Source organism: Xenopus laevis, chromosome 5L (genome assembly GCF_017654675.1).
Source record: "Xenopus laevis strain J_2021 chromosome 5L, Xenopus_laevis_v10.1, whole genome shotgun sequence".
Lineage (NCBI taxonomy): Eukaryota > Metazoa > Chordata > Amphibia > Anura > Pipidae > Xenopus > Xenopus laevis.
Genome location: NC_054379.1, coordinates 19,487,178 through 19,609,073, shown reverse-complemented (window position 1 = coordinate 19,609,073; position 121,896 = coordinate 19,487,178). Strand labels below are relative to the sequence as shown.

Genomic DNA, 121,896 nt, shown 5'->3' with positions numbered 1-121,896 from the left:
TTCATAGCAGTATTGTATAATGTAGAAAATGCCATCCTCAATGCACACTATTGGAATGAGTTTAAGGGAAATCTTTATGATGAGCTGAAATAATTGTATAAATCTAAATATTTCAAGTGAGTAAATGTTAACAAAATACAACTAAAATGTCAAAGTGCTGTCAGTTGTAATTTACTTGTGATAGTATCTTCCTACTCCTCCCATCCACTTGTAGCTAATTGGTATTCTGTATCATTGTATGTAAATATTATAACCTGAACAAAAGTAGAATTTAACATGGAACCATTATATGGAAATAAGTGGATCAGTAAAATCTGTTCTAATTTGTTTTAATGGTTCTCTCTCCTTATCTAGAACACATGTTCTTCATTTAGCATATTCATCATTATTCTTTTGGATCTATTCTGGTATATAAAGAAAATAGCTGTAGTGGAAAAGCAAGACTCCGCAGCTAGAAGCGAGGCCCAAATCAATGAGGAACAAAGACCAGTTCTAGGGCAAGTTAAGAGTCAGAAGTATGGAAATAAGAAGAAGGTATGAGGACAAAGAAAAGTTAATTTTTCAAATAAACCAATGACAAAGTCTAGTTTAGAGGCTCCAGCTCCTGCCGAGGTCAGTCACAACCAAACAGCTCCACCAGCAATGGCACCAAAGAACGAAGGTAAGGGGAATGTAAAGTATCATCTTTTTGTTAAATGTCTCAAATGGCTGAACAGCTGCTGCCCCACAAGATTCTAAATAATAACAGGAAGAGCAAAAAGAAAATAAATTCCATTAAAATATTCGGAATAAATATCCAATCCTTAACTCTTTTGTAATAATTTATTTTATGGGCACCACTTGGGGTAAAACTGCAGTGGGTTCATTCTGTAAACCAGATGATTGGACACAGATGATGGAGCGTAACCTTCTTTAAATGGCCTTGTTATTTTAATGATATGGTCCCCAATGGATTAAGTGACAGTTTACTCAAGGCAGGAGGGTTTTTGGGGCTCTTCGGAAAAAAGAACACATTAAAGGGGGTTTTCACCTTTGACTTAACTATTAGCATGATATAAAAGGGGTTATGTAATAAAAGACACTAAATTTGCCCAGAAGCAGTAACCCATAGCGGCCAATCTGCAGGTAGAATTTACTGGTCACCTGATTACAAGGAAACATCTTATTGGTTGCTATGGGTTACTGCTCCTGAGCAAACTTAGTGCATTTTATTACATATGGGGGAAAGAGTGATATTCCAAGACATTATGCAACTGGTTTTCATTTTTTATTATTTGTGCTTTTTCTATTTTATCGAAATAATCCAAAATGTTTTTTTAAAATATGATTTCCTTTTTCTCTGTAATAATAAAACAGTTACTTTCTACTTGATCGAAACTAAGATATAATTAATCCTTATTTGAAGCAAAACCAGCCTATTGGGTTTATTTAATGTTTAAATGATTTTCTAGTAGACTTAAAGTATGAAGATCCAAATTGCAGAAGGATCCATTATCTGGAAAACCCCAGGTCCCGAGCATTCTGGATAAAGGTTGAATACCTGTATTTAGCTTTTTATTCAGCAGCTCTCCACTTTGCAGTTTCAGCAACCTGGTTGCTGGGGTCTAAATTATCCTAGCAACCATGCATTGATTTGAATCGGAGACAGGAATATGAATAGGAGAGGCCTGAATAGAAAGATGAGTAATAAAAAGCAGCAATAACAAAAATTTGTAGCCTTACAGAGCATTTGTTTTTTTTAGATGGGGTCAGTGACCCCCGTTTGAAAGCTGGAAAGAGTCAGAAGAAGAAGGCAAATCATTTAAAAACTATAATAAATAAACAATGAAGACCAATGGAAAAGTTGCTTAGAATTGGTCATTCTATAACAAGTTCCCTTAAAGGCGAATCACCCCTTTAATGAACAGAACCTACAGAGCTTATTGCTCTGCTACTCCCACTGTCTCAAAGAAACTGATATTGCAGGATAAACCCTGTGAAACAAGTAACTAAACCTCTAGGGAGACTCCACCGTCATAACCACTTCCAGGCCTGCCAGGGGGCAGATTAAAAAAATAAAAAACTTTGGAGGGAAAATGTTACTCTGTCTGTATAGGGACTAATAGATGACTACTAGTATGTAGTATGTTTTACAGTACCCCAAACCTGAGAGGTCCCACTCTATTCCTTATAGCAGTGATTCCCAACCAGTAACTCACAAGTCACATGTTGCTTTCCAACCCCTTGAATGTTGCTCCCAGTGGCCTCAATTCAGGTGTTTAATTTTGAATTCCAGGCTTGGCGGCACCAGGTGCACTGCCAAACAGAGTCTCCTGTAGGCTGCCAGTCCATATAGGGGCTACCAAATAGCCAATCACAGCCCTTATTTAGCACTCCAGGAAGTTTTTGCATGACTGTGTTGCTCCCCAACTCTTTTTATTATTGAATGTGGTTCATGGTTAAAAAAGGTTAGGGAACCCTGCCTTATCGTATACCTTCCTGTGGTCCCTATATTGGTTCTACAAGGTTTGTATATAACCCTCTGAGGACTAAAAGTAACCTGCAGCCTTCACACACTCTCCTTTAATCTAATGTCATACCATGAGCGTATGTGTATTTTTCCTTAGTCTCTGCACAATCACTTTGCTAAAATGAATGCGAACCCCCTTTAGGCTCTATGCTTAGTACTGATATTTATTCAGAAAACATTGGGCAATAAATAATGGGTCCCTTTTCCCTTGTCTAACTGCAATCGTTTTCCTTAACAGAGCAGAAAATAAATATGCCACAGTAATTGTGGTGTCCTCTCTATTAAAAACTGGCAATACAGAGGGACATTTTATATAAATGCCAATATAATCAATGGGCATCCGCTGTGTTCATTTTACAAGGAGCAAGTGCATAAATAGTCTGATCTGTCATTCCCCGAGCATCGTCTCCAGCGCCCCTGACAAGGAGATATTGCTGCAGGCTTGAAGGCCGTCCAAGCTGGAGTTGTCCAAAGTGGTTTTTGTCGCTTTGATGTGTCGTGCGGTTGTGTCTTTGAATGATGAAGTGGAGCGGGTTCAGGCGGATAAACCTCCCTGCAATAAAGAAGGACAGAATTAGACACTGCGCTTTATTTGAGATGGATCCGAAGCATAACTCACAGCATTTTCTCCTCAACAAGGCTTCTGCTCTGCCTATAAATTATCCAATTGGATTTCTTAAATGAAAGGTACAGCATTAGTGTGTATTTGGCCTTTCCTAAAGGGGAGCTAAATATAAATAAACACAAGAGTGATGTACAGCAGCCCCTATGTCAGGGGAAATGTTCCCAAGGAGATTCGTGGAAGAAGCCCCCTCTTTTGTAGCTCAGGCCCATTCATATTCATTTGGAAGCAATGTGGGTTGTGAGCAGGTGCACTAGATACAACCCACATTAATGCACAATAGCGGCAGATGCAACTTGGAGCACCGCCACAATTATGCTGGCATCATGTGAAAAATTGCTGCATCATGGGCGATGCATTTGTGATGGGTGAATACATTTGTTAGGCCTGAATTCATGGCAAAAAATCCACTAAAAAAGTTTTGGCGAGCATCAGAATTTATTCGGACAGCCATTGACTTGAATGCATTTGGCCAAAATAGGCGCGCGTATAAAAATTGTTGCGGGGGTCGACTTTGACGTGTGGCAAAATTATTTTGACGCCTATGGACTTCTCAAATTTTTCACTGTTTCATGAATTTCGTGGTAATTTTGCGGATACTTCTGTGAATCGAAACGGGACAAATTCGCCCATCACTAGAAGAGATGCCTCATGTGTCTGGTTCACTAGGTTTTTAATAGTGATGGGCGAATTTGCGCCGTTTCGCTTCGCTGAAAAATTCGTGAATTTCCCACAAAATTCGTGAAACGGTGAAAAATTCGCGAATCTGCGCCGGAGTCTAATTTTTGACGCCGGCGTACGTATTTTTTCGACGGCAGGCAACCATTTTTTTTTTACTCCAGCAAACTTTCGCCAGCGAATTTTCGCGGGCGTTTCGCGAATTTATTCGCTGGCGGCGAATCGCGCAAATTCGCCACAAATTTGCACCTGGCGAACAAATTCACCCATCACTAGTTTTTAGCAGCGACCTCTTGTACCAGATTCACAAGTGACTGCATGTGGGGTTATAATAAAAAGTTTGCCCGGGTATTGTTATTGCATTTACTTGTCTTTCTATTCAGGGCCTCAACTAATCATTTTACAGTTTCTTATACAAATCAATGCAGGGTTTGCTAGGGTAATTTGGACCCTAGCAACCAGATTGCTGAAATTGCAAACTGGAGAGATGTTGAATAAAAAGCGAAAAATGACGTAAGAACCACAAATAATAAAAAATGAAAACCAATTGCAAATTGTCTCAGAATATCACTCTCTACTAGGGATGTAGCGAACGTCGGAAAAAAAGTTCGCGAACATATTCGCGAACTTGCGTCAAAAATGCGAACGGTTCGCGAACGTCGCGAACCCCATAGACTTCAATGGGAAGGCGAATTTTAAAAGCTAGAAAAGACATTTCTGGCCAGAAAAATGATTTTAAAGTTGTTTAAAGGGTGCAACGACCTGGACAGTGGCATGCCAGAGGGGGATCAAGGGCAAAAATGTATCTGAAAAATACATTGTTGACACAGCGCTGCGTTTTGTACTGTAAAGGGCAGAAATCACACTACGTCACTCAGGTGGTGTTTCTGGACACGGAATGTGAAAAAGCTCACACAGCTAGGTGGTACTTGGTTAAAGACTGGGCAAACAATGCCTGCAAGGTCAACGTATACAGTCGTGGATACGGAATATATTATTGCTGCTTGAAAAACGTCACTCAGGTGGTGTTTACGGACACGGAATTATTATTGTTATTATTTAGACAGAATGTGAACAAGCTCACACAGCTAGGTGGCATTACTAGCCAGCAAAGCTACCTAACCTAAAATGTCCCTCAAATCCCTGCAGAGTTCTGTCCCTACAATACAGAGCAGTATCAAGTAGATTACTAGCCAGCAAAGTTACTATCAACTGTCCCTCAAATCACTAACAGCTCTCTCCCTACACTAGCTCTTCCAAGCACACACAGGCAGAATGAAAAAACGCTGCAGGGCTTCAGTTTATATATGGAAGGGGAGTGGTCCAGGGGGTGTGGGGGTGGTCCAGGAGGGAGAGCTTCCTGATTGGCTGCCATGTATCTGCTGGTCTGGGGTGAGAGGTCAAAAAAAAGCGCCAGGTAAGGCGAACCCAAAATGGCGAACGTCGCGCGACGTTCGCGAACATTCGGCGAGCGCGAACAGTCGATGTTCGCGCGAACAAGTTCGCCGGCGAACAGTCCGCGACATCCCTACTCTCTACATCATACTAAAAGGTGAAGGTTTCATTGAAACCAGGGGCCCAAACCATGGAAACAGACCAAGAACATTATCCCTCCACCATCAAACTTCACTGTAAGCATTTTGCTTTCAGGCTGGTAGTGTCCTGCTGGCATCTGCCCAACCCAGACTTTTCCATCAGACTGCCCAATGGTGAGATGCCATTTATCAGCTAACACTCCCCTGTAAAAAAATCCCATGCTCCCTACACACAGTTATTGTGCTGACACTAAAGATATTTCATTTTGGAGTCTCCTAATACATTTGGCCATAAGGTTTATGCTTCCTCTTAACAACTGGCCTCCAAACCAGACAAACATGTCCAGAAGTAAGAATCCCTGAGGAAACATTACAGGCCAGACGTCGTTTTCTGCTCTATTATTTGCACATAGGCTGAAAATGCCTTTAATTCCCAACACGGATAAACATCATTTTAGTGTTTTGGAAAGGCAAAATCCGCCAGCTTCTTTATCTCCAGCATTATAGGCACTGGTGGGCTCAGGTTGTCCTGTCCAGGTTAAATAAAACGCCATCCGCTAATTCCCCCACGCAGAACAAAATCAACAATTTGGCTTTAAGAAAATAAAACAACGTTATGGCTGATGAAGTTCGGAGCGCTCTCTGGCTGAGTATAAATATTTAAATGTTTATTTATTGCTGCGCCGGTGTCATGTGCAAGAGGACAGCCACTCTCACACAAGGTTTCCTGGATTATATTGCAGCCTATTCGGTGTTTAAGTGCCGAGCTGAATAGATGTTATTGTCTCCGTGCGAAATGAGCTCATTGTGTGCGGGTAAGTAGCACTCAGCATGGAAATCGCCGGCTGCATTTTAAATGCGCCCGCTTTACATATTTTGACATCTGAAATATTTTCCATGAAGACGCTAAATGGAGTTTTCAGGTGGCTCGACGCTTTCCCACTAAATACATTTGAGTGCTCCATGCATTGTTCTCTTAAAAAAAAGCAAAAAACACACACACACAAAAAAAAAAAATCAACACTTTCGGGAACGGAGTTAAAAAAAGGAAAAGAATTTAAAGCTGCGTCTTTCCATATTTAAGGACCATAATGGGGCAATAAGATGATAATCTGCTCCACAGAGTTTACAGCCTAGAGAAATCTATCCTCGGAGTCATATAATCCATCTGCGCAGTGCGTTGTGCTAGGGAAGCGGATGGGGAAAATAAGGGCAATTAATTTAAGTTCTTTTTTTTTTTTTTTTACTCTAATACTGAATATAAGTTTGAAAGCTGTTATCCCATTCACAACAGCGCCAACGATGGGCTTAATGTATATTTCATACGGACTTTTTTTTTTTTTTCGTTTTTAAAGTTCTCTATGCAGAAGGTACAGAGCGGCGATTAATTAAGTGATCAATGTTCCAACCTGCGAGCTGCTCATTTACTCTCCATATGATAAATAGCACTAGTAGGAGGGAGGGATGGCGCTAAACAAACAAACAGATGCTGATGAACAAATGCTTCCCAAGCAAGAATGAATTGTCTTTTATTTAAACATCAACCCAACACTTCAAGGGGCGTATCTGCCATTTATTTTTGTTTAAATAGACAATGCAGCATGAGCTTATTGTGTGCCTCAAATGTTCCTTCTTTGTATATCTGTATTTATACATATATGTAGGAGGTGCCATATTGTTTCCCTTAGACAGTACAGTATGAGGGTATAGCTTATTGTGTGCCCAGAACATTCCTTCTCTGTATATTTGTATTTATACATATATGTAGGAGGTGCCATATTGTTTTCCTTAGACAGTACAGTATGAGGGTATAGCTTATTGTGTGCCCAGAACATTCCTTCCCTGTATATTTGCATTTACACATATGGATAGAAGGTGCCATATTGTTTCTATATTGTACAGTATGATAGTATAGCTTATTGTGGGGGGTCCACAACCTTTTTTTTACAAATTCCATTGGTGACATTGTATCAGCCTTTGCAGTCCCTGCCTGGCACTGAGCACTCTTACAAAGTTCATTATTTTCTATTGTTAGTGTAATGCAATTACTAATATCGGGGCTCTGAAATTCATCTCAGACTGGTTATGGATACAAAATGGACCCCTTGCACTTATAGGGGAGGTTGGTGCAATATATCCTGTGGTATTTTACTTATTAGAGTATTGGGCACCAATGGTTCTTATATAAGTAGACTAAATCAGTATCAGTAAAAGACTTCACAAACTCATTCAGTGCCTTTTCTCTCCATGGAGACTCCTGGATTATCTCTGGGGGGGATCAACTCTAGCTCTAATCCTGTAACACATGGTTTCCCTACATTGGTGGCCCTGGAGATGTGATACTAACAACACTAAAACTTTTGATGGACTTTCAGTCTGTCCAACCGTATGGCACCTGGTCTTTTGCTCTGTGGGAAATCCATATACATTTAGGATCTAGCATATACTTGCCAATCATCACATACAGGCAGGACTGCCATCAGAAATCGCAGGGCCCCGTATGACAAAATTTCCTGGGCCCTCTGGGCTGCGTCCACCGCAAGCCCCACCTACAGGTCCACCTTCCCCACCACACAGTAAAAAAACCAAAAGAAATATTGGTGGCTAGGGTTCCCACATGTTAATAAAAAATAAAAAGATATTGGTGGTCAGGGCCCCCCATAAAAAAATCATTTGTGGCCAGGGCCCCCCATTAAAGAATATTGGTGGCTAGGACCCCACATGAGAAAAAAAAAATTGGTGGCCAAAATTCGTGGCCAGGGTCCCCAACCCCACATTATTAGCAAATTGGTGGCCAGGGCCCCTTAAACGTCCATGCCTTCCCGAAGTCAGATGGGGGGCCCGACTAATCAAGTAAGTGTGGCATGGCCTGGGCCCCCCTTACCCTCGGGCCCCCTACAACTCTCCCCCCTGTCCCCCCCTGATGGCTGCCCTGCTTACAGGGTATGTCTTTGGCATTCTTTTACCAGGCTGGGGACAACCAGAGTACAAGAGAAAGATCTAGAACTCTACCTTGCCTTTTAAACACCATGTTGCACTTGGTCCTATCTGGACAATATCTACATCATTATTGCCTTCTACCTTAAAGTGGCTGTGGATGTGATTTACAAACACTTTTCTGAGGCATTTATCCCCACACAGGTGGCTACTCAATATGTAAATGAAGGAATATATTATGTTAACTAAACTAGAGAAGTGGTTGACGATGGTATGAACAGAACATTCTCCAGTAGGAACAATGTCGTTAGTGGAGTATCTGTCCATTGTCTCTTTTAATTTATTCGTTATTCTCTTATTAACTGGAGGCAGGCGCTGCACAGGTACAGGTGAGGGATCTTTTATCAAGAACTCTAGTTATGTACCTAATGGAATTGTGTCTCCCTTCTAATTTGTGAAAGATATGGATGTCATTGTAGATAAGAAACTGTGCACTCAAGGCAGTCGGCTAGACCTCTCTTCGGACAGGCCACATAATATTATGTAACTTGGTAGAAGTAAAGACTGATAGATAAACATGTATATGATAATATATCTGAGTGTTGTACGCATAACCAGTTCCAAGAAAGTCAGCATAGGTTCTTGTATAATGCAACCCCAAAAAACCCAATCAAACTGAATTATATGAAACTTATGAGATGTTGTAATAGGAGATGTGGCCACAAACCGGCCTCCTACTTTCTTATTTGGCTGATGGACATGTCTGAATTAAGTCAGGTTTCAGCCAGGCCTCTTGCACGTATATCAGTAGAGTTAGTAAAGGAGTCATAGTATCCCTGTATCTACTGACATGAAAATGCATGGCAATCCCTGTATAACTGCGTAATTGTCAACATACTCTGGAAAGTTTCATCAAACCTCAGCTGCAGATATTTATATTAAACTCTTGTGTCTTACACGGAAAAACGTACCCCCTGCTGTAATAAATAATGATATTAAAGTTCCCCAAAGAGTTTGATGACCTGTATTAGTCAGGAGTCATGTTCCGTGCTATATATAGGAGCTTCAAGCTGCTACTGGATGTGTAAATGTGCGACATTGGGATAGGTCCAAAATAGAATCCAGGGTGGTGCGTCATAATTACATTCTCATTGTGCGTATGTGTTGCCCCCGAGGATTTCCTTTAATTTAGCAACTGGGCCAAGGGAACTCATATCGGAATGTATCAGACAAGCGTTATGTTCTGCTAAACTGCCTCCTGAATGGTCAGAGCATCTTGTCTGTATAAAGGCAGTCAGTGCTGGAGGCAATTCTGGCCTGACGCTGGATATTGTTATATATTGCATCAATATTTCTAAATCTGCAGGAAATCATCGATGTCAACTTTTAAAGGGCAACTGACACTATTATCAAGCAAATCTGTTTCATTAACGGCCTTTTTAGGATTTTTTTTAGAGCTTTAGCTGTTGGAGATCTGACTACTGAAACATAACTTAAATGGTAGTTTCTTTCATTATGCAAAATGTTAGTTCGGGATTTCAAACTCCTTAAAAGCGACCCTACTCTTTGACATTTCTTAGAGCACTTGAACACCCTATGGGTCACTCATAGCACAAGTGCACAGTGGAAAGTGTATTTTCGGGCCTAAATCATATGCCACCATAATTTATCTTTATAGGCAACAAAGTGGATGTGCAGGAGCACATAATCATGCACCTACTGAAATGAATTGCACTATGATGAAGTGTGGCACGGAAGGTGTAATACAAAATATTTTTGCTAATAAAATGATTTTTAAGAAGCATTTTTTCGACTGAGGTCCGGTTTGTGCCGGCCTTCTTTCTCCCCTTAGCTGAAGGTCTGGGGCATGGACACCCAGACTCACAGTCTCCTGTGGTGAGTGTACTTCTAAAATTGGGGGTTTATTGTCCTTCATGTCCACAATTAAATAGACATATCAGAAAACATGTACTGCTCATAACCCCCGCCCCCAAAAAAAATTATAACAATAAAACAGCCTGCATTATGGGCACATTTTGTTCCCCATAGTGAATTACATTGGTTTAAGGAAAAGGAATAGCAGTTGTAAGCCTGTTATATTAACATATGAGGGTGCCAGCTTCCCATTTATTCTGATAAAAGAGCTATTTAGGGTGCTTAAGATAACCCAATTATAGGCTTAAGTATAAAAGCCCTAGACAAGGAGATTGATGGGCTAAGAGCTGTTTGAACCTTGAGATTCACTTGGAAGAGACTTGTTGAGATCTTCAACTCCAATAAACCTGCTGAGCAGTAGGAAAGGCAGCCCAGCTGTTCCTCCATGCAAGCTGGAATTAATTACCAGAGAATAATTCTCCTCGCCGCCTGCTTGAAGGAGCTCCAGGCTGTATAGTTACATATGGCGCGAGGGGGGACTCAACTGTAAAGGGTACATTGGCAGTTGAGTATTTTTCAGAAACTCCGCATAACACGAAATGTAGCAATCTGGCAAAACCAATGGGAGAAATCTTCATTCTGCTTCGATGATGGAAAAGACTGTTGTGCATTACTCATTACTGAAATAATTGAATCAAAAGTTTTAAAGTCCTAGTGGAGCTTTAGATAACTTTCAATGGTCTGAAATCCATCTGCTGCCTTGAAGAGGGAATACAACATGTCACAGTAGGCATGACAGTTTGATAAGGAAGGCAGGGCTCAGGAGATACAGAAACCTTTGGTTCATACTCACTTTAATTGGTACAGGTGTAGGATCCATTATCCGGAAACCTGTTATCCAGAAAGCTCTGAATTATGGGAAGGATGTCTCAGATAGACTCCATTGTAATTAAACAGTTAAAATATTTAAAAATTATTAACTTTTACTCTGTAATAATAAAACAGAACCAAGTACTTGATCCCAACTAAGATGTGATTAATCCTAACTGGATACAGAACAATCCTAATGGGTTTATTTTTTTAGTAGACTTAGGGGGGTTTTACTAAACCTCAAATCTATCTGATTGGGCTTTTTTGGACAAAAACTCAAATTTTTCATGGAAAAAACCCCTGATTTTTCAAGATTTATTGTACCCCAATGCTGCATAAAGCCCAAATCAGAAAATCCACCATCTAAGTCCTGTCGAGGCCCTGTATAAGTCAATAGGAGAGGCACAAATCTCAATTGGAAGTTATCATGGTGTGCACTGAGTTTAGCCCCAAAATCAAAAAACTTGGGGTTTTTGGGCAAAAATCTGAAAAAAATCGAGCTATTTGGGAAAAAACGTTTTCACATGATTTTATCGGGTTTGTTTCCTGATTCGATTAATTTGAGTTTTTTAATTAATAAATAAGGTCAAATAGGGCATGTGAGTTTGGTTGTGGTGTTTTAATAAAATAACGAGATAAATTTGGAGTAAATAACCCCCTTAATGTATGGCTATCCAAATTACAAAAAGACCCCTTATCTAGAAAACCCCAGGTCCAGAGCATTCTGGATAGCAGGTCCCATATCTGTACAGTTAGACTACTGCTAACACAGATAGACTTAGGTTCCAGGGATTCTTTACAAAGCATGGTAGTCTATATAATAAAGTTGGAGAAGGGAATATATTGTAGGTAGAATGGGGCTCCAGCTAAGGCAAAACAGATGTGTAGTTACAAGGGCTACAGGCAGAGCTGTATTTAGGTCCGATGCCTAGGGCGGGCCTAAACACGCCCCTTACATCATGCGTGTGACATCACATGTCGGAAGTGACGTCACCGCGTCGTGCACTTGACATCACTTCTGCGCAATTCCTCGGGCCCCCCTACTCCTCACCCCCCCCCCCCCAGCTCCATCACTGGATTTCCTATGGAAATTTCCTATGGGTGGGGGGATTTAAATAAAAAACAAAAAACTTAAAAAATAGCCACCAGATGGCCAGCCCCAAAACCGTGCCAGCCTAGGCACAGGCATTTAGGGGTCTTAATATAAATACCCCCCTGTAACAGGGGTTCTGACCACATACTGTATGAGACACATACAATTTGACTGCTTAAAAAAAACAAAGTGTAATTGTTTAAGGGGCCAGGTGGCAAAGTTGCTGGATCAACCACAGGTAATTTAGAACCTACATAAGATATTTGGTTGAAGGAGGAAACCCCACACTCTGTTTTGTACTGGATTATACAGGTATGGGATCCATTATCTGGAAAGCTCCAAATTATGGAAAGGCTGTCTCCCATAGACTCCATTTTTCCCAAATAATTAAAATTTTAAAAATGATTTCCGTTTTCTCTGTAATAATAAAACAGTAGCTTGTACTTGATCCCAACTAAAATATAATTAATCCTTATTGGAAGCGAAACCCACCTATTGGGTTTATTTAATGTTTATATGATTTTCTAGTAGACTTAAGATATTAAGGTATGATCCAAATTACAGAAAAATCCATTATCCGGGAAGCCCTTGGTTCTGAGCATCCTGGATAGCAGGTCCCATACAGTGGCGTAACTAGATATCACTGGGCCCCACAGAAAATTATTTTTCAAGGCCCCTGAAATGTTTAGCAGTTGACTTGTTTTACCAATATTTATTGAAACTGTATATGAATTAGGGCCTCATGGGGACCCTATACCTCCTGGGCCCCATGAGGCAGCAGGGTCTGCTTTCTCTATAGTTACACCCCTGTTCCCATACCTGTACCTTGACTGTATCAACCCATTTAAGTGGCCATAACTACACACTTAGTCTGTGCCTCTCATAGGCTTACTCAGAAATTGAACAGTCTCACTACCCTGTAGGTTCTCAACTCAGACACTACACTGAGAGTGGGGTTTTCAATCAAGGACATGGGTGGTATAGTTGATAAGCAGGACCATCTATGCGCTTGGCACATCTGCCATAGTCTAAAATAATATTATTTAATTTAAATGCAGACCAACAAACTTGGATTTATTAGAAGTGTACCTCATTTCTGGTGAGCCTACTGTAGGTCATATCCTTGACATCTACCATTGGAGGTGCCGCAATCATAAAAACCCTTGAACTTTCTTTCATTTCCAATAGACAAATACTAAGACGAGATCTACAAAATAAGGTATATTGTCCCTTTAATCTGGTAATGGCTAATCTTATTCTCTGACTGTTGTTGGTTGCACACAGTCGATCAGTGTATGGCTTCTGGAAAGGAATATTTGCTTTGTGTCTGTATATAAAATGAGCCCTCAGCAAGAATAAAAGCAGGGCAGTAAATCTGAACCAAGAGAAAGGAATACGACTGCCACACATTCTCGCCCCATTTAAAGACACGCATGTCATCAAAAAGCAACGGGTGACTAATAGCATTTTGGCACAAAGAAGATTCTCAGTATGAAAGACTGACAGGCTGTAATGAATTAAAGAGGATATTTATTGCAAGTGGAAGTGATCTGTTGTTCAATAAGAGCCCTGCAGAAAACAGCAATGAATGTCTACAGTTAAGTTTCTGGGCAACGCCTTTAGTCTTGCAGGAAAAGATTGCACCTGAAACATGGGAACTTGCTAACAACGCAAAGGAATGGTGTTAAGTACATATGGACAGACTCTTGTTAATTGGATGTATGTATACATATATCTGAAAAAATCATAACAGATCAGAACTATGACCTGGTGGGCTGGACTTAAAGGGGAAGTAAAGTCTACAGTAGAATAAGGCTAGAAATGCTGTATTTTGTATACTAAACATAAACATGAACTTACTGCACCACAAGCAGGACCGCCATCAGAAATCGCAGTGCCCCATACGACAAAATTTCCTGGGCCCCCTGGGCTCAGCCCACCGCAAGCCCCACCTACAGGTCCGCCCTCCCCACCACACAGTAAAAAAACAAAAAAAATATTGGTGGCTAGGGTTCCCACATGTTAATAAAAAATAAAAAGATATTGGTGGTCAGGGCCCCCCATAAAAAAACATTTGTTGCCAGGGCCCCCCCCATTAAAAAATATTAGTGGCTAGGACCCCACATGAGAAAAAAAAAATTGATGGCCAAAATTGGTGGCCAGGGGCCCCCCCCACATTATAAGAAAATTGGTGGCCAGGGCCCCTTAAACATCCATGCCTTCCCGAAGTCAGCAGCTCTCAGAAAGATGGGGGGCCCAGATAATCAAGTAAGTGTGGCGTGGCCGGGCCCCCCTTACCCTCGGGGCCCCCTACAACTCTCCCCCCTGTCCCCCCCTGATGGCCATAGGGGGTCAACATCTTGCAACATCTTGTAACTTTGTTAAACATCTCTGCAAGACCAAGACACATGCTCAGTGTGGTCTGGGCTGCTTAGGGATCGTCAAAAACAGCGCAAGTCAAATAATATCTAAACAGAAGCCGATACAGCAAGACTGATTAATAATCAGAATATACAGACTGCACTAGGTCCTGTGTTGTCATGTAATCTAATGTGGATTTTATAGTTTTTGTATTGTTTAATACAAACTTTCTCCAACTCTGCAGAACCAGTGGCTGCAGCAAAATAGTCCTCCAAATAGAATCCAAGTTTATCTGTTTAAATCTGGCTCCATGATCTCTGTCCCAGCAGCTGGAGTTGGAAACAGTAAAGGGGATGTAAAGGCAAAAATAAAATCCAATACAAATCTCTACACAGTCACTGACTGCTCTACAGGGAAACAAACAAAGCTGCTTGAATTCTGCATGGCTGGGAAGTAAAATGGAGGCTCCCCCTGCTGTTCATAAGTATGATTGTTTCCCTGCAGAGCAGTTTGGGACTGTCTGACAATTCCTTTCCACGGCAGTAAATGAAGGGAGAATTTCACTGCATACAGTCAAGTTTCTTATAAAAACGGTACACGTTTTTTAATTAAAGTATATTGGAGATAGGTTTCCTTTTTATTAAAATATTTTTTGCCTTTAAATGCCTTTTAAGAACAGTAAGTCAAGTTTTGGGGTGTTCATACTTATGTCAAGCCTAACAAAAACATCCATTTAAGATTTAGGTGAACACATTTTATTTGTTCTAGGTATTCAGGGAATTTAGGCTGAAATATAAAAGTTTTTCCACAGTTTATTGGGTAGGTGGGTGGACATGCATGGGAGAGTTCGCCAAGGGGGTAGGAGAAGTGAGCACTTAAGGTTGGGGGGCCAGTTGGCATCTGACTCTGGGGGCCACCAATATCTTCTTAAGGAGATCTGAGCTTCATATGCAAGGATCAATACAGAAATATTTTATGTAATCTCTTCAATTGGCAGTTAAATCCCTGGTCAAGACTATAGCTGGCATGATTGACAAGCCAGATCAAGTACAAATGAGCCAGTCCTGGAGGCGCGAATGAAACAGTCAAGACTCAGACAAATGTTGGTCTAGACACTTGGTCAAAAAGAGGTAAAAAACTGGGCTTAGCTTGGTCTATACCAAGGAAAATGGATGTACTGTATTAAAATGGGTTTTGGAGTTGCTCAAGAGTCAGAGACATTATGTATCCACATGATACAAAAAGAATATGTTTATTTTTATATTAGTTCCATTCAATTGTTTTCATGATGTTGTCTCTATACTGCCAGGACTCTCAACTCATATTCTTCTGGTTCTTCTTCTGGTTCCGCTGGATGAGTAAAGTTAGACCCCTTAACGCTTTGTTTGCTGGATCAAGATAATGATATATGTAGTTCAAAAGGCCCACATTAGTCAGGACTTCCCTTGGTCTTTAGCATCATCTCCCTCTTTATGGCCTTTAGATAAAAACCAACCCCAAACTCTACCCTTTATATCCTAATGTTTTCTCTCCCTTATACATAGTAGTTCAAATTGAAAAAACAAAATACGAGTCCGTGTTTACCATCTGGCTCACATATATTACCCTCTAAATTACTCCCATCCAGAGGAGGGAGCAAAAAACACCTCTGCCGCTGTCTTAGTTTGTATCAAGACTCAGTGGGCAGCCATCTTTGCTGTGATGACATAACCTTCTCTTCTCTGTAATGAAACAGCACCTTCCAGAGGCCAAATCAACAAATCACAAACAATCACTCATTCTGCTTTCCATTCTATTGATTTGTGTTTGTTAAAGGAACAGTAACACCAAAAAAATTAAACAGTTTTATAAGTAATGAAAATATCATGTAGTGTTGCCCTGCACTGGTAAAACTGAGCTGTTTGCTTCAGAAACACTACTGTAGTTCATATAAACAAGCTGCTGTGTAGCAATGGTGGAAATTGAAAAAAGGCTATATGACACAGGTTAAAGGACCTGGTCCTTTAGATAGTGGATAACAGATAACACCATTATGTTCTACAGAGCTTATCTGCTATCTGCTGTGTAACCCGAGCCTTTGAATGGCTGCCCCCATGGCTACACAGCAGCTTGTTTATATAAACTATAGTAGTGTTTCTGAATCAAACACACCAGTTTTACCCATGCAGGGAAACACATTATATTTTTATTACTTTAAAGCAATTTAATTTTTTGATGTGACTGTTCCTTTAAATTGCTTCCAGCCACAACTGTTTTGTCTGTTTTCTTATTTGTATCCCAAAAATGAGGCACAAAAACAGCTTCTGCTTTATTTTCATTGGCACTGTTTCATACTGACATTCATTCATTTCCATTTGTACGTTTGTTTTGGTATCAGGGTTATGGACAGATAATTATCTTTCATTATATCAGCAGCACAAAAACAAAGCTGGGAACTCAGAATAGAAACAAAATGATAAGTAATACCCCCTCATGTCCCATAATGATCCTAAATCTCTTTGATTCTTCCCCAATTGAGAATGAGAGGTTGAAGGCAGCCTCGTGTTCTTTGAAGCTCGGGATTCTAATAAAAGCAAATTATAATATATGAAAGCAATAATTGGAGAATTGAAGGAAGAGGTAGAAACCCGCACACATCTGTTCAGGCTGCTTGGATTGGAATCAAACCGGCACAAATCAATTATCTTTTATCTGATGCTGAACGCGGAATTTAAATGGGAACTTCTGAGGTGGACCCGTGGGTCTTACACTGTATGGACGACACTTAATCCTGCGATCAATACCGAGTGAGAACTGACCTTCATAATTGCCCCCTGAGTTTCTTTACAGTTTGGGCCAAGAGTATATTTTATCTCCATTTCAAGAAAATCAATGAAAACAAAAAGCCTTTTGTCAAAGTTTGTTGATGTAAAAGTCTGATAGTGTGTTTATTCGCAGCCCGTGCACGCACTTCAGGACGCTGCTCGAGCCCTTTGATATAGGTCAAACTCATGATCTGAGTGTATTTATATTAGGACTATATATTTTTGGGAGTATTGACTTAACTGTGAAGATTGTCAGTGGCTGAAATGTACAGTAACGTTGCACTTTCTTTTAAGGGGGAATTGCTAGTGTTCTGCAAAAGGCCTTTAACACAAGGGGTGTTTTGATGCACCTAACTGTCTGTCACTGCTTCCCATAGAGATCAATGATAACCAAACCCCTGAATTTAGTACAAGGGAATACCTATGATGCAATATTTTTATAGTATATCTCTGTACAGACTATGAGCAAACTTAGGGGCTGTTCCTGCTGAATTGTGCTTAGTACATGGGAATACCTATGCTGCCATAGTTTTATGTTATCTCTCTGTACAGACTATGAGCAAACTTAGGGGCTGTTCCTGCTGAATTGTGCTTAGTACAGGGGAATACCTATGCTGCCGTAGTTTTATGGGATCTCTCTGTACAGACTATGAGCAAACTTAGGGGCTGTTCATGCTGAATTGTGCTTAGTACATGGGAATACCTATGCTGCCATAGTTTTATGGTATCTCTGTACAGACTATGAGCAAACTTAGGGGACTGTTCCTGCTGAATTGTGCTTAGTACAGGGAATACCTATGCTGCCATAGTTTTATGGGATCTCTCTGTACAGACTATGAGCAAACTTAGGGGCTGTTCATGCTGAATTGTGCTTAGTACATGGGAATACCTATGCTGCCATAGTTTTATGTTATCTCTGTACAGACTATGAGCAAACTTAGGGGCTGTTCATGCTGAATTGTGCTTAGTACAGAGGAATACCTATGCTGCCATAGTTTTATGGTATCTCTCTGTACAGACTATTAGCAAACTTAGGGGCTGTTCCTGCTGAATTGTGCTTAGTACAGTGAAATAACTATGCTGGCATAGCATTATCATAGTTTGTCATTAGAGTGATCTAGTAAAGCTATACACCCTTTTCTCTCTGGGTTGTCAGAATAACCACAAGATTATTCAGCCTGTAGCTCAGCGCACAACACATAGGACGTATGTGGCTCATTGCCTAGCAGTGATTGAGTACACTACTCTACGCACATCAATCTATATCAGATTCAACCCATAATGGATGTTCATCATTACAACAACAAAAAAACACAATTTTCTAGAATAAAATGCAAGTACTTAGTAAGGAACAAGCCTTGTTTAAAGGCAGAGTGGCAGGAACTGTAACAATTTGGCCCTTATTTTCCCCTGCCACAAGTGGGATTAATAATTAAAACATGGGAAATAACTGAAACAGCAGCTTTTTCTGATTCCTCCTTCCCTCTATTATTTGCAAAGTTGCAATAATTACATTTCAGTGGGGAATAAGCCTACAGTGGTAAATGAATTAATAGATTCCCTCCTGTCTCGGATTGTGATGCTTCTTTCAGACAAGAGGTCCTTAATTGCTCTTTGGTCCTAAAAGCCCAACCCTATTTGTTGTTGTTATTTTTAGTCATTCTATTATTGTTTTTTCCCACCTCCCTATATGCCTCTTATATTTTGTTGCATTGTTTAGAATGCGAGAGATTCTGTTTAAGGGTTATTTCCATCCCACTAATCTATATTGGTCTAGTGAAAAGAGGGAACCCCTTGACCTTAAAGTAGGGGAAAATGAAGGATACGGGAGCCCTGAATGAAGACTAATAATATGTAAGTCTATCCCCTGTTATTGATAACCCTAGGAGTGTTGGTCAGGTATTGGCTAGCTAGGAAGAGCAGTTTGGTGCCCCACCAATGAGAAGCAGTGTGCAGTTTGTCATACCAGATGACAACTTCCAAACTAGAGACTTCAGAGATTAAAGGAGGACTAAACCCTAAAAATGAATATGGTTAAAAATGCCGTATTTTATACACAGAACTTATTGCACCAATCAAAAGTTTCAGCTCCTCAATAGCAGCAATGATCCAGGACTTCAAACTTGTCACAGGGGGTTACCATCTTGGAAAGTGTCTGTGACACTCACAGTATTACATTCTGATGCTAGTTGCACTGGTTTCTGTGCTGCCATGTAGTAATTATCTGTATTAATTACTAATCAGCCTTATATTGTGACATTTCTATTCTATGTGTACTGTATATTGTGAGTGGGTCCCTAAGCTCAGTAAGTGACAGCAGCACAGAGCATGTGCAGTGAATCAGCAGAAAAGAAGATGGGGAGCTACTGGGGCATTTTTGGAGACACAGATCTTTACTGCTAAAGGGCTGTGGTTGCCTTGGGTTGGTACTTGGGTTGCCCAGTGTGCAATATGAATTGGTGGTCACCACCTGCAGGAATTAAATGGTAGTGGGGCAAATGGACTGGTGGTATGCATACTTGAAGTCCAGGACCCACCAGGGTTGATGCATTAGGGGTCCCCACACGCCCACCAACCCCTCACCCCAGGAGCAACCCCACTTCCTAGAACCCCAGTTGAAGCTTCTAAATGAGATATGATCAGGGCCATAAGGGGAGGTCAAGGAGCAGTGTGGTGAGCAATACCGGGTCAGCAGGCCCACTGTATTTTAACACAGGGTCCCACCAGCCTAGTCCGACCCTGCATGTGCTGTATCAGGGGCTTAGTTAGGCAGAAGGTAGTTGGTCACAAAAAGTTATACTGTGTCATTGTAATGACCAGACAAACCCAAGGCCTACAGGGATTCATTTTCCCCAGAATCCTGATGGGCCAGTCTCTGCCACTGAAGACTCATATGCTATGGCTGGACACCTGTGGGAAAGACTGGGCTATGTAGGTCAACCATAGATTCCAAAAAACTGACTGTCCCAGAAACCCTGTTTTTTGCTCATTTGTGACCAGATACCGTTGAATTCCTTAATAAGACATTAGCATTTCTTGATGAAGAAAGAATAACGAAGCCTCGTGCAAGATAAAATAGTCAGAGGATCATCATTCCCCGGCAGAGTTCTGCTGCAGTTGGCATATTTTGAACACATTAAAGAAGCATGCAGGATGCTGAGGACTGTCATTTTGTAATTTAATTCTACCATTTCACGTAATGGCATTCTGGCAACCCGGTCATTTTTCTCATTGTGTGACAGATACATTTCATTACACAGTCGCAATTTTTTTTTTTATGCATTAGAAAAAAAAAAGAGAAGACGTTCCTTTCATGGAAAGACATTTTTATACTTCGGGAGAGCTGCAGACTGAATGAATTAGGAGGGGGGAATGAATTGCCCGGCACTTCGGAAGATCAGAGAGACTGGAGAGAGTCCCTGTTGTTATAATCATGACCATTCACAAACACATTTTTCTATAAAATGAGACAGAATTGGAAGTTTGTTTCTTTGAAAATGTGTAGTCCTTAAGTTGGCGTGAAGGCCTATCCATACATTCCTTTAGATATCTGGACACTGCCTTTAGCCCATCCAAGGGTGGACAAAACATGTAACAATGTTCTTGAAGAGAAACAATATTATGTACCGTATATATATATATATATATATATATATATATATATATATATATATATATATATATATATATATAAGGATATTAGAAGTCACCTCGGAGTTCCATGACTTGTATATAGTCATGGAACTTACAAGGTCTTATAAGGTCATGAAACTCCTTGGTGACTTAAAATATCCTTATATAGTACAAAAGGGGGTACTTTATTCATTATATAAAGAAGGGAAAGTCGTGCTCACCACCAGTGATGGGCGAATTTATCTATATATATTTCGTTTCGCCATGAAATCCGCTAAACACAGATTTTGACGCTGGCGACAATTTGAAAGCGTCACAATGGATGCCCATTAAAGTCAATGGGCATCTGTTAATCGTCGCCAGCATCTACACTGATTCTGTCACCGGCGTTGAAAAAACTTTGACACCGGCGAATTTTGACCACAAAATTCACATTGACAAATTGAATCTTGTCCATGACTTTTCACTTGATAAACCATGAGATAACTTTTTCTCACTGAATTAAATCTGGCCCTTTGTACCTTAAGCTACTAAAAATGCCTTACCCTTTAAACAATACAGGGTTTTTTTTTGCACATATATTGCAATATATTTAAGCTGGCCGACTACGTCAAAGTCATCCCATATCTGGCCAGTCCTACACTCAACTTTCATCTGATTCATAAAGAGCTGGCCAAAAATCAGCGGTGATCACGACTTTCCCTTGTTTGTTATAGTTATACAGGAGCAGTGACCAGCTCCATGTTGTAGCTCCCACCCTCTCCAACTATAGTCAGGTGATCCCACTGGTGTCTAATAAAAGGGCAGCCATGTTTAGTTTGAAAGCAACAAGTAAGTTGCAGGTAAAACGTAGTCCCTTTGTAAAATGTATAATGAAGCAATAGAATTCTTAATGAATCAGATGAAAATTGAGCATAATACTGGCCAGATATGGGATGACTTTGACGTAGTTGGTCAGCTTAAATATATTGCAATATAAGGACAAACAATCCCTGTTGTACTACAGTTAGGTCAAACCTTATAAACAGCACTTTGTTATTCTGTGTGTTAAAGCAAACAATGTCCCAAATACCACCCCCAGTATTCAGTATCATATTTACATAAAACACACAGATCATATTCCCTATTGAGTCCCTTAGGATACAATGTCTGTAGGGTATGTGTCCAAAATTCCAAACTCTTTTGGAGTTGAAAGAGTCTGTAAGACAAATGTGCCATTTGACATTCCAAAGAAAAAAAGCTTTGTATACAAATACAAGATATTACTTTATCAGCTGCTGCCAGAGACCCCCATGGAACCAAGAATAATTGGCAATGCATGATGGGCAAAAAGCACTTGTTCTAATTTTTACCATTAATGGGACTTTAACGACTTTTTTTGTTACTTTGAAACATGTTCAACTTTTGCATAGTCTTTCTACCAACAAAGTCCAATAAGACCATATAAAGGGTCATTTAAAAATGTAGATGCTTTGTCTTTGCTGTCTCATTTTCAGAACTGAGAACAAATGGTTTCTCCTTTATACAATTAGTGCAGTACTTACCCTTCTTGCAGTGTGTCTACTTGACTTTGATACAATTGGACCAGTACTTACCCTTCTTGCAGTGTGTCTACTTGACTTCTCTTTGATACAATTGGATCAGTACTTACCCTTCCTGCACCATGTCTACTTGACTTCTCTTTGATACAATTGGATCAGTACTTACCCTTCTTGCAGTATGTCTACTTAACTCTCTTTCATACAATTGGATCAGTACTTACCCTTCTTGCAGTGTGTCTACTTAACTCTCTTTCATACAATTGGATCAGTACTTACCCTTCCTGCACCATGTCTACTTGACTTCTCTTTCATACAATTGGATCAGTACTTACCCTTCTTGCAGTGTGTCTACTTAACTCTCTTTCATACAATTGGATCAGTACTTACCCTTCCTGCACCATGTCTACTTGACTTCTCTTTCATACAATTGGATCAGTACTTACCCTTCCTGCACTATCTCTACTTGACTTCTCTTTCATACAATTGGATCAATACTTAACCATCTTGTAGTATGTCTACTTAACTCTCTCTACTAGACTTCTCTTTCATATAACTGGATCATCACTTACCCTTCTTGTGGTAAGTGATGTGACAGTTGCTTAAGTGGTCTGAAAGGTCTAAATTCTATATATTGTCACTTTTAGTTTTGGACACTGTGGGTGCTAATGTAGAAGCAAAGCCATTTGTATCTCCACATTCAACAATTGGAATGCTGAAAAATGTCAAAAAGTACAGAATTTCTGTTACTCCTCAAACTTGTGACAGTGAATTTCCTGTAGTTTATTTTATCGTCCCTTGTTAACTGCCCACTCGTCAACTGTATGTACACGTTAAAATGTGTGTTCAGCTTTGTATACTATGTTTTACAGATGGTTGCTGAAAGCTAACAGAGAACAGACCCAATTCAGAGCATTTATGGAGCCAACCTGAAGCTGGACAGGCTGCTTTTGCTCATCGTTTTTACAGACTGATCAGTTAAATGTTTGGTAATTTGGCCAAACACGTGTGCGGCTTCATTATATAGACAACCTGTTTCCAGTCAGATTTAATTTGGCAAATTTTAAATCTTATTAATGGAATGCATCTACATGTTTCTCTGAACTTGTTTGTGCCACAGTGTAACACACTTTCTCATTATAAAACCTCTGCAAATAATAATTCCACTGGCGTCTTAATTTCCAAAGCATTAAGGGAATAAGACGTTCGCCGTTGATTAATTGTCCTGACTTTCAGATTTATCTTGATGCTTTTTAGCCCTTTTATCAAAAAATGACAGGAAACCATGAAACAACGAGGTCAGTAACATCACGGAAACAAAAGTGTTGGTGCATTGCAATGCCGAACTTTCCTGGAGCTTAATGGATTAGCGAGTGTTTGATGGCGGAAGTCATGCCGTTATTTATTATTCACAGAATCCCTAAAAAAAAGGTTTGTGATATAAGGGTGTGAATGATTTGAATAAGGGAAGATAACCTTTGGGGAAATGTGAAAGAAGTTTCATTTAATCACATCTGATTTGTTCTCAAAGCTTTACTTTCCCAGGGACTTTGTACGTTTTCAAAGAAAAAAAGTCTTGAATAAATGCGACCGAAAAAAGAATACAGAACCGGCACATCTTCCTTTCATTCCTAAAGCAAAGCTCATTACACTTCCAAACTGAGCCTTTATTGAAGATACAAGGGCACCTTGGCAGGGAACTTGGAAGAGATGTACATAGGTATATGCACTCACTTACGTGTATCCCCCCCAATGTCTAAATGCAGCTTGGGGTGAAAGCAAATTGTTGGCATTATGATTGCCAGACAGTGGCGGATTAAGGACATGTGAGGCCCCTAGGCTACACTTTCCACAGGGCCCCCTTTTAGGGCAGGGCTTTATATTGTTGCGGTACGCGCCATTTTGTGAAAGAAAATCGCCACCCGCCGTGTAAATTAACTCTCTGCAGAAATTATTTCACTGTCTGCAGGCTACAAAAATTATTTTACTGTCTGTAGAAATTATTTCACTGTGTGCAGAAATTATTTCACTGTCTGCAGGCTACAAAAATTATTTTGCTGTCTGCAGAAATTATTTCACTGTCTGTAGGCTACAAAAATTATTTTACTGTCTGCAGAAATTATTTAACTGTCTGCGGGAATTATTTCACTGTCTGCAGAAATTATTTTACTGTCTGCAGGCTACAAAAATTATTTAACTGTCTGCAGAAATTATTTCACTGTTTGCAGGATACAAAAATAATTTTACTGTCTGCAGGCTACAAAAATAATTTTACTGTCTGCAGGCTACAAAAAATATTTTACTGTCTGCAGAAATTATTTCACGGTCTGCAGTCTACAAAAATTATTGTCTGCAGGCTGCAAATTTTCTCTAGCTGCAGTGCAGCTCTACAGCTGTTGCTGGGCCCGGTTGGGTTCCCCCTGCTGCTGGCCGACCAACTCCTCATGGTAGTTTCTAATTTAAAAAAAATTCTCTGCCTGGTGCTCACTGGCACTGTCTGCTGCAATCTGCAAGACCAGGGTACTGCTACCACCACACTGGCTGGCCCCGTTGGGACCCCCCCTCCCACCCATGCCTTGCATTCTAGCTAGGCTAGCTGCATGCCTGGGCTGGGACTGAGACAAGTTGCAGCACGGTGCAGCCAATAATAGGCAACTTGAACTTGGGCAGTAGCTTGGTAAAGTATTTTGGCAATGGCAAGACTCGGAGGAGTGGAGATGTTGAGTGGCGTGGAGATACGTAGAAGACAGACAGACTGCTTGTCTGCTGCCTCTGCCTGTGTCTGACCGCATGTGAGCGAGAGCGTGCCGCGCTCAATGCTCTTAAGTAGCCACGGGTTTTCATCGGCGCACAGCAGTGACGTCACTGGTGAGCGACTGCCCTTCTACATGAAGATAGTGAGCCTGGCGGAGTCTAGAGATTGGTTGCACTAAACTGTGATGCAGAGAGACGCTGTGAGCCTGTGACACTGTCGGACACCTGCTTCATGCCTTCAGTGTCTTGTCTCCCACTCCCAGTCAGCAAGCTTGGGGGGGGGAGGGGCGGACCCTGGTAAAAAATTTACAATTTTTTTTTAAAAAACCCATGGGCCTCTACCACTGATGGGCCCCTAGGCTATAGCCTAGGCATTAATCCGCCCCTGTTGCCAGATGACTATATAGAAAAAAAGGATGGCACAGAATGGAGCTCAGTTGAAAAAATGCTGCTCAAAAAGGTTTTTCATTAACAAAATTTACATCTTATTTGTGGTACAATAACACATTACGTGCCACACTTGGGCACTCAATCATAGGCTATGAGTCTATGATTAAGTGCCCAGGTGTGACCCAAAACACCGTAGGCTTATTGAGCTATGAGCCTACAATTAAGTGTAGGGAATGTCCCTCCAGCAGCCAATTACATGCTCAGTTTATATAAAAACTATTAGAATCCATGCACTTTATTTATTCTCGGGAAGAGCATTGAAGAGGACATTGTAGCGTCTTGCACAAGACTTTGCCTTTTACCGTCTAATACTGTAATAAAGTTATTTAATTTTGGACATTGGGGACCACAATTCTTATAACTCACTTCAAGCCCAACTCCAATGGCTATTTTGTGGTTAGTGTCAAACGTAGAGAAAGGGTGGGGAAAGACTATTACCCTAGGGCCCATGCTCCCAAATAGTTGTCCCATTCCCACTTACCCCCATTTTTTACAACAAGTTGCTCTTGGCAAGGCATGGGAAGATAGGAACTATATGTAGTGATATTAGTCCCATCTGCTTCACACCCTGGTGTCTAGGATCTTGAAATTCACCATGAGCCAACTGGGAGGTCAAGGACTTCTTGATTGCAAACACAAGCAAACAGTTGACTGCTTGCTCATTGAATACATAAGTAATACATACTGATTCTCAACGCTATCATTTGTTACTTCCATTACATGCCTACGGGAGAAGCCTTGGAACCCTGAATATGTGGGGTATTGCCCCATTTATTCATTTATTCTATCTAATATCTTGGGTGCCCCATAAACCCTTTGTGTTAATAAAATGTAAAGAATCTGACAGATTGTTCTTGTTGTTGTTTGTTTAATCCGAGCTTTGCCGAGCTGCCGAGGTGCCTGCCTTTATTTAATACCCAGCAGTTAGTCCTGGAATACGTTGAAAGAAGAACTTGCGTTTGAAGCCGCCTGCTTTGAATTGCTATCTGCCCAGAAGCCAAGGAGAGACAAGGCGCCTTTTTGATAGGGAAACGGAGCAGGCGAAATTGGAACATAATGTCTAAATCAGAAGTTTAGAACAATTTGTGTTCCTGCATCAAAGAACCAGGAGATGTGGGACAGGAGTTGAAGGTGGGGGAATAAAAATATTACAAATATCAAAGATAGAAATGAGGGAATTTGTTCTAATGTCAGAACTAGTGGGGGTCACTGTATGATTTGGAGCATAAAGACATTATCAGGGCAAAAATAGAGGGAAAAGCAACTTATAACATGAAAGAGGAATAATAAATCTTTCCTAATGCGACGCAATCTTATTTCCATGACATGTACATACAGTAAGTGCCTCTCTGTATAAGGACTAGGGATGCACCAAATCCAGGATTCGGTTCAGGATTCTGCCTTTTTCAGCAGGATTCGGATTTGGCTGAATCCTTCTGCCAGGCCGAACCGAATCCAAATCCTAATTTGCATATGCAAATTTGGGGTGGGGAGCGAAATCACGTGACTTTTTGTCAGAAAACAAGGAAGTAAAAAATGTTTTCCCCTTCCCATCCCTAATTTGCATATGGTTCGGTATTCGGCCGAATCTTTCCCAAAGGATTCGGGGTTCGGCCGAATCCAAAATAGTGGATTCGGTACATCCTTGATAAGGATTTCCATCAGCACAAACATAAAAGGGCATATTTATTATGTTGTGTAAAAAAAACACATTGCCATGCTCTGCTGTGTAAAAAAAAAACCTGCATTTTTTTTCTAAGAGTTCTCCGAAAGCAATGTAAAATAACAACGGCAAATCTGGCGTTCGCATGGCGTAAAATTACACACACCTTGATACATTCGCCTGTTTTATGTTTTTTCATAAATTTCGTTTTACACAATATAATAAAGATAGTGACCTCCACTGAGAAGGATGCTGCATTTCCTTATTCATTTTCCCTTTATATTGGTCTAATAGAAATATTAAGCCCTGGATGTATTCGTTTGTTAATGTGAATTCATTTTCTCTGGCTTTACTTTCTCCTAGCTTCTCTAAAGGGGTTACTGACCCTCCTACTGTATCAAAAACCGTGGAAAAGAAGCTGTAACACGGGACCTTGTTGTTCTTTGTACTTTGGTCTAACTCTAACACCACTGGCATTATAGGTATAGTCATAGGCATTCCCCTGTACTAATTCAGCAGGAACCTGTACAGAGAGATACCATAAAACTATGGCAGCATAGGTATTCCCCTGTACTAAGCACAATTCAGCAGGAACAGTCCCTTAAGTTTGCTCATAGTCTGTACAGAGAGATACCAATAAACTATGGCAGCATAGGTATTCCTCTGTACTAAGCACAATTCAGCAGGAACAGCCCCGTAAGTTTGCTCATAGTCTGTACAGAGAGATCCCATAAAACTATGGCAACATAGGTATTCCCCTGTACTAAGCACAATTCAGCAGGAACAGCCCCTAAATTTGCTCATAGTCTGTACAGAGAGATACCATAAAACTATGGCAACATAGGTATTCCCCTGTACTAAGCACAATTCAGCAGGAACAGTCCCTTAAGTTTGCTCATAGTCTGTACAGAGAGATACCAATAAACTATGGCAGCATAGGTATTCCTCTGTACTAAGCACAATTCAGCAGGAACAGTCCCTTAAGTTTGCTCATAGTCTGTACAGAGAGATACCATAAAACTATGGCAACATAGGTATTCCCCTGTACTAAGCACAATTCAGCAGGAACAGTCCCTTAAGTTTGCTCATAGTCTGTACAGAGAGATACCAATAAACTATGGCAGCATAGGTATTCCTCTGTACTAAGCACAATTCAGCAGGAACAGTCCCCTGAGTTTGCTCATAGTCTGTACAGAGAGCAGAAACGGAACTAGAGGGGGGGGCGGGCCCTGGCGCAGGATGCGCAGCCGGGCCCACGCCCCCCCTCCGTACACCCGGAACTGGCCCAGGAATATGCGCCGCGGATCGGCCCGCAGACTGCCAGGGGGCCCTGAGGGGGTGCGGGCCCTGGCCCGCTCGCACCCCCTGCTCCCCCAGTAGTTCCGCCCCTGACAGAGAGATACCATAAAACTTTGGCAGCATAGGTATTCCCCTGTACTAAGCACAATTCAGCAGGAGCAGTCCCCTAAGTTTGCTCATAGTCTGTACAGAGAGATACCATAAAACTATGGCAGCATAGGTATTCCCCTGTACTAAACACAATTCAACATTAAGGAGGTAATTTGTCATTATTTAAATTCTTCCAATGATTCTTTGCACTAAAATTTGAATTTGTGTATGGTCATTTTAAGATGTTTTTTTAATTCGAGTTTTTTTAAATGTATCAACCCATCACAAACTATAAATAGAGTAAATATTCGAGCTATTTGAATTTTTTTCCAATTATTTTTATTGAATTTCTGTCTATATTTGGATTTTAATAAATAAGCAAGCATTCGATTTTATTCAAATTAGAGTTTATTCAAAGTAGGAAAAACCACAAACATTACAAAACTTACATTTTGAGAAATGAGCATATATAACTTTAGGATAAAACTTAGAATACAGCAATATATTAAAAGAGACAAAAATAATGAAAACAGAGTGGAAACACACAAATTTTTATGAAAGTTTATAAATAAAATGTTAAAGGGCAGACAGGAACTGAATCCCATAAAATTAAAAAAATAATGAGAAACTTGACAAAATAGAATGATAAAACTAGCAATCGGTAAATCCAGTAAAGGCTGATGATTTCATGTTCTGTCCTTGTGGATTTTATTCAAACGAAACGTTCCATTTCCGCGTGGGCAGTTTATTTAATTCCCAGCATGATAATGTACCAATGGGATGATATTTATCTCTCAATCTTTTCCCCTGATACCCCTCACAGTGTTTACTGATTATATGTCTCTGTGACATGGATGATTTTAATGTAATAATGGAAACCTGATTTTCACCCTCATTAAAGTTTCGCTCTTTGCAGTAAAACAAAAAGCAAATCCTAATGAGATTACAGAGGATTCTGGCAAAGCAAAATTATGCCGAAATGATCCCAAACTCAATTGTGAGTCACATGATTCATAATCTCTTGTCATTAGAGAAACTTTAAATGAGGAGCCTTAAATAGCTCAATACAGTAACAGAGTTTGTTTTATTCATCTACACAACATGTACAGAGCGTGGGTGTCACTGGTCTCTGTTTGTCGTAACAAGGGGTCCCACAGGGTTCTGTGTTGGATACAATTTTATTCAATTTGGTCATTACTGTCTTGGGGGGAGGTTATTGTAGGAAATGTATCTGTGTTTATAAAGGAAATGGAAGGGATCATATATATATATATATATATATATATATATATAAATATATATATATGTATATATATATATATATATATATATATATATATATATATATATATATATATATATATATATATATATATATATATATATATATGGGGCAGTATTTAAATAGAAAAAGTACAGAGAAGAGCAACTAAGCTGATAAAGGGAATGGAAGGGGTCAGTTATGGGGAAAGACTGGCCAAGTTATGATTGGTTACACTGGAGAAGAGGCAGTTACACTATATATAAATATATAAGGGACAGTAATGAAATAGAGAAAGTACAGAGAAGAGAGACTTAGCTGATAAAGGGAATGGAAGGGATCAGTTATGGGGAAAGACTGGCCAAGTTAGGATTGACTACACTGGAGAAGAGACAGTTAAGGGGGATATAATCACTTTATATAAATATCACTATATAAATATTTAAGGGCAGTATTTAAATAGAGAAAATACAGAGAAGAGTCGACTAAACTGATAAAGGAAATGGAAAGGCTCAGTTATGGGGAAAGACTGGCCAAGTTGGGATTGGTTACACTGGAGAAGAGGCTGTAACACAACTTTAGCAATACACAACTTTTAGCAAAGTGCTGGGACCACAGGGATAAAGCAGAATTACTCAGGGAGGCACAGCACTGTCTTTTTACAGGGGGATTACAAAAATATAATTAATTCCTCTAAGCCCAAGCCGTAAATCTAAAATACAAACTGGACAGCAAGCAAAACTAATGGATTTTTCGAGTGATCAAATATAACAAGTTAATTCCATCCCCAACTAAGTCCAAGCATTTAACTCCCATTAATAACCAAGGGGAATAAACTGAATTATTGCAATTTTATAAATATATGTATATAATGTATAGAGTATTTAAAACACATAGTAATACTTAATATACAGACACAGGCACCTATACACACAGACACACTTGTGTTAAAACTCATTACTACGCAACGCAATGACATATCAGTACTCCTGGATTTTGAGATGATACCCTCGTTTATACCCCTGACCTCCCTCCCTGGCCCCATTAGTGGATGTGAGAAAAAAAAGGTACGTGTGGGGGGTTGTGGCTGGTGCTCGAGTCCAACTCTGTATAGGCACTCAAGAACACATATATAATTTTATTAGATACACTGCGAACGTTCACAAAAGCAGTTTGGACGCAAACTTTGTGGGAAAGTTATTGAGGTTTTAATCAGTCAAAAACTGCGCAAGCATGGTGGCCAACAATCGCAAGTGTCTTTGCAAATGTTTTTTTGAGAGAACGAAGAATATTACATTCCCCCCATAAGATCATAACCTGAAGTCTGTCAATATCAGCCAAAGCAGTGGAGCAGGATGAATGACAGGGGGCGGGGCTGGAACAGGGGGAAGAGGGTGGGGCCAGAGAAGGACAGGTGTGGCCAACATGCACCTGGATCACTTTGGATGTGGATTAGCATCTCTACTTGGGATCCTGGCATCATGTGGGCATTAAGGAAAACAGAAGAGTTTTATCAGAGTCCACTGAAAAAAAATCAATGGCACATAGAAGAATAAGGACTAATTTATGATTCTGCCTCATTATTTTCAAGCAGTAGCAAGCGGGAGGCTGATTTATTAATGACTTTCTTTATTACTAATGATTCAAAGTGACTTGGAAAAGGTCTTTACAATTTTGCACCCCAGGGGTATTAAAGTGCCAGTGTCCTTTAACGCAGTGCTCATTTTTCTTCTGTTTCTTAATGACTGGAGGGTTACAGCCCAAATAGCTCATGCTTTGAGACGAGCACAGGCTCACAATAATCAATGTATCCCTCCTTAATCGTTCTAGGGGAATAATGGGAAGAGCAACCTATAAATTAGGTAAAATGCCTCCTTATTTATAAAGACTAACGGATGTTTCTTCTATTGTAGTGTCATTCCGGCTGTTGATATTTATGGCCAAATAATGGTTAGACAAAGCTCACTTTTACATGATCTACACTGAGAAATAATTTGGGGATTTTTGTTCAGGGAAAGGTTGTTATGTTTGTGTAGATGAGCTATATTCATGTTAGTCAAAAGCTCAATAAAATGCTTTAACATCCCAAACCTGACATCGTACTTCCCCTTTATTAAAGCAGTTGGCTGTGGTCTGTATAATTCTATCATTATCCCCCTGCCTGGGCAAGAAAATGATAGTAATAATACAGAAATACATTCAGTTTCATTGTAATCAACATAAACATTGATTTGGCAGAGAGGGATTGGCGCTGTTTTTATCCTGAATCATGTGATTCCCCTTCCCTGTGATAACGTCACCAGCCGATTCACTGTGCTATAAACCCAAATCCCAGCAGATTGAGTCATACATCTCTGAGCTGTAATGAAGCAGTTATTTTATAGCTTGCATTATACTGAGTCATATCTAGTGAGCCTCATGGAGCCATAAGTGTAAAATAAATATTCTGCGCAGGCACCGACGTGTAACATAACAGTTATTTACCTTTGGGAAAAAAATAATTACAACACATACAAGTATCGGTGTGTAGAGTGGAGATTGGGGGGTCCACCATGGTGCAGTTTGGCTCTGAATGCACGAGAAGCTACAGATGAGCCCCACAGAATGAATAACTGTAGATGGACCCTGCCCAGACAGAGGGGAAGGTGAGGGGTACACAATGAATAAATAACCACAAATGGACCCTGCCTGGACAGAGTGGAAGGTGAGTTGTACATATTGAACAAGGAACCACAGATGGGTCTAGAAGGGAAGGTAAGTCGTACATACCAAATGAGAGAGACCCTGCCCAGGCAGAGGGGAAGGCGAGGGGTACACACAGAATAAGTAACCACAGATAGACCCTGTCTTGACAGAAGAGAAGATAAGGCATAGGAAAAGGAGTGATGAATTCAGTCGAACGCAGTGGGTTGCTGCAAAAACTGTGCTTTTATTTTAACACAACATGTTTCGAGCTGTGCTCTTTGTCAAGTGTAAACAAAGAGCACAGCTCGAAACATGTTGTGTTAACATGTTGTGTTAAAATAAAAGCACAGTTTTTGCAGCAACCCACTGCGTTCGACTGAATTCATCACTCCTCTTCCTATGCACTATTGGCTTCATTGGACGGAAGCACAGTGATTGAACAGTCTACATTGAATCCAACCTATTTGCCTAGAAGAGAAGATAAGTAGTACATAAAAAATGAGGAACCACAGATGCAGGGGCGTTTTTTCCATGAGGCAAGGTGAGTACCTTGCCTCAGGCGGCATCTCCCCAGCAGTTACAAGGGGCGGCAAAAAGCCGCTCCTTGTAACTTTAAGATCCGAATTTCCGGTTTCTAAACCGGAAATTCGGCTTTTCTAGCGCAGAGAGCGCAATTTCGCTCTCTGCGCTGGCAATGCGGCCCCCCCTGGACCCTCGTTGGCGATTTTAAGGTAAGTACGACGGGCAGGGGGGGCGGCATTTTAAACGCTGCCTTAGGCGGCAAAACAACCTGGAGCGCGCCTGCACAGATGGACCCTGCCCAGACAGAGTGGAAGATGAGTGGAACAAGGAACCACAGATGGGCCCAGAAGGGAAGGTAAGTCGTACATACCAAAAGAGATAGACCCTGCCCAGACAGAGGGGAAGGTGAGTGGTACATACAGAATGAGGAACCACAGATAGATACTGCCAGAAAGAGGGGAAGGTGAGTGGTACATACAGAATGAGGAACCACAGATGAATCCTGCCCAGACAGAGGGGAAGGTGAGTGGTACATACAGAATGAGGAGCCACAGATGGACCCTGCCCAAATAGAGGGGAAGGAGAGTGGTACATACAGAATGAGGAACCACAGATGGACCCTGCCCAGATATAGGGGAAGGAGAGTGGTGCATACAGAATGAGGAACCACAGATAGACCCTGCCAGAAAGAGGGGAAGGTGAGTGGTACATACAGAATGAGGAACCACAGATGAATCCTGCCCAGACAGAGGGGAAGGTGAGTGGTACATACAGAATGAGGAACCACAGATGAATCCTGCCCAGACAGAGGGGAAGGTGAGTGGTACATACAGGATGAGGAACCACAGATGGACCTGGTCCAGTTGTACATACTGAATGAGTATGTATGTTTATCCCCAAGATCACACTTCACACTGCAGGGCCATAATGTGCCAGCCTGCCTAGAGCCAAATTTACCAGAATTGAAAAGAAAATCCACGTAAAATAAAAGCAAGAAACATTTTTTCCTTAATACAATGACATGTTCTTGCTGTTGTTTTGGCGACTTTGACCCCAAATCCTCCAGTCATTAAGAGCGATCGATTGCATGAAAAGGAAATTTTACCCTTTAATGTTTACAGAAAGCACTGCATAGGATAAGGAAAGCTTTAATCCATTCTTGCTTGGATTTGTTGTCAGACAAACAGTCTGTGAGTTTCGGGAGATGTCTTTGTGCCGCTTTCTTTGTACAAGGGGATAACACAAAGATTGTCTGATACAACCAAAGCTTGTATTATCTGTGAAGCCATGTACTCATGGGAAGAGCCTGGTATCTGTCAGTAGAATTGTATGCATTAAAGCTATAGATGATTTAGTTATATAATATAATACTTTCTTTCTTATTTAAAAGGACAATTACAAGATGATTTGAAATTTACAAGAATGTGTAAATTGTATGAATCTATAATCAATTCAAAGCCTTTATTTTTATCTGTATCATTACCAACTATGACCAATGACCAACTATGGAAATTCAGACCACTGACTCACTATTCCCATGTACTCGGATGAGGAGGATCTAAAAGTTAGGTTTATGGTACTTTAACTTCTCTGGCACAGGATCTTGCACTCCACAAAAACTTCAATGTACTGGCCAAAAAGTAAAAAAAAGTACAAAACGTTTAATTTAGTTAACATATAAAAAGCTTATGCATTTCATACCTACCTGGCACAGTTTTTGTGGAGAGGATGAGTTAATTTCATGATCTGTTCCTCTACTGGTAAAATTCTACTTTTTATGTCTTCTAAAATGACCTGTATAGAGTATGTGTCAAAATAAATCAAGTTTTGTAACTATTCCTAGTATTTTCTTCTTTAAGCTATAGTTGTCTAAATGTGGGGTTCAAATAGATGTGACTGTTGTGTGATTTGCAGGTACTGGGGATCCACAGACAGCAACTGTAGGTATAATGAAGGCAGGGGTGATAGCAGTTATACAAAGTGAAGATGGAGACAGTAGGACCAGATGGTGGGACAACTGGGCATTGATGATGGCATTAGAAGAAGTAGAAAGTAGGGAAAACATTGTGAAAATACGGTAAGGTAGAGACAGTGAGACTGTCAGGTCCCAGCAGATCTGGCTCAAGCTGAGCCGACGTCTTCTCGGGCCAATATCCCCACACCGGCGCCTGCTGCTAGTTCAGGCGCGTGTTCTGATTCGCGCGCGCGTTTTGACGCGAGCACGCATTTACCTGCACGCGCGCGTTCGGACGCAGGCGCACGTTCTGACGCCAACATGCGTCCTGGGGTTAAAAGGTCACTCCGGCCTAGGCTCAATGCGAGGTGATCGTCTCTACTGACACTAAGCGTATTTCTACTGATGATTTATTCTGATTACGACTACGGCTTGTTCCTGACTACTCTCCTGATTATCCCTGGATTCCTGTATTTGCTTCTCCTGATCTCGACCTTGGCTTCCCTGACTACTCTACTGGATTTCCCTCAACTGGCGCCTGTTTCTTGATTGTTTCCTGTGTATGACCCGGCTTGTTCCTGACTTCGCTTCTTCTACTGCAGATAAGTGCTGAGTCCTTATTACGAACTGTTATTTCTGCGGGCACACTTAGCACTCCTTATTCCTTATCTGGGACCGTCCTGTACCAACCTTCAGGGCGCAACTCAGTGGGAAGCCTTCAGACTCGCCTTGATTCCTGACAGAGACACAGTGGTGTCAGTAGGACCAGATGGCGGGACAATTGGGCAAAGATGATGGCATTAGAAGAAGTAGAAAGTAAGGAAAACATAGTGAAAATACAGTAAGGTAGAGACAGTGAGACACAATGGTGTCAGTAGGACAAGATGTAGACTTGCAGGACAACATAGAGACACTAGGACAGGATGGTGTCAGTGGGGCAAAATGGAGACCTGAAGGAAAACATATAGTCATTAGGACAGGATGGTATCAATAGGGCAAGATAGAGATACTAGGACCAGTTGGTGACAGTGATACACAATGGTGTCAGTAGGGCAAGATGGAGACCTCCAGGACAACATAGAGACACTAGGACAGGATGGTATCAATATGGCAAGATGGAAGGACCAGTTGGAGACAGTGATACACAATGGTGTCAGTAGGGCAAGATGAAGACCTGTAGGACAGGATGGTGTCAGTAGGGAAAGATGGAGACAGTAGGACAGAATGGTGGCAGTAGAACAAGTTGATATGATGGCAGGGCAAGATGGCCGTAGTTGCTAACAATAGGGCATGATAGTGACTTTTTGTATTAGTTTTGCAGAATCTGTGATCCCTAAGAATGTCCAGAACACGTTTTATGCCCCTGGAATGCTATCCTTAAACCCCCTTGCTTTGAATCCCTGATGGTTGGCTTCTGTCTGTTGTAAAGGCAACCAGATAAATCATTTATTCCAGCTTTGCTTGGGTCGCTGTGCTTCACCCTGAATGAATACAAACGGAGCAGCCGGGAGGTCCAATGTCACCATCAATATCATTAAAATGTGAAAAGAAACAGGAAACAACCAGCTCCAATTAGTTGGCCTGAATGGGATCAATTAGGCTTCACCAGATAAGTTCGTGACTGACTATTGACACGGACGTGTCTGGACTCGAGACCCTATTTAGACAAATAAAAATCATTACACGTATTGATTCTGCAGAACTTCTCTCATTCCCAGAAAAAGAAGAAATTCGATCAGCAGGAGAAGGATAGTCAGGTGCCCCTTTTCTGCGGCCGGAAATAAACATTAGTACCATGCACCCGAGGTGCTGTGATTATAAAAGTGATCTTGTTGGTGCATTCTGGTTAGATAAATATTGGTAAAACACAACAACCTCTATACATTTTGGGGGCCTGAAAAATAATTTGCCGTGGGCCCCAGTAATATCTAGTTACGCCACTGCTGAGCACCAAGGGATAAGAAACCTGTCATGAAATTGATAAGTGAAGTCAATGGCCCATATGCTGCTTTACACTCCATGGAATTACCCAGCAGGCAAAAGGGCAAAAGCGCAAGGGCCACATTCATTTGTTCTGTTTGCTCCAATGATCAACACTACAGGAGATAAAGAGGAGTTGCCATGGCAACATGCACCAACCAACATGCAGATCATATTTTTACTTTGGTAAGATTTATTTACTGTATCACAGGAGGATCTCTTAAACCTGAACCAGACCTGTCCTGAAATCGGCCAAGCTTCAGTTAGCGGGAAAGAAAGAGAAAGTACTAGCTGACCTAAAACAACATTTTTTTGGAAACCCAGTCCAATCAGTTCATTACGGATCTTTACCAGCACAACACAGAAGACCAGTGTCATGCGGGTGTCATCTCCCCATTGCTGGAAACCAATCAAAAAAGAGAAAGTTTACAGTCCCCTATTTTCACTCTTCCCCAAACTTCATGGTTTTTTTTCTTTAATGCACGTTATATGAACCCGACAACCTTTATTTAATGCAGTGTGGGTGGTTTCAGAAAGCACACAAAACAGATTTAAGTTCAAATTGGAAAACAGGTGGGTTCTCAATATTAATTTCCTGTTATCCAATATGTGCACAAAAAATTAAAGGACACTTAGGGGCCGATTCACTAACTTCGAGTGAAGGATTCGAAGTTAAAAAACTTCGAATTTCGAAGTTTTTTTGGGCTACTTCGACCATCGAATGGGCTACTTCGGCCTTCGACTATGACTATCGAAGGATTCGAACTAAAAATCGTTCGACTATTCCACCATTCGATAGTCGAAGTACTGTCTCTTTAAAAAAAACTTCGACCCCCTAGTTTGGCATCTAAAAGCTACTGAAGTCAATGTTAGCCTATGGGAAAGGTCCCCATAGGCTTGGCCAACTTTTTTGATCGAAGGATTATTCCTTCGATCGTTGGATTAAAATCCTTCGAATCGTTCGATTCGAAGGATTTTATCGTTCGATTGAAGGAATAAAAGTTCGATCGTACTATCTGCCCTAAATCCTTCGACTTCGATATTCGAAGTCGAAGGATTTTAGTTCCTAGTCGAATATCGAGGGTTAATTAACCCTCGATATTCGACCCTTAGTGAATCGGCCCCTTAGTTAAATGCTGCAGTTGCCCCACTGGGCAATCAGCACACGTGAGCTCAGCTTGAAGGACAGCCAGAGGGTTTTTTTATCAAAGGTTGAATTTTAGAGCTATGTGAGCTTTTTTAGACCTCAAATTAACTCACAACTCAAATGGATGATAATTTAAGAAAAAACTTGAATGGAAAAAACTCGAAGCTTGGGTTTAACAACCCGAAAACTCAAACTAATTGAGTTTTCCATAGGAAAAATCTCAAATTCATCGAGTTTTTGAGCGAAACCATCCAAAAAACTTGATCATGATGAAGGCTATTAACATCTGCAAATGGTTCAAGGGACCTCTGCCAGGTTTTAGATGGCGTATTTTTCGATTTAAGCTATTTCAGGGTCGGAGTATAATAAATCTTGAAAAATTCAAGCTTTTTTAAACCAGAAAAATTGTTTTTTGACTCAAAAATAACCTTGAAAACTCGAATTTTTAGTGGAAAACACAACTCAAACCTTAATAAATAACCCCCTTAATGTAAAGTTGATGTGATTACTGTAAATTGGGAATTTAGAAGGCAATATAAAAGGAACTTTTGCTTCCCCTTGGAGCAAAAGTGATCAGATCCAAGCAACATATCTAATGGTTTGTTTCTAATAAAACCCATGGGGAATTGAACTAAATCTGAAGTTTGAAAACCTCTGACCAAGAGGGATTAGTGAATTTCACCAGGACAACATGGTTAAAATAAAATTTAAAAAAGGTGTTAAAACGAGGATGCTGAAATGGTCACATTTGACAAAATTTCCAACTTTGATGGGTTCCTACAATATAGCATTTATCAATCAAGGAAAATCTTATGTAAGGTGCATTGTCTGCTTCTCTTACTAGTAGCCTTTGGGGGTCTTTTTTTTAAAAAAATATTCATTTACAGCTATAAGATCCGTTATCCAGAAAGTTCTGCCATAGACTCCATTGTAATCAAATAATTCAGAATGTTTAAGAATATTTTCTTTTCTCTGTAATAATAAAACAGTGCCTTGTGCAGCATCAAGGGCAAACAAGGTCTTGAGTTGTATTAAAAGGGGCCACTTTATAGAGCACTAGTAAGGCCCCATCTAGAATACGCCGTACAGTTTTGGTCTCCATCACTCAAACAGGACATTATTGTATTAGAGAGGGTACAGAGAAGGGCAACTAAGCTGGTAAAAGGTATGGAATATCTTAGCTATGAGGAAAGACTGGCCAAATTGGAGTTGTTCACGCTGGAGAAGAGGCGCTTAAGGGGTGATATGATAACTATGTATAAATATATAAGGGGATCATATAATAATCTCTCTAATACTTTATTTACCAGTAGGTCTTTCCAGCTGACACGAGGTCACCCATTCCAATAAGAAGAAAAGAGGTTCCGCCTAAATATTGGGAAGGGGTTTGTTACAGTGAGAGCTGTGAAGATGTGGAATTGTCTCCCTGAATCAGTTGTACAGGCTGATACATTAGATAGCTTTAAGAAGGGGTTGGATGGTGTTTAGCAAGTGAGGGAATACAGGGTTATGGGAGATAGCTCATAGTACAAGATGATACAGGGACTAGTCCCATTGCCATCTTGGAGTCAGGAAGGATTTTTTTCCCTATGAAGCCAATTGGAGAGGCTTCAGATTGTTTTGTTTGCCTTCCTCTGGATCAACTGGCAGTTCGGCAAGTTATATACAGACTTAAAAGGCTGAACTTGATGGCTGTAACTTTTTTCAACCCAACTTATTATGTTAATATGTTACTTGATCCCAACTAAGATATTATCACTCTTCTTCATTGAAGGCAAAACTTTGGGTTTAATTAATGTTTAAATAATTTTTTAGCAGACTATAAGTATGGAGATCCAAATTTTGGAAAGACCCCTTTTCTGAAAAACCCCAGGTCAGGAGCATTATAGGTCCCATGCCTGTTCTACCAATATGATTTAGCTCATTAGCCCTTTGTTTATCATCTGGAACTTACTGTACTTTCTCTTATTGTTAACGGCCGCAATCTCCGACCTCCTCTTCCAACTCAGAGAAAGTCTCTCATGTTCTACTTTACCTGCAGCTGATTAGAACTGTACAGTCTTTGTTGTGTTCTTTGTTGTTTCTAAATTACTTTTCCGTTCTTTTTAGACTTCAGCGCCCTAAATGCCTCTTTCTTCCTTTCTGTTTATTTCCTTCCCTTTGATTAAAAATGACAAAGGTTTCAATGTTATTATTTTGTATGTTTTTTTCCCAGAGGACCAAGTTGAGAAGTGTAATTATTTAATATACATTTTCTGAGACCTCGTGTTTTATTTATCTGAGAAGGTGTCATTGGGGGCCTTTGTGTTGCGGCGACGTAATTAGCCTCTATAAATGAGCTTTCCTAAAATATATTCTTCTACAGTTGGGCTTTAGTATCTTCGTGTATATTGTGGTCAACGTTCCCTGGGCTCAGGGTTATTTAAACACTTATAATTAACAGTTTGAGATAACATCATATGAAGGAACATGCCTTCTCATAGAAGCTTTTGCTGCGTGGCACATGCAAGGATTATTGAAGGTCGAAGCCATTATTAGACATGGGGGGAATGGTTGGCAGACATGTAGGACTCAACATTAAATACATGCACTTTTTCATATGCCCATTGCTGCTCCTCATGGCCCATCTTACTAAGGGTGTACAATTTTTTGTGCCAAATCCTAATTTAAAGGAAATTGTTATAGAATCTCAAAGATCAAGCTGGCCTGCTATGGCCTTTGGTTATCATTATGATCTACCTGGTTTTGCCCTCTTCTCTGAGTATGAATCTGACGTTTCTCATCTGCTATGACTTTACTGTCGGCTTCTTACTCTTACTCTAACTCTGACTCCTCCGGCACCATTGTCCTCAGCTGTCTCTTTGTACTGATTGACCAAGGATTGACAGTTCTTCATAGAAATCCCAGAGCCCCAATAGGCCAAGGGCGGAGAACTTTCTATACTAAATAAAGCCAGAAAGTGAGATTAACCTTTACCCTGGGCCGAACCTTACCAGTTACCCAGGGGCTGCGAATGGCAGAATGGTTTATAATTCTGGAGCTCCATTCCAATGTCCAATACTGTGAATGTGTGAATACACAATCCTCATGTTGCATGGTTAAAATGAATAAAGAGGGTGCCTGACTTTGACTATTAGAGCCACCCAGCTCCAGCCTTTAAAAGGTCTGCTCATCTTAAATTAACGCATGGGGGCACATTTACTAAGGGTTGAATATCGAGGGTTAATTAACCCTCGATATTCAACCATCGAAGTAAAATCGATATACAAAGTCAAAGGATTTACCGCAAATACTTTGATCGAACAATCGAAGAAAAAAACGTTGGATCGAACGATTAAATCCTTCAAAACGAAAGATTCGAAGGATTTTAATCCATCGATCGAACGATTTTCCTTCGATCAAAAATTGCTTAGAAAGCTTATGGGGAAGGTCCCCATAGGCTAACATTGGTGCTCGGTAGGTTTTAAGTAGCGAAGTAGGTAGTCGAAGTTTTTTTTAAAGAGACAGTACTTCGACTATGGAATGGTCGAATATTCGAACGTTTTTTAGTTTGAATCGTTCGATTCGAAGTCGAAGTTGTAGTCGAAGGTCGAAGTAGCCTATTCGATGGTCGAAGTACCCAAAAAAAACCTTCGAAATTCGAAGTTTTTTTACTTCGAATCCTTCACTCGAACTTAGTAAATGTGCCCCATGGTATGATGTAGAGAGTGATATTCTGAGACAATTTGAAATTGATTTTCATTTTTTATTAATTGTGGTTTTTGAGTTCTTTAGCTTTTAACAACTCTTCAGTTTGCAATTTTAGCAGTCTGGTTGCTAGGGTTCAAATTGCCCTAGCAACCATGCATTGATTTGAATAAGAGACTGGAATATGAATAGGCCTCAATAGAAAGATGAGTGCTAAAAAGTAGCAATGACAATACATTTGTAGCCTTACAGAGCATTTGTTATTCAGATGAGGCCAGTGACCCCCATTTGAAAGCTGGAAAGAGTCAGAAGGTCAAGGCTAATAATCCAAAAACTATAAAGAAAAGAAAAAATGAAGGCCAATTGAAAAATTGCTTACCCACGAAAATGGTCTTTAACTATCTCTGTGCCCAAGTAACACACACAAGGATTATGTCTAATCTGCACACTCAGGGTTTCTACTTTATCTGTTTAACAGGATGACATATTAACGGCCCATGGTGTTCAATAGAGACATATGCTGCATGACTCCTTAGAAAGCAGCTCTCCCGGCAGCAAACTGTACATCTGTAGTGATGATCGCTGGATAGCTGTGCATCATGGGAATTTGAAGTGCAGCATCTCACAACGTAATACATTTCATTAGCCTATTCCAGTCTGGATTAAAGTAGAAAGCAGGACGCAGCTCGTTCAGCAAAGAGTTAAAAGTCATTTTATATGAAAAAAAACGTATACAGTAAATTGAAACACATTTTTTCATGGAATAAGTAGGAACTGGGATATTTCTTTCTGTCTGTTTACAGGATTTAATATTTATAGAGTTCCCCTGTGTCCTCCGGGTTGATACCTGATTTGTGCGGTTCCTAACATATTCTTGGCCAAAAAAAAACACCAAAGTAATCAAGTCAAAGAGAAATGCTATTTTCAGCAATTAATAAAATATGAACTTTTCTTTCCTGGAACTAGAAAGGCATCCATTCCATAAATACAGAGCAAAAAGTTGATTCTGTGAAAGTTTGCAGCATGTTATGAAATGAACAAAACAGTCTGGATCAGGAAATACACAAATCTTTAACAAAATACATTGGGAAATAAGCAAAGTGTCCATTCTAATACATGAGTGATACTCAGAGTTCCCTGTATAACTCAGCCTGCAGCCTTGTGTCTTTATATGGTCACAGAACCCCTCAGTGACTTCTAATATCCTTATCATTTACAGTAGGGGGTACATTATCCCTTATAATACATGAGTGATACTCAGAGTTCCCTGTATAACTCAGCCTGTAGTCTTGTGCCTTTATATGGTCACAGAACCCCTCAGTGACTTCTAATATCCTTATCATTTACAGTAGGGGGTACATTATTCCTTATAATACATGAGTGATACTCAGTGTTCCTTGTATAACTCAGCCTGCAGCCTTGTGCCTTTATATGGCACAGAACAACCCCTCAGTGACTTCTAATGCGTCTCACACGGCACCATAGGGACACAAGCTGTCAGGTTCTGAGTTACAGAGATCTCAAGACAAGCTCCACTCCGTAGGCTGTAGTGAATGACCCTGCCCATAACACCTGGGAAAGGGATATATGGAGTACTAAGAAGTAAATATACAGAGCACCATCCTGAAGAAACATGAGATCTTATTGATAAGTCTCTGTTGGAAAGTTGCAGCAAATAACAGTTAACTTTCTAATTAACTCTGGTGCCCATGTTATTGCAAGATCTGTGCTGTGTGGAATCCCTTCCTTTATTCCTACAGCCAGGGCCCACCTGAGAGAGTATTGTGTAACACGTTCTTAGGGTTGCCACTTACCAGCCTGACGGTAAAACATTTGCCAATGCCAGACCAGTACTACAAATTTACTGACACTCCCACCAAATCTCCCCCTAACTGGCCTTCAGACGGTGTCCTCACTGCTCATAACAAAGTTACAGATTTATAGAAACATCGGGGTAACAGTCACCCTGCTATAGTTCCAGGGGTACCCAGGGTACAAATAAGCACTCACCCCAAATCTCACCCTAACTGGACTTCAGGCTGGGCCCCCTTAGCTCATAACAAGGTTACAGATATATAGAAACATTGGGGTAACAGTCACCCTGCTATAGTTCCAGGGGTACCCAGGGTACAAATAAGCACTCACCCCAAATCTCACCCTAACTGGACTTCAGGCTGGGCCCCCTTAGCTCATAACAAGGTTACAGATATATAGAAACATTGGGGTAACAGTCACCCTGAATAGTTCCAGGGGTACCCAGGGCACAAATAAGTACTCACCCCAAATCTCCCCCTAACTGGACTTCAGGCTGGGCCCCCTTAGCTCATAACAAGGTTACAGATATATAGAGACATTGGGGTAACAGTCACCCTGCTATAGTTCCAGGGGTACCCAGGGCACAAATAAGCATCACCCCAAATCTCACCCTAACTGACCTTCAGGCTGGGCCCCCTTAGCTCATAACAAGGTTACAGATATATAGAAACATTGGGGTAACAGTCACCCTGCTATAGTTCCAGGGGTACCCAGGACACAAATAAGTACTCATCCCAAATCTCCCCCTAACTGGACTTCAGGCTGGGCCCCCTTAGCTCATAACAAGGTTACAGATATATAGAGACATTGGGGTAACAGTCACCCTGCTATAGTTCCAGGGGTACCCAGGGCACAAATAAGCATCACCCCAAATCTCACCCTAACTGACCTTCAGGCTGGGCCCCCTTAGCTCATAACAAGGTTACAGATATATAGAAACATTGGGGTAACAGTCACCCTGCTATAGTTCCAGGGGTACCCAGGACACAAATAAGCACTGCTTTTTGGTCATATTTTCCAGCATCACACAAAAACATTTTCAGCCTATGTACCCAACCCAACATATGATCATTTTTTGCCACCTTCTGGAGACCAGTGGAATTACTGCACCTCTGGATCTGCATTGAATACAATGTGCAGCTCAGTGATTGGATGTCCCTAAGAAATGAATTGGAAATGTGCTTCTCTTTGAGTTGCAATTTACTTTCAAAAACCCCTCAGCTGTATCCTACTGTCATTTCATTGGGTTACAGGGGATCATGGAAATCTACATTGGGGGTGGTTCACATTTGAGATAACTTTTAGTATGATATAGAGAGTGATATTCTGAAAGAATTTGCAATTGTTTTTTCATTTTTTTATTATTTGTGGTTTTTGTGTTATTTATCTTTTTATTCAGCAGCTCTTTAATTTGCATCTTAAGCAATCCGGTTGCTAGGGTGCAAATTCCCCTAACAACCATGCACTGATTTGAATAAGAGACTGGAATATGAATAGGAGAGGAGCTGAATAGAAAGATCAGGAATATCAAACCATTTTTAGCCTTAAAGAGCATTTGCTTTTTAGAAGGAAGTCAGTGACCTCCATTTGAAAACTGGAAAGGGTCAGAAGCAAAAGGCAAATAACATAAAACTATAAAAAAAAGAAATAATGAAGACCAATTGAAAGGTTGCTTAGCATTTGCCATTCTATAACATACTAAAAGTTGGCTTAAAGGTGAACCACCCCTTTAAACAGAGAGAGACCCATTTGTTTGCTTGTCTCACAGCCTTAAACCCAAGCTCTGTATTATGTTCATTTATGCACTAAATAACACTATTATAAATTAAATGAGGATTGCCAGTACATGTACAAAAAAAGGCTCACGTGTAACTTTGTGTTAATAGCTAAAAAATGAAGCTTCCATACTGCTCATCTCAACTGAGGCCTTAACCATAGACACAAATGCATCAGCTTCCCTATTGGCTGCCTGTAACCCAGTGTCTGTCATTATCCGTTTGCAAAATTCCTTTCCAATGGTTCTCCTGCCATCTTGTGGCCATTATTGAGTATTGCAGCACACACATCTATATAAATACATTGTGATAATAATCCTGCACTGTGAGCTGCCACTAGGGGACAATTTCTGGTCAGTTTCAAGCCAATTGGAGAGATCACACAAAACTCAAGCAGCATGTCCTGGAGCTCGGTGGTAGGGGAATCGGCAACCACCCAACCAAGGTACCTGGAAGAATCACCGGCACACAGGAATTCATTTAGCAGGGCAAGCCCTTGTAATTTTATTAATTACTGCATTAATAAAATTGCAAGGGCTTGCCCTGCTAACTGAATTCCTGTGTGCCGGTGATTCTTCTACGACGATTTCTGGTCTGTACATCTCCTCCACTTTATGAATATGGTTCATTGCCACATTTAAGATATCACATGTACACATATCTGCCATAGGATAATCAATTGTTGTGGGACAATTTGCACTTCATTTACTAATGTTGGTGAATTTTCAGAGAGTGAATGAGCTGATTAGTTTCACAACACCTTTTAAAGGATATGGAATTCTGCTTTAAAGGAGAAGTAAACCCCTTATTAAAAAAACCCTACCCTCCACCCTACATAGACCCCCTCCCCCCCTAGCCTAGCTGCTACCCTGGGCAAATGCCTCTAACTTTCTACTTACCCCTCAGTGCAGATTCATAGCATCAGAGTTCACAGGCACCAGCTTCTTCTTCTTCGGTCTTCATCTGGTCTTCTTTGGCGCTTCGGCAATTTTCGGGACTTTCAGCACATGCGCTGCTGACAAATCCCTAACACTGCTCCAACTGCGGATATGCCAATACAAGGACTTACTTCCCGATGAAGACTGAAGAGAAGAATATGGCTGCCATGAACTCTAATGCCGTGAATCTGCACAGAGGGGTAAGTAAAAAGTTAGGGGCATTTGCCCAGGGTAGCAGCTAGGCTGGGGGGGGAGGGAGTGGAGTCTATGTATGATAGAGTTTTTTTAATAAGGGGTTTACTTCTCCTTTAAAAATCATGGCATGACAATTAGCACACTTATTCTGGATACCCAAGGCATCTAGAGCTAGCCCCAAAGACATTTTACCCTCATCACAACAAGCTCTAGATCTGTGGGACTCAACAGCTGTTAAGATGAAATAACGCACGCTTAACACCAGATATAGAACTATTTTTTGCAACAAGAGCTTTCCATCCCGCACTTGCAATTTTTCCGATACCTGCAAATTAGACATTATGTGGAAACTGAGATCGAAAGCCAAAAAACCCAGACCATGACCTACTTTGAAACGATTTGCTTCAAAGGCTCTTACCCATCATTATACAGCCGACTTTCATCAGATACCACTGAAATACATCAGCCCTACATGACAAAATGGGAAACAGACCTAGACCTCACAATATCCGAAAAAGACATGGTCATATATATGGGAATCGGACAAAAAAACATCAGTATGCGCAGCTTCCAGTGAAAGAACATATAAAATCATATTCTGATGGTACTACACTCCTACACGTATCAGACTTAGCGGTAACCCAGAACATTCCACCTGTTTCAGAGGATGCAGGGAACAAGGGTCTTTATTACACACCTGGTGGTCTTGCACAGTGGCCCAGGAATTGTGGAAGATGGTAGCGACTCTCTCATGGTTCTATACTGTACTATTCAGGTGACCCCTCACACATTTCTGCTAGGCATGAAAATTAGGGCCTTAAGCTACAAACAATACCGTATTTAGCCACACATATCCTGACAGCAGCAAGATCTCTCCTAGCAGCAAACTGGAAAAGACCACAAATCCCAGGTTGGCAAATACTGTGGTAACCAAGGTGAATTGGACCAGAGAGATGTGATCTATCAGAGACAAACTTCTGGATAGGAGCTACGAGGGGAGCTGGAGTAGTCTCCGTGGGCCCAGTACCTGGAAGGCATCCAATCCGGGACCAATACCAACACTCAAGGAGATAATTCGAAAATACAGTAGATACAGTGTCTCCCGATAAAAGCATAATGAATCCAGAATAATTTGTGTACCCTTTTTCTTTTCTGTCTCCCTTCCTTCCCCCCAATATACGTTATTTCCTCATTCTTCAAGACGGCAGGGCTGATATCGGACAACTCAAGAGTTCACATGCAACGATCCTTATGAAACGATACACAGCGTTACCAGTAAATGATACACAAGCAGCTGATTACATGTTGTATTTTATTGAAACGATTATTTGTTATAGTGAAAACCAATCAAAACAATAAATAATAAAAAAAAAATCATGGCATGAAATAGCTGCTGCTCTTTGTAAGGTAAAAAAAAAAAAAAAAAAAAAACCCCAAGCTCATGCTTAAAAGACCCTAATATATTTATGGTATATTGCAGTGGTCATTTGTGAATAATGCACCAGAATATAGAAAGATTTGCACAATACCTAAAAAGCCTCATACAAACCTGAAGGACTGTGTAGCTTTAAAGGAGAAGGAAAGTCTTTTTGCACTTGGGGGTGTCAAATGTTAGGCACCCCCAAATGATTGTATTTACTTACCTGAAGTTATACCAGTGAGCACCACTGAGCGATCCTCTTCCGGCTTCTTTTTTTCTTCAAATTTCCCGAAGCAGACGCATGCGCAGTAGAACGAAATAGCAGAAGAGAAGAAAGAGGAAGACGGAAGAGGCTCCGTGGTGCTCACTGGTATAACCCCAGGCCGGTGCAGTTTCCTGCTGATAGGAGCACTGGCCCAGGATTTCAGGTAAGTGAATACAATCACTTGGGGTGCCCAATATTTGGCACCTACAAGTGCAAGACGACTTTCCTTCTCCTTTAAGCAAAGCAGAACGCTGAATCTATAGGATGACAAAAATTATGACACAAGGTTTTTTAAACCTTAATGGGAAATCCAAATTTTAATTTGGGTAAAATTAGTATGAGTTAGTAAGAGAACAGCACCACCTGCTAGTGTATAGGGGAACTGCAATTCCAAAGTAGAGTAAGAGGCAGCTCCTTCCTCTGAGCATAGTTACTGCATAGTGTCAGCCCAGCTAGTAGCAATTCTTCAAGCAATTCTCCATCACCACTGCACATGCAATAGCTCCACCGGTTATGTAGGATCTGTATATAATACACAAGAGCCATGAATATCCTGTAAATTAGATTATAAACGGTACTTAGTGATGTCATTGGTTATAATTGGAGCTTAGTGATGTCATTTCTGTCACATGACTCACTGAAACTTGTGTATTATAATAAATAAAGTACCCCCTGTTGCAAAATATGAGGATATTAGAAGTCACCTCGGATTTCCATGACTCTGCACTCAACCCATTATCAATATATTTAAGACAGAGTCATTTTGTGCATACTGCTACTGAAAAACGCCTTCCCCTTTAAACAAAACAGGGATTGTTTGTCCATATATTGCAATATATTTAATCTGGCCGACTACGTCAAAGTCATCCCCGATATGGCCAGTCCTACACTCAACTTGCATCTGATTCACTCAGCCTTCAGCCTTTTGTTGTTATATGGTCATGAAACTCCTTGGTAACTTATAATATCCTTATATTTTACAAGAGGGGGTACTTTATTCACTATATATCTGGGGCAGCCTTTGTTCCTATAGATATGGCTAAACTGTAACCCAACCACTTAAGAAATTGGAAAATTAACCCTGGGGAGTTAAAGCTTACTCCGTGCATACGGACTATGGGAGGGCTGTTTTAGTAGTGATACATCCTGGGCAAAAGAGACTCTGCAAGGAAGTATCACTGGCAACATTCCTATAAAGTCTTATTGTCATATATTGTCTGTATCCTGCCCTACTGTCTTCACACCTGCCTCTCTTGAATTATCTGCTGCCTAACGAAGGCCGCGCATGGTACAAGGCGCATTCCGCACATCTTTTTTTGCTACAGCTATTTGCACAATGCCCCATGCAGATATACCCAATGATGCAACTCAGAGTGAAGAACAACCCAACCCATGAATGTGAATGATGTAACCAGTTGGTTGAGTTGAAATGTATCAGTAAGTTACAGAGGAGCAGATGAACTGCATTTCCCATCCATAGGAAGAAATGTAACCTCTGAGTAGATAAGTCTCTGCAGTGAACTGTTGTAAATAAGACATCATTCAGGCCCACAGGGGGTTGGGGGCAGGCCTGGACTGGCAATCTTGGGTTCGGGCAAATGCCAGAGGGGCTGCTATAAGGTGCCATAGAAAGTCACTATTTAGTGGGCTGGTGGGGGATATTTGGGCCTCTTGTGTGGGCTGATTGATCCTCTTTGTACCTGAAATGCCAGGGCCTATTTTATTCTCAGTCCAGACCTATTTGGGGGATAGTTATTAAATTATAAATAGGGTGCCCAGTTCCCCAGAGAGGAGTAATATCACTGTTCGCTACCAGTCAGAGGTGCAGGTGAAACGTTTGTCCCACTCACAAGAAGGAATTTACCCCAGAGAATAGAAATCTGTGCAGGAATCTAGAGATCTGTTGCCAATCCAGCAGAAGACATATTTTGGCACACAGTGGGTTGGAGGTGTTATATTGTAAATATGGCATCATGTTTGTGTTTCTCATTATCTTATGGACTATGTGCAGGTGGAATTGAGTCATAAAATGTTGGTTGTGTTTCCGTGCGTCACACACATTATTTTGCTAATTATAACTTCATCCATGAGCAACTGGAGACTTCTGAGAGAAAAGCTGTGCGAGCAGGTGTGTGTTTTGTAATTGAAGATATACCAAAGTTGGATCAGTTGTGCTATAATATATTGATATATTTATACTGTTGGAGCTGCTGCCTGGTTCATCACATTGAAATGTGAGAAGTCCGTGTTACACAAAAAGGCTTTACTTATATCCTTTTCCTATGTGAGGAGCTACCAGCCATGGGTAGCAACTTTACATCTTTATTGGGTTCTAATCACCAATTCCTTTATCAGAACTAGAAAGGGCACAATGCTGCATGGGGCAAAGCATTTGATTGGACAGTTGCCAACCAATCATATCCAAAGCTCAGAGCACCAAAGTGCAGACCATGAAACAAAGCAAGAGGCAGAATTCCTGAGAACAAATTCATTATCCTTAAATCCCATTTTTGGGTAAGAATCATATAAAATGTTTATTAGAAGTAGCCAGGTAATCTTTCCCAGAGAATCTCCCAGAATATAGGATACAATCCCTAATCACAAAACAGTCGGATCTGATCACCCCCAGCATAGATTTTAAACTCTCCCATCAGAATAAATCATTATCTCATCCCCCCAAGAATAAAGGGTAAATTATCAGACTTACCATCAGAATAAGAGGATCAACTCCAAAAGCCCTAGAATAGAGATAAGCATTTCCCATTAGAAAAGATTGGAGGGAAGGATGATTGTCTGATTATGTGAGGTTTGACAAGGTTTATGTCACCCTAAGGATTTTAACAACTGAAATCAGCACAATTCGCAGCAGTCAGTTCTGTATTTGTCAGGCAGTTTATGGGGAGACATAGTGACCTAAACATTCCTTCCACAGGGCACCTGTTTTCTATTCAATAGAATGGGATGCCACTTGGAAAATGGCATTTTGAGAAGACCACTGAGGTCTGGGCATTCCATAGAATAGAGTAGACCGTGAGATCCTTCATTAGAATTAAAATTATTACTTTGGCCAATTTTATTTTTACTTCAATAACTTATTTTTCTTACCATTTACAATTATTATTATTATCCTTTAAAGATATATTGCACCTATGTACTGTAAGTAAAGGAGCTCCATTTAAAAAAAAAAGCAATTCATTTTAAACAATATAATACTGTATATAGGTTAATTTCATTTTATTATATAAATTCATTCTGACTTTCCTACTGGTTGAATAAATTACTTATGAAATGATCATTTTTTGGGAAGGGGCCAGGGCAGAAAGCCAACAAAACCAGCTTGACTGAAAATCCCAGGAGATGAGGCCCAGTTGGCCCATCCCATAATCTGTCAATCAGAGATCGCTGAGTCATTGTTTTCTTTTAAATTAACTTCTTGAAACTTCATACAAGTTGTGGTCTTAATTTTGTTGTATATAATTGAAAATGTTATGTGATTCCTAGGGTCAGTGACCCTGGCAACCAGTTTGATTTTATATTTATACATACATAGATTTTTATGCATATTATTAATGTTGTGTTTTTTGGGGGTTTTTTTGCAATTTTTCTCATTATTATTATTTTATTTTGTTTCCTTATTGCTCATTCTAGTAATTATAATCTCTCCTATTTATCCTTCATGCCAACATTGAGACAGATGCTTGGTTGCTTAGCAGCCAAGTAGCAACTCCATGTGAGAATATGTCGTGCCATATAGATATTTCCTGGGCGAGGGATCTCCTTTAAAGGGCATGTAAAGGCAAAATATAAAACCACATTTTTACTTTCTTTAATAAAAATAGAACCCTATCTCCAATATACTTTAATTAAAAAATGTGTACCGTTTTTATAAGAAACCTGACTGTATGCAGTGAAATTCTCCCTTCATTTACTGCTGTGGATAGGAATTGTCAGACGGTCCCTAACTGCTCTGCAGGGAAACAATCATACTTATGAACAGCAGGGGGAGCCCCCGCCTTACTTCCCAGCCATGCAGAACTCAAGCAGCTTTGTTTGTTTCCCTGTAGAGCAGTTGTCGACTGTGTAGAGATTTGTATTGGATTTTATTTTTGCCTTTACATCCCCTTTATTGTTTCCAACTCCCGCTGCAGGGACAAAGATCATGGAGCCAGATTTAAACAGATAAACAGGGATTCTGTTTGGAGGATTATTTTGTTGCAGCCACTGGTTCTGCAGAGCTGGAGATAGTTTCTATTAAACAATACAAAAACTATAAAATCTACATTTGATTAAATGACACACAGGACCCAGTGCAGTCTGTATATTCTGATTATTAATCATTCTTGCTGTATCGGATTCTGGCAGATATTATTTGACTTGTGCTGTTTTGCTTATGACGATCCCTAAGCAGCCCAGACCACACTGAGCATGTGCACAGTCTTGGTCTTGCAAAGATGTATAACAAAGTTACAAGATGGTGGCCCCCTGTGGCCAACTTTGAAAGCATAAATCATTTGTTTGATTAGGCTTGTGATGCAGTAAGCTCATGTTTATGTTTAGTATACAAAATACAGTATTTCTAGCCTTATTCTATTGTAGACTTTACTTCCCCTTTAAGGTTTGATGCCTTCCATGTTCTATTGAAATATGTTCTGTGAAATATGTAGGGTCAAAATACCCCAAATGACCTCCAAATGCCCCTACTCCCCTCAATCTCTGCCAATGCCCCAAGGCATTTCTCTCTGAAAAGCTTGCTTGTGTTTACAGGCTTTTTACCTGTCTCAATCGATCAGTGGTTAGTTCTGATCAATTACATGTAACCATCATTCATTGGTTGGAGACAAAAAGGAACACCAAGAGCCCCAATAGTGTAATATGTTTTTACAAGGAGTAATGGTAGAGTAAACAAGTTAATACTCACAAACCAGGGTTACCGATAGGCAACCACTGTATAGTCAGGTGGGAAAATTATCCTGACCCCACTCAGGAATAAGACGTCGCTCTCTGTAGAAGAAGAAAACGGGGATAATACCCAATCATTCATTGGTTGCTATGGGTTGTTGCCCAAGAGCAAATGCACCCGTTTGTGTCCCTCTGAGCTGACTATCTCCCTTCTGTCTGTGACACATCATGTTTTTGGAGGTTATTGAGCACCATGCAGGTGTGCAGAAGTTAGAGGGCATGAGAGCCAGGCCATATTTTTATTGGGAATAAGGAGAAAGGGACCGCTGCTATTCCCCCTCTCAGGCGCTGATCTGTGCTGTGATGTATGACCACCACAAATATGCCCAATACCTTCTGACTCTCTGTCCCAGGGAAGCCCTGGCCACTCCAAGGATGAACGTTGCTCCTCTGTCCCACTATGCCCCCCACTTGGCTGTTGAACTGGACAGAAAGGAAATAACGAATATGATCCTGGGAGCCGCCAAACAAATGGGCATTCTTCCATTTTATATCAATCAGAAAAGCAGCCAATTTAAAGGGGAAGAGAGGTTGGCACTGCACCAGGCATGTGAGATGGCAAATGCAAATATGGTGCTGAGACTCTTAGGCAAAGGGGCAGACCCAAATATTAAGGACTCAGGTGGATTTACCCCCTTGGATATTGTACTGGAGCAGCTGAAGGATTCATGTGTCAACTGGGACTCCAAGATGATCTGCCTACACGACCTCTTTCTCTTCTCCCAAGCTGTGCAATTCAAAAGCAAAGCCACACTCAGGGGCAATAAGGAATACTGGGGCAACTTGCTAGAGCAGGATGAGTACAACTACTTTATAGGGAAATCCCCCGCCCCGCTGAGTTTGTGCTCCATGAAAACAGTCCTACAATGTCTTGTGCCTTCCGACTTCCCACACAGTGTCCTAGCGCTTCCCATTCCCCACTCCCTAAAGCCAGTGCCTGCCCAGTTGGACACATGGGAACTCAGGGAACCCTAACTTGACTTCCGAGATTAGAGATAATTGGCCCTCCAGCTGTTTTTTTGTAACTGTCAGCCGCAGAGTGAAATTCCTACACAAGCCGGTGTTCTTTTTTTTTTTATTCCTAGGGTCAGTGACCCCAGCAACCAGCCTTTTCTATTTATACATTTCTGTATAGTGTACATGTTTATGGATATATTATGGTTAACTTGTTTAATTATAATTATTTATTTTATTTCTCTATTGCTCATTTTAGTCATTAGACGATCTCCTATTTATCCTTCATGTCGACGTTGAGCCAGATGCCTGGTTGCTTAGCAACGTACTAGCTGTTACTACGCTATGTAAGAATATGTCATGTCCTCTAGATATTTTCTGCCTTTAAGGTTTGATGCCTTCTATGTTTGTACCCAAACCAACCTATTTACTATATAAAGACAGTGAGCCTTTCATTTATTGACCTGCTTGTTTTGTTATCAAATAGTAACACTTTGTGCTCTTTGTACCATTGCCGTGAGGTACAATACTGTGTTTTAATTCTAAACAAAGGGTAAGTTGTATAAAAGGTGAAACAGAACAGTGGTGTCACTTCCAATACATTCTGGAACAAAAGCTAGAAGAATAAATATTGCCTGTAAAATAAATACTAGAAATATCTGGTGTTTGGTAAATGTATAAAATATCCTTTTCTTAGTCCCTCTAACCTCTGTTACTATGGGCCCAGAGCAAACAACCTTTCTGGCCTATTGGTAACCCATAGCAACGGACCAGCAATTAGCTCTGATCAGTCACACGCAAACCATGTTTTCTGAAGGGTTAGGCATTATTTGACTTGTTTGTGGCCTTGAGCAGAGCAATTACACGGCTGTTATTCAGGTGAATCAGGTAAAAGTGTCAGTAAATTTCTTCACATTCTTATACATCTTCCTTGGCTGCCACCTGCCCTTTGTCTGTGCATTTGCCCACTGACACTTTTAAACAATTCAGCCGATATCATTCCTCTTTTTTAAACCAACAGCCCCAATTATACCCCCTATTATTATAACAAGATTATTAAATATGCATTCTAAATGTGTCCTATAATAACATGCACTCTGTCCTGCTCTGGGTACCCCTGGAACTATTCAGGGTGACTGTTACCCCAATGTTTCTATATATCTGTAACCTTGTTATGAGCTAAGGGGGCCCAGCCTGAAGGCCAGTTAGGGGGAGATTTGGGGTGAGTGTTTATTTGTGCCCTGGGTACCCCTGGAACTATAGCAGGGTGACTGTCACCCCAATGTTTCTATATATCTGTAACATTGTTATGAGCTAAAGGCAGGCCAGGATTTGTGGCAAGGCCACAAAGGCCCGGGCCTAGGGCGGCAGCATATTATGGACGGCATGCCATCCAGCTGCCTCCCGGGGAGCACAGCTTCACAACGCTCCAGTGCAGGCGCGCATGATCGCTCGCACCGGAGGGTGGTATGCGGGTGCGTGCTAGGACTGTGCGGCCGGGCGCCAGGACAACGTGGCCTCGGGCGCCTGCCCACTAAATCCGGTGCTGGCTAAGGGAGCCCAACCCGAAGGCCAGTTTGGGGGGAGATTTGGGGTGAGTGCTTATTTGTGCCCTGGGTACCCCTGGAACTATAGCAGGGTGACTGTTACCCCAATGTTTCTATATATCTGTAACCTTGTTCTAAGCTAAGGGGGCCTAGCCTGAATGCTAGTTTGGGGGGGGAGATTTGGGGTGAGTGTTTATTTGTGCCCTGGGTACCCCTGGAACTATAGCAGGGTGACTGTTACCCAAATGTTTCTGTATAATTGTAACCTTATTATGAGCTTAGGGAGCCAATTCAGAAGTCCAGTTAGGGTGAGATTTGGGGTGAGTGCTTATTTGTGCCCTGGGTACCCCTGGAACTATAGCAGGGTGACTGTTACCCCAATGTTTCTCTGAGCTTAGGTGACTGACCTCAATCTCCTTAAATTTCTGTTGGCTAGTTAGTAACACGTGATCTAAAAGTTGTATGTTTATTTATACATTTACAAGTGTGAAGTGCTTAAATGAACACATGTTGATGCAAAGTGAAGCCTTCTGAAATCAGAAGGTATTTACTTGTCATACACACAGCACAGCCTAGATACGAAAATAAGAGTTTTAATTCTCCCATAAGGCATCATGGGTGGAGACATGCAAATCACTCCTTTATGTCCCTTTGGCCAACTATGCATTGCTAGTGAAGGACTTTTTTTACTCCTTTAAGCCCTTCTCACCCTAACCAGGTTCGGTTTCCCATTTCACTACTCTCCAAGTCCTACCACTCAAAAGCAACGTTCCAATATCTTGCACTGATGAGATCTAGCAAGATCAAAACAGATTGTTGGATATAAGGCTCTGAACCATTAGGCTGTATCTATGCTATAAACCAGCAGTTCTGGATGCATAGTTGGCCGAAAGGACATAAAGGAGTGATTTGCATGGCTCCGCCCATGATGCCTTATGGGACAATTGAAACTCTTATGTTGGTATCTAGGCAGTGCTGTGTATGGCATGAGACAAGTAAATACCATCTGATTTCAGAAGGCTTCACTTTGCATATAAATTGCTAGTGAAGGGCTTTTTGACTCCTTTTAGCCCTTCTCACACTTACCAGGTTCGTTTACCCATTTCGCACATGTTGATGTCATTCAGAATGGTGTTTATTCTTTTGTGTTCCCTTAGAAGGTTGGGTCAGCAGCTGCAAATGACTTTCGGCAAGTTAAACAAATACCAACTGGGTTATTGATGCAGTGTACCACCGTAAATGGTTGAATTCAAGCATTTTTAGATTTTAAGCTCATTTGGGCAGGGCCCTCTTTACTTCTTGTATTAGTTATTGGTTGTTTTAACATATAAGTCTATGTGTCAGATATATACACCCATTTATTGCTGTGGAATATGTTGGTGCTTTTCAAATATGTGTTAATAATGTTACGGTGGACATAACTTAGTGGGCAGCATAAGGCTGGAGGTGATGCTGCAATTTGGCTTATACAACTCGCTCCTGGGTACCTGGAGTTGCAATCAAAGAACCGCTGCTGGGTGTGAGTGAGATTCATTAAGAGTGGGTCAGTCTTTTCTGCACAAAGCTATGGCCTACAGTCCTTATAAAGGATGTGTTGCTTTGTTACATCTAATTGACTGCCCTGCAGTGCTGCCTGTTGATGCCTATGCCTGATTGAGCTAGGAGAGTGGGAGATCTCACAACCGGGAAAAAATCTCAGTGGGCCCCAGAAGCCGGGAGGAGGGGTGCATGAGGTTGCAAGGGGGGCCCTTGAAGTTTCCAACCAAAGAAAAAATGGCAGACACTTCAGATCCCACAAACAGGCTTGTAAATAGACTGAGAATTTTATTTTAGGCCACAAAGTAAATTAATACATAGCCTTACGCATGTCGTGCCTGCAGGCACTTAATCATAGGCTGTACAAAAAAAAAGTACAGTTGCCTGATGGGCCCCGCACACCCCAGTCTGGCGCTGGATCAGACGAGAAGGGCCACTTCTAATGATGTGTAATGGCTTGTGCCACAGAATATGATTAAATATTGTCAACTTATATCCAAATGGTTATGTGCTGTTCCTTGCTGATCTCAGATGAGCACAAGCTCTTTATCATAATAGATTACAGCACCGCTGGCTGGAGGTGCCTTGCAGGGTCGGACTGGACAATTGAAGGCCCACCGGGTTCCAAACCTCCGGGGCCCCCACAGCACGCGAAATGCACGGCACGCATGTGAGGACTCCTTTGCATATGTGAACACATGTGTGGATGCCTCCCAACATTTTGGTAAAAAGAGGGACAAAAAATTTTTCCCGCACGTAGCACAGCAATTTTTTGACCACACCCCTTTCTGTGGCTGCACCCCCTAATTACCATGTTTGTTTTACAAAATTTGGCAGGTTATGAAAGTTTGAAAATATTTCTCCTTATCTAAACTGTGTTTTTGTGTCTCAAAATTGTTACAAAGTATCTTATTTGCACCTGTTAGCTGTTCTGGGCTCTCTGCTAAAAGCCAATAAAGTGAGAAACTTTGTTTCTTTTTCTAGCTGTTCAGTGCAGAGAAAAGAGGGATTTTCCAGTACAAATGAGGGACTGCGGGTTGAGCTGTCAAAAGAGGGACTGTCCCTCTGAAAAAGGGACAGTTGGGAGGTATGTTAAAGGGCAACTAAAGTAATGCAAAAAATTATTTCTACATAACACATTACAGTGATAAATAATAAAATAGATGTTTCCCGCTGAATAAAACAAGGGCACTCCAGCAGATGGGAGGGGCCGCACTCGAAAGTTATCATTTGTCAAAGTCAGGCATGCATCCTACTATTACCCATGACAAATTACCCACCGCTGTATTACTATAATCACTGGATACAGCTAAAGGGGTTGCTCAGTTGGGGAACAGTATGACAGCTCCTACTTCTATTCAGGGACCTGAGGGGGAAGGATGTAGATAACAGTATAAAGGACACATTATAGTGTATATTGAACTCGTTGATATTTTTGACTATGTATAACAGCTGTTAGCTATATAGAGTATATACATCAGCAAGATTTGTGTCCATGATTTAAGTAACCCCGCCTGCCACCTGAGATATGGGGTCCTAGTCATCTTGCATTGCCAGGGGCCCCCGTTTCTCTAGCAATGACCCTGCGCCGCGGGCTTGATACTATCACCCAGCTGCACCCACCTCCCTCATCCTGTGCACATTAACAAGGCAGAGCTCTCCTTAATTCCATTTATTATCCATTTGCGTGAATATTGCGTGTAAGCCAATCGCCCGTACAAACAATTCCACTCTCTCAGGCATGCAGATATTTCTGTTAAGTTGAAACGTTCATATAAATTAAAATTTGAATATATTTATAAATCTTCATTAAAAATATTAAAATAAATAAATAAGGTTGTTCCAGGTTCCATCGCTATTTTATATATATATATATTGCCAAATGGCATAAATATCTGTATATGTATATACATAGAAGCAAACAGAAATATATATATATATATTGCATACAGACTTATAGCATATTCATCAAGCCAAGTCATGTAATATTAAGGGAGCAGGATTAAGAGCAGATGAGATGGCAGTGAGGAAATGACATGCCAGTTTGTTATCTATTACCCAGTCTGATTATCATGAGTTGCATATGGATGGGGACACACATGCTGTCTGGTGGGCAGAGAAGTTGAACCATCAGCTGTCATGGAGTTGTACTTAAACAACAGCTGCGGGACCACAAGTTGCATATTGTTACTGTTTTCATCTTGTCCTACTGTCTCCATCTTGACCTATTTTTGCCATCTTGTTCTACTGTCTCCATCTTCCTTACTGTTACTATCTTGCTCTACTGCCTCCATTGTTAAAAGGCCCACATTCAACATAGTCTTAATGATCCCTCTATTTATTTCTCCACAGTGTAGTTCTCCAACCCAGGGTACAGGATGCCATTTTTTGGGAGGGGTCATTGCATATATATGATAAGCCCCAGGCTTGGCATTTTGATAAGCAGGGGTTGCAAAGAGGACTACAACATAGCACATCAATACATGGCTTATTTTATCATGTAGTAGAGCCACCGGCCATGATGTATGTGCCATGTGCTGCCATAAGCTGTAAAGTGCCAGTACCCAACTCACACTGCAAATGCCCTTAGTCTGAGGATTTAAGGGAGAAGGCAGAACTAAAGAAAGGGGCTGTGAGAAAGTACTGGCGCACACAACATATAATGTAATATATCGTACTAATAAAACAAAGGCTTTATTTACTGTTCGCTTTACTTTCCCTTTAAGCCACCAAAGATAAATTAGTATCTCTCTAAAGACAGAATACTAGCTGATGTTCACATACAGGCATCTTTCCACTATTCATTCTTCCCACAAAGTCCTCTCTGCCCTACGGCCATATGCCTCCTGACAGTGGTATGATGATACAATGCCCAGCACAGGGTCTAAAAACCATCTGCAAAAGAATAGACTGGAATAAACAAAGCTGCCATATTCCCCATGCAACTTTCCACCCACCCCCATAAATCCCACCCTCCCCATATTTTTGGCCAAGGGTAGAGAAGCTAAGTTGACCCTGGCAATGGCTTTAATGCATGGGGAATGGGAAGCTCTTGGATGCTCTGCGGGAAGTGTGCAGGTTGCAGACACTGCAGAATCCTTTGCATTGCTGCTAAGTACAACCGGGCCGGCCGTTTGCCCACCAGGTAGTTAAATTTGTCCTCTCCCAGGAGGGGACTCCAAAACCCTGGGTTGTCTCTCAGCATCTCTCTCATTTTAAAGTTGAGGGAAGATGAGAAAAGCAAGAGATAATCCAGGCAGAGCTTTTTGGACTCCACGTTGACTTTGGAACTCCACAGCTGCTCCAAAATGACGTCCAAGGGGGTTTCCCCTTTGCGGTCAATTATTTTGGGTGAGGCCCCGTTGCCTAGAAGAGTCAAGACAGTTTCGGCGCTCAGAAGTTCACAGGCCAAGTGCAAAGGTGTTTTACCATCCGACAAATGAAAACAACTCGCCCTGTTGATGTAGGACTGAAGGCTGGGCAGCTCATGGATCACCTTAATGATCATGACTAAAATGTCCCTCCGATCATAAGTAACCGCCAGGGCTAGATGAGGTGCAGAGGGTGGACAGCAGCAGAATTTGATGCCTGGCACCTTCAAGGCTTCCTCTGCATAGTGAGACAGCAGATACTGAGCATAGCGTAGGTGGTTATGCACTACAGCGTACATGAGGGCGTCGGATGGTAAGTAGCACCTAAGACTTGCGTCTTCCTCCAAATGAAAATACTCCATAGTCCTCATTTCTTCCAGTTTCCACACCGGCTCCTGGTCCCGCACCGCCTGGTAGAACATATAGGCGTAGTACTTGCACTGCTCATCCTGCAAGCTGACTTGATTGCTGCACATGTCTCCTGCCCAGGGAGAGGGAAACAAAGAGAAGAGTCAATGGTTTCCCTGCAGGGTTCCACGAGGAACGTCTTTCATGTGTCGCCGCCGTCACGCAGTCCTTCCAGGGAGCAGAGCCTGGTCAGATGCCACCATCACTGCTGATTTATTCCTGGAGAACAAGCCTCCTGCTTGAGTTAACACTTGTCTCACCGATTCCTCCCAATTCCTTCTGCCCGGCAGCCTAAAGTATGGGCACTGGTTACAGAATGGCATGGGATCCTATCATATAAAGGATGATCAGTCCATAGGGTTGATTGAATCCGATAACCTTGAACCTTCCTCTTTCTTCTCCACCCACCTGCCCCTCACGGTTTCCCTGCAGCCTTTTGCTGCATTTGGATGATGGGAAGCTGCTGTCGGCTCACTAGCCTGCTGCTCCCTGCAGTGGTGAATGGAAGGGTGGGGGTTGCAATCTATTGAGGGTTTTGCTGTGTAGGAAGAAAAATACTAAGTATATATCAAGTGGATCTCCGGTAGAGTCAGAGGCTTTCTGATAGGGAGGAGACTAGCAGCAGCCCCTCCGTTCTGCACCCACAGTGCAATTATAGCACAAATCTGCAGACACTGGAGCGCTGGAATCATCAGCTCCTTAATAGTGACTGAATATTAAAATGAACACAGGATTCAGCCAAACCCCAGTACTTTCTGCAGGATTCTTTAGTTTTTAGCCAAGCCCAGTCCAAACTCATGCAAATTTAAAGCAGTGGTCAAGCAAATATAACACTGTTTTTGTTCACAATTGATTGACAAATGTGAATATGCAAATTAGGAGTCCATTCAGGAACTGTATGCACCAAACATATGTTCATCCGAATCCATATTGCCACACTGCACACGAGTCGTGGTGTACACGATCCCCCTGTGTGGTTTTGAACTGGGCATCAACACTTTAAAACATTGGATAGAAATTCAGCCAGTTGCATCAAAGTGATGCAATAACCTTGCCCTGGTGTCATAACTCCACCAACATTATTGTGCCCACCTCTGATGTCATCATGCCTGTTCCTACATCACTGCCCCACTCCCAATGTTATCTGCCCCGCCTAGGGTTGCCACCTGGCCGTTATTTTACCGGCCTGGTCGATAAAAATGATGGTTGATCCCAATGTTATTAATAGGGAAAAAAGATAAATATATAGGAAGGCCGGTATTTTTTTCCAGAAAAGGGGGCAACCCTAGCCCCACCCCCCATGTTCGGGTTTAGCCATCAGCAAAGGTGGCAACTCTAGTACAGCTCTTCTAATAATGTTGGAGTACAACCCTGTTGGCTGTCATGAATGGTTTGAGAGTTGTAGTTTAACAGCTGAAGGGTCATAGTTATCCATCATTCTGTGTGTATGTCACATGGTGTAACTGAATAAACAAAGGCAAAACACACATGGATATGGGAACACCTGATATAAACTACTTGTCACTAGCCCCTCCCACCTATACACAGTCAGTAATAGCAAAGCAAGGGTTTGTTGAAAGTTGCAGTTCAGCTGGAAGGCTACAGACTAGACAGCATTGCTCTATATGAATAATAGGGTTGTATATATGGTTGCCACCTGGCCGGTATTTTACTGGCCTGGCCGGTAAAAATGATGGTTGATCCCAATGTTATTAATAGGGGAAAAAGATAAATATAAAGGAAGGCCGGTGGCAACCCTAGTTGTATATTGGAAGTGGGGACTCTGGGACCTCGTCTTCTGGTTATTGACTAATGTACTACTGTAAGGAAGGCAGGAGTTGATGGGAGTTCTGTGCAGTGAATGTGAAAATGTGTGATATATTCAGGGAAGTGTTCCCCTGTGAGACTGTACAAAGGAGTGAGGACATCAGTGTTCTTATTAACTATGCGCCGATACAGATGGATCCATCAGTTTTGGTGTAAATTATGCATAGGACCTGCATGAATTATTCAACACCCCTCTTGAAAATCACTGTATTCTGTGCTTAGTCCTCAAATCCACAATAGGATTTTTTTCCAGTAGTTTAAATTCTCTCCCTCTTTTTACTGCTAAGGGGAAGCCCCAGGGGCTAATATACAGCTGTGGGTTAAAAACACCCCATTCCCTTTATGTATCAACTACTGAACCACTATACCTTCAGATTGGCCTGCTGTCATAGTTTTATGGTATCTCTCTGTACAGACTATGAGCAAACTTAGGGGCTGTTCCTGCTGAATTGTGCTTAGTACAGGGGGATACCTATGCTGCCATAGTTTTATGGTATCTCTCTGTACAGACTATGAGCAAACTTAGGGGCTGTTCCTGCTGAATTGTGCTTAGTACATGGGAATACCTATGCTGCCACAGTTTTATGGTATCTCTCTGTACAGACTATGAGCAAACTTAGGGGCTGTTCCTGCTGAATTGTGCTTAGTACAGAGGAATACCTATGCTGCCATAGTTTTATGGTATCTCTCTGTACAGGCTATGAACCCTACCTAATGAGCTGTTACTGCTGAATTGTGCCAAGTACTGTAAAGGGAAATACTTATGCTGTCATAGTTGTCTCAATGTGACAAATGATGGAATTATCTTTGCTATGATAAGTCCCAGAACTGCCGCTGGGTCTGCTGTATCTAGTGTTATGTCCCTGAACCACACTTGCTTGATTGCCCAGGGAATACTTGGGTACAGATGTCCACTGCTACTCTGTCATTACTGGACATGAAATAGATCATTTATTGACAGCGGTGCCGTGTTTTGCACTGAGCTCTCCTGCTATAGCAGCAAGTATCATTTCAGCCCTAGGAGCTGACACTGTTGTCTCTGTGCTGTAGTTCTCCACTTTTGTCACAGGAAATTAATCCATATCAACATGGTCACCCATCCACTTGTGCCCAGAAAAAGACTGTTAGGCATGGAAAACAAGAGTTTTAGATAGAATCTGTGCAGCCACTGGGACAGAATGCTCTGTTATACAGATAGCTAGAATCTCGGCCATAAAGCAGGGCAGGACTGCTGCTTACAATGGGGATCAGATAGGATCTGTGCAGCCACTGGGACAGAATGTTCTGTTATACAGATAGCTAGAATCTCAGCCATAAAGCAGGACAGGACTGCTGCTTACAATGGGGATCAGATAGGATCTGTGCAGCCACTGGGACAGAATGCTCTGTTATACAGATAGCTAGAATCTCAGCCATAAAGCAGGACAGGACTGCTGCTTACAATGGGGATCAGATAGGATCTGTGCAGCCACTGGGACAGAATGCTCTGTTATACAGATAGCTAGAATCTCAGCCATAAAGCAGGGCAGGACTGCTGCTTACAATGGGGATCAGATAGGATCTGTGCAGCCACTGGGACAGAATGTTCTGTTATACAGATAGCTAGAATCTCAGCCATAAAGCAGGACAGGACTGCTGCTTACAATGGGGATCAGACAGGATTATTGCTCATTTACTACATATCATACATAGTTTCAAGGCACAAATAAAAATCATGTATTCTGATATATCGTCTCTCTGTTGGAGGCATTTCTATCAGAGCTGCACAAAGACTTCTTCCCAGCAGACTTCATCCCAAGAGACTTTCCCTCATACAATGAGTATTCAGCTCCCCCTATCGGCAAAACACGAGCACAGATAATCTCTCAGGCTCCTCCAAAAGACTAAAGCGCTCACTGTGCGCCCTCTACAGGTTGGAACGGCTGACAACAGGGTCACGTGACTAGAACGCGGCACTATTTAATTGCCGGTGCGGATTCCATCACGTGACGAAATAGAATTACACAGCTAGTGCCACATACAAGAATAAGGCGGTCTTTATCGCCGGAGCATTACAAGGAGTAAAAACTGCCGAGTTAATTAACAGGAATTCTTTTTGAAGGTATTTCCAGCGTTACTTTTCCTTTAACCATCTATACGTAGGACACACACACAAACAAGCCCTCCTCCTTTATTCGATCCGTTACTATCCCTTTAAGACAGCATCGATAGGGTTAAGAAGCCCTCGTGGCTGGAATGTTGTGCTGTCACAGGGGTGGAGGCGGGGATTGGTGACGTCAGAAGGTCCCGCCTCCTCTCGCTGCGGCTCCTGGGTGGGCGGGACTTTGTGCCGGATGATTGACGGCTTCAGTAGGGAAGAGGGAGGGGCCTAGTCAGACAGAACATTTGGTGTCGGTGCAGCAGTTCGTGTCTCGGGACCAGGGAGCGGCCGTAGGGAGTTCTGCGCTGGGAGCAACTAGAGGCTGGTGGAGAGGAGAGGCCTGTGCTTGAGACGAGGAGACCCCCTTTCTGTGTGCGGCCTGACTGGTACGGCTTGTGCCCCGCTCGCTCGTAGCTTCTCCTGGGGTCGGGGAGGCGCCTCCAGGCTGACAGCGGAGTTTTGGGTGTCCGAGGGGCGGGATAATGACCTCATGGCTTGAGGGGGCTCTTAGGGCCATGGGAAGCTTCAATCTGGATCTGACCAGACTGGGGGAGGGGCGTTGAAGAATGTGGGCGTGGCTAAATACTGCTGGGTCAGTTTGGGGGGAGGGGCATAGTAAAGTTGATGAGTGTAAGAATAGGGGACAGGAGCAGGGCCGGACAGAGAGAAGGTGATGAGACAATAGAGAAGAGACACGTCCTGGCCAGATGGGCACAGAACCCAAAGTTTGTTTGTGTGTTGGGGGGGGGCACATGGGCTGAGTTTGGGGCAGTTTCTTCTCACTAATCCTAGAAATGGTCTCATGTTATAGTATTGTATGAAAGTTGTCTCCTGCTCATGTCTCCTCTATGTGTGTGTGTGTGTGTGTGTATATATATATATGTGTATGTGTGTGTATATATATATGTGTGTGGGGGGGGGTAGTCAGTTCCCCCTTAGAGAGGAGGGAGATTTAGTGGCCCGGCAACAAATCTCCTCTTCTTCAGGTCGACTAATCTCCCCGCACTGCCTTCCCGCCGGCTGGAATGAAAGTCACTGACGGGATGGCACTCAGAGCGCTTCATTTTCCGAAGTCACCCGAAAATTTGTAGCCGGGCGACTAATCTCCCCGCGTTGCAGCGTGTGTCTCCGCCCCTATACTAGTCAGGTGCCTGTTGGGGACACTGTATCCTGTGCCGGGGCAACTGCGCTTTAAAGGGAGTAACAACACAATTATCAAGTGATCGTTGTAGAGTTATACATTGGAAAGGGTTAATCAGAGCCGCCTGGAGTTCTCTCTTTATTGTCTTTGTCTTTTTATCTCTTCTGTGTGTTTTGGCCCTAATGCAGTGACGGCTCCTCCCACTGAGCTGCTGTCATTCCCACACATTTGTCCGATCAGCACTGATCCCCCCCCCTCTGGCTGCTTTACTCTAACTGCTTTGCCTCTGTTGTTTGTCACCTTGGGTGGGAGGAGGCTTCTTTTCTCCCCTCCCCAGTCACCTGATTGGCTGTTTGGAGGAAGGGGGTAGTGGTGGGATCAGCTGTTCTGAGGGGTCTGTATCACAGGGTTTGTTTATATTGTTTCCAGTGATGTCAGGCTGAGCTCATCCCCTGCCAAAACCAAATCAGGTTAACTTCCCCTTTGTGCCGCTCATTGTTCCGACTCATAGGGCGAAACCCGTTTAGATTAACTATGCGAGCCCGAGATTCCCTAAGGACCAATCACGCTGAAACACATTTTAATTATAATGGCAGTTCCTGCTGCTGTTAAAGCTACAGGTCAGGGTTAAATACCTGTTTAGTTCAACTACAACTCCCAGCATGCCCTGAGAGCCATGAAATCATCTTGTACTTTAATGTCTTATATTCCCTGTCGTCTGTAACTCTTTCCTCCGGCACTGGTGCTCCCCCACCCCATCCTAATAGCAGGGACTAAAAGTGACTTAAGCTTCATTTACTGTGGGAGTCTATTGTTTAAAGGGGAACTCCACCCAAACCCTGATTTTTGTCTAATAAAATAGTCATTCTAAGCAACTTCCAATTCACATTTTTACTGGTATTGCAGTATTATGTAATTGTTATTTCCCTTCTTGTTTATATATCTCTGCCATAAAGCGTGACTGTATTGCTGTTATCACTAGAGGTTATATATGTTTGTATAATTCTTTGTCTTATCCCCTATGTGCAGGGCTGGCCCTTAAGCGGTGAAATAATAAGTATAAAAGGAAAGGATGGGCCGAATCTTCCTGGATCACATCGGGGGCACCCGCCTGTTCTCCTGCGCCAACTGTGATACGATTCTGACCAACCGCTCGGAGCTGATCTCCACCCGCTTTACAGGGGCCACAGGGAGAGCATTTCTGTTCAACAAGGTACCATTATTGGGGCACTTACCCCCTGCCAGAGCCATGGCCTGACTCAGCTTATCAACCACTGCAGGCATGCTGGGATATCAGTGCTGATGCCATGTTAGCTCCTTTGCCAGCCTAAGGCAATTGGCAAATAAGGTATTTTGGCAGAAACACTCCCTGTCTGTCAGTGCTCATAATGTTATTTAAAGGATAAGTAAAGGTAAAACCACTGGCCAATTTATTAGGAACCCCACATTGATTGTAAATCAACCACCTTATTTAACCTTGTAGGTTGGGTGCAAAGGAGTCCGGAAACCCTTGCCATGGGGTTTGCGTAGACATACAGGAAAAAAAAAAACCGCTGCAGCACCTCTTTGTTGCAAAAAGTGAAAACTTGAATTTATTAGGTCACACAACCAGGCAATGTTTCGGGCTCACTCTTGCCCCTTTTTCAATCCTGTCTGGTTAAACAATGTACAAACTAGTTAACCCTCTTTGAGTTGGAGTGTAGCACACCAGAACCAGAACCCGCCCCTTAGCACACAGAAATCAAATAGTATTTGTAATGAGTCCAATTGTATTCTCTTAAAGGGATACTGTCATGGGAAGAAAAAATTTTTTCAAAATTAATCAGTTAATAGTGCTTCTCCAGCAGAATTCTGCACTGAAACCCATTTCTCAAAAGAGCAAACAGATTTTTTGATATTCAATTTTGAAATCTGACATGGGGCTAGACATATTGTCAATTTCCCAGCTGCCCCAAGTCCCATGACAGTATCCCTTTAAGGTGGCCATACACGGGCAGATAGAAGCCGCCGATATCTGTCCTTTAGGCCAATTTGGCATCTTATCTGCCTGTGTGTGGGGCCTCCCGACAGGTCCTCCCAATTTATATGAGGCCAACAATCGGGCAGATATAGATCGGTCAAGTTTGATTTTTTTTCTACGATCCAGGACTGAATCGGCTAGTTGATGCGTCCTTGCGACCCGTCGGCACCAAATTGCAGCATCAGTAGTTGGCTCTCCTCCAGCCAAGACTTCTGTTCCTACAAGGCCATGCTGTGAGTGACAGATGTTTGCAAGGCATTGTGGGAACTGTAGTCTCGACTGGAGGAGAGCTGATTTCTCATACGTTGTTTCTGTAGTCAGGCAAGCTGGGAAGAGAATAGCTTATAATGACAAGTGAGTTCTATTAATGGAGTACTAAAGCCTAACTAAAGAAGTAGCTAGAAATATTGTACATCATGTTTTGTGCTTCTGTACCAGCCCAAGGCAACCACAGCCCTTTAGCAGTAAAGATCTGTGTCTCCAAAGATGCCCCAGTAGCTCTCCATCTTCTTTTCTGCTGATTCACTGCACATGCTCTGTGCTGCTGTCACTTACTGAGCTTAGGGACCCACTCACAATATACAGTACACATAGAATAGAAATGTCACAATATAAGGCTGATTAGTGATTAATACAGATAATTACTACATGGCAGCACAGAAACCAGTGCAATTAGCATCAGAATTTAATAATCAGCAAACCTGTAGCATCAGCTTATATTACAGACCAACCTCATTTTCTGCTGGATAATTAGTGACGAGCCCTAAGCTTAGCTTCTCAACAGCCAATCAGAGCCCACTGAGCATGTGAGTGTCACAGACACTTTCCAAGATGGTGACCCCCTGTGACAAGTTTGAAGTCCTGGATCATTGCTGCTATTGACAAGCTCAAACTTTAGGCTGCTGCAATAAGTTCAGTATATAAAATATGTAGTTTTTAGCCATATTTATTTTTAGGTTTTAGTTCTCGTTTAACTGTGACACTCTTCCTCTGTCCCAGGTGGTCAACCTCCAATACAGCGAAGTCCAGGACCGGGTCATGCTCACCGGGCGTCACATGGTCCGAGACGTCAGCTGTAAGAACTGCAACAGTAAACTGGGCTGGATCTATGAGTTTGCAACGGAGGACAGTCAGCGCTACAAGGAAGGTCGGGTGATCCTGGAGAGGGCGCTGGTACGTGAGAGCGAAGGCTTCGAAGAGCATGTGCCATCCGACAACTCCTGAAACACCCCTCTGCTCTCAATGGAACGATCCAGCTCCAACCCATCCTCTATACATACATACACTGTTACCTTAGCCTCAGAGATGCCTCCTGCCCTAGCAGAAAAATCTGAAAGGGATCACTTTGTTTCAATTTCCTTCCCCCTCCCCCATTTGAAAATAGTAAAATCTGCCTTTTTATGTGTCGACCACTTCATTTAAAGGGGAAGTAAAGATGGTGTTTTTTTTCCCCATAGTCTTTTTTTTTTTTTTTTTGCAGCATTTTCCTTTGTAGAAGTGACTTCCCCCCTCTCCCATGATTTCTCTAGCCAATCTCTGTACAGATGCCCTAAAGGTTCAGTGTCGGACCGGCTTGCGTTGGCCCAGATTTCATTTACTTGCCGCGGGGGTTTAGTCGGGCGTCAGATCATTTTTGTGTTTCCATTTTTTTTCTGACCCAAAGATACCACCGCATTGAGATCTCGTCATGTTTATAGTGTGTTGCAGGTGATGTGGATTAAACACAACAAAAAAAGTAAATAAATAAATGAAAAAATATATATATTTTGAAATGCAAGAAAAGTATTTTATGTAAAGGATCTAGTGCATAACATTAGTACAATAAAGGAATAAGTTCAGCTACCTCCCTCTGCTTTCATTCCTTCTAGAAATGTAAATGCTCAAATTGACCTGTTACCGTTTTACACTTTTATTGTAATGAATTTAAAATAAGCATGTCACCTGCTGTTCATTTAAAGAAGAACTATATCCTAAAAACAAGGCTTTAAAGGGGAAGTAAAGTCTAAAGTAGAATAAGGCTAGAAATGCTGTATTTTGTATACTAAACATAAACATGAACTTACTGCACCACAAGCCTAATCAAACAAATGATTTATGCTTTCAAAGTTGGCTACAGGGGGTCACCATCTTGTAACTTTGTTAAACATCTTTGCAAGACTAAGACTGTGCACATGCTCAGTGTGGTCTGGGCTGCGTAGGGATCGTCATAAATGATCAAAACAGCACAAGTCAAATAATATCTGCCAGAAGCCGATACAGCAAGACTGATTAATAGTCAGAATATACAGACTGCACTGGGTCCTGTATTGTCATGTAATCTAATGTGGATTTTATAGTTTTTGTATTGTTTAATACAAACTTTCTCCAACTCTGCAGAACCAGTGGCTGAAGCAAAATAATCCTCCAAATAGAATCCCAGTTTATCTGTTTAAATCTGGCTCCATGATCTTTGTCCCTGCAGCTGGAGTTGGAAACAAAAAAGGGAATTTAAAGGCAAAATAAAATCCAATCCGAATCAATACACAGTCGCAGACTGCTCTACAGGGAGACAAACAAAGCTGCTTGAGTTCTGCATGGCTGGGAAGTAAGGCGGGGGCTCCCCCTGTTGTTCATAAGTATGATTGTTTCCCTGCTCAGCAGTTAGGGACCGTCTGACAATTCCTATCCACAGCAGTAAATGAAGGGAGAATTTCACTGCTTACAGTCAGGTTTCTTATAAAAATGGTACAGATGTTTTAACTAAAGTATATTGAAGATCGGTTTCTTTTTCATTAAAGTAAGTAAAAAAGGGATTTTATTTTTTTTGTCTTTACATGCCCTTTAAGAACTGTATTGTTTATAGCCCTATAACAGTAACAAGCCAGGTCTTCATAGTTGCCCCCATCAGTTCCCCATCTTGGATATTGTAAGGCTCAGTGAGCTCTGGGCTGCTGGGGAGAGGCTAAGCTTAGGGGTTGGGGGAAATCATCAAGCAGAAAGTGATGTTCGTCTGTCATAGAGGCTGATGCTACAGGGCTTATTATGGATCAATCCTGATGCAGACTGCACACATGACTTGGGGCAGCTGGGAAATTGACAAAATGTCTAGCCCCATGTCAGATTTCAAAATTGAATATAAAAAATCTGTTTGCTCTTTTGAGAAATGGAATTCAGTGCAGAATTCTGCTGGAGCAGCACTATTAACGGATTCATTTTGAAAAAAAATTCTTTCCATGACAGTATCCCTTTAAGCTGAAAACAGAAGTCCATGAGTACACAATAAAAGGAAAGAAATGCTGTGTTTCTTTTGACAGAGGACTCAGAGCAGCATTACTTTGAGGTTTACAGGTGTATTTACAGTATATAGACCTTTTTGACTTAATTGTAGTCTTTCTCCTTTAAGCCAACTGGCTACTGTCAGAAGAAAATCAATTAAGTGAGAAAGGGAAAGTCTTGAAACTGACCAGAAATATGTGAGCAGCTTTGCTTTGCTTTATAAAGGGGATTCTAAATATACACTTGGGATTAGGGTTGCCACCTTTTCTGGAAAAAAATACAGGCCTTCCTATATATTTTTCATTTTTCCATATTAATAACATTGGGTTCAACCATCATTTTTACCAGCCAGGCCAGTAAAATATCAACCCTACTTGGGATCAGAGCCAGTATCTCACAAGACAAGGGAGGACCAAATGCCCTTTATTTGGATAGCTTGTTAACCATTACCATACTGCTGATTTGAGATGCCTGTGGCTGATCTAGTAGTAAGAATGAAAGAGAGGCTGAGCAGAGGCAGAGTAAGCAGCATGTGACAGAGAATAACAGACCATTAAAGCTTGTTCAGAAACAAAATGTAATAATAAAGAAGAGGGGTAATTGTGTGAAGGCTTGTAAGGGTTAACCAGCCAGTATAGTTATTTATCTGTAAGAAATCACAAGGTTTTAGTGGTAAACTGGTTACTTTGCTGATTCCTGTGACCAGGTTCAGACTGGCCCACTGCTATACTGGGAAAAATTCCAGTGGGCCCAGTCCTACTTTTTAACACTATTGACTCACAAAAGGGCTTAAAAGGGTTGTTCAACTTTAAATTAACTTTTAGTATGACTTTTAGTATGAGTGATATTCACCAAGACAATTTGCAATTGTTTTTTTTTATTATTTGTGGTGTTTGAGTTACTTAGCTTTTTATTCAGCAACTCTACAGTTTGCAGTTTTAGCAATCTGGTTGCTAGGGTCCAAATTCCCCTAGCAACCATGCACTGATTTGAATAAGAGACAGGAATATGAATAGGAGCAGCCTGAATAGAAAGATGAGTAATAAAAAGTAGCAATGACAATACATTTGTAGCCTTACAGAGCATTTGTTTTTTAGCTGGGGTCAGTGACCCCCAGTTGAAAGCTGGAAATAGTCAGAAGAAGAAGAAGGCAAATAATTCAGAAACTATAAAAAAAGAAGAAAAAATGTTGAAAAGTTGCTTAGAAATGAGCCACTATGAAACATACTAAAATCCACCCCTTTAATGTAAAAGGAACATTGACCCCATTTATCAGTTATGTTTAGTTTTTTTCATTGAACTCTGGAGCAGCTAGAGCATACCTCCCAACTGTCCCTTTTTCAGAGGGACAGTCCCTCTTTTGACAGCTCAACCCGCAGTCCCTCATTTGTACTGGAAAGTCCCTCTTTTCTCTGCACTGAACAGCCAGAAAAAGAAACAAAGTTTCTCACTTAATTGGCTTTTAGCAGAGAGCCCAGAACAGCTAACAGGTGCAAATAAGATACTTTGTAACAATTTTGAGACACAAAAACACAGTTTAGATAAGGAGAAATATTTTCAAACTTTCATAACCTGCCAAATTTTGTAAAACAAACATGGTAATTAGGGGGTGTGGTCAAAAAAATTGCTGCGCTACATGCGGGAAAAAAATTTTTGTCCCTCTTTTAACTTCCAAAATGTTAGGAGGTATGTTAGAGCAGCGTCTTCCATAAACAGATGGGAGAGAGTGCCCTCTAGTGGCCAGTGCAATACAGAAAACTTTTAGCTTTCACATATCATTGCTTGGAACTAAATATTTCTCAGGCCACTTCTCTTGATTTAATCACCAAGATAACTCTATATGTGCTTCATGCATTTCACAATTAACAGCCACTACTGTCCCCTTTAAACTATCAATCAACTGTTGGATTGGGGAATTTTAATAAGCTCCCTGATTAAAAGGGTTGTTTCTGTTCAACAAGGAGGCATGGCTAAAACTAAGACAATATGAAAGAATATACACGCACTCCTGCAGCCAACGGTGAGGTAAAATGAAGTTTTATTCCATGTTGTTAAAAGCTACACCTCCTTTACTTATCGCCTAAGCTACGGGTTCAGGGCACGGCACCCCGGCCATTTAACGGATTTGGGCGTTATTCGCTGACTTCAATGTAAATAGAGTCTATTTACGCACTTAGCCGCACTTCGCCAGGCGTAGTTTCGCCAGCGCTTCGCAAATGCACTAAAATCCGAAGTTGCGCACAGGGGTAGCGTAAGGTTGCGGAGTTGCGCTAGCGTTGTTTCGCTATATAAAGCGAAGTTGCGCTAGCGAAGGCTAGCGAAATTCAAATTTCAATGGAGGAACACGTATCTGCACTACAAATGCCTAGAAAACCTTCAAATCTGGAAATAAAAATTTTATTTTGCCCTACACATGTGCCCACTGTCTAGGTAAGTTGCCATGAGTCAGGAAATGTAGGGGGGAGGAAGGGGAGCCCCAAAAATTTTTCGATCTTTTTCAGCCTATCAGCCATCATGTAGAAAACACGCCAGCGTTTTTTGGGACTTAGAAAAAATTTTGACTTTTTTTGAAACAATCCCTATCTACTCTATTGCGCTTCGCCAGGTCTGAGGTGGCGAAGGAAGTCTAGCGTAAAAGGTAGCGTTCAGTACACTGCGCAAGTTAGTGAATTTGCGTAGTTTCGCCGCTAGTGAAGATTCGCCTGGCGTAAGGTTGCGAAGTAACACTAGCGAAACTACGCCAGCGTTCGTTAGTGAATTTGCGCAGTAGCAAAAATGCCAAACACTAGCGAATTAACGCTAGCGTTCGGCGCTTCGCGCCTTAGTGAATTTGCCCCCTGGGGTTTCCACACCCAGATCAACTCTCCCATTTGGTGAGCTATAGTTCTGCATTTACTTTTGACACTATAGAATTTTGTTCTGTGCTTTAGACAATTTTATGATGTTGTAAAAGGGATTAGAGCCAGCTGCATTTTTCTTTTTGTAAAACTAAGTCAATCACTCAAATACTGCTTTGAAATATCTGTTTCCTCAGGTCTGTTCTCATACCCCGTGGGTCAGCGTATTAACCTTTTATAGAAATTGAGTCATTTTTATAATTTTTTTTTTATTCTGAGATTATTTGAAATTCTGCTAGATCTGTAAATCCTTTTTCAGGCACTAGAGGGCAGTACATGACAGCATATTGTTAAATAGCAAAAAAAAGAAAATCAACTTATTTAGATTCTCCTGGCCTACAGCTCCTAACATCCACTACCGGCCAATAAAATATGAAATAGAATATCTTAGGCTTTTCTTTCTAATACAAGCCAATAAAATGCAACAGCCCATATCAAGGTGCAAAAAGTTAACTCCACTGGTGCAACCAAAAACCTGTTTATAAACCCCAGTATTTATACACAAAATAATTGTGTGTGACTATACAGTTTTAAATGAACACTGAAAGGCAGGCCTCTCTAGAAGTTTTATAATGCCTTGTAGTACCAAGCCGAGTAAGCAGTACCAAGCCGAGTAAGCAGTAACCCTTCCAAAATGTTCCTATCTGTGTCTCTATATATTAGTTAATTGGCAGCAAAAATTGCCCTTGGGAATGTGGAGAGGAAAAGACCCAGGATCACTTTCTGGTCAGTTGCCCTGTGACTAGAGACGTGTATGGTCAGTTAGCAGCAGCTCTTAAAGTTTCCGCCCTGAAAAACTTGACCTATACAGAGTCAGCCTATGGGATTTCTGTCTGGCAACATCTACTGGACCGTGAGACCCTCTACATTATCATTGCCTGTACACGGTTCCCAGATATGGCAGCATAGGTGCAGGAGATACTTTGGCTTTTTTGGTGCTACTCCTGGTAACAAGCATGCTTGACAAAGGGGATTTTTGTTCCCCGAAACGTTGCATTTGCAATCCGTAAATAAAGAATTTTTGGAAGAATTCCTGTAGACCTGTGTGCCATCGGATGTTGCTGTTTTGTAACCTATCTAGTGCTACCAAGCCTTATTTCTGTAGAGAAATTAGACCAGAGCAGACAGTAACCCTTCCAACACTTTCCCCTTGTCTCTGTCTCTATATATTAGGTACCTATCTAGTGTTACCAATCCCTATTTCTGTAGGGCAATGAGAGCAGAGCAGGCAGTAACCCTTCCAACACTTTCCTTTTGTATTGATGCACTGGCCCTAGAGGAAAGAAGATTACACCTTTGGCCAAAACTATCACAAAGAAATATGCAACAATAAACTATTAAATAACACATACAAGGGGTCGTTTACTGTTTGCAGGGTGCAATGTGTCATGTTATTTGCACTTTGATTTGAGAATTGATGATCAATGCAGAGTCATGCAGGTTCCTCCTCTAACCTGAGCATCATTCAGACACGCAAGTTAGGAAGCTCTATAGGCTGCAATGAAACCTTGTACTTAACCTTCTGCCCTATGGCAACATCAGCTATAAATATTTAACCTGCAACCGATCAGCTGTACAACAATTTCCAGCACCTACCGCCTGATTGAGTACCAGAGAATCTCCTGGGGGCCCCAGCCAAGGGCCATACCCATCAGCCCTTTCTTATTTCCACCATAGGTCTATACTGTATATCACATATTATACTGAGCGCTGTCTGCATCTAATTGTTGTGAAAATGGCCCTAAAAGGAGAACTAAACCATAAAAATGAATATGGCTAAAAATGCCATATATCATATACTGACCTTATTGCACCAGCCTAAAGTTTCAGCTTGTCAATAGCAGCAATGATCCAGGGCTTCAAACTTGTCACAGGGGGTCACCATCTTGGAAAGTGTCTGTGACACTCACATGCTCAGTGGGCTCTGAGCAGCTGTTGAGAAGCTAAGCTTAGGGCTCGTCACTAATTATCCAGCAGAAAATGAGGTTGGTCTGTAATATAAGCTGATGCTACAGGGCTGATTATTAAATTCTGATGCTAATTGCACTGGTTTCTGTGCTGCCATGTAGTAATTATCTGTATTAATTACTAATCAGCTTTATATTGTGGCATTTCTATTCTATGTATATTGTATATTGTGAGTAGGTCCCTAAGCTCAGTAAGTGACAGCAGCACAGAGCATGTGCAGTGAATCAGCAGAAAAGAAGATGGGGAGCTACTGGGGCATCTTTGGAGACACAGATCTTTACTGCTAAAGGGCTGTGGTTGCCTTGGGCTGGTACACAAGCACAAAATATAATGTACAACATTTCTAGCTACTTCTTTAGTTACACTTTAGTTCTCCTTTAATGTCAGGTGGGCCCCATGAGGCACAGTCCAACACTGGGCCCCTGAGTCTCTTTGCTCTACCCTTCTCCCATCTTGCTCATGACTTTTTCCTATCAGCAGCCCTGGCAGTAACTTTCCTCACCTTCTGAAAGAACTTTGCTTATGAGCTGCTCATCCGGTCAGATTCTCAGAACTGCAGTCGAGCAGGAGCGGCGGAGAGACTTACAATAACCGGCTTCATAAATATTAAAGCAACAAACATCGCTATGAAGCCCCGTTTGTGTGAGCGAAGCCGTGCGTGGCTGGGAGCACTCAGGAGAAGGCATTAACAGGGCAATAAAAAGAGAGATTTCATTATCCGTGCGAGAGATGATTCCGACTTCACAAGGCGGCCATTGAAAGTAAAACGGTAGCCAAAGTTCGTGTTTCCTTCACGTGAAAGGAGATCTTGTCACCCTTATGAATATTTCAGCCTTTTGATGTCTCTGCAGAACTAAAGGGATTTGAAATCCTGGTGCTGCCACGTATCAATAGTCTGCTCTGCTGGGCTTTACAGATGCCGTACAACAGGAGACCAGTAGCAGACTTTCCTGGCCCCTATGGCCACATGTAGACAGTAGAAATCAACTTGCAATCTGCTGGGGAAAATAATGACAAGCAACACTGATGTACATTATAGAAATGTCTGACAAAATAACGACAAATGATCCTTTGTACTTTGAGCTACAATCCCTCCTCCCAAAGGCCCCTTTGTTACTTGGGGTCCGGGGCAAAGGTCCTTTCACCACCTCAGAGGTGGAATACAAAATGCTTTGTAAATAGTTGGAATAGTGTAAAGGTGGCCATAGACACACAGATCCTTGATTCGTACGATTTTCGGATCGTGTGTGGCGTGTGCCGACATCTTCGTCTGGCGGAGATCGGTCGTTTGGTCGATCAGTCAGGTTCGATTTTGACCCGACCGATCCCGCCGGAGCGGAGCCCATGGCACATAGTAATTGGATCGTTTGGCCGAACAATCAGATTACCCCGATATAGCCGTGCTTGTTAATGGCAAATCGGAGGAAAGATCCGCTCGTTTGGAGATGTTGCCAAACGAGCGGATCTTTGCGTCTATGGCCACCTTAAGTTAGAGAGGACTAGTGAGAAGCCCTGTGCCAGTGAAGAAGAAGTGTCCCAGGCGACACCCGTCAGAGTAGGGATATCAGTGTGATAGGGCTTAGGGTCCCTTGATGCAGATGAGCTGCATGTGATACCTGCGGTTCATGGTTAAAGGGATACCGTCATAGGAAAAAAAATTTTTTCAAGATGCATCAGTTAATAGTGCTGCTCCAGCAGAATTCTGCACTGAAATCAGTTTATCAAAAGAGCAAACAGATTTTTTTATATTTAACATGTCTAACATGGGGCTAGACATATTGTCAGTTTTCCAGCTGCCCCCAGTCATGTTACTTGTGCTCTGATAAACTTCAGTCACTCTTTAATGCTGTACTGCAAGTTTGAGTGATATCATCCCCCTCTTCCCCCCCCAGCAGCCTAACAACAGAACAATGGAAAGGTAAACAGATAGCAGCTCCCTAACACAAGATAACAGCTGCCTGGTAGATCTAAGGGCAGGGCACACAGGCAGATTCGGGGAGATTTAGTCGCCTGGCAGTGGCGGAACTACCGGGGTAGCAGGGGGTGCGAGCGGGCCCGCACCCCCTCAGGGCCCCCCGGCAGTCCGCACGCCGATGTGCGGCGCATATTCCCGGCCAGTTCCGGGTGTATGGAGGGGGGCGGGGGCCTGGCTGCGCGTCCTGCGCCAGGGCCCGCCCCCCTCTAGTTACGATTCTGTCGCCTGGTGACTAATCGCCTCTTCTTTGGGGCGACTAATCTCCCCGAACTGCTTCCCCGTGTTATTTTCACTGTTACAGCATATAGGTTGTAGTTCAACTACATCACCCTTATCGAGGGTCAGAAAGAGGGTCTCAATGTAATAATACTGTGGTCTTGAGGGGATTGTGACCCCATCTCTTCTACCCCTTACTGGGACACTCCTGGCTGATAGAGCCCACCTTCCCAGGGACACAATTAGGGGTTTCAGAGATTCCTTTCCACAGGCCCCACTTCCCACAGCAGCAGAAAGGTCAGCGCCTCCCTCCAAGCCCTGTTCTTTGGATCCATTTCTATTTAAGGACTAAATGGCTTCAGCGAGCTAAAGATGTAATTATTTATAGAAAAGTGTCTTTATTCATGTTCTCCATTTCATTCATGTTCTCTATAGCTAAGTGCTGCGCTGGAACTGAATGAATCAGAGGCACAAGCTGCGATAATTATGTTCAGTTGCACCGGGGGCAAAGCTGGACTCCTTAAAGGCAAACTAAACTTCAAAGCTATAATTAATATTTCCTGTTTCTGTCATGCTTACTTAGCAAAATCGAATGTTTTTGAGTTTAAAATTACTTGTGTCTTTATATGGTCACAGAAACCCTCAGTGACTTCTAGTATCCTTATCATTTACAGTAGGGGGTACATTATCCCTTATAATACATGAGTGATACTCAGAGTTCCCTGTATAACTCAGCCTGCAGCCTTGTGCCTTTATATGGTCACAGAACCCCTCAGTGAGTTCTAATATCCTTATCATTTACTGTAGGGGATACATTATCCCTTATAATACATGAGTGATACTCAGAGTTCCCTGTATAACTCAGCCTGCAGTCTTGTGCCTTTATATGGTCACAGAACACCTCAGTGACTTCTAATATCCTTATATACCGTAGGTGGTACAATATCCCTTATAATACACAAGTGACATTGTAAGCAGCAGTCCTGTCCTGCTTTATGGCTGAGATTCTAGCTATCTGTATAACAGCATTCTGTTCCAGTGGCTGCACTGATCCTATCTGAGCCACATTTTAATCAGGGTATGACTTGAGTGGTTTGGTGGCATAGACATGGATTTTTTTCGCCATTTTTTTCCCACAGGGGGGCCATTCTACTTGTTTGCAAGTCCCCCAGCTCAAAAAAACAGATAACCACTGTGAACTGAGAAAATAATTGGAGCCCCATTGGGTTTGAGTGCCTACCTATACTCCATTTCCCACCAATTCAGACATCCAACTGAAAGTAAATTTAAAATCCCTGAAATGTATAGAAATATTTAAAAGCTGAGAAATGGGGCTCCCATCGCTGAATATCCATTGCTGCACCCTGGAGTAATGAGGTTCCCTTTGCTGCACCCCGGAGTAATGTGGCTCCCATTTTTGTACCCTTGAGTAATGTGGCTCCCATTGCTGTACCCGGATTAATGTGGCTCCTATTGCTACACCTTGGACTAATGTGGCTTCCATTTCTGTACCCTGGAGTAATGTGACTCCCAATGCTGCTCCCTGGAGTAATGTGGCCCCCATTGCTGCACGCTGGCGTAATGTGGCCCCCATTGTCAGACCCTGGAGTAGCATTTCTCCAATCGCCAGACCCCAGAGTTACGTGGCTCCCATTGCAGACCCTAGAGTAACTTGGCTTTCATCAATAGACAATGAAATAACGTGGCTCCCATTACTGGACCCTGGAGTAACGTGGCTCCCATCACTGACACAAACTGGTTAAACATTCAAGCAATGTGTAATTCCACTAAGTCACACAGATCAGTTACTCAGTGCTTTAAATTTCCATGAAAGCATTTTATGTGCACTAATGTCTGATACCTGAAGCTTCTTAGAGCTGTGTGTGAAATGCGATGCCCGGCAATGAGGTCGGTGGAAATAATTCTGTGACATCATAATGGACCCAGACAATTCTTTGCAGCTAAGGGTATAACTATGGGGAGGCATAGCCTGCAACTGCTGGGGGACACGGGGCATAGGGGTACCAGTTAGGCACTGAGTGATAAGTAGTTTATATATATGAAAAATGCCTTATTCGTAGGGTTTATGGGGTCCAGTGGCGTAACTGGACCCTTTTGGTGAAAGGGGGACCCAGCTATTCTGCACTCTCCAAAAAAGCCAGGCCCCCCCTTAACATTGTGCAAAGACCCGAAGCGTGAAGGAATCGGTCCCCTCCGTGCCCCCCTGATGGTGGCCCAGACTGTGCATACCAGGCCCTTCCAAAGATTTTTTTTGCAGGGGGTCTGTGTCAAGGGAGATTCTAGCCCCAAAACCACCTGAGGCAGCTTTCGCAACGCTAGCACAGAGAGCTAAATTGCGTTCTATACTCTAGAAGAGCAGAAGTGCTCCTGGCTGGTGCGTTCTTGTTACTCTAATGATTGGGTCCTAAAATGATTTTGCTGTTGGGCCCGGTAGCTTCCTCCACTGTATGTATAGGCACTAAAAACAGTCAACATTAACTCAGTGCCTTATGGGTCTGTCCTCAATGCTGGAAGGGCCCAGGGTCAAATAATATCCCATTATTGACAATCCAACCCATCAATTGCAGCTCCCAGAAACAGGCAGCGGATGCTGGGAGTTTTAGTCTAGTAAAACAGCCCGAGGCTTCATTTTGGACAACCCCCGGTATTATCCATTATTACACCATCTTACATTAATAAAAAAAAATGATCTTTCAGTGTATATCACTTCCCCTGACACGGTCTCTTGCCTAACAATAAATCCATGTGTAGTGTGTGAATTGCATTGTGTGTGCTGGCCTGAACCCCAGGGGATGGTGCAACACTTTTCTAGTAGGTCACAGAGGAGAAAGCCTCTCTGCCAGATACCACAACGCACACCAGCAATTTTGGGATTACTCCCTTCATTTATATACTCACATCTGCCCCCGGGTGCTGTGCCAATAAGGCTGAGAAACCTCCCCTGGACCCCTTTCCAGCACCAAAAATGTGAGCATGGGGGGGGGGGCAGCAGGAAAGAATCAGGAGAGGGGTTAGAATCAGTGGAGTACCTTAATGATACTGGGCCCCACAAAAAATGAATTTTATGGCCTCAACATACCCAGAGGTTGACCTGTTTTACAAATACATGTTGCTCATTAATTAGGGCCTCATGGGGCCCCATGTACCTTCTGGGCCGCCCTACAGCTGCAGGGTCTGCTTCCTCTATAGTTACACCGCTGGTTAGAATTGCCCCTGTATCTCCCTTGCCCCCTCTGGAGACATCAGTGATGGACAGGTTGAACTCGGGTAAATAAGTGTGATGCCACGGACAGTTGGATCAGATACGTTTGATTCAGGGCAGAGGCCTATTTGTCAGCCCGTGTATCACTAGTGTATTGTTCTTTGCCTTCTACTTGCCCCCACTCCTTGTATCTTATTTGCCCATTATTAACACTGACATCATAGGGGCCATTTACAAAATACAAGGCAGGGCGCAGAGTGCAAAACAACAGGTGCAAATTGCCATACATTTCTACCCTGTCCCTTACTTGGTACCTGGGGATTGATAAATGAGCCCACATCTGCGCTGTATTCCATTCGTTAAGTCACACAGCCTGTGCCCAGGTTTTATGGAACATTTATATTAAATATATTATAATAAAGGGGGAAAAAATCCCTGCCTATAAATTCCCGTAACATTTGTGGTGTTCCATAAATCTGACTGAAATGGCAATATACATAGGTACATAGCATCTACATAGCATAGCACATCCATATTGGCTAATATCAGCATCCGTTAGAGGCTTATTATAGCATGCTAATTTGACTGACTTAAAATCTCAAATATTGATGATATATACAATATATATATAAAGTACATTGTAGTTACAGGTATGGGAATTGTTATCCAGAATGTTTGAGAACATGGGTTTTCCAGATAATGGATCTTTCTGTAATTTGGATCTTCATACCTTAAGTCTACTAGAAAATCATGTAAACATTAAATAAACCCATTCCTCCAATAAGGATTAATTATATCTTAGTTTGGATCAAGTACAAAGTACTGTTTTATTATTACAGATTTGGATTATTATTATTAATACATGGATTATTTGGATAAAAAGGAGTCTATGGGACTGGGAGATGGCCTTTCAGTAATTTGGAGCTTTCTGGATAATGGGTGTACCTGTGTATGTGTGTGTGTGTGTATATATATATATATATATATATATATATATATATATATATATATATATATATATATATATATATATATATATATATATATATATATATATATATATATATATTTATGAAACACAGTAATAGTTGGATTCCTTGTTCCACATTTTTAAATAAATTATTATGAATTTATAACACAGAATGTTCTTTTTTAATTTGTTGTCCATCCGTGTTTAGGGAATGCAGTGCCCGGACCCCATTTCTTGGAAGGGAGAAGTCAATTGGTGGAAATGCCTCGATTACAATTTCTTGTACCGGGATTTCGCTGAAAAAGACAGTTCTGAAAGGAAATGAAAAAGTTGAAGTAAAACGCGTGAAGCTGAATGAGTCAGTTCCATGTTATCAGCACTCTGATATTTCAGATCCAGAAATTATAAATAAGCACCCCAATGTCGCACTCCAGTTCATACATGAACGTTTTATAGACATTAAATAGAGAAAAATGCTGACCAGTGAGCAAGAGATGCATCCTATCTCTTCTCTATCGTTTCCTCTCATTTATCATTTATACACCTGATTTTCCATGGGAGAGAGATGTCCCCTTGTACATTTGTCTTGCATGCAGGGGGTGGGGAATAAAGGTCACAAAACAATAGATAAGCGAGTCTCATTAATTAATATGGATAATATCCTTTTCCCTTTTGGTTTCAAATGCAATAAAACTCATCCAAAATAGGTATTCCCCTGTACCAAGCACAATTCAGCAGGAACAGCCCATAAATTTGTTCATAGCCTGTACAGAGATATACCATAACACTATGGCAGCATATGTATTCCCCTGTACTAAGCACAATTCAGCAGGAACAGTCCCCTAAGTTTGCTCATAGTCTGTACAGAGATATACCATAACACTATGGCAGCATATGTATTCCCCTGTACTAAGCACAATTCAGCAGGAACAGCCCCTAAATTTGCTCATAGCCTGTACAGAGAGATACCATAAAACTATGGCAGCATAGGTATTCCCCTGTACTAAGCACAATTCAGCAGGAACAGCCCCTAAGTTTGTTCATAGTCTGTACAGAGAGATCCCATAAAACTATGGCAGCATAGGTATTCCCCTGTACTAAGCACAAGTCAGCAGGAACAGCCCCCTAAGTTTACACAAAATATTACACTTTATGTATTAGTTTCCCTTTAAGGGCAGATAGATCACCCTAACCAGTGGCAACTGGTTCTGCAGGTGATTCATAAGCCAACCATTACATCTTACTATGTTGGATGAAACCACATGGACTACATCCTGTACCAACTGGACTCATAGGCTGACGATCATAATATACCTTTCCCACAATGCTTCAATGACCCTCCCAACAGCGAACAGACAAGTAAATCTATTAGTTAAATAATTAGAACGGGATTGATTAATGAGTTCTCCCTGGGAAGCAGCGCCCCTTCTAGAAAGGCTGTATTTATGAAATAAGCTGATAATGTATTCCTTTCTTTATGTACAGGTTCCTCTTAATCCATTGTTTCCTTGATTTATTACAGCAACTCCTTGCACGGCGGGTCAGAGAGGCTTTAATTATTATTCCTTTTTTGCAAAGGAAAAAAAATACTAAAAATGCAGATTGTTAGCTGTATTTGAACAAACATTGAACCTGCACTCAGTGGGTTTTTTAACCTAATATTGGGTGATGTTGGGGGCAGCTATGCCAAATGCCTTTCAACCCATTGTCCAAATATTTTTTAATAGGAGTAGAATTTTTTACTGCACTTATGTATTTGGTATCTGGTGTCCATAGCAAGTAATTTACAGTTTCTGTTGCCTAAGTGACATCACAATGTGGCTGGCAGATGGACAAATAAGGCCTAAATACAAAATATTCCCAGCTAATATCAGCCTAAGCCTACTGAGCACTGGTGTGGAAAGCCAACAAGAAGGTTCATTGTGTAAGGGCAGTGTCACTGGCAAGAATTCATTTTTTCCCAATACTGTTGCAAAGCAACCAAAGACAGGAGCAAAGTGACGTCACTTACTGTATTTGTTGTGAGCTTTCACTCTACCCAAGTTTTAAAATGCTGAAAAGGGCAACTTATGAATTTACCCTTTTTCTGTAAAGAATCTTGCATCTTGTTGTTTCCCATTGCCTTTTCTGCAACACAAATAATGATTGTTGTATGTTTTTACAGTAATATATGTAGATTTTGGTTCTAATAGAAACCATGTCTTTCTGCCCCCAGTTATTATAATTTGGTAGCAGTTCTTTCAGTGTACGTCAGCAGTAGTGATGGGCGAATTTGCGCCGTTTAGCTGTGCCCGTTTTTGCCGTGAATTTTCGCGGGCGTTTCGCGAATTTATTCGTTGGCGGCGAATCGCGCAAATTCGCTGCAAATTCGCGCCTGGCGAATAAATTCGCCCATCACTAGTCAGCAGGGTCGGACTGGTCTGGCAGGACACCGGGAAAATACTCTGTGGGCCCCACTGGCCTAGATCTGCTCCCACCTGCCTGGCACCCTGCCAGGGGCATAACAACAGAGGAAGCAGACCCTGCGGCTGCAGGGTGGCCGAGGAGGTATAGGGGGACCCATGATGCCCAAATAAAGAGCAATTTCAAAATATATTGGTAAAACAGGACAACCTCTGGATATGTTGGGGGCCCTAAAATTAATTTGCTGTGGGGCCCAGTGCATCCTGTGCTATTTAATCTCACCCTGCTCAAACCGGTAGAAGAAAAGCAGGTACGAACTGGTCTGGGGAAGGCGGAAAGAAAAGGGTAGTGGGCGGCTAGAGAAGGGGCCCTGCAGTTGGTGGAGTGGGGTTGGGGCCCTAAAGTTGGCGTTGGGGGGGTCAGAGGCCATAAAATTGGCAAGGTAGGGGGCCCGGAGAAGGTGTGTGTGCCCATGTGGGCCTGGACCCCCACAGTCTGACACTGAGAGGCCCATTTATCAAAGTCCGAATTTATCTAATTATTTTCTGAAAACTGCTCTGACCAAATCCGCACAGTTTTTTCCCTTATTTATCAATACATTTTCCCGAAAAATTTGTGAACATTTTGGATCGTATACATTTTTCAGATTTTCTGCACGAAAAACTCTGAAAACCACAAAATCTTCGAATTCTCACTTAGTCATAAGCAGCAATAATAAGTGATTCATTCGGACACCATGGATCCCTGAAGTTAACACTGGCCCTGAGGACATCATGCTACTTCTAATGCTCTTCTTGAGTGTAGTGCAACATATTACACAGTTTACTTCCCCTTTATATTCATCAAAAGTCACCGAGGTGTTGTGGAATAATTTGGAAACCGAGTAAGACAATGTCAGACTGGGATACCAGGGGCCCACCAAAAACCCTTAGACCAGGGGCCCACCCAAAAACCTTGAGACCAGCGGCCCACTCAAAGTTATATTTTCTTCCTTTCCTTGCTCAGCCTCTATTTTCCTAGTTTCTTTTCTTTACATATTATAACCTATTATTTAATCTATTTAGCCTCTTTATTCTCATTGAAATAGGGAATAGCCATGAAATGTTTAGAAGCAGGAGGACCCACTGACACCTTGGCCCACCGGGAGTTTTCCTGGTATCCCGGTGGGTCAGTCCGACACTGGTAAGATCGATGTTCCCAGGAGAATAAAAAACATTCCCTAGATCAGCAGGAGAGTGAATGCATTTCTGGCCAGGAGAGGGAGCAATGGAGTCAGGATAGAAAAGCAGCTATTTTCATAAACAGTAGCTACTTGTGAGTTTATCACCGTCTGCTTTAATAATCTCAAACATATTGCCTTCTTATCAGCCCTCTGCCTTGTAATGGGAAGAGACATCCCAAAGTATAGTGGCTTTTATTTCTGTTTATTTATAGCGTGTCACCAAGCCTGGCTACATATGTAAGAGGGACACATAAATTGAACACAACCACTAGTTTACTGTACTAATTATATTTACCTTTGCATTGAAATACAGTCCATCTCCATTGTGTTCCCTCCCTGCACTGCACTGTATAGCAGCTGTATTATTGTATTGCATCCCTGTCCTGCTGCATTCTAAATACTGTCCTGCCTTTTTACAATCAATTCCTGCTGCAAAACACTGTCAAGTCTTAAATTTAAATTTTGTCCTGCTGCACTTTATAACTGTCCACTGAGACAGCAAAGCTGAAAAAAAGGCTTATTATGTATTTATATGCAAGAACTTTCCCAAAATATCTCAGAAATAATCCCCCCAATGGCTGCAATATGACCTGTGGCACTTGGCATAACATTTGTTAGCAGTATTCCCAAGCCAGGGCTACTTGTCACTACATCTGTCTATTGGAAAGACCAAGAACGAGTGCCTTATAAGTGATCCACTTAAACTTGCAAGAAGCTTAGCAGTACTTAAAGTAACAGAGACTAAATTAGGGACAGATTATGCCTATAGTAACAGTGGGATAATATTCTCTGGGAAGGGACCAAGGCTGTGGGATATCAGGTATAGTAGGGAGAGATAGTGCCTATAGTAACAGTAGGATAATAGTCTCTGGGAAGGGACTGTGGGATAGCAGGTATAGCAGGGAGAGATGGTGCCTATAGTAACAGTGGATAATAGTCTCTGGGAAGGGAGTGTGACTGTGGGATAGCAGGTATAATAGGGAGAGATGGTGCCTATAGTAACAGTGGATAATAGTCTCTGGGAAGGGAGTGTGACTGTGGGATAGCAGGTATAATAGGGAGAGATGGTGCCTATAGTAACAGTAGGATAATAGTCTCTGGGAAGGGGCTGTGGGATAGCAGGTATAGTAGGGAGAGATGGTGCCTATAGTAACAGTAGGATAATAGTCTCTGGGAAGGGAGTGTGACTGTGGGATAGCAGGTATAGTAGGGAGAGATGGTGCCTATAGTAACAGTGGGATAATAGTCTCTGGGAAGGGAGTGTGACTGTGGGATAGCAGGTATAGTAGGGAGAGATGGTGTCTATAGTAACAGTGGGATAATAGTCTCTGGGAAGGGAGTGTGACTGTGGGATGGCAGGTATAGTAGGGAGAGATGGTGCCTATAGTAACAGTGGATAATAGTCTCTGGGAAGGGAGTGTGACTGTGGGATAGCAGGTATAGTAGGGAGAGATGGTGCCTATAGTAACAGTGGATAATAGTCTTTGGGAATGGAGTGTGACTGTGGGATAGCAGGTATAGTAGGGAGAGATGGTGCCTAAAGTAACAGTGGATAATAGTCTCTGGGAAGGGAGTGTGACTGTGGGATAGCAGGTATAGTAGGGAGAGATGGTGTCTATAGTAACAGTGGATAATAGTCTTAGGAAAGGGAGTGTGACTGTGGGATAGCAGGTATAGTAGGGAGAGATGGTGTCTATAATAACAGTGGATAATAGTCTCTGGGAAGGGAGTGTGACTGTGGGATAGCAGGTATAGTAGGGAGAGATGGTGCCTATAGTAACAGTGGGATAATAGTCTCTGGGAAGGGAGTGTGACTGTGGGATAGCAGGTATAGTAGGGAGAGATGGTGCCTATAGTAACAGTGGGATAATAGTCTCTGGGAAGGGACTGTGACTGTGGGATAGCAGGTATAGTAGGGAGAGATGGTGCCTATAGTAACAGTGGGATAATAGTCTCTGGGAAGGGAGTGTGACTGTGGGATAGCAGGTATAGTAGGGAGAGATGGTGCCTATAGTAACAGTGGGATAATAGTCTCTGGGAAGGGACTGTGACTGTGGGATAGCAGGTATAGTAGGGAGAGATGGTGCCTATAGTAACAGTGGGTATAGTAGGGAGAGATGGTGCCTTTAGTAACATATTCAATATGCAGGCAATGATACAGAGGGGAGGGATTATCAATTAAGTCCATGCAGAAGCAAATGGTTGGGGCACATTCTGCAGTATTTAACAGTTCACAAAATGAATTAAATGACCATTACACATGTAGCTAGCTACAAAGTAAAATGATACAATCTCAGTATGAAAGCTCTGCTCTGTATCTTTTAAACTTTCATCTCATTTCTGCACCATATGGAGACCCCTTGCTCATCTATTTAAGTAGAACAAGAGTCGAACCCCCCTCATTACTGCAGCTGGGCACAGCTCTCTTTCCCTGTGATTATTTTGGATAATTAAACTTATTTGGAGGTTATTTTCAGCTACAGATTGTCCTCACCAGTTGGGGCCTTTTTTTTTTTTTTAATCCTACACAGTTTATCATATTAGCGCTCAGTGGAAAATAACAGTGTGAGACGTCCAATGTCCTCCCTTTCCTCTTGGGATCTAAACGCAGCCTGGCAAATTGAATCGGGCAGAGCTGAAACACTTGCAGCTCCTTCTGTCTATTCTTTCCCCTGATTATTTTAAACCCTTGGCTCTTAGTCTGTTAACCCACAGACGGCTGAACAGACAGATAGAAGTGGATTCTGAGCTGAGGCGACAACAAAAAATGAGTCAGGAAATCAAATTATGCCGATGTTTTGTGTATTAGAAAGTCAGTGCTCTGCATTGATAAATATCTTTACGGTGCAATAACCTTATAGACAGTAATTAGTAATGTCACATGACTTATTACACCTTATTATAAATTACAGTGTATCCCCTGTTGTACATGAGGATATTCAAAGTCTTTCTTTGTGTTCCATGATTTCGAATATCCTTATAACTTACAGTAGTACAGAGTTCCCTGAATAACTCAGCCTGCAGCCTTGTGCCTTTATATGGTCATATGACCCCTCAGTGACTTCTAATATCCTTATAATTTACAGTAGGGGTACATTATCCCTTATAATACATGAGTGATACTCAGAGTTCCCTGTATAACTCAGTCTGCAGCCTTGTGCCTTTATATGGCCACAGAACAACCCCTCAGTGACATCTAATATCCTTATCATTTACATTAGGGGTTACATTATCTCTTATAATACATGAGTGATACTCAGAGTTCCCTGTATAACTCAGTCTGCAGCCTTGTGCCTTTATATGGTCACAGAACCTCTCAGTGGGACTCATTTATCAACACAACCTACAGTATATCAACCAATCAATGATTAGCTTTTTAAAGCCATCTGCAAGTAGAACAATGAATGCAGCAATCTGATTGGTTGCCATGGTTTACCGCCCATGGGCAAATTTGCCCAGTGTTGATAAATAACCCCCACTGACTTCTAATATCTTTATCATTTACAGTAGGGGGTGCATTATCCCTTATTATACATGAGTGATACTCAGAGTTCCCTGTATAACTCAGCCTGCAGCCTTGTGTCTTTATATGGTCACAGAACCTCTCAGTGACTTCTAATATCCTTATCATTTACAGTAGGGGGTACATTAACCTTATAATACAGTTGTGCCTTTATATGGTCACAGAACCCCTCAGTGACTTCTAATATCCTTATCATTTACAGTAGGGGGTACATTAACCTTATAATACAGTTGTGCCTTTATATGGTCACAGAACCCCTTAGTGACTTCTAATATCCTTATCATTTTCAGTAGGAGGTACCTAATCCCTTATAATACATGAGTGATACTCAGAGTTCCCTGTATAACTCAGCCTGCAGCCTTGTGCCTTTATATGGTCACAGAACCCCTCAGTGACTTCTAATATCTTTATCATTTACAGTAGGGGGTACATTATCCCTTATAATACATGAGTGATACTCAGAGTTCCCTGTATAACTCAGCCTGTAGACTTGTAACTTAGCCTGCAGTAACTCATGGTCATGAAACTCCTCGGTAACTTATAATATCCTTATATTTTACAAGAGGGGGTACTTTATTCACTATATAATCAGTGAGTAGTGATTTCATCAGTTATAAACGGTGAGTAGTGATACCATTTTTGTTGCATGACTCACTGAAACTTGTGTATTATAATAAATAAAGTACCATTGTTTCAAAATATGAGGATATTAGAAGTTACCTTGGAGTTCCATGACCTGTATAAAAACACTCGGCCTTTGGCCTCGTCTTTTTAAATGGTCATGAAACTCCTCTGTAACTTATAATATCGTTATAATTTACAAGAGAAGGTACTTTATTCACTATATCATTTACAGTAGGGGGTACATTATCCCTAACAATAAATGAGTGATACTCAGAGTTCCCTGTATAACTCAGCCTGCAGCCTTGTGCCTTTATATGGTCACAGAACCCCTCAGTGACTTCTAATATCCTTATCATTTACAGTAGGGGGTACATTATCCCTTATAATACATGAGTGATACTCAGAGTTCCCTGTATAACTCAGCCTGCAGCCTTGTGCCTTTATATGGTCACAGAACCCCTCAGTGACTTCTAATATCCTTATCATTTACAGTAGGGGGTACATTATCCCTTATAATGACTTAATATAAACTACTTTTGGATAAAAAAAATAAAAGACTTGAGGATCTGATTTGATCACCTTATAGGGGGAGTTGGCTTATTTGGCCAGGCCTTTTTTGGGTTGTGGGCAAGTCCAGGTTATGATGCGTATAAGTGAGGTTGACTGGGGTGTTGCAGTCATATTAATTAATTAGTTGGCTTTTCTTTTAGGTCCCATTCTACTTAGCTGGCACGTGCCACTGCTCAGGGGTCTCAGTGGGCATAAGAGTAACAGTCACTCACTTCTGTAACCAAGCTAGCTTTTCCCTAGTAACATATTGTATAAATATATATATATAGCACTGAGATATTCTGCAGTGCTGTACAGAGATTATACATCATTCCAACTGGCCCCTGACAATTTAAGGTCCCTATAATATTCACATTATTTGCCCTTGCTGGTGCCTTATGGGTTAATTACGCCTCTAACTGTGGCTTGTACGGAATTGGCATTAGGCTTATTTCACTCAGGGGAACGATTAAAAATAAGAGTGTTGCACGTGCGCAGTAACACTTGGCAACCAATCAGGCGTCAGAAGTGACCTGTGCAACGCCATTAAGCTAATGAAAGGAAATTTCCAATTCGTTGCTAAAGATTTCTGCAAATTTGCACCTATAGTGCATGAAATCAACCCCCCCAAAACATGATGTGGCCCCCAAGTGTCATATTTCCATTGGGACCAGCTGATAAATGACTTAGAGAAAGGGTCTGTGCCATAGAGCTTACAATTGAAGTCTGGGTGCATGAGGCGCAGGAAGATAAATTAGTGTCCCCAAGGTCACACACAGAGGACACAGGAATGATAGCGAGGTCCCTGTACGACCGAGTCTGCTCACATGGTACCCCAAGGATTTGGTTAGCGACAAGGGGCCCTTGGCAATGCAGGGGGGAGGGATTACATAAAACAGTGATGTCATGATGATAAAAAAACTGTTTTTCATTTACAGAGAGAGGGAAAGAAAAAGGGGGAGGGGAAAATTGTGCTGTTAACCCATTCCCTGCCACATCCCATCACATTCACTTCTTTGCAAGTGAAATTCTCGGGTTCCAGATAAATCTGTTGGTTTTCAGAAAATTCTAGTCAAAACCAACACCCCCCCCCCCCCCACGCTGAAAACTCTTATTTCAGATTTGTTGATGTGGGTGTGAATATATTTTTCAAGGGGCTAAAAATACCCCCCAGCTCCCCTGAATAATCTATGCTGACAGGTTCTCCGAGTGAGGGAATGTAGAGAGGCAGGAAGAGACAAAGGGCAAGTGCGGGGCTAAACCTGCAGAACAAAGAGACAGGCTGAATGGAAGAGGGGGGGAGGGAGAGAATTAGAGGGAGAGTGCAGAATGCAGGTGATTGCGATCTCTGAGCTCTGATTGGCTGAGAGAGGATGAGTGAGCATGAATGTTCAGCGCCTACAAACCCCAGCACATTGTATCCAGGGGATGAGCAGCCAACATACACCCATTCATGTTTTCTACTGACGTCAAACGGGCGGGGCGTGGCGCCAGTGAAACACGCCTCCTATGTTATATAAGGCAGTGCGGCGGCGCTGGTAGAGACAGAGCGCTCTGGTGCGCAGCGGTTTTCTTGTGTTTGTGCTGTCGGGGCAAAGTTTCTGCACTCCGGGACTAATTCTGTTGCTCCTGCAAGTTCTTCAGAGCAGCCTGTGATTTTCTTTGTTGGGATCTCTTTAAAGCAAGCAGTTTGGCAGCTCCTCTGGACTTAATGTCTGTATTTTATCCCATTCACTGGTGAGTACTGGGGGATTATTATTATTATTGCCAATATTATTGGGATTGTCTAGAAGCCTTTCCCGTGTATTTTTCCAGGGCTAAACTTTTCCTGGTGGAGGGACTTTTAATGTCCACCAATAGGAGCGCAGCCCTAACCCTCCTGCACGAACTGGGGGTCTCATATACGTTTCCTAGCCAATGACAGGCGCTCTTTCTCTAATGTCCCTTATAGCATAATTTCTATAGATATATAAATATATATAATTAATAATTAATTCTCTCTTGGAGAAGGGTTTATTGAATTATTCATTTTAATAATAATGATAAACCTTGTCTCTTGGCTCTTAATACCCCCCCCCCCCCCCCAAGAACAGTGCAGGAGAATTAAGGCTGTCAATGACCGCCCAAGTCTTAAAGTGATCAGTATTGCCCAAGAGCTGACTACATTTTTATACTGGCCATTGGGAGTTATCAATGCAGTGTCTCGGGGACTGGCACATGTTGGGTCTATCCCTGGGCAGCCTGGCATCTGATTACTGGAAATACACTCTACATAGGTTTTTCTTTTAATTGTGCAGTTGGGGAGGTTGGTCATTTCAAGTCCTCTTGAGAATCAACTGGAGGTTTTGTTGGCAAGGGTAAGTTGGCAAACTGCATAAATGCCAACTTTTTATTATTGCACTACAGTTCCCAGCATGCCCTGCCAACCTTGAACTTTTTTTTGTGCTACAGGCTCTTGTGTTTTTATGTATGCGCGTGTGTGTATATGTATGCATGTATATGTGTGTGTGTGTGTGTGTGTGTGTGTGTGTGTGTGTGTGTATATATATATATATATATATATATATATATATATATATATATATATATATATATATATATATATATATATATATATATAGTAGAACCCCTATTTTATGGTTTTCTGGGGACAAGAAAAAAAATGGTGTAAAATCAGGGAAATTTATTATGCATAATATATAGGTGGGACCACACAACAATGTAAAATGAGGGAAAAGCTTAAAATCAGGGGCTTTAAAATGGGGGTTCTACTGTATTTAAAGGGACCAGGCTATTAAAATATTTCCCCAGTCTCTATTCTTGACTGTTGTGCTGTCTCCTTAGCAACACCACCTGTAGGTGCGAGCACACACATTTTCCATGACCGCATTGGGCATGACTTTGCAGCACTCCTTATGCATTAAAGAGGCGGCCATTCATTGGGAGAAATCATTCACAATCTGACAGCGAGGCGAGTCTCCACCCGTAGCCTTCATTCACAAAATAAACCCCCACCCCCTCCAAGTCATCTGAAAAGGGGCAGTTAAACCAAACCCAGGCTGTGGATGTGCTTATTGGGATACAGACCTATAGATGAAGGGTTTTTGTGGGGTGCAGATGGGTGCTTATTTTGGTTGGTTGCATCCTGTACAGAAGTTGTCTGTGTCTGCAGCTAATTGATTCCATTGTCTGAATCCTTGGTGGGGCTTTGTAACCACTTCTTCCCCTGACATCGCCCAGCTTTGTGCCCTCTGCTCAATTGCAGGCAGCCGGGAGTGCTGGTAATTAATGTCTTCTGAAGGATGAGGAATTAAGTCTGGTTCTTGGTCAGTAGATCGGCTTTATTAGTGTGACCTTGCTACTAAATCCAAATTAATTGCAGCGCAATATTAATAGAAACAGGATGTTTGTGCCTTTAAACCTTCTGGTTGGGGATTGACATAGGAAAGGCAAAGAAAGGGTCCTAGTCAACCTATTGTTGAAACTACACATCCCTAGCTAATGGGATCTGAGAGTTGTAGTTGTTCAGCAACAGCTGCAGGTTGATTTTTACACTAGAAACAGCAGTGAGCCTAGTTGGGAGTTCTGTGTGTTCCTTAATATCAGACAGCTGGGTTTCTATAAATGGAAGAAGGAAAAGAAAACTGACAAAATAACTCTAAATGTTGGTCGTGTGGCACAATAGGGTAGACCCATCCCATCAGGCTCAGTAATTAGGCTGTAGCTGGCTCAAGGTAATGTTTACTTGGGGCTTTGTGTAGTGAATAGTCGGCTGTGGAGGGATTTTTTGGTACATTTCTGCATAATCCCTGTATAGATCACTTTCTCACACTCTGCTTTGTCTCTGGAGCTCTGGTATTTAGGGTTCGGTAAAGGGGAAATTGACTCAAAAGGATGTAATCCTCCAGACAATCTTACTCATAGTTGTTTTTTTTATTTCTTGCTATTTTTGTACAGGTTTTCACTCTTTTAACACTATTGTCCCTCTCTCTAAACTAAAGCTGAGGCTGCAGTCTAGTTTAATGCTTTAGCAACCCTAGCAACAATGCACTCGTCTTAATTATTCCGGTCAGACCACCACCACCTAGCAACCAAAGAGCAGCTTAAACACCAGTCTGGAGATCTGCAAAACTAAAGAATTGCAAATAAAAGTTGGTGTTTCTTTCAGATCGCTGCCTATATCCCACTAAATAGTTTAAATTTAAGTTTGAACTTCCCCTTTAAGGTTCCTGTAAGTGCTCTGCTATAAGCAGGAGACCAAGTTATAATTAGCTGCTGCACCTTTCGCTTTGACACAAGAGCAGGACAGTGGTAAATTGCTCGTAATTATGCAAAAGGAATTATGTAAAATAAATTTCCAGCGCTTAATATTCCCTGTAGAACCAGATGTGCATCTTCAGCGATTGGCTCCGTAAGGCAGCGTTACATAATGCAACTGCACTGCTGCTGCAGAGGTTGGATATGGACAAATTGCTTTAATTGCTGCAGGAGGAACAATCACTGTGCCAGTCTATTTAAAGTCAATGATTGGTCTAAAAGCTAGCCATTCATAGAAAAACCTGGTCATGTTGCCAGAATATACCATATTTGCCTGATGTGGGGACCCAGGTGCATAGTTTAGCCCATGGACTAACTGTCGGCCAACAATGGAGGCATGCCGACCTCTTGGGAGTGCAGTGCACAAGATTGACGTCGGTCCTGTTTTAATCTTCACCACAATATAAAAATACCCATAAAATGCTTATAAAAATCACTTTAAGGCAATTTCTGCCGATAAATTTAGATTGAATTGATGCCGCCATGTAGCCTAGAGCAGACGGCAGTTTGAGCAGGGGGTTGTGCCCCGTTGGCCGGGGGAAGGAAGTTCTTTGTACAGTTAAAGTTCTAGTGTGTGGGTTTGTTTTTCATATTTTCCGCTTATGCAGAGAAACCGATGTCATGTCAGGCTGTGACTTGTATCTGCTTAACAGCTTAGGCAACAATCCCCTGCCTGCTTTTTTATTTTTATATAAGGAAATTCCCCTGCACCCACTTCCCCTTCATTATTCACATTTCCCTCATCCCTGTCCATACAAAACTTCCCACTCATTGGTTACTGTCCAGCACTGTATCCGGTCGCATGTTTGGCAAATGTGCCAAATGCCGTCTCTCTAAGTGATACTGTGTTGCCCTGAAAGTTGATGGATGCAAATAAATCACCATCGGTGGTTTTTTCTTTCATGATGTATGGGGAACCTGTCATTTGCCCGAATGCTTCTAGAAATGGTTGTCTTAAGAACATTGTCCATTGAAGCACCTCTGGATTAAAAACTTGCATCTTTCCCCAACTATAAGTCCAGTTTCTCTAATGCACATTTATCAGAATTGGACCATGGTTTGGGTTTTTGCAGTGACTTCTGCAGGGGGTCAATGTGCAGCCAGTGCCAATTTTGTTTTCACTGGAACAGAGGTGACGCATATTGTTTTGGTGACGTTATCCCTGTTTCAGATAATGTAAATTTTTTTTGGGTACGTTCTTAACAATCTGCTCCAATTTATTTCAGCACTGATTATCTGAGATCTGCTGAGATGACAGAAGTAATAATGAACACTCAGTCCATGGATGAAATTGGATTAAGCCCTCGCAAAGATTCCTATCAGGTAGGTTGCTGGATTCATTGGCTGGTAAAGGGCAGGGAAGAACCTAAGGAATAAGACTTGCCGACTGTTGTGTATACAGCTCTAGGTCTCCCCCATAAAATAAGCCCTGTCTTCGATAAGCGTAAAGCTTATTTTGTGCTCAGAACATCCCTCACCAGTACATTTATATTTTAATGGGACTTCTGCATTTGTTGCCTCAGCTGAACTTGAATTTTGTCCATGTAGCTTAGACTTGCAGTATGGAAGCTCACTTTCCTGGGCATAATGAAATCCTTGTTCTTGGATTTTATTATTAATGACATGCTTCCCATATTTTCCTATCTAAAGGGGAATAACCATAAAAGTCTATTCATAAAAAGGCTTAAATTTCCAGTTAAGTCAGATAATATGATAATGGAGGATGAACACCACTCACTGACTTCTTTCTGGTTCCACTGGTGATCACTTGATTGATCAGCCTTGACCCTATCAAAGCACATTTGGTGACTGCACAGCATGCTTTAATTTTCAAGGAGTTTAATGCTTCTGTGATCATCCTCTTTTCTCTATTCCACTGGGTATAGTTCCAGGGTAGCTTACTCCAAATCTCCCCCTAACTGGCCTTCAGGCTGGGCCCCCTTAGCTCATAACAAGGTTACAGATATATAGAAACATTGGGGTAACAGTCACCCTGCTATAGTTTCAGGGGTACCCAGGGAATAAATAAGCTCTCACCCCAAATCTCCCCCTAACTGGCCTTCAGGCTGGGCCCCCTTAGCTCATAACAAGGTTCCAGATATATAGAAACATTGGGGTAACAGTCACCCTGCTATAGTTCCAGGGGTACCCAGGACACAAATAATCACTCACCCCAAATCTAATACTAAATTTCCATATATTGCCTGCATAAACATTTCTGATGCTCTGACTACTGCAAGGCTTTACTTTAATCAGACATATTTTAACAAACTTTCCTTGTGGTTCTGCATTGGACTCGGCCCCAGCACTAACAGAACAGCCTAAGTCATTCCAGCGAGAGATGCCAATCTCCTTTTCTCTAACCCCGTTAGTGATAAACGCTCATTTGTTCATGAAGAGGCTTGTGGCCAAGAAAAGGACTAAGAATCCACCTTTTCCTTAATTTTTTTTTTTTCTTTAAATCTGAATGATCGTCATGCTATAAATGGTACATTGATAGGAATCCTGTGTATCCGTTTGACGTATCGTCTATTTACGTCTGTACGATCATTGCTACTCACATCCTGTCTGTGATGGGCTGCAACAGTGTTCAGGATATACATCGAGCTACAACACCCAAAAACTTGCACAATGAGAGAGATTGTGACTCTTAAGCAATTTCCCATTTACACAAACTAGATTTCCACTGGTTGTAAATGTATGCATACATGGAATTTCTACTAAAAGCAACATTTGTTGACCCCCTTTCTGTTATTGAAACCATGTAGCAGAAGCCTGGACAGGACCCGGGGCAAAACTAGAGATCAGACGGTGATAAAAAAAATCATTTTGATTGCAATTTATAAAACTTTAAAACCACTGAAATCAGTAAAAGGGTGGTTCACCTTTATATTAACTTTTAGTATGATGTAGAGAGTGATATTCTGAGACCATTTGCAATTGGTCTTCATTATTTATTATTTGAGGTATTTGAATGATATGGCTTTTATGAGCAGCAGCTTTCCATTTTGTAGTTTCAGCAGTTACCTCTAGGGTCCGATTTAACCCCGCAACCAAGCAGTGGTTTGAAAGAGACATGAATAGGGCTAGATTAGGGATGAAATAGATAACTAATAAGTAACAATAAAATTGCAGCCTCTGAGTAAAAGCTTTTTGGCTGCTGGGGTCAGTGACCCTATTTGAAAGCTGGAAAGAGTCAGAAGAGGAAGGCAATTCATTAAAAAAACCTATAAAAAAATAATGAAGACCAACTGAAAAGTTGCTCATAATAGGCCATTCTAATACATACTGTAAAGTAAACCTAAAGGTTAAATGTAGTGAAAATTGCTAAGCATTTCACTTCCTTCCGTTTTGCAGAGTTGGGTGCAGTCTCCCTTTAAGACATTTGATGTGTAGAAAGGATGGCAGAGGTGTCACAAGATCCACACACCTTGGCTTTCCCTCCCAACACTCGGATGTGAGGCGTCCAGTTATTGTGTTGCCACAGAGATTGCCTATTGGCCAATCAGAGCAGGGGAAATCTGTCAGTGACTCTCTCCGTGTGAGTGTGCTTGCTGCAGATGTAAAAAAAAGTTAGGTTGAGGAACTCTATGTATAAAAAAAAAGCTGTAAAACAAATTATTTGAGCTACGTTTCCATGTATTTAATTATAATAGTGCCAGGTCTCTTAAGGTTCTAGCTACTTCCCTAGAACATTTGTGTGCTTAACTCTTTCATACTCTGTGACTTATGCATCACGCCACAGGCATCAATTCGCGCATGCGCATCACGAGCACCATTCTGGGCATGCGCGCAACCAGCCAGCGCCGTGATCGCCCAGGTTGCCTAGGGCGTCTGGGCAACCTGGCCGGGCTCTGCTTATTAGTCAAATCTGCACTAGACATTGTGAAAAGCCTTTGCAAAATGGGAGTTTGGTGCATTGAGTTGTCTTGCTTTGTAAGGGCTGAGACAGACGAGAGGATTCGGGGAGATAATCTAATCTCCCCGAACTGGCTCCACACCGGCTAGAATCTAAATCACCAGAAAATCGCCGGCTTTGTTTTCCAGAGTCGCCCGGAGTTTCCTCGTGAGGCAACTTCGGGTGACCTCGGAAATGAAGAGCTCCAAATGCCATCCTGCAGCCATTTCGATTCTAGCCTGCGGGGAGGCAGTTTGGGGAGATTAGTCGCCCAAAGAAGAGGTGATTTGTTGCCAGGCAACTTATCTCCCCGAATCTTCTTGTCTGTCTCTGCCTGAAGGCTTTCTGAGCAATAATTGCCTGCCCCATTAGTGCACCAACAGGGTTAAGGACATTACCATCAGTCAGAGCAGCGTTTCCCCACATGTGAACTGGAAGTTGCATGGGTGCCAAAACACTGGCAGTCACCCTCAGTGCCATTGCCCGAATAAATTGGCACAGATACTAGAAACAGATTCATGGGCATGGAAATCTCTGCAATTATTTGCCTTGGGCTCCCACAATTGGCACAGGGGAATATCTGCACTTTCTACGTGACTGTGCTGCGTACATATGGACAGTACAAAAAGTGGTAGCAGATGTGCACCCTGGTAGTTATTATCCTTGGCTCTATAGAGATCCAGTTCTAATGGGTGGCATTATAGGGTAGTTATCGGTCTATTGACTTGAGTTTGCTGCTAATACAATGTTGTTTAATTTCAATTTTTCCTTTTAACGTTAATTTCGGTATCTGTAGTCCATAAAACAATCGCTATTGATCGAATGGGAATAATAGACCAATTCTCCGCAAGCTGAGACTGATGGCCGGAAAGTCTTCTGGCCCACGGACAGTTTGAATGGATGGCGCACTAACAAACAAGACATAATGGTTATTGGGGCAGATTCCAAACTGTGTTCTAAGTTTAGCCAGAGGCCCGTGTGTTTGGCAAGAGCTCTCAGCCTGTCCAGAACATCAGCGCAGCCCCAGCCAACCCAGAGCTTAGTCACTGCCGGCGGAATGACTTGATTCATTTCCCTACCAATTGCCTATAGTTATCTTTGATGGGGAAACTGATGCGCTGTGCCCAGCCTGTTTGCTGGGAATGATGGGATTTTTGGTTCATATAATCAAAGTACATATTTTGAATTGTATTTGTCACATTAAAGGGATCCTGTCATGGGAAAACATGTTTTTTTTCAAAACACATCAGTTAATAGTGCTGCTCCAGCAGAAATCCACTGAAATCCATTTTTCAAAAGAGCAAACAGATTTTGTTATATTCAATTTTTAAATCTGACATGGGGCTAGCTAGACATATTGTCAATTTCCCAGCTGCCCCCAGTCATGTGACTTGTGCTCTGATAAACTTCAGTCACTCTTTACTGCTGTACTGCAAGTTGCAGTGATATCACCCCCTCCCTTTCCCCCCAGCAGCCTAACAGAACAATGGGAAGGTAACGAGATAGCAACTCAAGATAACGGCTCCCTGGAAGATCTAAGAACAACACTCAATAGCAAAAGCTAAGTGCCACTGAGACTGATTCAGTTACATTGAGTAGGAGAAATAACAGCCTGTACTTCCATCCTCATGTGCAGGCACAAGTCACATGACTGGGGCAGCTGGGAAACTGGCAATATGTCTAGCCCCATGTCAGATTTCAAGATTGAATGTAAAAAAATCTGTTTGCTCTTTTGAGAAATGGATTTCGGTGCAGAATTCTGCTGGAGCAGCACTATTAACTTATGCGTTTTGGGAAAAAACACGTTTTCCCATGACCGTATCCCTTTAAGGAATGCATGGTTTAATTTATAATTGGCAAGGTTTAGAGTAATATGAGCATTTACTGGATATATAGACATAGAGGAACTTCTTGTCTTAAGTTTTTACTGGGAGCTGCCATATTTCTCCCCTCAGCCGAGTCCCTGGTCTTGTCTATAACTATAAAGATTTCCCCCTGCCACGTCCCATTCCATGCATCGATACCTTGTTTGCTTGTGTTTGTCAGCCTGACAATGGGCTCCAGACAGTCGGCTGGATGCTCTGGCACTGGCTGTGGAAATGTTCTTATCTCACCATGTCACATTCAGGGCAAATGCTGACAAAGCTGCCCAAATCCATGACCTTTTCCTTGTGGTTATACTATCGGCCTCCTCTCTGGGGTAACTCGAGACTAACCTGCTCCTGACAAAAGGGCCAGTCAAATGAACTGTAATACAATCCGGATTTCTCAGAGATACACAGACGATGAGTTACACCCCCTGTTGGCTCTGGATGTTGCAGAACTACAACTATCCGCATGTCTGGTTCCTTGATTCTGTGTTGAAGAATTATGGGAGTTGTAGTCTTGCCTTGTAGGGTTAAGAATCATTGGGGCTCATTAATCAATACTGGGCAAATTAGCCCATGGGCAGTTACCTATAGCAACCAATCGGTGATCAGCTTTTTAAGCCAGCTGCAAGCAGTACAATGAATGCAGCAATCTGATTGGTTGCCATGGGTTACTGCCCATGGGCAAATTTGCCCAGTGTTGATAAATGAGCCCCATTGAGTTAGATCAATCAGACGTTTGCTTTGAATTCTGCTCGCATTGGGCAACATAATTCTGCCGACCTATGTGCCTGGGCCTGTACGTAACTCAGCAGCTGAGCAATATTAAAAGTAGAAGTGTTGCCAACATCTACTGTCAGCCAAGATATTGCTAAAGTACGACTCCCAGCACCCCTAATAGACAAGGGTATCTGGAGTCCAATCACAGCTGTAAAGGGGCATTGGTCAGACAGATCTACCCTATTTAAAGGGGAACGAACCCCTAAAAAATGAATGTGGCTAAAAATGCCATTTTATATACTGAACTTATTGCACCAGTCTAAAGTTTGAGCTTGTCAATAGCAGCAATGATCCAGGACTTCAAACTTGTCACAGGGGGTCACCATCTTGGAAAGTGTCTGTGACACTCACATGCTCAGTGGGCTCTGAGCAGCTGTTGAGAAGCTAAGATTAGGGCTCGTCACTAATTATCCAGCAGAAAATGAGGTTGGTCTGTAATATAAGCTGATGCTACAAGGCTGATTGAATTCTGATGCTAATTGCACTGGTTTCTGTGCTGCCATGTAGTAATTATCTGTATTAATTACTAATCAGCCTTATATAGTGACATTTCTATTCTATGTGTACTGTATATTGTGAGTGGGTCCCTAAGCTCAGTAAGTGACAGCAGCACAGAGCATGTGCAGTGAATCAGCAGAAAAGAAGATGGGGAGCTACTGGGGCATCTTTGGAGACAGAGATCTTTACTAGAAGCACAAAACATCATGTACAACATTTCTAGCTACGGCCTTGCTGCTATTATAACCAGCCCTGACCATTCTGCACTCTGAGCATTGAAGCCTCAGCACTTAAGTGGTTTTGACTTTTCTGTGGTAATGACCATTACAACATCTTCAGTTTTGCTCCGGAAAGTATGACTTGGTGGAAAAAACTGACCTAACCATTCAGCAATTTTAAACTTTATACTGTTGCTTGGAAAATATGATCTACAACTTATTTTATTATTTTTCGAATCCTGTTTTTGCCAAGTACAAGAATTCAGTGAGCGTGAGCGTTCTGTATGTGTGCCAGAAAGGGGAAACGTGCTTTATATTCTAAATTTTCATACAGGACTAAACACTGATTAAATGCACATTGGCAAGTGTTCTGCTTGCGGTAGATTGTGGGCCGACTGAGAAGACTAGCTCCAATCTTCAGGCTTGGTCCCCTTAGCTCATAACTAGGATATTTGATGTATAGAAACATTGGGGTAACAGTCACTTTGCTATAGTTCCAGGGGTACCCAGGGCACAAATAAGCACTCACCCTAAATCTCTCCTAACTGGCCTTCAGACTGGGCCCCCTTAGCTCATAACAAGGTTACAGATATATAGAAACATTGTGGTAATAGTCACCCTGCTATAGTTAGAGGTATCCAGGGCACAAATAAGCACTCTCCCCAAATCTCACCCTAACTGGCCTTCAGGCTGGGCTGTTTAGTTCATAACAAGGTTAGAAATATAATGTATACAAAGGTTGGGATCGCCTTCCTATATAATCACCCAAACTCATCCTAACTAGGCCCCCTTAGTTCATGGGTTACAGGTAACATACATTGGTGTATCAGCCATACAGCTAGAGGTCCCAGAGTATTTCGGACAGAGTAAGTGTTCAATGCAAAGTTCATACTTGACTTCAAGCTTGACTTCTAAGTGTATCCAGTGGCTTCCTCCCAAATTATACCTTAACTACCCTTCAGACTGAGTTTTACTGCCATTGGGCCTGGACCCCCCCCCCCTAGGGGTTGGAGACAACAGTTTGGGAGCCCCTGGTCTAGTTGGTAAGATTTGGCTGGTTAGTAGGTAAAAGGACGTGTCCAGTAATTAAAGTTCTGGGTTAGTCTCTCTTATTCAATGATCTAGAGCAAGGATCCCCAAACTTTTTTACCCACGAGCCACATTCAAATATAAAAACTTGGGGACCAACACAAGCGTGAAAAATGTTCCTGGAGGTGCCAAAATAAAGGATATGGTTGGCCATTTGGTAGCCCTTTGTGAATTGATAGCCTACAAACTGCCACAAACCTGATTTTTATGCAACCAAAACTTTCCTACAAGTTAGTAATTGAAAAATAAGCATCTGCTTTGAGGCCACTGGGAGCAACATCCAAGGGGTTGGTGAACAATATGTTTCTCACGAGCCACTGGTTGGGGATCACTGATCTACAGCATTAGATGGGGCCGGATGTTGGTCGTACAATGTATTATTGTCAGTCATCTGTTTCCTTGAAGTAACTTCAGTCTTTCTTTCCTGCAGATTTTCCCAGACCCTTCAGATTTCGAGAGATGCTGCAAGCTGAAAGACCGACTCCCCTCCATTGTAGTAGAACCCACAGAAGGCGACGTGGAGAGCGGGGAGCTAAGGTGGCCCCCAGAAGAGTTTGTGGTAGATGAAGACAAAGAAGGCACTTGTGATCAAACAAAGAAAGAGAACGAGCAGTAACGGAGATGTTGCCACCAGTTGTAAACCTATTGTCGCTTGGAGCAAGAGGGATCGACAAATGGCTTGACTAAGACTTGGTTAGGGATGCTTTTGTTAACGATGACAAATTCAAAGATGCACCTGCAAGATTTTTTCTTTTTCATTCTGTTTTTCTTGCGAGAAATAAAGCAACCTTCGATGTGACGAGAAGTGGGGAAATTTGAGAAATGCTCGCTGTTTTTTTCCTTCATTACTTAGAGATGTTGTCTGAGCTCTTTTTTTCAGATGTTTGAGGCAGCAGTAAAATTCAAGTAGGTTCTAATGATGACAAATCGAGGATCAAATGATGATTGAACACCTATAGGGGCGCGGTACTGATTCCCTCCAAAAGGCAAAAACTCCATCTCTCCAAACGTTTTGTCCCCCATTTGAATGAAAGTAGGAAATTTAAAGGCTCTTTGGGGGGGGGGGCTGATATTGATAGTCATTTCAGTTCTTCCTCCACCCAGTTTGAAAATCCAGGAACCATTTGTCATATCTTTAAGTTGAACAAGGAATATGTCATCACTTAAATTGGGGGGATGTCTACAATCATCATATCCTACTGTACAAGACCATAAAGCCGTGACATCATTTTCATATCCCCCCCCCCCACATGGATTATTCCCTAAAAACACATCAATTTCTTTATATCGAGCTTCCGGCCCTAACGAAGAATTTGCCTCCTGGTGTTCACTACTTTTACACCATATGTGCCCGCGAAACCTCCATTGTCCGCTATTTAGTACCATAGTTGTGCCCATAGAGTGCACTTATATTGTCAGAGACCTTTTTACAGTTATGCACCATTTATTTTTTGTGTGTATGTGTGCGAAAGGATTGTGAACAGATCTTCTGCCAGTAAAATCCAACAAAATGTAATTATAAACATTTACTTAATGGTGATGACTCTGGGGAAGAAGAATAATGAGTAAGATCGGGATCATCAAAGGATAGTTCAGGCCCATTATCCATGTTCACAAGCAGAACCAGCCTTTCCCTTAATTGTTTCTCTAAACCTTCCTGTGCTGAAAGGACTTTAATGCCCTTTGTTAGGTGCTGACAGAACATATGATAAACACATCTGTCTCGCTTTTCCCGTCCCCGCTGCTGAACGCCACTTCTGTAATCCAACCCCCGTGCAGCTTTTTTCACTGCTTCATATCAAACGTCCGATTAACGATTTCTCTTTGCGGTTTGCACGGAACCTATCGATATGCAAAATACCTCAGTTTCCAATGCTGGCGGGCGTGAAGGGAAGATGGTTTGGGCGCACATATATCACCTGGTTCGTTCATGTTCGGTCTGTCGAGTCCTGAAGCTATAGCAATAACTTGTGTATGCTTTGAAACTCTCAAAAACACACTGTAAAGCTTATATCATATGCGTATATATCTTGCTAGTAACACGTGGAATGTTCTTATGGTCTCGTCCGCATCTCCAAATGGTTAGTGTCAACTTTAAAAAGAAAGTCTCTAGACCAATGTGTGTGTTTAGTACATCTGTTCCTGTTAACGGTCTACCAACGGGGTGTAACTGTGATCCGTCAACAGAGTCTGGGCCCTGCACGGCCTCCATGATGGACAATAAATGTGCTCTCATTGCTAACATTGACACAATTGTGACTTTGTAGGGATAGAAGATAATGTGTCGTGCTTTTTTGGGGCTCAAGTGGGGGGAAGCGTCTGCTGACGATCAGGAACCTTGTGTCTGCGTCCTTTTGAGAGTATTGTATATTTCCAGTTGTTACTAATGTATCCGTGAACAAAAGCACTCCAGTACTCTCTGTTGTATTATAATATATATATATATTTCTGTAATTTTTTGAGGCTCAGGGAGAAGCTAGCTTTTTTTTTTTGTTTTGTTTTTTTCCAAACTACTTTTGTCACTGTGACAGTTGTAAATAAAAGTTTGAAATTGCTTTCCAATCCTGCGCCTGCTGTGGTTATTTATTCAAAAGAAGGCTCTGGCTGGGTGGGTGGTCTCAACTGTGGGGTAAGCCCCTATTGGACGAATCATTTGGCCACAGCCTGAAGGCCAATTAGCAGTCCATAGTCAAAGGGGCTGTTCACCGTTTAGATAACTTAATACATATATAGAATGCCCTATTCTTTGTAGGGATGCACTGAATCCAGGATTCAGTTCGGGACTCGACCGAACCTAATCCAAATCCTAATTTGCATATGTAAATTAGGGGCAGGGAGGGAATTCGCATGACTTTATTACAAAACAAGGAAGTAAAGAATGTTTCACCTTTCCACCCCTAATTTACATACGCAAACTAGGATTCGTTTCAATGCGAAGGATTCGGTGGTTCAGTCGAATCCAAAATAGCGGATTTGGTGCATCCTTAATTCTTAGCAACTTTTCCATTTGTGGTCATTTTTATTTTGTGTATTTTTTTTACATTTGATGTTTTAATTGTAATTATTTCTGCCTCTTTCTAGCTAGCTTTACTGTTGTTGTTACTTTATCTTACTATTCAGGCCCTCTCTTGTTTATCTTTTAGTCTCTAATTCAAACTACTGCCTGGTTGCTAAGGTAAACCCCAACAGCCAAAAAGCTGCTGAAGTTTCAGACCGGAGTGCTGCTGAACTTGAAAATCACCTTGTCTTCTTCCTCCTTTGATCTGGGCTGGGGGGAAGTCAGGGGGCAGCAGGAATTGGGTCCAGGGTTTGGGATTTTTTTCAGGTGTCCCTCTGGTCCAGTCAGATGGTGATGAGAACGAAGGGTTGTGCTTTTGCACCTCTTAGGTCCCCAACAAGTGCAAAAGCAACAAGTGACTCCTTATAAAATAAGTGTTTACAATCCCTTTAATGCCTGGATTTGCAGCAAGGCCATAAATGACTGGTCCAAGGGTGGCAAATTCATAGGGTCAGCAGATTACACTCTAAAATGAGCTTTTTTTTTTTCATGTTAGACCACAAAGGGTACTTGAACACAAAAGATTCTGAAACTGTTCTTTATTGAAATCCTAAAAGCAGAGTGTAATCAAGGAAAGGGAAGCCCTACAACAAGCGTATTCTACATTCATACCTTTAAATCCAGATAAATGGCCATGAAGTTCCCCCACTTTAGTAGTCATGACCAGGACCAGACTGGCAATCAGTGCGTTCTGGCAAATGCCAGAGGGCTGCTGTAAGATGCCATAGACAGTCACTATTCATTGGGCTGGTTGGAGCTGGTTAGGCCTCTGTGTACCTGAAATGCCGGGGGCCTATTTTGATTTTCAGTCCAGACCTGTTTATGGCCCTATAGACTAAACAGACCAATGGAATGTTTGCATATGCTTTGCTCTAGTCTATACAATACATGTTAATACTTCTGAGTTAAAGGAAGTTCCCACGGATTTATTGTCTCCGGATTGATCTTAATCAAGGGTCCTCGTTTTAGGAAGAGTTCTAAATTTGTAACATTATTCCCATTGTCTGTTTAGCCTTTGTTCCACCAAAACTTCCTCAATGAAGTTAGCATCAATGGCTGCACGGGGTGGGGTTACATGTACAGTAACTGGAGGGAGATTTTCACACAATTCTGTCCGGGTTCCTCCACTCTCCATAGGAAATGATATCTACGAAGGGGAACTTAGAGGTCTCTCCCAGGACTTCAGCAACTTCATTATATCTACCCCCCTACATACATAGCTCTCAGGCATTAAAAAAAGAAAAGTAATAGGTCCCACTCATTTGTCATAATGTGTTGCCATAATAACGCCGTTCCCACATTATTTGCAAGTCAATGGCTCCCACCCACTTTTTAGTGCACACAAGCACTTTTTTTTTTTTTGAAGGCTCTATCTCTTTAAATTTGTTCCAGGTAACACTGTAACGTGAAAGCACCTCTGAACTCTGCACTTCCAATATTTGCCGCCTCCCCAATTACACATATCGCTTATTACTTTATAATATGTGAGTCATGGAGTTGCTATTCTAATGTCCTATAATTTGATAACCTCTGATTCAGCTGTAAGACTAAGATTTGTCCCGTTACAAAATATAGTCACTTGTCACTTTTTCCTAAAGAATTAGAATGATAGTATTTGTATTTCAAGCTGGCTGAGATATTAGCTATGTGTATAACAGAACATTCTGTCCCTGTGGCTGCACAGATCCTATCTGATCCCCATCGTAATCAGCAGTCCTGTCCTGCTTTATGGCTGAGATTCTAGCTATCTGTATAACACAGAAGCCAATGAAATCTATTTCTGGCCAGCTACAAGTAACATCTACTAGCCCCCCATGTGCCACGAGCCTTAGATCATCAGTAATTCTCAGTGCTGGGATAAGGTCACACAAGGTAGAAAATCCTCTGCTGGGGGCATTGTGTCTGACTTTCTTTCCATGCTGTCATCTTATCAGGAAACCTTTTAATGTCTATTTCTAGAAGATGAAAGATCGGTTATAGTTGGGTTAGGTTTGCTGGAAACATTCAGGTCCCCTTAGGGATGGAGGCTTTACAGCTCTTTGCCTGATGCCAGGTTATTCTATGCTCTTCAGATATTATTAGATAAGAGGGACAGACAGTTCCAACGTCACTGGGACAGATATGACTCAGCCATGGATGTAGCCCGCACAGATGTTGTCATTTTAACCCTCCAAAGAGTTTGTGTCAGAAACCAAGGATGTTATCCTGAGTTCCACAAGCTGTTGCTGACGTGCACTTCCCATGATCCTCAGGGAACCACTCTGTTTACAAAACTAATGTGAATTTAGGAATGTGAATCCTAGAAATAACCAGGTAATTAGCAATAACTGGGCATCGAAACCAAGGCAAACAATTGACTGATTTGTGATTCATTGTTTCAAGTCATACAGGGAAAATAGTTATTGGTTGAGGAGATTGACCAATAGAGACAGGGCAACAGAGAAATCTTGCCCAACAGGACAGTCTGGTATACATTCCTCTCTAGTTACATTGCTTCACACTGGTCGATTCTGGTTTATTCTTATTGGTTGGGGCGAAGTGACTGCATTTTCTATGCACAGTGAAGGATTCTTTGGTCCCAGTTAGTTCAGGCAACCCATGTGCCTAAGGCTCCTTGTTACTTGCAGTAGGGCGATGGGTAATGGGTAACATCAGTATGGAGTAATCAATCGTGGTTACATTATGATCATTAGAAAGGTGGGCAAATGTGGTTGTTTAATGAAACCACTGGTATAAACAAGGCTTTTAACATTGGGGTCCAGAGTCAGAGGCTGGGACAAATGTCTTATATACAGAACACGGACACCTAATTCTAGACAATCATAGCTACTTGGCTATAGTCACATGAGCAACTTTCTGATGTAGCTTGTCTCAGTGAGGATCAGCCCTTCTATGAGCTGTAAATTTTAACTGTATTTGCTGATTTTATACCATTGAAAGATTTAGGTTACCTCTACCCCAGATCTTGCACCAGGGTCTTCCCAAATCCTGTTCTGACTCTGAAAAATCCAAAGCCATGCCAATCACAGGATCTGCTTTATTATGAAGAGGACACAATATTATACCGAAGGGCAAACAAAGTAGTAAAGTAGTAACCTCCTACTTGCAGTATGCTGATGAAGAAGAGCAAAAATGGACCATGTCCTGTATTTTGTTGCCCTTTAATGGCACCGGAACATGATGTTGTTCTGGATAGTCTGAACATTGTGTATTTAAGTAGCCCAATAATGTTGTGCTAACGTACCCAAAACAACCCTCTAAAAATCCTGCATTTGCTCCTCGTTCAAAAAGAACCCCCTGAAATCATTCCCAAGTACCACCCATGTTCCTGGCATTTTCCCAAGAGTCCTGTTGCCAGCAATGGAGTGTTATTTTGCCATATTTTATGCCTTTATTTGCTACATGTGCCATGAGCCTTAAAGGAGTTGTTCACCTTTGAGTTATCTTTCAGTATGATGGACAGAGTTACATCCTGAGAGAATTTGCAATTGGAGTTGATTTTGTATTATTCGTGGTTTTTGAGTTATTTAGCTTTTTACTTTGAAGCTCTTCAATTTGCAATTCCTACCTTCTGGTTGCTATGGTCGAACTTACCCTTGAACTTGAATAAGAGACTGGAATATGAATAGGAGAGGACCTATACAGAAAGATGAGTACTAAAAAGTAACAATAACAATATGTTTGTAGCCTTACAGAGCATTTGTTTTTTAGATGGGGTCAGTGACCCCCATTTGAAAGGTGGAAAGAGTCAGAAGAAGAAGGCAAATCATTTAAAAACTATAAAAAAGAAATAACGAAGACCAATGGAAAAGTTGCTCATTCTATAACATATCAAAAGTTATCTTAAAGATGAATCACCTCCTTAATAGTTTTAAAATTAAATATCCTTAAACTGATGCAAACAGATTTGGATAAGTGCTGAGGGGGCGATAGATCTAAACACTAGTGCTGAACTTTCGGGAAAGGAACAGGATTGATTTAAAAAATGATGCCAAACTGCAAAATTTTCCCTCTCTCCAGCCATTCCTGTTTCCGGAAGGTTCATAATAAGCTTTATATAAATATCACTTTCAGGCTGAGACACTAAAGCCTGTCGTGTGTCCGTGTCCTTTTAAAGACGCCTGGCACAGAGCGCTGGCAGTTACAAACCGACCCAGCCCTGATATTTAGAACTGGCGTATGATTTAAATTCTTGGTGTTGGGTCAGAAAGATCAGAATAGCATCTGTCGCCCAGCAAACAATCACAGCGTGTTCCACGTGGAATAAATACACTGTTCCTGATCTCTGCTCTGGAAATCTGAATATTCATTAGTTGATTCCTTTGTAGTTACACCCAGGGAGCATTGGGTGCAAGAGAGACTTTAGTGATTATTCTGGGCGTTGCTCACCCTTTGCCTTGTTCCTGGATGACATTTTATGCCCAGGTAGATTATTATTTGTATATATTTAGAATTAAATGTGCCTATATATAACGATTGGATATAATTATTCCTTCAAGCTTACAGTATGTATGAGCAAAACAGCACTCACACTCATACTCATAGAGATACTTTCATCTCAGCCTGTTTTTATCCCTGATTGATTTAAATGCTCCCCTCATTCACGCTGGGCAGATTTCTATTACTAAATACTGTATATAAATCAAAAGACATGAGCCCTAAATGTTCTATGCCCCTATCTGCTGTCACTGCAACACAATTATTTCCATCTAACCAATGAATCCTACTAATTAAATAACCAGACTGAACAACAAAACTTGAGGAAAATAAAAGGGACCAGAGGTCACAGCTTTATTAAACATATGAAGTCCCCTCCACCAAATGTTGCCCAGTTGACATCATATGTAATTTCTTAAGAGCATCTACCAAGGATGAGCCCAGAGACCTCTACCCTGTTCTAACACATGGTCCATACCACACATTTCTGACTGTATGATCACAGCCTGGCATAACCCCCATTCACTGGTGCTTTATATGTTTTGCCAAATTCTGCTACTTCGAGTTCTGATGTACTGTCAGGAGCTACCTGGGATCGAACTCTGAACTATACACTCACAAACTCCTCATTACTTCATTGAGCCACTGGAGACCTTGGAAACATGATCCTACTGGTATGATTAAAGACCTTATACCTTATACTTTATATGTTTGCTCACCTCCTTCTCCTCCTCCTCCTCTTTGCTCTACCTGGTGTTTGTAATTTGCTTATTAAGGGGCTTTATAAGCCTGTTGCAAATGATACCCTGTTGCTTGATCATTGAAGCTCCCAAGCTAGGTCCAGCGTACCACTTGTTCCTGTGACTCATTGTTCCTGTGACTCCTGATTCCTTCCCTGTTCCTGTCCTTGTCCTGCCTGGTTCTCTGCTTCCATTAACTATTGGATCTCCTGGTATTTGACCCCGGCCTGTCTCTTCGAACATTCTCTGCCTTCAACCTGCCCCTGACCTTGGCCAGTTTACCGGACTCTCCAAGTTTGCCGCCAGTTCTGACCTATTGCCTATTCTTTGGATCACTCTTGCCTGCAGCCTACCACTGACCCGGTAAAAAGACTTCTGTTTTTCTTGCAAATAACCAGTTGTGTAGCCTGCACTTACCTTTAATAAATCTTTCCACGCTACAATATGTTTCCTGTGTATCAGCACCTCAAATACCTGCTGTTTCCATGTTACACAGCACCTAGGCTCTTACCTGTAAACCACTCACCAGTGGCCCAGCCTGACATGTACATTCAGCCACTGCTGCTCATGACCTCTGTTCTCTTAAAGAACTGAACCTGTACAGCTTAAAGGGCATGTAAGGGCAAAAAAATAAAATCCAATTTTTACTTTCTTTAATAAAAAAAAATCAATCTCCAATATACTTTGATTAAAAAATGTGTACTGTTTTTATAATAAACCTGACTGTATGCAATGAAATTCCTCCTTCGTTTTACTTGCTCTGACTGCTGCGGATAGGAAACTTCAGACAGTCCCTAACTGCTCTGCAGAGAAACTGAGCCCCCACCTCACTTCCCAGAACTCGAGCAGCTTTGTTTGTTTCCCTGTAGAGCAGCCGGCGACTGTGTAGAGATTTGTTTCAGTAGACCCAGTGCAGTCTGCCTATTCTGATTATTAATCAGTCTTGCTGTATCAGCTTCTATGGCAGAAATGATTTGACTTGTGCTGTTTTGATAATTTATGACTATCCTTAAACTTAACCTCCCAACTGAAGCCCAGACCACACTGAGCATGTGCACAGTCTTGGTCTTGCAAATATGTTTAGTTAAAAAAGTTACAAGAAAATGTTCAAGTAAGTTTTTATGTTTAGTATACAAAATACAGCATTTCTAGCATTATTCTATTTTAGACTTTAGTTCCCCTTTAAGGGGTCGAGAGGGTGGGAAAAAACACAAAAACAAAAAGTTTATCTGACTCCTCTCCACCTCACGTTTTAAGCTTTAATCTCCTCCCCTCTCATACCTGCCTTGAGTCAAGGGGAGTGGGTCAAAAACTGGGCCGGATTTACATAGTGGGCGACCCTAGGCCCACTACCGTTCGTCGCCCCTGTCCCCTCCAGGGGGACAGGTGCAATGGGGAAATTTAAAAAATTATTGTATCTCCTGTGCCTCCCCAGTGTTTTGAACCAATGTGGGTGTGGTTGGGCAGCATGCCGGCCCCATAAAATCCTGCCGCCCCGGGCCTAGGTGGCCTTTCCACAAATCTGGGCCTGGTTAAAAACAACCAACTAGAGAGACCCCCTCCCACTGGCAGTCAGCAACACCTAGCCCCAAGAACAACAGGCCTCATGGGCCTCCATTTATAGAATTGCAGCCTTCTTTAAACCTATCACAATTCTCTTTTACAAAGTTACTGAATTAAATAACTAGTTTAACTGCTTGCAGTGTCGGACTGGCCCACGGGATGCCAGGAAAAGTCCCAGTGGGCCCAGGTGTCAGTGGGCCCTCATGCTGCTAAACATTTGGCCTATTTCATGTTTATTTCCTATTTCTGTGAGAAAAAGAGGCTAAATAGATGGACTAATGGATTATAGTATGTAAAGAAAAGAGACTAGGACAATAGAGGTTGAGTGCGGAAAGGTAGAATAATAGTACTGAGAGTGGACCCCTGGTCTAAAGTTTTTGGGTGGGCCCCTGGTGTCCCAATCCGACACTGACTGCTTGCATGTGCGTATATTGATAGATGTAGTTATTGGTGTGTAGTATAGTTAGACTGATATATAGATACCATGAATATAAATACGGAGCTCAGGAAGGTACACCTGCAATCATTTGTTTTGTTGGTACCACTGACGTACAATGGGGAACAGATAAGATCTGTGCAGCCACTGGGACAGAATGTTCTGTTATACATATAGCTAGAATCTCGGCCATAAAGCAGGGCAGGACTGCTGCTACCAATGGGGATCAGATAGGATCTGTGCAGTCACTGGGACAGAATTTTCTGTTATACAGATAGCTAGAATCTCAGCCATAAAGCAGGGCAGGACTGCTGCTTACAATGGGGATCAGATAGGATCTGTGCAGCCACTGGGACAGAATGCTCTATTATACAGATAGTTACAATCTCAGCCATAAAGCAGGGCAGGACTGCTGCTTACAATGGGGATCAGATAAGATCTGTGCAGCCACTGGGACAGAATGTTCTGTTATACATATAGCTAGAATCTCGGCCATAAAGCAGGGCAGGACTGCTGCTTACAATGGGGATCAGATAAGATCTGTGCAGCCACTGGGACAGAATGTTCTGTTATACATATAGCTAGAATCTCGGCCATAAAGCAGGGCAGGACTGCTGCTACCAATGGGGATCAGATAGGGATTTTTATTAAAAATATGAACAATAACAATAAACAAAATCAAAATGTCATAACAAACAAATCAAAACATACAACAGATAGATATTCAAAAATCCATAGTTTTTTCCGATGAAAAATCTATCCCCCTCCACAATTTATTGTTTTCTTTATTAATATTTATTTCTTTCAATTGCCAGTCCCTTTTTGCATTAAAAATCTCTATCTTATTTGTTAGTCTTGTTTCTTGCAAAAAATAAATGTCATTTTCTTCTTTCTCCAAGTTACTAAACACTTCCCGTCTTTTTTTAACATTTTTAATACTACACACATTTATAGTACTAAATTTAATTATTTGTTCAGGCATCTTGGAGAGTTAGTTGTTCGCACAGGATTGTGTTCTGCATGTCTTTTATACTGGGGTTTCCCCATGCCACCCAACGACTCCCCCTCCACCAGGAGATCCTCCTCATCAATGGACTCCCACTCTTCCTCACTATCTATCCTTCCTTTCCTTTTCTTCCCTTGCTCCTCCACAATTCCTTTTTCCACATTTGATGGACCCTCAGATTCTAATACAGAATCTTTCTTTCTTTTGCCCAAACCACTGCTGGGGGGTACCACATTCTTTTTAATTGACCTTTCCTTGACTCTCTTTTTTACCTCCTTTTTGTTCCCTTCATCCCTTTTTTTCTCTTCACCAATCCTTCTCAATTCCTCTTCCTCCTCTGCCAAATCCCCCCATGACTTTCCTGAGGGCAATTCAAATCTGTTTGAAGTTTTGATTTCACTTTCTAAGATCATTTTACCTGCTTTTTTTCCTGCCTTTTTTCCTGCCACCTTCCAGTCATCCCCCCTTCCCTGCACTGATGTAACAGTACTTTCTGCCTTTTGGTTTTCTTTACTTTGACAGGGGGCAACCTCATTGTTCCCTTCCTCCTCCCGCCTTTCTTCTGTTACATCTTCCTGAAATATTTCCTCCTCTATTCTTGGGCAAAGTTTAACAATATTGTGGCAGGCATTAGGACAATCACGGTGTGTATGACCCAGTTCCGCACACAGGTTACACCTCACATTCTCGCAGTCTTTGTTGACATGCCCCTGGGCCCCACACAATGTGCACATCTTTATTGTACAGTCTCCTGCCAAATGCCTCCTTGATCCACACTTATAACATTGACGAGGCTGCCCTGGATAAAAGCAAACACCCCTTTCTCTGCCTATAAAAAATGAATTTGGGAGATGCTGTGTCATGTTGTTTTGCACATTTAGCCTCACTTGAGTCTTCCAACCCACCACCCAAAATCCTTCCTCATTATATACAGGTTTTAAAGGCATCAAAACATTGCATTGTCTCTTTAACCAGACTAACACATCAGCAGGAGGGACAGACTCATTCTTAAAAAAGATTGTTACTGTTTTTACTTCTGGTTTTGAGACTGGACTCGCCCTGAAGCCTTCCCATGCTGAGGATGTCTTTTTATCTTGATATAAATTCCAAAATCTGTCTAAACCTTGAGACAACTTGAAACTTATTTCAAAATCAATATCTGACACATTTACAAAAGCAAAAACATCTGCAGGAGTAAATCCCATTGATTGTTTGATTAAGTTTTTACACACATAGCGGCTACCTGGTGATTTCTCCTTTTCTCCCTCCCATTTGATTTTAACTAGGGATGTAGCGAACGTCGGAAAAAAAGTTCGCGAACATATTCGCGAACTTGCGCAAAAACGCGAGCGGTTCGCGAACCCCATAGACTTCAATGGGAAGGCGAACTTTAACATCTAGAAAAGACATTTCTGGCCAGAAAAATGATTTTAAAGTTGTTTAAAGGGTGCAACGACCTGGACAGTGGCATGCCAGAGGGGGATCAAGGGCAAAAATGTATCTGAAAAATCTGCCTGTGTGTGCTTGGAAGAGATAGTGTAGGGGGAGAGCTGTTAGTGATTTCAGGGACAGATGATAGTAAGTTTGCTGGCTAGTAATCTGCTTGATACTGCTCTGTATTGGAGGGACAGAAGTCTGCAGGGATTTGAGGGACATTTTAGCTTAGGTAGCTTTGCTGGCTAGTAATCTACTGTTCTCTTTAAACAACTGCCATACGTTGACCTTGTAGGCATTGTTTGCCCAGTTTTTTTGGACGCAGCCACTGAAGCACAGTTGCCAGAAAAAATATGCCATATAAATGCTGAAAATAGTCATTTTTCGCCATTACGTAAAATATATTATGGCTGCTTGAAAAAAGTGACTCCGGTGTTTTTTCTGGAGACGGTAATATTATGGATATTTAGACAGAATGGGAACAAGGTCACACAGCTCGATGGCGGGTTGAAGAAAACAGTGTGCAAATAATGCCTACAAGGCCAACGTATACACTACTACAGCGGTGGATACGGATTACGTAAAATATATGAATGCTGCTTGAAAAAAGTGACTCCGGTGTTTTTTCTGGAGACGGTAATATTATGGATATTTAGACAGAATGGGAACAAGGTCACACAGCTCGATGGCGGGTTGAAGAAAACAGTGTGCAAATAATGCCTACAAGGCCAACGTATACACTACTACAGCGGTGGATACGGATTACGTAAAATATATTATGGCTGCTTGAAAAAAGTGACTCCGGTGTTTTTTCTGGAGACGGTAATATTATGGATATTTAGACAGAATGTGAACAAGGTCACACAGCTCGATGGCGGGTTGAAGAAAACAGTGTGCAAATAATGCCTACAGGGCAAATAATGCCTAAAAGGTCAACTTATACACTACTACAGCGGTAGTAAAATAAAAAAAAGTAAAATAAAAAAAAAATGAATATTAAAAAAAAAAAATTAAAGTTGGTGCTGCTGAACTACTAGGAGCAGCAGATTAGCACACCAGTCCCACTCCCCAACACTGCTAGACTAATAGCACTGGGCTCTTATAGTAGTAGTAGTAGTAGTAGTAGTAGTAGTAGTAGTAGTAAAACAACAAAAAAATAAATAAAAGCAGTCCTTACAAGGACTACTGTTATTGCAGCAGTCAGCAGATGAGATCAGAAGCAGGACAGCTGCCCACTGCAGCTACATACAGAGCACTGCAGTAGAAGGTAGATTACTAGCCAGCAAAGCTACCTAAGCTTAAATGTCCCTCAAACCCCTGCAGACTTCTGTCCCTCCAATAACAGAGCAGTATCAAAACGATTACTAGCCAGCAAACTTTCAACTGTCCCTGAAATCACTAACAGGCAGCAGCTCTCTCCCTACACTATCTCTTCAGCACACACAGGCAGAGTGAAAAAACGCTGCAGGGCTTCGGTTTTTATAGGGAAGGGGAGTGGTCCAGGGGAGAGCTTCCTGATTGGCTGCCATGTACCTGCTGGTCTGGGGTGAGAGGGCAAAAAAAAGCGCCAACAATGGCGAACCCAAAATGGCGAACGTCGCGCGACGTTCGCGAACTTCCGGCGAGCGCGAACACCCGATGTTCGCGCGAACAAGTTCGCCGGCGAACAGTTCGCGACATCTCTAATTTTAACCACATTTCTCCTTTTGAAAGTGAGCCCATCATGAAATGATTCCTCCTGCCTTGCAAAAAATTTCCTTTTCTCCCAGAAAGACCTACTATCCTGTTTACCTTGTTCAGGATCAACTCCATTTTGAGCAAATTGTTGTGTTGTTTCCTCAGGTAAAGCACTAGTTGCTTCATTCTCAGCAGCTTGTGTCTCCCCCTCCCCCTCCACCTCATTTACATTCCCTTCAGAGACTGCACATTCCTTGTTGTTAAACAAAACATTTTCATTCCTTTCTTTTCCATTTGTTTCAGACAAATTATTTGCACCATTATCATCTGATTCCCCCCACCTTCATTCAGCACAAAATCCAAATAAGAGGATTCAAAGGTCTTTTTCCCTCCACTGGACATTTGTTTAAACCGTTCCTTGTTTTTATACACCTCCTCCCATGGTTTAATCACTAATAACAAAGCCTCCATATTTTCCACCACCTCCTCCAGTTCTTTATTCATTTCTGCCAGTTTCCTGATGCCTTGAGCTCTGAAATGTCCCTTAGCAGATTTAACATTTGAAAGTTCCCTCTCAATGTTTTTTTCCAAAGTATTTCTCCTGTTACTTAACAGTTCCATAGCTCTGAGTGATTCAATGATGTGTGAGGTGTTAACAGTGTGTCCACTACTAGCCACATTAGAAGAGTCATTAGCCAGTGCTCCACTCACCCGTGCCCCAGTCCTGGTCTCCTCTGTGCCATCCAGCGCCCCCTCTGCCACTGCCACAGCAAGCTGGCCACACAGCGCCTCAAGCCTTGCCATATGTTTAGCAGGACTATCCTTCACGCTTGCCTCCCTGCTAGTCACTTCCTCCACAGTGTTTGTCTCAGTGTTGTTGGTGTAACAATGTGCTGGAGCTGCAGTTCTCAGAGTCTCACCTGAAGCCTCACTGCTGCTGCTTGCGGACGCCATCTTGTCCTTTTCCTCAGCACTAGCACCGGAGCTCCCTCCTTCTGCCTGGGCCTCAGATACTTCACTGTCGCCCACCTCTGCGTTACTGAGGGAACACTCCAAAAGAGTACTTGCACCACATCTACGCACTTCTGAAACACTTTGGGGGCTGCTGGAATCCACTGCTTTCTCCATGGGCATTTCACAGGGGGAGCTTGCACCAGGCAAATCCTCCATATTGGCTTTTTGATCAGACACTTCTGCTGACTGTGTTACTTCCATCATTTCTTCACTGTTTGCTTCATTACACACCACTTCACATGAAGTTTTCTTGCTTTTGCAAAAGACTTTCTTTATGGTTTCTTTTGGGACTTTTTTCCCAACACCTAAAGTCTTTGTTCCACTTTTAACACGAGATGACATCCTTCTCTCCATTTCCAAGTTGTAGGCAAATAAGAAAGTCCAAAAGAAAGTGTAAACTGCACCCCCAGACCCTTGCTGGGCCTGGGGTAAGCTCTGTAACTCAGGAGCTCCTCACACGCACGTCCTTCCTGATTGGGGATCAGATAGGATCTGTGCAGTCACTGGGACAGAATTTTCTGTTATACAGATAGCTAGAATCTCAGCCATAAAGCAGGGCAGGACTGCTGCTTACAATGGGGATCAGATAGGATCTGTGCAGCCACTGGGACAGAATGCTCTATTATACAGATAGTTACAATCTCAGCCATAAAGCAGGGCAGGACTGCTGCTTACAATGAGGATCAGATAAGATCTGTGCAGCCACTGGGACAGAATGTTCTGTTATACATATAGCTAGAATCTCGGCCATAAAGCAGGGCAGGACTGCTGCTTACAATGGGGATCAGATAAGATCTGTGCAGCCACTGGGACAGAATGTTCTGTTATACATATAGCTAGAATCTTGGCCATAAAGCAGGGCAGGACTGCTGCTACCAATGGGGATCAGATAGGATCTGTGCAGTCACTGGGACAGAATGTTCTGTTATACAGATAGCTAGAATCTCAGCCATAAAGCAGGGCAGGACTGCTGCTTACAATGGGGATCAGATAGGATCTGTGCAGCCACTGGGACAGAATGCTCTATTATACAGATAGCTAGGGCCATAAGGCAGAGTAGGACTGTTGTTTTATGCATATACCCAACCACATGCAGCTTGGGCACTATCGGGCATGGCTCATTACTAATGGATATGTGGGAAATTTATGAACAATGTGAATAACAGTTCCCTGATAAAATATAATCAAAGAGTGGCAGAAGCGTAACTAGAGGGGGGCGGGCCCTGGTGCAGGACGCGCAGCCGGGCCCCCGCCCCCCTCCGTACACCCGGAACTGGCCGGGAATATGCACCGGGGGGGCCCTGAGGGGGTGCAGGCCCTGGCCTGCTCGCAGACCCCTGCTCCCCCGGTAGTTCCGCCACTGAAGAGTGGGGGTTAAAGTAATGCCTTTCACCCCACTTGATTCCTCCTGCCCCCACCTCTTGCTAACTTCTTCTACACGTCTCCTTTCCGTGCTATTTATACAGCAACCATCTAACCCACATTTACTGAATACTTCACTTGTGCCACTCCAAAAGAACAGCGCTCGCCTTCATGCCAGGTTGGGCAAGGTGCCAACCATGTATCTGACCTGTCATCCCCTGGCTTAGAGGGCAGCAGGGAATGATTAAGGGTGAGAAAGAAATAGGTCCCATACCTGCACCATCTTGGAATGTGATGTATTCTCACCCTGGGCTATGAGAACAATGTGCCTGGCAGCTCCAATCACCTGACACAATGCTCCCAGTTCCAGGAAGGTTACTATTCTTGGCAACCAGACGTGTCTATTTTTGTGTCATTTAAGGTCAATTGTGTGAGCCACTTGTAACTCACTATTTTACGATCGGGGGATTTAGTCGCCTCTTTTTCGGGGCGACTAATCTCCCCAAACTGCCTCCTGCAGCTAGAATCTAAATCGCTGGTGGGATGGCACTCTGAGCGCTTAGTGTTTCGAAGTCAGTCAAAGTTTCCTTGTGAGGCAACTTCGGGCGACTTCGGAAAACTAAGCCCACCGATTGCCATCACACGGGCGATTTACATTCTAGCCGCGGGAGGCAGTTTGGGGAGATTAGTCGCCCCAAAGCAGAAGAGATTTGTCTCTGGGTGACTTACCCCCCCGAATCTGAGTGTGTGTCTCTGCCCTAAGCTCTGTGGTTTTATTTGTTTTGTATTGACTAACTTCTTTTTTTCTCCCCTTGTCTCAAAACAAAACAATGTAGTAGAAGCCAGTTCATCAAAAGCTGGCAGCAGACGTTCAGATTTTATTTCTATAACAATGAACGTTTGTTCGTTTCAATGCAGAGATCTACATCTAATCATTCAGATTTAGTGTTGGATTAAAGTAGGAAAAATAGCTAATGAGATGGATGTTCTGGCCATTTATTGACAGACAGCAATCATAGGAAATGTATGTCCCTGAAATAGTAGTGACAGTCCACCCATGGATATTGTCAGATAAGCAGAGAAAATGTAACCTGTCCAATCGACTAAACAACTGATGTCTGGACGATTATTCTGAGAACACAGACGGTCTTAAAATTGTACAAAACTACGACTATATCCAAGGCCGGATTTACATAGTGGGCGCCCCTAGGCCCACTACCGTTCGTCGCCCCTGTCCCCTCCAGGGGGACAGGAGCAATGGGGATTGGCGCATGGGAAATTTAAAGAAAATGATTGTATCTCCAGCGCATCCCCAGTGTTTTTGAAACAATGTGGGTGTGGTTGGGCAGCATGCCGCTCCCCTAAAATCCTGCCGCCCTAGGCCCGGGCCTAGGTGGCCTTTCCACAAATCCGGGCCT

The 121,896-nt window shown here is 41.9% G+C and overlaps 5 protein-coding genes across 6 annotated transcripts; 3 read left to right on the top strand and 2 right to left on the bottom strand.

The window, feature by feature from the left end:
- Positions 1-642: 642 nt before the first annotated feature.
- LOC108716306 (ankyrin repeat domain-containing protein 9-like) lies at positions 643-54,289 on the top strand. Its single transcript, XM_041562408.1, has 2 exons — positions 643-661; positions 53,568-54,289. The coding sequence occupies exons 1-2, from the start codon at positions 643-645 to the stop codon at positions 54,287-54,289; spliced, it is 741 nt and encodes a 246-aa protein (XP_041418342.1).
- Positions 54,290-60,026: 5,737 nt separating this feature from the next.
- On the bottom strand, positions 60,027-62,224 carry LOC108716498 (ankyrin repeat domain-containing protein 9). The gene has a single exon (XM_018262680.2). It carries the CDS (start codon positions 61,196-61,198, stop codon positions 60,356-60,358), a length of 843 nt encoding a protein of 280 aa, XP_018118169.1. The 5' UTR covers positions 61,199-62,224; the 3' UTR covers positions 60,027-60,355.
- A 3,153-nt stretch (positions 62,225-65,377) lies between these two features.
- ypel5.L (yippee like 5 L homeolog) lies at positions 65,378-70,100 on the top strand. 2 transcript variants are annotated; one of them, NM_001094151.1, is given in 3 exon segments: positions 65,378-65,483; positions 67,268-67,451; positions 69,258-70,098. In NM_001094151.1, coding segments are annotated over 2 exon segments (366 nt in total). In that variant the 5' UTR covers positions 65,378-65,483; positions 67,268-67,310; the 3' UTR covers positions 69,483-70,098.
- A 22,552-nt stretch (positions 70,101-92,652) lies between these two features.
- lbh.L (limb bud and heart development L homeolog) lies at positions 92,653-106,313 on the top strand (the record flags this gene model as incomplete). The annotated part of the gene is given in 3 exon segments (NM_001088038.1): positions 92,653-92,820; positions 96,627-96,723; positions 104,182-106,313. Coding segments are annotated over 3 exon segments (309 nt in total). The 3' UTR covers positions 104,368-106,313.
- Positions 106,314-114,621: 8,308 nt separating this feature from the next.
- On the bottom strand, positions 114,622-118,241 carry LOC121393607. Its single transcript, XM_041562584.1, has 2 exons — positions 118,113-118,241; positions 114,622-116,268 (listed from the first exon to the last, which is right to left on the bottom strand). Exon 2 carries the CDS (start codon positions 116,194-116,196, stop codon positions 114,952-114,954), a length of 1,245 nt encoding a protein of 414 aa, XP_041418518.1. The 5' UTR covers positions 116,197-116,268; positions 118,113-118,241; the 3' UTR covers positions 114,622-114,951.
- Positions 118,242-121,896: the final 3,655 nt, after the last annotated feature.

What these genes read in the sequence shown, in the direction of transcription:
- LOC121393607 (XM_041562584.1), bottom strand. Translation starts at nt 116,196, where the DNA reads ATGGGATTTACTCCTGCAGATGTTTTTGCTTTTGTAAATGTGTCAGAT.
- LOC108716498 (XM_018262680.2), bottom strand. Translation starts at nt 61,198, where the DNA reads ATGTGCAGCAATCAAGTCAGCTTGCAGGATGAGCAGTGCAAGTACTAC.
- ypel5.L (XM_018262008.2), top strand. Translation starts at nt 67,311, where the DNA reads ATGGGCCGAATCTTCCTGGATCACATCGGGGGCACCCGCCTGTTCTCC. An exon ending in GAGCATTTCTGTTCAACAAG is followed by an intron (nt 67,452 to 69,257) that starts GTACCATTATTG and finishes CCTCTGTCCCAG; the next exon opens with GTGGTCAACCTCCAATACAG.